Genomic DNA, 144,179 nt, shown 5'->3' on the forward strand with positions numbered 1-144,179 from the left:
AGAATGTCCCACACTCCTCCTGCCCTCAGCAATCTGTCCACTGTGTCAGCCTTGGGGGGGGGTAAGTGTCCAGCCTGCAACCTGTTGGTGCATTCTGTCCCTCTTAGCTAAGGCTCTCAGGCATTTATGACCCTGGTGATACATACAGATCCACAACAACCTTTTCCTAGACTATGAGATCATCATCGAGTGAAGTATGCAGCACGTGTCATATAGTAAACAACTTACGACTGTCCTTGTTGGATATTCTGTTTTATATACTCTAATGTTCATATAACTCCTATTTTAGAGACTCTACTCAACTGGCTCTACTCACAACTGGCTCTACTCAACTGGCTTCCTGTTAAGTTCAGAATAGATTTCAAGATCCTTCTGCTTGTTTAGAAAGCTCTCACTGGCACAGCACCAGAATATCTGAAAGAGCTTTCGCTAGCATATCAGCCCAATAGAGCTCTCAGGTCTTCTGACGCTGGCTTTCTCTGTGTACCACATGTACAAAAGAAGAGATTTGGTGAGGCTGCATTCTCATTTTATGCACCCAAATTGTGGAATGCACTGCCAGTTTACATTAAGGATGCAACCTCAGCAACTATGTTCAAGTCAAGACTAAAAACCCATCTTTTTAATATTGCCTTTAAATGAAAAAAATTAAATGATGATTATATAATGATTGGAGCACTTTGAGCTGCAACGATTGCAGGAAAAGCGCTATACAAATATAGTTATTATTATTATTATTATTATTATTCATGTTTTTAGTTGGTGTTATTCTGTCACCACAGGACTCAAATGCTATAATGCTATACACACGTAGGCTACTAAGTGTGTCCCTTAAGACCGACAACTTATCTTAATGACCACCCATAACACCAACATGCATGATGTCAAAAAGACATCATAGAAAGTCTTTCCTTCATACAGTATCCATTTGGGAGGGAGGAACTATACTCACTGAACACTTTATTAGGAACACTATACTTATACTGGGTAGGGCCTCCCTTTGCTCTCAAAACCCACCCTTACACCACCTGAATGAATGAGAAGGTGTACAGGTGTTCCTGAGAAAGTGTTTCGTATTTCGTGAGCGTATGTTCCAGGCCTATCTTTAGACTAGTGGAGAGAGAGAGTGCTCAACTTGGAGAGAGGGTTCAGCTTGTTGCCATGGATATGTGTGTACCTGCTGCAGGCTCCCTTGGCAGTGATGTGAAAGCTGTGAGAATGTGATGATGAGACGCCCTATCGAAAAGGATTCATATGGAAACTGCAGCTCAACACTGCTATCACTCGGGAACGCTACATGAGTAAGCAAGTTACATGTCGTGACGTTAGAATTATAAGGTTCTATCTCCATTTTTGGTCAAAATTGAGTTGTTGATCCATTAGGTGTTTATTAATGCCTGTGTGGTGCTATTTTTAAAATGTTTACTTTTTTTAGTTAGTAATTAATAAATTCAAAGGTTCCATCTCACAAAACATAATGGAATGTAAACACTTTGACGCTCAATATCTCTGAACTACCCTAAACGGAGATGGAACCTTATAATTCCAAGCTCATGATTTAGCATAACACAAATGATGGAGATAATATACTATAACATGGTTGGTTTGTACAAGATGTATGAGCTCGCAAGGCTGATTCGACATACTATATTGCAACATTATCAAGAAATGAGTCAGGCTGGCAGGCTGCTCTAATGGACTGTCCTCTCCACAGCACAGACCTCTGAAGCTAATTTTAGAACAGGGTAATTCTCTAATTCCATTTCCGTGCTGATGTCTGTGCATGTCCGTCAATGGCAGTGACAGCTGATCAGAAACACTGTAAAATATTTTAGTGTTTCCTGTGTCTGTGTGTGTGTGTGTGTGTGTGTGTGTGTGTGTGTGTGTGTGTGTGTGTGTATTTGTCTTTCTGTCTGTGCTCGTGGAAATTGAGCCATTCTTTGGCAGTGGTATGCCCGCACTCACATGGCAGCTAGAACAGCTCCACTCTGACAGGCTCATGAGCTGAGGGGCTGTTCTTCAAAAAGAGAGAGAGAGAGAGAGAGAGAGAGAGAGAGAGAGAGAGAGAGAGAGAGAGAGAGAGAGAGAGAGAGAGAGAGAGAGAGAGAGAGAGAGAGAGAGAGAGAGAGGGCAATCCACCAGTCAGTGCTAACCCTATCTCAACCCCCAGCCTACCGACTCCCTCAGACTTAGTAATGCAGGATTCCACCACACAGTGCACACTCTACTGAGCTCCTTCTGCTTCTCTACTGCTCTCTCTCACACACACACACACACACACACAGACACACACACACACACACACACACACACACACACACACACACACACACACACACCCTTACTATACAACCGCTCTCTACTACACACAACTGGTGAGTCTCTACCTTCATATCTCTGCTTCTGTTTTTGACTGTACTGTTTGCCAGTTAGCTTCTGTTATTTAGCTTTTGACTCGTTTGTTAAACATGTGTATAATAGCAAGTTTTCCGGTGAAATGTGTGTAACTGGCAGGGTTTTGAACTTGGCACCTCTCGCGTGGATGCTACAGACATATGCCAAGATGACATGGTGTGAGGGCTTTACAGTATCTGAGCAGAGGAGATGCAGGCAGGGTAACCTTATCACGAGAGCTTGATTCCAAATCACCTCCACTATGGTCAACTTTAGCATCTTAGCGTTGTACAGTATGCTTGTTAGTGAAGGCTGCTCTGGTTTGAGCATTGGCTCAATGACAGTAGGATAACACAGCTCCATTGTTTCTCTTGTGTGGGGGGCGAACTACATGATGTTGTTTTGCATGGTATTAAAAACAGCATGCATGGGGGTCTCTTGATTCTGTAATCTTTGAATGGCTCTAAGCCCAACGCTTTTGCCCTGCTGCCTGACTTTCTCTGTGGAGGGTCTTGAAATCTTTTGTCAGCAGGTTTAAAGGGTCTGGCAAAACATTCCTCTAGACACAATGACAGAGTCTAACGAGTCACAAGTAATAGAGATCCCTTAAGTATTTGTACTATGTCCTGTGTGTGTGTGTGTGTGTGTGTGTGTGTGTGTGTGCGTGTGTGTGTGTGTGTGTGTGTGTGTGTGTGTGCGTGCGTGTGTGTGTGTGTGTGTGTGTGTGTGTGTGTGTGTGTGTGTGCGTGTGTGTGTGTGCATGTGTGCATGCGTATGTGTGCGTGTGTGCATGCTCACATGCGAGTCATTCTGTCTTACTTCATTGTGGATAGTGTACTGAACACACATAGGACAGTGAGCACACACACATCCAAACAGGACTCACAAGAACAACTAACCCATACTTACGGTACAAACATCATCACTCACCTGTCCACTCTTCACACCCACACCCATCTCAATGTAATCATTTTAGGATTAGGTCGTTCATATTTTGGAGCATTGTTGGCAGGTTGTGGCAACTTGGAACCCAGACTAGTTTGCATTTCCCTGATATTGTCAGAGAGTCAGAGAGTTGAGAGCCAGGAGAAATGGACACTACAGTACATGTCTCTATGTCCAGTTTCCATAACAGAGGCAGACGCCAGGGTCAATTGGGCTCTTAATCCAGGAGCGATCAGATTCAGAATAAGAGATTTAGCAAGAGGTACAGTATGTACGTAGGAACTAACAATTGGGATATTGTTATTGTAAAATGTGATCTAGCTGTGTTCTTCTATTACAACTCTTTCTCCCATGCATTTCGTGAGTTTAGCATGATATGGTTCTATCTCCGTTTAGGGCAGTTCAGAGATATTGAGCGTCAAAGTTTTTACATTCCATCATGTTTTGTGAGATGGAACCTTTGTATTTTATGAATTACGAACTCAAAAATGTCAACATTTTAAAAATAACACCACACAGACATTAATAAACACCTAATGGATCAGATTATGTAAAAAACTCAATTTTGACAAAAATGGAGATAGAACCTTATAATTCTAACGTCACGATTTCCCTACAGCAGGCTAGCTTTTGAAACACACTGAATGATAGTTTTGATATGATTGATGAAACTATTGGCTTCTGACCAACTGGTTGTGCCATGTTTTCTGTATGTTAGCCAATAGTCCTGCTTCAAGCATTTCCCTCCCTCTGGTTGCTGTGGCTGATTGGCTCGTGCAGTGTTTGCTGTGCGGTGTTTGACATCATGGAGTTAAAGATCACTCTGGCCAAGAGTGACATGTCGCTGAGAGTTTATCTAGATCCTCTCGGCTCTCGGCGGCCACGTCACCTGCTGAAAACCTTCAGCTCAAAGGGACCTACACACACACACACACACACACGCGCACACACACACACACACACACGCGCACACACACACACACACACACACACACACACACACACACACACGCACACACACACACACACACACACACACAGATACACACACACACACACACACACACACACACACACACACAGTAAACAGGCTGGTGACAGTACATCTGTGAGACTGGAAATTATGTTCAAGCCTGCCTGGATCAAGGCTGTGAAGAGCATGGCTATTAGTGTCAACAGGTGGGGTGACGCTAGCCAGGGCAACCTTCCGTACCCTCCTTCCCTCCACGCTAGGTGTCTTAGCTCCTGTACGGAGCTGTGTTAGACGACTGGTGTAAAGAGACTAGCAGCATTGGGGTGGGAGAAGGAGGGGGGATGAACATCCTCTCAGCAGCCAAGTGAATGCTCAAAGCTCTCTCTTTCTGTGTGTGTGTGTGTGTGTGTATGTGTGTGTGTGTGTGTGTGTGTGTGTGTATCTGTGTGTGTGTGTGTGTGTGTGTGTGTGTGTGTGTGTGTGTGTGTGTGTGTGTGTGTGTGTGTGTGCAGTATCGTGGCTTTGGGCATGTGTATGTATGCAGTATGCAGCCAGCCAGTGTGGAGGGATCTATCTATGTATATGCTTTGCCAGATCTCAGTGTTCTGTATGTGAGGCTATATGCTGTGACTAACACACTCCTCCTCAGTGCCATCTCCCACCCACTCCTGTTCTCATTCCACATTGCAGTGTGATTAATTCACCAGTGTTATATAAGGAAAATCCAGCCAAACATTATTGTGCATGGCTTGCATTTAGTAAGATCGACATACATTTTTTTTGCATTTACAAACATAAACGTATTATTTCACCATGTTTATTCATATAGATAGATAGTTAAAGGTTTATGTAGCTGTATTGTATGAATCTAGAGCTACTGGAAGTATTTGTGACTAATGTGGTGTTTGACATAGAAGCTTAGCATCATTTCATGCTTAGCAATCTCTCAGCGAACTCACTACACTAACCTAGGAAATAGGAACAGTCCTAACATCACGTCTCCGTACTTGTCGGTATAGTGGTGCATCTGACTCGTTTCTCTCAGAGAGAGTGGTGGTGGTGAGAGCCTGAGTGTGAGCATGAGTTCCTTTGATTCAAACACATTTCATTGGTCCAAATATCTGTCATCTACAGGGAGCATACTGCCGCCTCAGAGTGGCTGTGCTGTGATTAGGGTTATCATACGATGAACATGCAGACATGCTTTCTTATCTTGCACACATACACACACACGCACACACTCACACACACACACACACACACACGCACACACACACACACACACACACACACACACACACACACACCCATACACACACACACACACACTCACACACAGACACACACAGACACCCATACACACACACACACACACACACACATACACACAGTATGAGCAGTGCTACATTGTTCCTGTCACTGTGTGTATGGAATGCATATGAGGTCTGGGGCCCTGTGTGGTACGGTGTGGTATGTGTGTATTATATTTCATGGAGGGAGTAACAAGGCACATGTCACAGTGGACAGGGTGACATTTGAGGAGTCCAGGTGCTAATGGCGACGTGAACATCAGTGCCACGCAAATAAACAGACCCAGTCATCTGACATGAGAGCTCACCTTACCCCCGTTATTTAGGGAGGCATGTTCTGCTGTTCAATTCATATGTAGAACTAATTCCCTGTAATGACGTTACTAATATAGACGACTTCAAAGGGGTGTACTGTACCAGATACAGTACGTCAGTGTTAAGTGAGCTACAGGGAATGGAGAGGCAGATTTGTTATCAGTTCAAAGCTTTTGCTAGCTGGATGGATGATACATGTACTGTATATGAGCTCCATGAGCTACTTTTAGTGGGGCCCACATTTAAAACATACATTACAAATAACATTTAACCTATAAAACATACTTTAAACATTAACATAGATCATACATCATACAATTTTACATTTGGCATAATATAAAACACTTACTGTATATATCTAGTTACATAAAAAATAGAACAAATTCCAACCATGTTAGAGAGGACTACACATTTCCATGTACGGTGCGTCACCATCTAGTGTCACAAGCTTGCTGTACCCAGGTGTTTCCTTATATGTTATATATTCCATAATATATAAGTGGATGGATGATATTGAATGAATGGCGCCTAGCTACATCCCCGTGGGAGAAGGAGACTGTTTCTCAGCTTGAGGACTGTTGGCCAGAGCCTGTACCATCTGTCTGCAAAACTGACAGAGATTAGGCCAACATACCTTTTTAAATCATATCTTGTATCATTCAGCTTTCACCACTGCTCACAACATGGGGTCTTCTCTTAAGTAGCATCAGAAACAGCTAGTTAGAATGTTTTGAATACTAAGCGCTATTTCAATGATACAATAGTGTCTCCAGTCCAATATACCCAATGGCTATATTTGCTGTCATCGTCTTACAGTAGCAGTAGTCAACATTGTTATGTCTGGGTAGTGAGAAAGGCACATATACAGTAAGTGAGTTCTATTTCAACTCCAAGGACACTGGATTGTGTTCAACATCCTCTGCCTTTTGGTGATGTCATTTAATTTATCAGGGTTTAATTTTAGTTTGTCATTGTTTGTCAGGAACTCAAGGCCCTCAGAGGTTACTGAGGGCCTGCCATTGGCCACGCTAGCAGACAGCCATCTGATCATAGCTCAGGGTTGTTAGTTGAATGGACACTATTGTCTGGAGTGCTGCCCTAACCTACTCGAGGAAAGATACAGTAATCCTGATGTTTGATGTGTTGATATGAGGGGCAGAAAAAATCAGCTTATCCTAGACTATTAATAACACATACACATTGAATCACATGTAAGTACCAACCCAAGAGCTGGCCCATGACGGCATGCTGCTAGAACTCACTATACAGTGAGTGGTATCGTGTGAGGTTTTAAGATAAGGAATGATCAAATCTAATATCTTGTTGTCAATCAAGGCGTGGCAAACAGACAGTTGCTATTACCCTCAGATCAGACATGATGTGATGCTATTTTTCACAGCAACTGAAAGTAAAGTCTTACACATAATATCTACTGTACTACATATCATTATTGTGAATTTAAAACGGCAATGTTATTCATGATTTTGACATTCCACCCCTCGTGACCTAGCTCATGCGTGTCAACATCCCTGGTCAGAGAGGTCAAAGTCCAATCTGACTTTGCCTCCAGTGCCATAGCTTGTTTAGCTAGTTATTTAGCGGAGGCCATTAAAGATGAGTAACGCCATGTCAGATTCCATACACCGGCCCAAGCGCGTCTGTCCCATTCTTCAAACCCCACGCCTGCTTGGGTCAATCACGTGTCACATAGACATCCCAGTCATCCCTGTAGGCCGCAGTTCGTGACGTTAGAATTAGAAGGTTCGATCTCCATTTCTTTTCAAAATTTAGTTTTTTTACATAATCTGATCCATTAGGTGTTTATTAATGCCTGTGTGGTGTTATTTAAAAAAAAAAAAAATGCAAAGGTTCCATCTCACAAAACATAACGGAATGTAAAAACGTTGACGCTCAATATCTCTGAACTACCCTAAACGGAGATAGAACCTTATCATTCTAAACTCACGAGTTTGGGTTCATCCCTACTGGCCTTCAACAGTGACGCTCTTCCACCCTCATCTCTACTCCCTCCTACATGGGCTGCCCACCAGAATGACAGAGCCCCAACAACACCCCCCCCCCCCCCCCCTCACTCCCTCACTCCCTCCCTCTGTCTCGCTGTCCCTCTCCCTCCCCCGCCAGGCCAACTCTGTCTTCTCGCCTGCTGTCACCACCACATCCCTGCTGTCCCTGCAGACAGACCCTGCCAGGCTTCCACTGCATCACCCCCCCTTCTCTCTTACACACACACACACACACACACACACACACACACACACACACTCCTACACTGTACCGGTACTCTTTGCTCATCTCTCAGAGACGTCCCTCTCTCTTGTTTCAGGGTCAGCATGGAGGAGGCCGACCTGTTGAAGGAGCGTCTCCAGGCCATCACGGTAAGAAAGAGTCAGTTATTTAAGCAATATCACACGAGAGGGAGTGTGTTATACTGAATACCAGCACGGCTGCGATTCGGTCGTAGGTACGAGGCCGCAGGCTGAGTACCGAACACAAACATGTAGTCTAATTAACGGTCATTTAGTAGAACATCTGTGCGGCGGAGTGATACATAATATTATATATATATATATAATTAACTATATTATAGTTAAAGGTCCCAGTGCTGTTATACTGTATATCAGCACTCATGGAATGCCTCTTGTCCAATCAAATTACTTGGTCGGAACTAACTGTTGTATAAATATGATATGTTATATATTATATATTATATATGTTATAACTATTTGTGCTAACAGACCAAAGTTTGGTAAAGTGACAGACTTGTTTGGGGGACGTTAACCACGCTTCTCTTGTGTTGCCCTTCCTGAAAAGAAAATGAAAAAAAAAAGAATGGCTGCGGTTATTCTAAGAAGTGAGAAGTGGTATCTGGTGGCAGTGAAAGAAGCTAAGGAAGCTTCTGGGGATCTTATTTTGGATGTGAAAAGCTTAGTATCAATGTGTATCAACTCATCACTACGTACAGCTCATCACTGACATTATACAGCATGAGAGATAAGTCAGACAAACGTCCTTCCCTGTCCACTGTCTGTGTTCAGGGTTCACTGACTTCAGCCAACCCATTTTTATTGGGATCAAACCTAGTCTAATAATGATTTTGAGCGTAGGGCAAGATGGCAATTCATTCTGATCCTTATACATGTATATGTATATCTTTTCCAATCAACTGCATCACACTTCAAATCTACGTCAACATCAACCAACAGATGCTAGCTGACTAGTGATGCTAACAGTCTATTGTAACGGTTGTTAGCTTGTTAGGTCAAACAGGACAGGGTCTGGGGAAAAAGTCCTCAAATAGGGCAAGGTCATTTGAATTGTTTCCCCCCTGATTATGAAAGTGCAGATTGTAAGCTTTCAAATGATGCGTCATACTGAATAGATAGATAGATGAGATCATATTGAAATCTGAAAATAGTAATAAGAAGATTATTTGAATATTGGTACAAATCTGGCTCTGAATCACAACACACGCAAAACAGCTGCTAGTAGCTATCAGCTAAGAAGGTACATCGCTATGAATATGTAAATGCATGTTTAGCACATCACAAGATGCTATCTTGCTATCTTGCTATCACAAGATGCAAGATCAACATGCTAAAAACACATAACTACACATAATTAGATCACACAGTCCTTGCTTTTGAACACGTCCTAAAACACAAGTTGGTTTACAAGTCATGTATCACTTACCCTGTAGCCTACGGCAGACGATACAGTGAATCCAATTCACAAATTATACGTTTTAGTGATCCTAAAATTATTGTTTGTTATATAGAGTGGGCTCTTCAACACTTCAACTTTTGTACCATGCGAAAAATAATAATTTTAAAGATGCTTTTTGATCAATCTTGAGAATTGCCGACATGCGGACCTTTTCACTAGACCATATCACATCTTTTTTGCATCCATGGTGACAGTTTGCTGTTGATGGTGTACAATGATTTTGTTAAAATAATGTTCTTAGTAATAACCAAAACAACATAGCAGGCTAATGATGAAACAATATTAGTGTCAGGTTTAAGAGAACGGTGAGGATAAGTTTGGGATATTTTTATGGGTTATCAATTGCATGACCCTGAAGCTTTCCCCAAAGTCAGGGGCGTGGCCTTATGGATCTCCATGTGATCCGTCTCGCCCCAATCACATTTCACATGCAAGGTTTGGCATGAAGTTATTGGTATAACAAGTGAAAACCATTATCTCTGATAATAAGCTTAGATACTCTTTTCAATTGAATCTCTTTGTGTGTGACGAGTCTGTGTGCTTTGATCAGAAAGGACTGTACAAGGTATCTATTTACAGAGAGAAACTGCTAAACTGTTATATTGAACAGATGTACACAGGTTGGATCTAACTACAGAAGGAGTCTTAAAAAAGGGGTGTGTGTCCTTCTCCTCCCTGGTGCTGTAGGGCACTATGGGGCTCCTGTGACTTTCCCTTTAGCTGGATTTATGAGAACTGGATTCTAAATCACCAGGTGTCCATTCGAACTTGAGCCTTGTGAAATGACAAGTGGTGGAATCTCTTTACTGATCCAGTGTGTGTCAATGCACAGGACAAGAGAAGAGTCCAGGAGGACATAGCCAAGAAGAGGAGACAGGTCGAGGAGGAGAAATTAAAACTTCAATATTTGAAGGTATGTCTCGTTAAAAAAACTAAAAAGGTAGGCCTATGTCTCATTAAAAACAGAAAAAAACCCTTCTGTGGGTCTAATTGCACCTGATGAAAAGAAGCAGAATGGAATGGAATTGTTTTCCCTTCTGCCAGGAAGTGATGAAGGAACAACACTATTGTGCATTCTGAAATGTTTTGATGGTTTCCTGAAATAGAAAAAATCCCTGCGGGAACAATGGCTGATGGATGGGCTGAGTCAGCAGACTGAGGAGGAGCAAGAGGCCGCCAAACTCCAGGCTGAGGACGACCAGCAGAAAGCTGTACTCCTGCAGAGCAACATCAACACGTAAGTCTTCAGATGTGTGTGTTTGTGTGTGTGTGTGTGTGTATATGTGTGTGTGTGTGTGTGCGTGTGTGTGTGTGTGCGTGTGTGTGTGTGTGTGTGTGTGCGTGTGTGAGTGTGTGTGTGAGTGTGTGAGTGTGTGTGTGTGTGTGAGTGTGTGTGTGTGTGAGTGTGTGTGTGTGTCTGTGGGTGTGTGTGTGTGTGTGTGTGTGCGTGTGTGAGTGTGTGTTTGTGTGTGTGTGAGTGTGTGTGTGTGTGTGTGAGTGTGTGTGTGTCTGTGTGTGTGTGTGTGCGAGTGTGTGTGCGAGTGTGTGTGTGTGAGTGTGAGAATGTGTGTCTGTCTGTCTGTATGTGTGTGCGTGGGTAAGTGTTTGCATCTCTGTCAAAAAGCAAGAAAACATATCATCCAAGCTTTCCCTTTCCACCTGGTGTTGTGGCGGAGGTCCTGTTTGGAGGATTACACCACGCTTGACGACTTTAACCTACTTAACCCCTGTGATGAGCTTTGAGTGTCACCAGTCTACCCTCCCGACATTACATAACATGTCTGACCGACATGATCTCCTCCGGAACAGCTATAACTAACCACGTACAAAGAGGATTACCTCGAAGTACCTCGATTACCTCGAAGTCAAGGTAGACACAGTACAATTGAGGCCAACATATAAAATCGCTCCAAATATAGCTGTCAGTATATAGGAGTGCTTGTCCAAGAGAGGCAGTGTTCTATTTTCTGATCACTGCTGTATTTTAGTGGTGGGAAGAGTGAACTGAAATAACCTGTCCATTGTCCTGGCTGCCAAAACATCAGTGATGGGCTCTGAGGTTTGTCCACAGGACAGCATCGAAGCATATAAGCGATAAGGCACACAACTAATCTGGAAAGAACATCCTCCTCTCATCACCTGGGCCCAGTTGTTCCAAACGTTTAATCTGGGTCAGAATGACCCCGATTCTGTTTTTGCTCTCCAGGATCAGATGGAGCTGGCTGATTTTGAGCCTTCTAGGGGAAATCATCATTCTGATCCAGATGAAAAGTTTTTAACAACTAGGCCCTGGAAAAGTCCATCAAGGATGGGGAGAAAGATTCCTGAAATTCCCCTGGATCCTGACCAAGACACTCACTGCTTTGGAAATAAATAGACAGCTCAATGATGACCTATCATTCTCATTATTCATCCTCCTTACTCACCGTTCCTCACCATGGTGAAAAATAAACATGTGAAATATGAGCCACTTTTATGAGCCACAGTTTAGCCAGCTTTGGTCATAGATAGAATCTGTCTGAAATCGTGTGTGTGTTGTCGTGACGAACAGTGGCAACAGTGATGGATCCAAACTGCTCACTTGTCAATAAAAGATCCTAGTTTGGCCCCGCGGTGGTGTAGCGGTCTAAGCACTGGCCACTAGTGCATGCTGCCCACCGGGGCCGGGGTTCGTATCCCGGCTCGCCAGACCCGGATATGGCCAGGGCACACACGGGGAACGGCATATTGGGCGGCCGCTCCCGAGGGGGGTATAGGAGTAGTTCCGGACAAGGATCCGTCGCGCAACAGCGCCCCCGTCTGGTGCTGGAATAACGGTGCTGGGCTCGAGGAGCCAGTCAGCTAGTCTGCCTGGCGGCCTCCTCTGGGACTGCCGGCCGCGGGGTCGTGCGGCGGATCCCTCGCAATAGGCAGGGGATAATTGGATGCTAGGTTGGGTTCAATTGGCTACCAAATTGGGTGAAAAAAGGGATAACATCTGAAAAAACAAATAAAAAATAAATAAAAAAAGATCCTAGTTTAGATGTGCGCATGCTAACCTATACTGACATACACTGTATTTGTATTAAACCGTAGTTCAATACTGCTGCTACAAATTGATTCTAAAGGACGTCGTCTCTCTTACTAATGGCCTCTTACCACTTTGCAGAATGGAGAAGGAAATTGACGTCCTGGAAACTCAGGAGCTAAATATTTCAGCCAATGAGGAAGTCACACTGAGACGGCTGAAGGAGGTGGAGAGAACAGCGCAGGACATTATCAAGGTATTGCTCAACTAATACTTTTTGTTTGTGGGGAATGGCTCTATTCCCCTGTGGTGTTTGCGTATGAACTCGATATGCTGCTGGTTGATACTAACTTGTTTCCAATGAGAGCCTGTGGAGTGTGTTGGTGTGTGGTTGTGTGGGTGTGTGGTTGTGTGGGTGTGTGGGTGTGTGGGTGTGTAGGTGTGCAGTGGCTAGTGAAGGTCTGCTTAGGGTCGACTAAGGTGAAGGAAAACAGATCACTTTGTTGGCGGAAATTCGGAAAAGAAGGTGGCAATAGGTCTAAATGCATGGTGTTGTTTCTGCTTCCTTGAATGTGACTTCTAACCTCCAAGAATATGAAGGAAATGATTGAAAATGACGCAACTACTACTACATCATTCTTTTCTCGTTTCTGATTTTGAACAAATATATCTCCACACAGGAGTTACATGCTGATTTCCAATCAGGTAAAGACCTCTGTTGACCTCTGAGTGTTGTGTTGCACTTTCTAACATTATAAATGATTGATACATTCTAACATCCATTGTTGGACCAAAGGTATATCTGGACTGACTGGACATTTTTCTTTACAGAGCCGATACAGTATGTTTACTCATCGATTCCAGATATGCCAAAGTCCTACCAACCTAAACCATTGAAGAAAATCACAAGTCCAAGGCATGAACCTGATGGTGACGAGCCTAAAAAGGGTATTTAAAACAGCCTACTTTGTATGCTATTTAGTATGATAGTGAGGATATAAACATTTGAAAATAATAAGCAAGACTTCAATGTGATTTTCAGCTCTTGTAATGTTTTGAAAGACACTCATTTGGATTCCGTGAGCATACCTATCCATCAACCTCACTGATTGTGATGGCTGCTGTTGCAATTATGCCTATTCAAAGGCAATATTTTCTTTCACTGTAGCAAACGGAATAGGTCATTTGATTTATAATTTCTATGTAGCTGTCACAGAGTAAGCCTGGCTGGTTTTACTGAGCACATTGAACATGGTCTAGTATACTAAACAGTATATTACACAGTACATTATGTGCTATACTTTATCTATAACTCAACAATATTTCCAATGCATTATGTGCAATATCCTCTGGTTGTTGTTTCTCATAGCCACCTTCGCCATGGAGATCAGTGTGGAGAGAGACCTGCGTACAGGAGAGAGCCAGGTCGTGTCTACAACCACCATCACCCCGCAGGAGTTTGAAGAGAAGGGCGTGAAGGTCTACGACGATGGGAAAAAGTCGGTCTACGCCGTCCATTCCGACAGCCAGGAGGCCCGCAACGGGGTGGGGGAGCTGAGCCTGTCGGAGGTGGAGGAGCTCATCCGTCAGGCCAGCGACACCAAGGTCCCTACTGACGTGCAGTACCACCAGCCTGTGTATGCTGCCCCCTACACAGCAGGGAGCACGCCCTCGACCCCAAGGAAAACGGAGCGGGACAAGCTCAGCCCTGGGCCCGACGGTCACCAACGGAGCCCTAGTAAGACCCAAACCAAGCCCTTCCAGCCGGAGGCCCTGTCGGCCGGAGACGGAGCTCGGAACAGGGGAGAGGAAACTCAGGAGTCCCTGGCGCACATTCCAAACGCTCAGGCTGACAAGCCTCTACTACTACGGCCTCAATCGGCATCTCATCAAGGTGTCCGAATTGGACAGAGTAGCCTTTCCAACGGTGGAGGTACGCACACAGATCCAAACAGACTGGGACCAGCTATGGTCTTGGTCCAGAGGCCTGGAGACCTCCCTAGTCCTATACCGCTGACCGAGACGACAGTTCAAGAGTACAGTAGACAGTTCGACAGACACTTCGACAGCGAGTCCACTCTCAACATCGTCAACACACTCCCCTCGGATCTAGACTCGGAGCCGGTCACCATGATCTTCATGGGCTACCAGAATGCGGAGGAAGAGGAAGAGGAGGAAGACATCCAAGCTGAGCTAGTCGTCATTGGCAACGACGAAGATGAAGACGAGGGCGATCACGGAGAACCGAACTATCTCTCGTTCCACGCTGAGGGCTATCGAAGCAAGATCTTCCAACCTGACACGAGTGCCAAAGCCAGATACAACAGAGACTCTACAGAGGTTTGCTCAAACTCTGACAATCTACAGCCACACCGGCCCACGTTTATCCACAAGCCTGGTGAGCGCAGGCCCTGGCAGGTATAAACACGGACAAAAAAGCAAGCCTGCTTGCCAGGGGGTCTCATCGATCTCTTTGTCATTGCACGCTAACATTGCCTTTCCTCTCCTCTAACCCCCCTAAAGCTCTCTTTGATCTCATTGGCTTTCAAGATCCCACTCTCATGTGGCTGCTCAACCAAATAGAACATGTAGGGGCATACTCCACCCCCGCGTACGTTCTCTTAAGTTCTCCTTTGACACGATAAAGACTATGCTTTATCGGTTTCTCACATGTGTTATTACACAGTGTTATTACATTATCTTAACGGCACTATTTTGCTAAACCTCAGGCTTTTGACAGTTTGAAACCATACAGTTACTGATGACTGGATGAATGAGAGTCTGCTGTGTTGCTGAGTTTCTGTTATGAGAAACTGTAGCTCCACCCAGTGGCTGTTCTCAAATCATCACATTTGTGTTGAGATATTGCTGCTATTGCTTATTAGATATTGATTATGCTTTTACATTAGGTTGCGCCCCTGTTCCTGTGTAGTAATTCTGTAATTACACTAATGACAACATTGTGGTTACATAATATATCATTTATTTGTGTACTCACATAATTAGTAGAATAATTACAGCATTACTACATAGGAATAGCTGGAGACTTTGCTGATATTTAATTTGGAATGATATTCTTATTCCTTTGATACAGCCTTCTCTTTTGAATTTTGAATGTATGTGTGTACTGTCTAACTCTACCTGCATGTGTTTTACTTGCTTAAATCAAAACTAATAAAAACAACCTTGTCATACTATTCATTGTCGCAAGTGCTGTCTTTGCAAATGTAGCGTTTGTCGAACTTTAACAGCATGCCATGGGAGTTTTAATAAATACCGCCAGTTCTACTCAACATTATTTTGGTTGAATCTAACATTAATTTCCATGAACAGCTGAACTATTTCACACATTTGATGGTGTTTACCACAGACTCTGTGTAATAGTCTTGACTGAGACATTTCCCCCTTTTTAGACCATTGATCAAATCTCATGAATTAATTACTTGACGTGATACCTTCCATTGTCATGCATTCACTACCTTCATTTTACCTTGAAACACCACAATGTTGTGAGCTTAGAATTATAAGGTTCTATCTCCGTTTCGGGTAGTTCAGAGATATTGAGCGTCAAAGATTTTACATTCCATTATGTTTTGTGAGATGGAACCTTTGTATTTTATTAATTACTAACTCAAAAACGTCAACATTTTTAAAATAACACCACACAGGCATTAATAAACACCTAATGGATCAGATTATGTAAAAAACTCAATTTTGACAAAAATGGAGATAGAACCTTATAATTCTAACATCACGATTCACTACCTTCGTTTTACCTTGAAACACCACACATGCCTAGATGCTGCGGAAATGCGTCCAGGTGTCCAAAGCCTTTGCTATTGATTCGTTCTATTGAAAGCCTTGTCCTTGAGTGTTCTTTTCCCCAAGGAATCTCAGATTTTAAAAGGCATTTTATAACATGTGCTTGAGAAATGGTTACATAAGACTTTTCTTGCCTTACATAACTTACAACATTTCATATGAAATACTCAGCTTCACCCATATTATTCTGTTTAATTCCACTTAATTTCATGGTCAACACACAACAAATCCATTCCTTCCAGTGTCAATATTCAGACAAGTATTTTTCTCGAACGAATAATTGTTGTTATGCTTATAGTGAAGAAAATGTAATAGAATATATTTCATATATGTGGGTAGATGGGATAATCTATTGGTATCACACGGTCATTGGCAAATTTCAGTGCAAGAAACTGAAACATTTTATTTTTCTTCTCCACAGCACTGATGCAACATGAGCATGGCAAGGCTAGGGGGGAAGTGTAACCTTCAGAGTGTGATTCCAGTCCCTGATGTAAATATTCCATGAAGAATAAGGAAAAGAGAGTCTATGGAACTGGCTTTCCTTACTTCACACAACAGATACAGGACTTCTCAGAGACAGCTGATGACTGACTCCAAATTTAAATAATGTTGAGATGTGCAAAGATTGTCTATCAATGTGTGATATCCAGTGCTGATTGTGCATTTCTGTCTTTGATACGCAATCTTTATGTGTCAAGTGCAGTGTTCTTTGTCTTGTGTTCTCATACAGAGACATTTACTGTACATCTCAGCCTAATTCTATGAAATCTGTTGATGCGTTTTTGCCAAATGATATCTGATCAATGCCATTGCAATGCTATTGCTTCAAATGTTGCCTCAGTCAAAGGACATTTCATAACAGAGATTGGACAAAATAACTTGAACATAATGTTTTATTAATGAAAATGGATTGGTTTAAATTGATTGATTGTGTGTGTGATTGTTTCATTGACTGCAGCAAAGTGACTGATTAGATTCAATGTCATTGTCTTTGACAGATTGCAAGTACAACGAAACACAGTTTGGCATCTATCCAGTGCAAATAGTGCATAGTGCATGACAGCATACGGTAGTATTAGTAAATTAATAAGTAAATGAATATGAAAGACAATATACCTGTACGTGCAATGAATACATAGTTAAGATATACCGTATATATACAGAACAAGGGTGAATGGCGGTGATATGTACAGTTAAGATACGTACAGTATAATATATACAGATCTAGGGCGATGGACATCATTATTATATGTACAGTTAAGATATATGCACAGTATGAAATGGACAAAATAAGGCCAATAGGTTTTGAAATGTGCAATTAAAGACAAATATAATAATATGGTATGTTAAATTGCCTAAATGACATATTGGCACAAAATAATCAATAAAATAATAAACACTTAACATGTCACACCCTACATACCTCATCACAATATTCTTAGTGCATTACTTTCTTATCAACACATGTGCAATACTACAAGTCGTAGTACAAATAGCATTTGATCATGATCATGATCAAGTTGATGGTTTTGACTAATATCTCTATGGTTTTACATCATTACATGATGTGTTTCTAGAGTGTTACATACAGTACAAAACACAGAGGACTTAGAAACAATCCTTGCATAGGCTACAGTGTGTGTCGGTGTGTGCGTGTGTGTGTGCAAGGGAGAGGGAGGGGGTTCTCGTTGCACCAGCCAGACTGCTCTGCTATTGGCTGCCTCCTCCTACATTCAATAAGAGGTCCAGTCTCTGGGGCTAGAGACAGACACAGCACCAGGCAGCCTAACACTGCTCCTCCTCAGCCAGCACCAGTCTCATATCACCCACTGAACTGGCACAAGGTAGGACCACCACAGCAACAACAGAGACAGAGAAAGTTTCGAAAGATTTTCCTATGTTTAGACTATCGACAGATAGACGGCTTGTTTTCTAGGCCAGAGCTGGCTTGCTTTATGCAATTTTATATCGGCATGCTGCGACTGTCTGTTGGGAGGGTCTAAAAGGTGGTGAGAGGACGTGGTGGAGATATTGAATTAAAAGTAAGGGGTAGAGTTTGAGTGTGGCATTGTGGGTGTACGCGTGTGGATTTGATCTTTAAACTGTTGTTGCGGACTGCATAATTGAGAAAGATCCAACACTTATGTGCCATTATGACAAATAAAGATATTAGTAATTAAGTAGTTATTGAAATACAGTTAGAAGAAGACTGTTCTGTCAGAATCTTTTGTTATTATTTGATTACATTTCATTGATCAGTTTAATTTCACATACTGCTATTTCGGATGGAAAGTCAAATCCTCTGTTGAGAGATCAAGTCATCATGATGTTGTCCATGTTGGACTCGGGTTCACACAATGTCAATTGTCTGCTGAATGTAATGACCAAGCTGTCAATTGAGAAGTTCTGTGTGTTTAATTGTGTTGAGAAGATTGAAAATAATGCAATATTTTGCTTCTTCAGGTCTCTGTAATGATCAGCATAATGGAAGGGAAATAAAAGTATTCCCTTCTACTATCCAACGTATTTACAACATCTACACACTTTATCACACTAAACATCGATTACTGTACATACATATTAATGTAGTTAATTTCAAAATGACAAAAAGGTATTTAAAAAAGTATAAAACAAACAACAACATAACAATTATTTTCAGTTCCTGTGTCTGTGGACTGACAGGAACTGACACATTCTGAACTTGATAAATAACGTAATTCTAAAGACTGTGTTTCATATGACTCACAGGCAGCAGATGTCCATGCACCAGCATGCATCACGCTGGGTAAGACAAGACCTTGAGCTACTTGACTATGTAGATTACAGATGAAGAGGCAGATGAAGAGGCCTCTATCCCCACTTCACACCCTCATTACTGTCCATGGAGCTACGGCCAGGCAAAGCAAAGACTCTCCAACCTAGGCGAATCCCATAGCTCTATCATGTGATGTTCCAGAGGGAAAATGATAATGACAGTTAGCCTCCCAAACTAGCGGTTTTGTTTCTGTTATCATCCACAGAAGACTGTAATTACATTGTGTTTTTGTTTATTGAATAACTTTAGATATTAAAGTAGGTTTAACCCCTGAGGGGTTAAATCTCCCAGAAGCCAAGGCTTCTGGGAGATGCTCTCTCTCCTACTACAGTTTTCTAGGCCTTGCTTAATAGAAAACCCACGCACTCCCTGTTTCTTTTCAAACGGCTGTTCCAAGGTGTCACAGCCATTATTGTTAATTTGTGAGGAGAACAGCCTTGAAATGAAGAGACAGGGTGTGCAACAGCAACAGTGATTTCAGTTTCCCAACGTGACATTCTGCTAAGTGCAATTTGTTGATGTTTAGTAAAATAGGAAAAAAACACTTCAGACATCTGGCTTCCTGTCACATTCCATGAATGATAAATAGCCACGTACCACTGAGGCAGTTATATATTACATATTTACATGTTCACATGTTTGCCATTCAGCAGACGCTTTTATCCAAAGCAACTTACAAGTAACGTGAACCATCTATACTATTAGTCATCAAAAGAAAAACGAAATATATGCTAGGATCAGGGGCAGTAACAATGTTAGAAGGAAGGATTAGTATTTTGATATATTTACCCCTCTCTCTCTCCCCCTCTATGTCGACATCAATGCATTGGAGTGCTTTTGAAGTGATATAAAATACCTAATGGATAGAACAGTGTCAGATTGGGATTTATCTCTCTGATCGCTGAGATGCCCTTGTGGGGTCAAGGCTCGGTTTGCCTGGAGAGAACTGAAGCGTTGAGGGCATACGTTCTACAATTTAACTTCCAGCTGGTCTTTAATAGTTCATTGGGGACAAACTAATATAGAAACAAAACCTATAAAAAAAGACATCAATTGAGAAGAACATGCATACACCCATTCTCACCTGTTTTAATCTCACATGTTTGCTATTTATCCTATGCTCTTGTATATTTATGTTGTTCTTATATATAACAGTTTTGTCTCTAACTGTTCTGTCATGCGTCAAAACACACTCTGTCATATGTTTTATGTTCTATGTGGACCCCATGAAGAGTAGTGGCCTTGTGTACAGCAGCTAATGGGGATCCAGATAAACAAATAAACTCCAACATGGGCTGTGAGTAGGAAAACCTACTGGGAGTGCCTTCAGGCTCATGATTCGATGCCGATGTTCTCTTGGCTGTAGTCTCTCTCTTAGGGAACGACTGCCATCTTGCTCATCTATTGACTGGCTTCCTAAAAGCCATGTATTACCCAGTTGAATCAACGACCAATGACCCAAGGGACAATCATCTCCTACCATGAAGCTCATCTTAGTGGCATTTCTGCCAATATCTCTCTCATCCTTTCAACATGGGTGCCCACCACTGATCAATACCTACACAGATCAATGTTTGGCTATTTCTCCAACCACACGGACACCTAGTCACTCAGATAACATCTAGGTGTTTGGTTGGGAAGAGTGTGTGTGTGATTTTGTTTGGAACCAGTAAACTCATTGGAGATGATCTCTTTCTGGCTGGTCTGTTTAAAGCTTCTGGTAGGTATAATAATAATTCATAATAATTCATGTATATAGCGCTTTTCCGAGGCTCAAAGACGCTGGTCAAATCATTAACCTGAAGGCACTCCTAGCAGGTTTTCCTACTCACAGCCCATGTTGGAATTGGGAAATGTGGGTGTATGTATGGCATGCTAGATATGGCTTACACCTATGTTGTCTGTGCTTGGTGCTAATGGGATTGACACTGCATTATACATTTCACATTATTTAAGACACAAGGGTTTCACACTGAGAGCCTGCAAGGTGGTGGAAGTTGAAGCAGCGGCAGAGCTGTGCGCTGAGTGTTATGTGTTATGCCTACTGCCGGTTGCCATGGCGCTCCGCAAATTACAGTCTGTTATTTTGATTGGGCTTTTGATTTGAAGTGCCATGTTTCGATACCAAACCGGGAATCAACTTTTTTTTATTTGAGATAATTAGAATAGTTGTGTAGTCACTGAGTGGTTTGTGAAGTAGAATGATTGGTGAAATGTACGTCAACAGGAAAGGAAGCGTAACAGTGTTGTGAATCATAAGAAATGCTAGAAACCCTACTGACCATCGTGTCAACAGCAGACAAAGTCTATAATCCTCATCTTTCCTATGACTTTCTTTAGAACATTCACTGTAGGCACATTTCTGTTATGAAGAGAGTTCAGTTTCAGTTCAGTTTCAGCGATGTTGCCCTGAGTTGGCAGTAAGGTGAGATAGCAGGGAGATGTGTCGATTCAGCTGACAGCATAGACAGGATATCACTTGTTTGTACACCACGTTTTAGATACCTAAGCTGTCATGTAAACACTCTAGTTGGGTCACGATCATAATTGTTTGAATTTCAATTGAACAAAAAGAATGAATCATGTTTTATATTGTATATCTTAACTTCTCCACCACTCTCAAAACGCTCAATGATTATACACAGTAACTGCTCATCACAGTCTGTTTTTATCTGTTTGTTTTAATGTTTCGCAAACTATAGTATCAGTAACACAAAGAAATGTGCCTACAGTGAATGTTCTAAAGAAAGTCAGAGGAAAGATCAGGATTATAGACTTTGTCTGCTGTTGGCAGGCCTGGCTGTTTGGAGTCAGCAGTGGGTGTTTGATAAATACTGTCTACCCTTTGGTGTGAAAGAGTCCATAGGCCAGGGTGGGCATGTCTCTGGCACTTGGCAGACAGGCTGGGGTGACATCACTGTCAGAGAGATCCACACTGTAGATCCACAATGACGGGGTGGAGTCAGTAAGGTACACAACACTTTTTCTCTCATTTAAAGAGAGAGAAAGACACCTGACTTCAGCATAAATCTTTGTGGCATTATTGTAAACATTAGAAGCATTCAGATGATTGATCTACTTCAATTATTGGAATAATCTATTGTATGTAGGCAAGGATTACCATACCATAGCATGTCTAACTCCACATATAGACCTACAACAAGCAATGTAAAACTGTGATCTGATCAATTACACAAAGGCATATCAAAAAGGGTACATATACAGTGAATGTGAATACATTGTACAATGTGTGTCTCAGCTAGAACAATGACACTGTGTCCAGGTTTTCCGGGGGGGGTATGGGGATTGAGCACTACCCCTCCTGGGATTTGGTAGGGGGACAAAGCTAATCAACTGCAGGGACAGACCAGCACAGCGCGTGGGCGACAGAGCTGATCCTGCAGTCTTACATAATAGAACCGTCTAATTCAGCTGGGCTTGTGCCGCTACCTCACTGTGCATAACCCACTTTGTGAAATGACTCACCGCAATAGTAAACAAACAACTTAGCATGTTCTCTGCAATTACACCTGAAGCCTTTGATTTGGCTACTGTGCATGGGCACAAAGTTGAGTGCTCTAGATGATGTACTATAATGCATGTACTATGATGCATAAACTGTACAACTGCATAAATACAAGGTCTTGCTGGGAATGTGTCATACTGTAAGTACACAGTACTTCTCTTCTTTCTCGGTTGAGAAATATCTCATGAATCTCTGTCTAAAAAGGACTTACCCTTCACTGGGGAAATAAGCCAACAGTATCAATAGAGACATATCGCTGTTCCAAGACATGGAATGTGTAGAGAAAAACAAGGGAAATAAGGTAGTGATTTTCATATACAAAGTGCAAAACTCAGCGATATTGCATTCAGCAGGGGTACCAGATAACAATTCCCAGTCTCCCTCACTGACGGATGAATACATTTTCTTTCTTTTTTTTCTTTTCCCAGAGAGCGACTGCTGTGGTGGAGACAGAGACGGGTGGAAAAGAACTGAACGAAGGTTGCAGCAGTAATCCTCCGAATCCCAAACCGAGCGAACTGAGAAACCTCTCGAAGGTAGTCACCATGGAGACCGGGGAACAATCAGAAATGGCCACCACCATATTTGACTGTGAATGCAATGAAATAGAATTCTCCGCCGTAACTGGCTCATCTGCAAACAAGGGCTTAAGTGCGGAAGACGAACAACTCTGTTTAGAGGCTGATTCCTTGGGATCTGTGAGCAAAAAAGCGATGCTCGACATCTTAGCAGACCTGCCAACAAGTACGCTTGAGATTGATGAGCTTGACAGCTTGGGAAATGGGCTCTGCACAAACATCCCATGTCCAAAGGAGGATTTGATATTAGAATCAGGACGTGAGGAACTCAACCGGAACGAATCCATTACTTCGTCCGTTTCTGACACACTGTCCAGTGCAGATAGTGTGTATGAGAATGAATATATCCGTAAGAGGCAGGACACCCAAGAACAAGAACAGACTGAAGATTCAGAGCCCAGCCCTGAGAATGGCGAAGAAAAAGAGGATATCGATAGGAAAGAACCTGTGGCCCAAGATGCCCTTTTTGAAACCAATAGCAGTGATGTCACAGAGGAGTCAAATCTAGAACAGTATATCAGAGAGGAGGCCTTGTCAGACATCTCTAATGAGTCTTGTCATGGTCTCGGCCAAGATGATGTGGATGAGTGCCTGCGTGTTGAGATTGCAGTCGCCTCTTCAGATAGTGAGGACGATGACAAATGGAGAGCAATATTTTCCTCCTCGATCAATAAAGAAGATGACGACTCGTATTTGGACAACCTCCAGCTAAGTGCACAGGAACTCTTTGTCCAAAAAGTGGAAGTGGAAGACATTGAAAACCACACCGCTAGCGATGAAGTTGAAGTGGAGATCCCAAAGGTAGAGGAAGTGTTAGAGCAACCTGACGACCTCACAGACTACCAGGTGAACGCAAGAGATGTAACCTACAATCCCTTCACTATTCAAGGCCTGTCCAAAGTGTCTGAAGATGAGGACGAAAATGGCAAATGTTCCACATACAACACACACCAACATTACCATCATGATACGGCAGAACTCAACAAGAAGCTACCTAAGGATTTCTGCGTGATCCAGGAGACCAAGAGCGAGAATGTCAGCATGGAGCATGTGGACTTCCAGATGACCCGTAAGCAATGGCTCGAGATGGAAGAACAAAACAAGAACCAGGTTCTCTCACCGACCAGCAAACAGGGCACCCTCCAGGGCAGCCACAGTTTCATGTACACCCCGGTCCGGAACATTGACAGGTCCAAGAGAGACACAGACCTGGAGAGTTTGGCTCTGGGCGGTGGTGAGTACCCCCACACGCAGTTTAGTCCTTGCTCAGAGGACTCGGGACTGGATGATTCCAGCTACAGGTCCCCTTATGACGACCCCGAGACGACTATCGAGAAGGAGATCCGCCTGGCTATGGAGAGAGAGGAGAACTTCAGGAGGCAGAGGGGATTCTCCAAAATGGCCAAATCCAACCAAGAGGACAGTTGCAAACCACCCAGATCCCCCAGCACCCCCCTAACTCCCTCCTTCATCATCACGTCTTCGCCGTTGAAGGGTCCTCTGAAACACGAGACGGCCGCAGCCAACATCACCATCCTGGAGCCTGACCCGATGAGTCCGAGACCCGGTGACAAAGACACCCTGACCTTTAGAACCAACGACTGGCAGTCTGACGAGAGCCCCAACGTCATCATCCTGGAGACGTCCAACCTGATCATCCGCAGCGCATCCGAATTCTGCCTGAACAAGTCCTGCGAGCAGAGCCAGGAAAGCACCTTCCTCAACAACCCCTTCTTCAAGCTGAGGTCAAGGAGCACCTTGTCATTGGTCGACGAAGAGATTAAACTGGTCAAGCAGCGGGAAGAGGAGCTGAAGAGACAAAGAGCAAACGTCTACACTAAGGACGGCTGCAACACAGCCCTGATGTCACCCAATATGATGGACTGCTTATCGTTTGATACTTCAGGTAAGTCAGGAATATGTTTACCATATTGCAACGTTAGAATTATAAGGTTCTATCTCCATTTTTGTAAATGTTTTTGTTTTTTACATAATCTGATCCATTAGGTGTTTATTAATGCCTGTGTGGTGTTATTTTTTTAAAATGTAGAAATTTTTGAGTTAGTAATGAATCAAATACAAAGGTTCCATCTCACAAAACATAATGGAATGTAAAAATGTTGACGCTCAATATCTCTGAACTACCCTAAACGGAGATAGAACCTTAGAATTCTAAGATCACGATATAGATAAAGTTTTCCCCCTATACCTCTGTAATAAATATGAATCTAGGAACATTGACCTAGCATGTGTTAGATTGTACATTAACATGAGCGGTTGTGTAATAACTCCATACACCATGTAATTACCTAATTACTATGTAATATCATGTCAATACAATGTTGTTAACACATCAGAGTTACTACACAGGTATAGTGGAAAAGGGTTACTTCACTTTTCTTTCTCTTTTTGTCAGCTGATGCACCAGTCAAGTGTAAGTCTTCTCCATCATCACCCATGAAAACTCCCTACAAGATGGACCGCAACACTTTATCCTGCGATCACAGAGTAAGTTCTCCCTAACCCTAACCCTTTTAGACAGAAAAAATAGTCCACCTTCAAAATCAAGTTGTATGGTGTTATCTTGTATTGTATTATACATAACAATATAACCATCTAATAGAACATGTGTATTAGTGTTAGTGATATGTGACTCTTCCTCAGTTTTCTGAGATATACACTGGAGGACGACGTAAGAGCGCCTTGGCACTACGCTGGGAGGCAGGGGAGTTTGCAAATCACGACTAAGGGAAAGACCATGAAAAACGGATTGTCAATTGTCTGCTGTTTTAATAGACTTAATGCTACAAACACATGTTTGTTTCATGTTGCAACATAACCATATTTGCTGCCTCTGTGATGTTATAAATCCACTGGTCCAAGAGCCAGACGATAACAGTATGTGTTTGCCAAGATGCCTGAATGTTAACTGAATGTAATGTTTATTCCACAGTTGCTAACATTATAACATTTACATGTAAAGCAAATTTTAAAACATATTTTGATGTAATGTCTTGGTAAACAAAAGTTAGATTTATTGTATTTTCGTATGTGTTTTCCTCTGAAACAAATGTTTCCGGAAATATTGATGTGGGCATATAAAAGAATATACTATAACTTGTATCTGTAAAATATTCTGAACCAATAGATGAAATTAGTCAAAGGGCAAATTATTTACAAAGTGTCAAAAAGTGTTATTTTATATTCAAATGTGAGATTATTTGAGAAACGTATTGGCCATACTGTACTTAACAAAAAATGTTTTAGCTGAAAGACATTCTTAACATTCCCTTAATAGCCATGGTCTTACTCATAAATTGTGCAAAAGGTTATTTTCAGATTTATGGTGCAAATAAAGCTAGAACTCGAGAGTAAAAGAGGGGAAAAAGGAAAAACACTGGTGTACTGTATGCTCTCCTAAAAAGTATAATCATATAATTCTATTACCCAACAAATAGTATATGGAGTTTAAAAACATTTCAAATGAGCCATTATTGAGATTATTGAGCAATTTTGAAATACCTGATCTCCATTTGATCATATTACAGTTTAACTCTGGGAGAACTGAGAGCAGCTAATGAAACAAGAGAAAAAGTAATTGCCTTGTTTCATTGTTTTACGTTTCATGCACTATGTCTGTATGCCTAATTGTTACGGTTTTGCTTACGAATCACCAGTATTGCTTGCTGACATTTGAAATTGTGAGAAAAACACTTGAAATGAGAGAAGCATTTGAGATGTTTTCTTTATGACATTATTTTGCAGGTGTTTTTCTTTGTATTCTTAATGCAAGCGTTCAAGAGATTAGTGCTACAATAAATATGTATGAAAAATATCTGTCTGAACTAGCTTTATTTCATGATGGGGAAATTAAGCTGTTTGTTCAGTCATATCCTGCTGTACCTTCACTGAGGCCCTTTCCTCTACAGACCTTCTAGAACGACTGCAAAAAACAGATATGGTTGGAACACAATCATCTTAAACTTCTACCGGTTTGTTTTTTCTTTTCCACTACAAACTCCAAGTAAGATGGCTATAATGCATTTCATAAGAACAGCAGCAACACAAGATACTCCACTACCAATTAAAAAGCGTTCACATAGGGGGGAATCCCATTGACATAAATGCGAGTTTGGAACTGGAGTTAGGAGAGTTTGGGTCTGGAGTTAGAAGAGTTTAGGTCTAGTTAGGAGAGTTTAGGTCTAGTTAGGAGAGTTTAGGTCTAGTTAGGAGAGTTTAGGTCTAGTTAGGAGAGTTTAGGTCTGGTTAGGAGAGTTTAGGTCTGGTTAGGAGAGTTTAGGTCTGGTTAGGAGAGTTTAGGTCTGGTTAGGAGAGTTTAGGTCTGGTTAGGAGAGTTTAGGTCTGGAGTTAGGAGAGTTTAGGTCTGGTTAGGAGAGTTTAGGTCTGGTTAGGAGAGTTTAGGTCTGGAGTTAGGAGAGTTTAGGTCTGGTTAGGAGAGTTTAGGTCTAGTTAGGAGAGTTTAGGACTAGTTAGGAGAGTTTAGGTCTGGTTAGGAGAGTTTAGGTCTGGTTAGGAGAGTTTAGGTCTGGTTAGGAGAGTTTAGGTCTAGTTAGGAGAGTTTAGGACTAGTTAGGAGAGTTTAGGTCTAGTTAGGAGAGTTTAGGTCTGGTTAGGAGAGTTTAGGTCTGGAGTTAGGAGAGTTTAGGACTAGTTAGGAGAGTTTAGGTCTAGTTAGGAGAGTTTAGGTCTGGTTAGGAGAGTTTAGGTCTGGTTAGGAGAGTTTAGGTCTGGAGTTAGGAGAGTTTAGGTCTAGTTAGGAGAGTTTAGGACTAGTTAGGAGAGTTTAGGTCTAGTTAGGAGAGTTTAGGTCTGGTTAGGAGAGTTTAGGTCTGGAGTTAGGAGAGTTTAGGACTAGTTAGGAGAGTTTAGGTCTAGTTAGGAGAGTTTAGGTCTAGTTAGGAGAGTTTAGGACTAGTTAGGAGAGTTTAGGTCTAGTTAGGAGAGTTTAGGTCTGGTTAGGAGAGTTTAGGTCTAGTTAGGAGAGTTTAGGTCTAGTTAGGATTCCACCCTAATAAAGTGTCAATCTGAGCCTGCAGCCCAGGTCAGCTATGTCAACGTACAACACACCACACATGACCACATACTTCGGCAGAAGTGGCCTTCCACTACCATTACCATAGCCTATCACACATTTGAATGTAATAGACTGAAATGCGCAGATCCTGGCCTACAGCAGATTCGTGGCAAATAATGATTGATATTTTGGCTTGTGGTTAATTCAATATATTTATTCAAGTCAGCATTAAAGCAACATGTCATTAATTCTCAAATAGAAACGTTGTTCATTATCTTTGTTGCGCGTTGTTGAGAATAATAATTTAATATTATATTCTACGATTTTCATAAACATTTATAAAAAGACATATAGACTATAGGAATTGTGCAAAAAAAATTGCAAAATGGCTTGAATAGTAAAACACAAGCAAAGGTCTAAGATTACATTAGAAGGAATGAGAAAGTCACAGACTTTGGGGCGGCTGTGGTGCAGGAGGTAGAGTCGCCGTCTAATGATCATGGCAGATCAGCGGTTCGAGCCCCGGCTGGCCACATGTCGAAGTGTCCTTGGGCAAGACACTGAACCCCAAAATTGCTCCCAGTGAGCGGGCCAGCGCCTTGCATGGCAGCTTACCGCCATTGGTGTGTGAATGTGTGTGAATAAGTTAATGAGAGGCCGTTGTAAAGCGCTTTGGAGCAGCAAAAAAGGCGCTATATAAGTGCAGTCCATTTACCATTTACAGACCAGTTATAGTATTCAAGAGTACAACCAGAAATCCTACATTTCCCATGAGGAACACGCCCAAGACAATGTGTTTGAATCGAGACGCCTGAAATAAAAAACAAGAAAAGATCCAGTTGTAAAGGCACTCAGAGAGAACAATAAACGTACTAAATCGTGACGTTAGAATTATAAGGTTCTATCTCCATTTTTGGTCAAAATTTAGTTTTCTACATAATCTGATCCATCAGGTGTTTATTAATGCCTGTGTGGTGTTATTTTTAAAATGTTTACATTTTTTAGTTAGTAATTAATAAAATACAAAGATTCCATCTCACAAAACATAATGGAATGTAAAAACTTTGACGCTCAATATCTCTGAACTACCCTAAACGGAGATAGATAGTTATCATTCTAAACTCACGAAATGTCAGGTTTACCTTTATGTGCCTTTCACTTTCTCTGTGATCAAGCAGAAGTCTTTCTTTGTCATTAGCACCACGGTTCACTATGGAGAAGTAGAGATTGACCAATTATGTCCAGTTTAAAGGGATACATTCAGTTAATGGTCACGGTAAGTACTGTGTCTCATTCACATTTCAATCAATCCATCACATTTCATTTGCATAGCACTTTTGACAAAACAGTCAAACTGATTCATTTAATTGGTTCATTAAATTGTGGTATTAAATATGCCATTATAAGACTAGAGGCTTGTGTTGACATTTAAAACCTGCTTGGCATTCACACATTTTTACTCCTTAATGGAATCAGACTACTCAATTGACCCCCGCCCAAAGCACCCACACATGACAACACAGAGAGGAACAAGAGGAAAGGAGAGAACAGAGCAGAGCAGAATCTAACCTCTTATAAGGAGTCCTTCACTATGGAACTGCAGGAGTAGATCCACCAGTACTCCCCACACCACAGCCCCAGCCAGGACAGCTGTGGACCACGGGCCAGGCAGGAGCAGCGCCCCCTGTTGGATGCCTAGGAAGATGGCCACCACTACGACAGGAGAGAAACCAGACCACGTTTAACATGACAGATGAGGAGATGTTGTTGCAGTACCATCATGTATCGTCATTGTGGTTGTTATTGGAATCAACATTGAAATTGTTTCAGTTGTTGTCATGGTACTGTCATTGAATACTGAGAAAAGCTCTATACAAAATGAATGCATTATTATTATTATTATTATTATTATTACGATCATTATTATTATGATCAGTATTATTATTGTGATCATTATTATTATTATGATCATTATTATTATGATCATTATTATTATGATCATTATTATTATTATTATTATTGTGATCAGTATTATTACAATTATTATTATGATCATTATTATTAGTAGTAGTATTATTATTATTGTTATGATTATGATTATGATTATTATTGTGATCATTATTATTAATAATAGTATTATTATGATCATCATTATTATTATGATTATTATTATCATTACTATTATTATCATTCTTATGATCATTATCATTATTATTATTCTCGTTGTGGTGTGTCGATACAATCCTATACAATTGATATTAGTCCTCATGCAAGGTTCTGTTACTGGACTGAGACTCTTACCTGCAAGAATCTGTGCAATGGTGCCTGTCCCCTGATGCAGCCAGTTGAACATGTACCTTCTGCAGCAGGAAGAGAGACGACACTGGGTCAAACCTCAGAACCATCCACACTTCACAGCAGATCAGCTAGTGTTTCACACTGGAAACGTCATGGTGAATCTAAATGGGAACACTTTTCGCACACTGTGGCATGTTTGATTGACAGACTGATCGGAACAGGGCTCTGGGTGTTACCGTGAGGAGTCTGCAGCCGGTCTGAGGAGGGCCATGATAGGCTGGATGACGGACAGAGCCATCACGGTACAGCCCAGGTAAGGGTGGGAGCCGGCCCGCTGGTGGGGAAGGAGCAGAACAATGGTCTCAGCTCACAACATTCATGCGTACACTACCCCCACATTTCCATTTGAGACATTTAGCAGATGCATTCATCCATAGCGACAATTCATCCAACAAGTACACTGAAGTAAGTGAATCATCTATACATCAGTTAATCATAGCGACAATTCATCCAACAAGTACATTGAAGTAAGTGAATCATCTATACATCAGTTACCATAGCGACAATTCATCCAACAAGTACACTGAAGTAAGTGAATCATCTATACATGAGTTATCATACTTTATACAACAGTTAGTTCCGACCAAGTCATTTGATTGGACAAGAGAGATTCCATGAGTGCTGATATACAGTATAACAGCACTGGGACTCTTAACTATATGTATCACTCCGAAATGACCGTTAATACAAAGTAGCTAGCCTGCAGATGTTTGGGTTCAGGTTACTAGGATTGACTGTAAGATTGTCTTGGCCAATCAAGACCTTTCCACGTTTTGGAACGTGAAAAACTCCTAGTTTTGGGCATTATGTAGTTTGTAGGGCACAGTATGTTTTTGTTTGGAGTGGACAAATACTTGACAAACTAAGACACATTCCTAAACATTTACTCATATAACTTCAAACCTAGATGAATGTCATCCTGACGAACACGTTTTGCTCCTGCCAACAATTAAACACAAGTAATACAGTAGAAGCGACTTGGCCTTGTAAGTCAGTGCTAGAAAATGGCTGGCTATGGAAAGCTACTCCACAGTGTGACGTGCCAGTTGTCCTTCTCCCTCCAGCAGGGTGAGATGACGACGTGAGAAGATGACTGAGTCACCCTGACAGCCTGGTGGAGGAGGAGGCAGCATGAGAGGAACAGGATAACATGACACACTGCTGTGTGCTGATGGTAACACTGACAGCATTAGCAACATTCAGACATGCCCACCTCCTGCAGTTTTACATCATTGTTTCCTCTCATTTAGCAGTGTTTGAAGGGAATACAATCCCTTTATAACTAAATACAAAAGGGGAAGGTGGTTTGGATGTTGTAGAAGTCTAGTCACAGATATGGTAGGCACAAGAGATGCGGTGACTTAGCTCTAAAGGTAGCTGATGGCAAAACAATGACCCACATCACGGATTTGAATCGCCTCGTACTAGCATCGTTTTGTTTTTAGGTAGGGGTACAGTTAATGTCACGTAGCCATACCCTCCAAATCATGTTGTTCACACCTGGTCAGGAGAATAGATTAGCCGAATTGGCTTGGATCGAACTGGACGAAGCGATGGGAGAATATGTTCGCAATTTCATTGGATGTTACATTCCAAGCAGGGCCAGCTGCTGCCGCTGGCATAAACACTCTATGTGGTTGTTTAAGGCCAGAACCGTCGATGTAGGGCAAGCTACCACCCGTCAATCAAAAACTCTGCTAGCACCTACCATCCTTTCGACGAAGCAAGATATTTGATTTGATCGCGAGGCATCACTCATATCAAAAATATTTCCACCCCACTGTAGGTACTTTCTACAAAAGATTTACATATAATAGGCTTTTCGAATAAGGAACAAGGTTAGGGTGTTACCTTCTCAGGCAGTTCCCAATTTCAGTCAGAATACAGGAAGAAACACCCACATTCATGTGACTCAGCACTCAGCATCGCTGTCATTAACTATTTTCTCAAACATCGATTTACTGTCCTTTCAGAAGTACAATTTAATAAAGAAATGTCATAAGCACAGCACAGATTGCCTAAGACAATTATTGTTATGGCTGGTTGTGGCCATTTAGAACTTGCTGTCTATTATGGCTTTTGACAAACCATAACTTCTCACTTAAAATGTCGTTTTTGCTCATTAATTATTAGTATTCTAGGCCCATATTATAGGCATAGCTCTGCGGTATCTCCATAAACAATTTTGTCTTCTGGCCACAAGGTGTCCTACTTGTTTTTGGGAATGGGAAAAGCAGAGGGCTGAGGAGGCAATTCTGTCTTGGGAAACACCTGAGGAGACAACTATTTACTTCAGAAACACATCTCTAAAATGCTCTGTGAAAGTAGATTCTCTCCTGTTTTAAAAGGCCCTTACAATCGATTCCTGTTTTAAAAGGCCCTTACAATCGATTCCTGTTTTAAAAGGCCCTTACAATAGATTCCTGTTTTAAAAGGCCCTACACTAGATTCCTGTTTTAAAAGGCCCTACACTAGATTCCTGTTTTAAAAGGCCCTACAATAGATTCCTGTTTTAAAAGGCCCTTACAATAGATTCCTGTTTTAAAAGGCCCTACACTAGATTCCTGTTTTAAAAGGCCCTACACTAGATTCCTGTTCTAAAAGGCCCTACAATAGATTCCTGTTTTAAAAGGCCCTACAATAGATTCCTGTTTTAAAAGGCCCTACAATAGATTCCTGTTTTAAATGGCCCTACAATAGATTCCTGTTTTAAAAGGCCCTACAATAGATTATCTCCTGTTTTAAAAGGCCCTACAATAGATCCTCTCCTGTTTTAAAAGGCCCTACAATAGATTCTCTCCTGTTTTAAAAGGCCCTACAATAGATTCTCTCCTGTTTTAAAAGGCCCTACAATAGATTCTCTCCTGTTTTAAAAGGCCCTACAATAGATTCTCTCCTGTTGTAAAGAGCCCTACAATAGATTCGGGCCATCAGTGATTCCTGATGTCGTCGTGCAATCGGCCAACCCTACTGTATAGACAAACAGGGAGGCAGAGACGGAGGGGGAGTTGGACACACACAGGGAACATGTATCCTACCTTGCTCCAGCCTCCTCGATAGATAAAAGGTAAAGTGAACCCCACACAGGTAAGTAGCACTGTCAGAATCATCAAGGTTCGATGCACCTGTTAAAACACAGGACAGTATCATCATCATCATCATCAACAGCATCATCGTGAAATTCATCATGACGACTGAAGGCAATAGGAAAGATATTCCCGATTATGGACAATGCTCAACAACACCAACTAATCTCTCTCTCTCTATCGAGAAGGATTGGAACTTATTGAAACATTTCAATTCATTCACATAATAAACACCTTACCTGAAACCAGACCTTGTGTCCAAACAGTGTTGTTTCTGGCCAGGCCTGTTTAAAGTAGCGCGCAATGATGACCCCCGTGCTCACTGTCGACATCCAGGCTATGAGCATAAACACACCTGGAGAGACAGAGGGACGTGAGCTCAGAAGGCTGTACTAGTGGAGCCCTGAAGGTGATCTTAGAATGATAAGGTTCTATCTCCGTTTAGGGTAGTTCAGAGATATTGAGCATCAAAGTTTTTACATTCCATTATGTTTTGTGAGATGGAACCTTTGTATTTTATGAATTACTAGCTCAAAAATGTCAACATTTTAAAAATAACACCACACAGGCATTAATAAACACCTAATGGATCAGATTATGTAAAAAAACTCAATTTTGACAAAAATGGAGATAGAACTTTATAATTCTAACGTCACGGATGGGCTTGAGAGATACAACAACATAGTGGTATAAGTGAAACAGATATTATGCCTTGTCTTTCTTTATGTAAACCAGCTCCTTCCCTTCTTGTGTTTTTTTTAAAGTTTTTTTTCTTTCCTAACACCAGGGGAGCCACCCCTCCTAAATTTCGTTGTTTGGTACCTGTACTATAGCAATGACAATAAAGACCATTCATTCATTCATTCATAATCATGTCATAGGCAGACATGCTCACCATGAAACTTGATTAACAAGGGAGAGCGTGAGCCAACGAGATCCTCGGGGGGTCCTGTGATGACTTTCTGGTAGGTGGAAATAAGTGGCTGGCGGTCGTGCCTATGGATTAAACCTATAGAGGAAGAAGATAAGGTACTTTATTTTAGTTTTATATAGTATGTTACCAATGCTCTTGTACTGCCACATAAGGCTATACACAGCACTCGAGTTGAGGGGGGGATGAGGGGGGATGGCATCCCCCCCTGAAATAAAAACGTTCAAAATCATCACCCTTCTAAAACTGCCATCCCCCCTTTCCATCCCTTATGTCATTTTATCAATGAACGTGGTATTACTGCTATTTCAACATTTAGTTTTGCGCATATTGAGTAAAATACTGTGGGCGAGGGGGGGGGGCACGCACACATGCAATGACATTTTTACCAAGTCACTGACACTGAAGTCACTGACGCTGTGGGGATGCTAAAATTGTCCCCATTATGATAAAATCCACCATCCCCCCTGATTTTCTTTTACAACTTGAGTACTGCTTGTATTGCCACATAGGGCTATACATGTTTTTATTCTTGGTGGATGATTCACACAAACCGTCACATGTGACGTGAATAGATAATCACAGCAGTGGACAAACCACAAAGCACCAGTGAACTTCAAAACACTGTGTCCTCTCTGCACCTGAGTCTACTAATGAAGGTCTGAGGTCGTAAATATTTGGTCACTCTTCAAACAACACCCCAACAACTCTCTGGTACAAACACAGACTTTAGAGGACATGAATCATACTCCAAATAACTGTGGTAACCAAACCACAGGTCGATCTTAAGACAGAGATGGCATAGACTTACCATCTTGGGCTCTTCCATGGGCTAGGAAGAGGTAGTACCTCTGATCCAGGCCGAATCTGCTCTCGTTCGATTGGGTGACGAGTATGTCTCTACGGAAACGACACTGGATTACCCCGTCAGAAAGCCTCCAAGCCATGTCTGACAGAGCATTCTGGGGAAAAATACAAAGGTCGTTGATTTTCAATCCTACTATGGAAAACAATATGTCGTTCAGAGATATTGAGTGTCAAAGTTTTTACATTCCATTATGTTTTGTGAGATGGAACCTTTGTATTTTATTAATTACTAACAAAAAATAAAAATAACACCACACAGGCATTAATAAACACCTAATGGATCGGATTATGTATAAAAGAGATAGAACCGTATAATTCTAACGTCACAATGTGTGTATTTGGTGTCTGGGTGTGTGTGCACATACCTCCGAGGCTAGTTGAGGGTGAGTTCGTCCAGAGACAGAAGCAGCATTGATGCCGACACTGTCACCATCTCTCACACATAGGTATGCATCATCATTCCCCTACAAATAAACACACAAACTCCAATCAGTTAGAACAGAGCCTCTATGTCAGCTCCTGAAATAAAGAGATGGTTCACACATTTTTCTGACGACCAAACCACCCTCAAGACCACCAGGACCAAGCTCCGGACCTGGGGTGATGGGGCCTTTTCAGCCGCAGCCCCGTCCCTCTGGAACGCCCTCCCCAACCACACCAGACAGGCCAACACCCTCCCAACATTTAAACAGGCCCTCAAAACCCTCCCCATGCTTCCCCAGCACTACCTTAATTAGGCCCCTATACTTTCTTCTATTTACCTTTTGTTTCTTTTTATTATTACTACTCGATCTTTTCAGTTTGTAAAGCGTCTTTGAGTGTCTAGAAAAGCGATATATACCGTATTTTCCGGACTATAAGTCGCGCTTTTTTTCATAGTTTTACATTGCCGTCTACAGCCGCCAGAGGGCGCTCTGGGCTTGTCACAACTATATGCTGCTCCTGTACCACTGAAGAATTAACTGAAACATTAACGGGAGCTTGGTGAACTTGTTTACTGGTAACTTGCTTGTTGGACTCGCTGGTTTGTTATGTTAATTTAGCCTATTCAGCCTCCCAGGTATGTTCTTTATGCTATTGTGTAGCTGAATAACTGTTAATGTGGCTTGTTATGTTAATTTAGCCTATTCAGCCTGTTGTTCTGTGTGCTATTGTGTAGTTTAATAACATGCTTTTCCAGATTAAATGTCTGTTCTTGGTCTTGGATTTTGTGAAATACATTTCTAAATAAATGCGATTTATAGTCCAGTGCGATTTATATGTGTTTTTTTCTTCATGACGCATTTCTTAGTGGTGCGATTTATACTCCGGTGCGACTTATTGTCCGGAAAATACGTAAGCCTAATGTATTATTAGTAGTAGTATTATTAGTAGCCTATTATTATTACGTTTAGAGCAGCTTTAATTCTGCGTTTGTGAAACTACCTGTCCATTAAACTAATAATATAATAATAACAATACATTTTATTTGTAATGAACTTATAAATAAAGAAATCGCAAAGTGCTACAGATTAAAAACAAGAAGAAAGATAAAAATAAAAAAAAAGAACAATAAACATTTCAATAAAAAAAGGCTAATAAAAAAAGGCTCTATTAAAGAGTTTTAAGGCCTCGTTTAAAAGCAGCCACAGACTGTGGTGCCCATAGGTGGGTCAGGGAGAGTGTTCCACAGCCTGGGAGAGAGCAGCCGAGCACAAAGCCCCAACTACCAGTGGTATTATACCAACCATCCATTTGTCCAGCGACAGGGCGAAGGACACGTATCCATCAGCAGGTCCGCTGAGCTCAAACAGGACAGTCGGTCCTTCAGTAGTGAAGGACAGGAAGAAGCAGGCAGGGTCCGTCTCTGGGTCGCAGCCTACAGGGTCCCGCAGACAGGACTTCCTGCTCCCACACCCCCCTGCGCTCAGCTGAGGAGGAGGAGGAGGAGGAGGCGAAGGAGTAAGAATGAATGGAGTAAAGAACTCGTCATCCCACTTTGTGACGTTAGAATTATAAGGTTCTATCTCCATTTTTGACAAAATTTAGTTTTTTTACATAATCTGATCCATTAGGTGTTTATTAATGCCTGTGTGGTGTTATTTGTAAAATGTTGACATTTTTTGAGTTAGTAATTCATAAAATACAAAGGTTCCATCTCACAGAACATAATGGAATGTACAACTTACAAGACTTTTAAAAAATGTAAAAGCTCAATATCTCTGAACTACCCTAAACGGAGATAGAACCTTATGATTCTAAGCTCACGACTTACTATGTTACATTACAAACAGATATTATGTCTAACGCCTGTACTTAGAGAACACCACGGTGGTGAGTGACTCACTGGGCTGGGCAGGACAGAGGGAGTTGTGGGTAATGCAGTGGCGGAGGTCTGCGTTGGAACAGGAGGAGTAGCCCCCTTCTGAGACACCACGGGACCTGGTATCATTACCCAGAACACCTTAAACTTCTGTACTACTGTGGCCCTGAAACAAAACACAATAAAACACATCACGTAAGTCGTTGAATAAAAACCGTTATACGTATGACAAGTGCTTCAGAAGAGAAGATTGTGGTTACTCACACAAATTGGACACTTGCTGGAGAGTTTCGAGGAGACTCCCACACAACCTGGACTTCAGTCTTTTTGGACTCGCTAGTGTGGCTTACTGCAGCTGCCTTGATTAATTTCACAGGTTTGAGTATCAAAACAAAATGTGCATCTCCCCAAATCTACTGTCTGTTTAGCCCTGCTGATGTGTTAGGCTGAAACAAGTAGCGTCTTGTCTGTTCTTAGCGCATTACGCCTCCGTAATAACTAACAATCAATGCCCACAGTAACACCATCTATGTACCTGTGTGTGGCCGCATTGTAGGAGCTGTGAGACTGAGGGGTCGACCAAGCGAAATGATCCAACAGTAGGACCACTGGGTTGTTGGGCATCCCGTGCTTCGATAAGGAAACCTTGAAAGTGTGAAGACCCGGACATGGCGACCGATAATGTCACTGGAAGAAAGAACGAAAGTTACAAAACAACAGAAATGTTTACACTCAGTAGGCCTACTTGGACCAATTCAAATCAAATGTTAGCCTATCAGATCCAACGCGCTGTACCTGTGATGTGGTCCCCAGGGCTGAATGTGAGTTTGTCCACCGTGATGTTGTAGGGAGCTGGTTTAGAACTGGGGGGATGGCCATGTTGAGGCACCATGTCGCCACAGGCTCGACTCACTTTACCATTGCTGTAACCAGCAGCTGTCTTTAGACACACGGCCACTAGAACTATCAAGAGTTGAATTCCTGGCATCTGGAAAGTTCAACAGAATCTTGTTGGTCATATAGAGAATGATTGTTACTCATCAGATCACACTTGGTACAATAATAATGTGCACTATTAAGAACATGGAAAGAGGAAATTGATGGTTCACTTTTCGCTGTGGTTGGGTATAATCTACTTCCCTAGTTCATGTGAACAAGGTGGTTTTGAGGTGTCGCTACGCCACATTGTGTATAATCAGTCTGCTGCAGATACAATAAATGAAGCTGGTGTCTAGAGATAACAAATAGTACAGGGGAGTACTCATGCCACTGACTGTTTGAAGAAGTCGTGAGCTTAGAATGATAAGGTTCTATCACCGTTTAGGGCAGTTCAGAGATATTGAGCGTCAAAGTTTTTGACAAGATGGAACCTTTGTATTTTATTAATTACTAACTCAAAAATGTCAAAAATAAAATAAAATAAAAAATAACACCACATGGGCATTAATAAACACCTAATGGATCAGATTATGTTAAAAAAAATCAATGTTGACAAAAATGGAGATAGAACTTTATAATTCAGCACGAAGTGGTGTTTTTCTAGCCTTCAGAACTCACTATGGCCCTATCAACCCTACATTTGCAACGCAGTTATATGTAATTATGAATCATCATTGGGAAACAATCACATTGAATTGTTCAAGTAAGAAGACCTCCATGTCATTGATAAGTGACCTTTAGTACTGGAATCGCCCCTTCATCAATTTACAGATTGTGGGCTGGAAAAACAACACACTGTTATCAAGGCTGTATGTGTGGAAATTGAATATAACAATGTCAATAAATCTGTCCCAGGCGCAGGTGTTCCCCAAGGCAGCATTGTCGCAAGTGCTTTCACATTTGTCGCGCACACCTGTCAACTACTGAGATCCAACGAAACCATGATCATTTATGACTGCCCTTCGCATGTTAGTATTAGAAGCGGTCATATCTGTTTCAGTAGGAAAGGAAGAAGGGTTAGAAGGTTAGAAGGTTAAAAGGTAAACTGTGATGCCGTCTTACCTTCCTTCAGCTTCCTTGAAACTGGAAGAGCCAAAGTGTCTCCGAACTGTCACTTTGAATAAGGAGGCGGGGCTTCTTCTAAAAGGAAATGATTGGCTGAAAGCATAACGTGTCACATTTTCTATTAAAGGTAGCTACATTTAGCAGCTTCATATATTTTACTGTAATAACTTAAATTATTATTAATTTTTAAATAATTATTAATAATAATAACTTTTTTTGTATAGCGCTTTTCCTGCAAATGTTGCAGCTCATAGTGCTCCAATCATGATATAATCATAATTACATTATTTAGTCATTTAAATGTGGTATATGAAAGCAAATGACAAAAACGGCCAAAATAGCCCCAGACCACTAATAAGGGTTAAAGGCAATATTAAAAAGATGGGTTTTCAGTCTTGACTTGAACATAATGTGCTGAGGTTGCATCCCTAATGTAAACTGGCAGCGCATTCCACAATCTGGGTGCATAAAATGAGAATGCAGCCTCACCAAATCTCCTCTTCTTTTGTAGCCACTTATTAATCTTAGCAAATGTATTTCATTTATTTATTTAGTGAACAGTTGGTGTCACACAGCAGATAAAGGGCAGATCAGATTGAGGGGCTGGTTCGGACTGTCACTGCCATGCCACGCCCCCCCCTGCCGCTCCGCGCAACTGTCCAGGGCTGTGTTCGAAATGGCATACTGCATACTAGCATACTCAATGAGTATATACTGCATACTGCTTACTAATTTCATAATAAGTATGCCAATACCAGCCGACCGAAAATCTAGTATTCATTTCTCGCATACTCACATTTCACATACTCTACAGTGTGAACGCACTACATACTCAAAATCTACGTCATATCTAGTATGAGTAGTATGCTAGTATGCCATTCCGAACACAGCCCAGCTGATCCTGCGCAATCAACACACACGGAAACACAAGGTGATATCTGTCTGACATGTTCCAATGTAACAACTGTATTGCGGCAACAGAACTCACTTTCCGTAGGGTCGTTGTGGAGGCTACATTATTTGTCATTCAGTGCAAAATTGTAATCGGTGGCAGAAAACGCATGAGTCGGGCCTCGATCAGGACATTGATTTAGTAACCGGTGCAGACGTTTTATGTTGTTTGTTATGTTATCATCAATCAATGTGAGCAATATTAGTTTTTTTTCGGGCTTTTGAAAGATGACTTCTCTGTGTGCAAGACATATAAATAAGGGTCATCGTAGTTTTTATTCGTGCCAAATAATTCACAATGACACAATGGCTCGTTATGTAAACACAGAACGCATGTAACATCATGCGCGCACGTAGGCTTAATCTATAAATGCTTGCAGAGTTCACGACTGTCGTTCACATGGTGTTCTCATGGTGTTCTCATGACGCCGTGCTTTCTCCTCCTCCTGCAGTGAGTCGGATTCCAGAGGCTTCGTTTCCTTACATATAAGGCATCCCTAAAAAAGGAAAGACAAAATGGTCCACAGCAGACAGACCAGAGTGCTGCTTTTGAATGACATGGAGAGTCTGGAGAGAACCCTATTCCGGCTAGAGCAAGGTATGGCATTCAGATATTACCCGTTTGAAGTTTTGAACCCGTCTATATGCTGCCACATAATAGAGGCAAGAAAGGAATACAATGTTCAGTCCTGCTGTAGGGCTGATAGTCATATTCATGAGGCTATGGGGCTTTTGTATTTGCATTTGCAGTCTGTCAGTCAGGGCAGTCATTTTCAACAACTCTGATTGATTTGTCACTCCTGTTTGTATGTCCGATTTGTATGTCACTCCTGCGGTGCATTCCATTCCATTCCAGATCATCCATTGATTGTATGTGATATCATCTGAATATTGCTTTCCATTTGACACTTATGTGAAGTAACCTAGAATATTCCGGGGAAGGGATTCCAGCTATTAATAGCAAGCCAGTGTTTGCTCTTTGGCTCAACTTTAAACTTTAAACAAGATTAATCCCTGAGCCAAGCGATGTATCACTTTAGATATTGGATTTTGATTTATACTGACTGAGCTTTCCGTGACGTATCACGCATAGCAAGAGTGGATCACCATGTATATACAAAGTGGACATGTTTACATCTGGATGTATTGTTTGGTGTCACTTACAACAAATGCAGTAATTGTCATTGACCTACTAACCTTTCTAATTTGACCGTAGACCACACAAGCAGTACTTACACATTCTGAATGTTAACACTCAATATGATGTAATATCTTCCCATCAGGCTTTGAGCTCCAGTTCCACCTGGGCCCGACCCTGCAGGGGAAGAACGTCCGCGTCCACACTAACTACCCTTCCGATGGAGAGAGATTTGACCGCCTGAAGTTCCGGCCTCTTGACTGGACCAAACCCACAGAGAGAGAGGATGACTCAGACAAATTCTGCAAACTGGACTTGCAGGTGGCAGGGTCGTACCAGTATTACTTTGCCACTGGGTGAGCGCTGTTTCTGAGTTTAGGGCCAAATGCCCATGTGTATCACACACCATCTATGAAGCTAGGATATTGATAAGTGTTACATGCAAATCGTGAGTTTAGAATTATAAGGTTCGATCTCCGTTTAGGGTAGTTCAGAGATATTGAGCGTCAAAGTATTTACATTCCATTATGTTTTGTGAGATGGAACCTTTGTATATTATGAATTACTAACTAAAAAATGTCAACATTTAAAAAATAACACCACACAGGCATTAATGAACACCTAATGGATCAGATTATGTAAAAAACTAAATTTTGACAAAAATTGAGATATAACCTTATAATTCTAACGTCACCAAGTGTTGCATGCAAATAAACAAACACACAATATATCCACTGACATCTTCTTGGCTTACATAGGAATGAGGAGAGAACGGGTGGTGGCTACATCGTGGTCGACCCTGTGCTGCGTGTGGGCGCTGACAACCATGTCCTCCCCCTGGATTGCATCACCATCCAGACATACCTGGCCAAGTGCCTGGGACCTCTGGACCAATGGCAAGACGTCCTCAGAGTTGCCAAGGAGACCGGTGAGGGATGGCACGGGAAGGCTCTGTGGCCAGCATAATCTGGGAGATGTTTTTTTTTTTTTTTTTTTTGCTTCATCAGTTTCAGCAACTTGTACAATCATGTCCTGTTTTGTCTACTGTTTTTTTTCCATTCTTCCATAGCTGTACACATATTATGGTCTATGAGTGTTGTTCATAGACCACACTCATAGACCATAATATGTGTACATACTGTTACCTAATTTGGTCTGAAGTGCTATCCTATCCTAAAGACAAACAAAGGCAAACTCTTTACTCATTAACAGTCATGCGAGTCAAGATGAAGACCACAGTATTTCTTGGTGTTTGTTTTTGCCTGTATTGATCCATGTAGGATTGTGCTGTACAAAGAAATTGGGTTTAGACGTATCTGTTTGGTTATACTTGTGGTCATTGAACCATTTAAATGACCCCTCAACTACAATGTATGTTGTTTCTCCGTATCATGTTATGTCCAGAAACTTTTTTGGGTATTACTGTACATTTCAAAGGCAGAATAGTCTTCTACAATGAGTTTAGCGAAGTGTTATGTGAGACACAGATAGCTGTTGGTTCAAAGACAGGAGGCTGAATAATTAATATTGTAAAACAATGTAAGACAAAAGTGCGCTGACCGAAGGGTGAAGGGGACCATCAAATGTTCAAGAAATCGAAGTGTATCTTATTCATTAGCAGTGAACCAACAGTTCGGTCCACGGTGCCTTGATCATGGTTTTACAGATATAAAGTTGTCGTCAGTAATGGAACATCATCATCGTCAACCCTCTCTCAATTTCTCCAAAGGGTACAACATGATCCACTTCACTCCCCTGCAGAAGCTGGGCCTCTCTCGCTCCTGCTACTCTCTGGCCGACCAACTGGAGCTGAACCCAGAGTTCTCTCCCCCGGGGAGGAACTACACCTGGATGGACGTAGGGAACCTGGTGGAGAAGCTGAAGAAAGACTGGAACATGGTGTGCATCACTGATGTGGTCTACAACCACACAGGTTAGTGGGCATGGCCTAATGCTAGCTGCAAAACGGTGACTGAGGCTACGTTCACACTGCAGGTCTTGATTTTTTACACAGATCCGATTTTTTTGTTTGGCAGTTCACATTACTTTTAAAATGTGACCTATATTTGATCTACATTGACTCCCGTGTGAACATTCCACGGCCCTGAACAGACCCGCATGTGCAGAAGGACAGCGCACTGTTTACAATAATAATAATACATTAGACTTATATAGCGCTTTTCTAGACACTCAAAGACGCTTTACAAACTGAAAAGATCGAGAAGAAAAAAAGAAAAAAAAAAGTATAGGGGTCTAATTAATTTGTTGATTTCTAAAGCTAAGTGTCTTTGTAGGATACAGGTCTACTCTGTACACTGTCGGCAAGTATATCTAGATTTATGATATAATATATATGATAACATGATAACGTTACAACCAGATTCCTTTTCAAGTTTTTGTGCAGCGGAAGCCGAGCAAGATATGAGCAAGTGGGTCTAGAGTGCAGGGTTGCCAGATGGGGCGGGTTACCGCCGAATGGGCTACTGGATTTATCGGTTATAGACTGGTTAGGCTGTAAATTGTCAATCCCATCTGGCAACCCTGCTAGAGTGACATAAAAGTCGCATTAAAAGCGACTTGACAATTCAGACGGCGGGCGCGTTGCTAAATATCAGATATGTATCCGATATAATACCACCTCTGAACGCGACCCAGGTCGGATTCAAAAAAGTCAGATTCCATGCGACTTGCGCTGTTCCCACGGTCATGCATAAATCAGACCTGAGTCGCGTGTCGGCCCAAAAATCGGATTTGGGTCATATTTCACTGCAGTGTGAACATAGCCTTAATTCCCACTCAACTGTTGCCCTTTACATGAGACGAACATGGCAGTGTCAGCTGTGTTCTTGCATCATGGTCTCGGTTTCCAAGGCAGCATTTAGCCTCTGTTCATGTCAGAAGGTCAGTTTAGCTGGTTTAGCAAAGGGGGATAATTCATCACTCCATGATGGGTCTTCAAAGGCCAGAGATGAGGGTGTTTACATTTGTGTCACCTGTCTACACCTTCGCTAGTTATTTGTGCCTGTGATACGGGTTGGGGGGGACGGTTCCACCATGTCTGCAGCAGATGTATTTACGCCTGACATTTTGCTTTTTTGTCGTTGAATTAATGAAATGAAATAATACAGTTGTCTGACCATGATCAGACTGAGATTCGACCGTTAACCTTTCAGACTGGCCATTGCAATATATAACATGGTTGGTGTCTTTTTCCGTTTATACATTTTTGATATTACGATGAGGGTATTCATTATTATTCATTAGTCTCACTATTGGGTTTAACATTTTCATACCTTTCAATTACTGATAGATGTCATATTTAATGAGATTCCTTTTATTTGACTCCTACTTCAGTTACAACAGTTTACTTTCCAACTAGGCTACTATATCCTGCAGTGGAATATAAGATACCCTTTGAGGGTTTTAAACCTTGAATATGTTGATGAGGTTGATCATTCATTTCCATTGTGGTTGACAAACATGTGTTTTTTCTGTCTACGATGAAATATACATTCTGGTAAGATATAATCGCCTATGAACCAAGGCCGGAGATAGCTATGGAGTGAGGTCAGCCCACCCAAATGTGCGTCTTGCCCACCCGATCGAAAGTTGTTGTTTGTTTTATATATATTCCAGGGGCGTGTTTGAATGTGTAATCTCATATTTGTATGTAATGTAGTGCCATGTACTACTATGTCTATGTATGTCCTATAGTGTACATCAGTGTCGACACCCCCCCCCCCCCCGTTGGTTCCTGCCCACCTCCGGTGTTGGTCTTGTGCCAAGCCTCCTATGAACACATCCAAAGATCTTTACAGTCTGCACCATATAGCTGTGCTAAAGATAGAGTCGTTCAATTCCATACTGCCGTGGGGTGGCTGTGGCGCAGGAGGTAGTGTCTAATGATTGCAAGGTTGGCAGACCGGCGGTTCGAGCCCCGACTGGCCACATGTCGAAGTGTGCTCGGGCAAGACACTGAACCCCAAATTGCTCCCAATGAGCGAGCTGGCGCCTTGCATGGTAGCTTGCCACCATTGGTGTGTGAATGTGTGTGTGAATGGGTGAATGAGAGGCCGTTGTAAAGTGCTTTGGAGCAGCTTTGGAGCTGCAAAAAAGGCGCTATATAAGTTACATTTACCATTTACTGGCATGAAATACAATACAAACAACGAATGGCACTTTTCATGGGGGAAATGCTACTTGAATGACACTTCAGTAAGAAGTCTCTGTTTCTATTAATCGATTCTATTCATTTTAGGAGTAATATGACATTTTACACTTGAGAGAATGGTTGTATTTTTGTCCCCTTTTACCAAGCTGTATCTTCTATGAACTCAGGTTATCTGAGGGGAGTGAAGACTATACACAACAGCCTATAGACTACAGACTACAGACTAGACACAACAGCCTATAGACTACAGACTACAGACTAGACACAACAGCCTATAGACTATAGACTACAGACTATTACACAACAGCCTTTGCCAACCCCATTCACGTTCAGTCATAATGAAGGCCTTCTCTGTGGCCGACAACAAGTGTTCAGAAGGTCACACTGTCACGGCTGTGAAATCCTATCCTCTGTAAAGCTCAGAGGAGATCCCCTGCCCTGTCTCAATCTATAAATGGGCACATGGATATGCATGTCATGTGTCCTCGGTGTACAGTCTTTCGGCCTACTGTTCTAGACAGCAGTGGAGAACACTGCGGAGGTGGAGCACATTAGCTTCAAGATGTTTGCTCTTGGTAATGCAAAGTACCAAATAGTTGCAGTTAAGTTATTACAATTGAGTACATGTTACGGTACATGTGGGAAAACTAGGGTTAGGGTTAGGTGCTAGGGTGACTTGGTACATGCTGGCATCTCTAACCCTAACCCTACCCCTAACCCTTACCGTAGCACCCTAGCACCTAACCCTAGTTTTCCCACATGTACCGTATTCCCACATGTACCGTAACACATACACAACAATGATCATTCGATTGTTTGGATGAAACAGTCTAAACTAAGTGTCCATGACTTTGATTTGATTTCCATACAAGGGTTACTGAGCCGCTGTTTTATTAAATGTTTTAATGAATCTTGCTTTCATTTATTTCTTCTCCCACCCCAGCTGCTAACAGTAAGTGGCTCAGGGTCCATCCTGAGTGTGGGTACAACATGGTGAACTCTCCCTACCTGAGGCCGGCCTGGGTGCTGGACCGAGCCCTGTGGCACCTCACCTGCGACATCGCCGAGGGGAAGTACAGCGACCGCGGCGTCCCAGCACTCATTGAGAACGAACAGCAACTCAACGTGAGTTAGGTTCACCCTGGGGGGAGGAGGGAGAGAAATGATGGTAGAAAAGAATAATCGTGATCTTAGAATGATAAGGTTCTATCTCCGTTTAGGGTAGTTCAGAGATATTGAGCGTCAACGTTTTTACATTCCATTATGTTTTGTGAGATGGAACCTTTGTATTTTATGAATTACTAACTCAAAAATGTCTACATTTAAAAAAATAACACCACACAGGCATTAATAAACACCTCATGGATCAGATTATGTAAAAAACTAAATTTTGACAAAAATTGAGATAGAACCTTATAATTCTAAGCTCACGAAAATATGGTAGAAAAGAATAATGTTGATGTATCTGGATCTACTTCTTGTATCCGTCTTCTTCCAGGCACTCCGAGGGATCCTGTGGGAGGAGGTGTATCCCAGGGTTAAGCTGTGGGAGTTTTTCCAGGTCAAAGTGGAGAAGGCCGTGGAGCAGTTCATGAAACTGCTAGAGACAGGTGAAGGCACCGACTTACTCTTGTCTTATTTCAGTTCCTAAATCTTGAAGTTTCAAACCCATCCTGTCAGTTAGGCCTTATGGGATGAACGCTGTTTAATATGTGTGATTGTGTGACACGCAGGTAGTTTAAATAATCATCTTACACTGACGGTAATTAAGTGTGCTTGCAGTAGCAAGCAGCACTTATTAGTATTGTAGACCTACATATTTTCTTCTTCTTTATTATTTATTATTATTATAGCTAAATTTGCCCCGGCTACTCGTCCCACAGTTTTGGCACTAGGTAGACATGAGGTGTCAAAACATACAGTTTACCCACAATGCCCTGTTTTGCGCAGAAACCCAAAACTTGGCCCCTGAGTGAGCCAGATAGACATGAGGGGTGTCAAAACGTGCAGATCGTTCCCACTCACGTTGCCGTTGTCCGGTGGAAGGTTACGGAATACGGTTTACCCACAATTCCACGTTTTGCGGAGAAACCCAAAACCCAAAACTTGGCCTCTGGGTGAGCTCGAGGAACGCGGTCTTCGCCTGGGGGTGCAGGGGAGTTAGCTAACTAGCGCTAACTAGTTAGCTAGTGCTAGTTAGCTCGGCCCCTGGGTGAGCTAGAGAAACGCGGTCTTCGCCGGGGGATGCAGTGGAGTGGCCCGGGAGGGGGGGGGGGGGGGGTGCAAGCACACTTCACAATGTCTACAGGAATTGTCCCTGTCTAGTTGCAATATGATCTCTTCATATATTATTTTAACCATTTCATTTTTTTGGTCACCTCTGTCCATCCAGGCGGTGGGGCAGTAACTGCAGACCCAGAGGGTAAAGCCCAGCTGAGGATCATCCAGGACCCTCAGTGCCGGCGCTTTGGGAACACTGTGGACATGGCCTCTGCCCTGGAGGTCTTTGTGCCCCACAGGTGGGTCCTGCAGAGGTCTGCTTCACAGCCACTGACCTGCTTCTGATGACGCGCAACACTGTGTTGCATTCTACTGTGTTGTACCCTGGATAAGAACATGGTGTTAACACATCGTGAGCTTAGAATGATAAGGTTCTATCTCCGTTTAGGGTAGTTCAGAGATATTGAGCGTCAAAGTTTTTACATTCCATTATGTTTTGTGAGATGGAACCTTTGTATTTTATTAATTACTAACTCAAAAATGTCAACATTTAAAAAAATAACACCACACAGGCATTAATAAACACCTAATGGATCAGATTATGTAAAAAAACTCAATTTTCACCAAAAATGGAGATGGAACCTTATAATTCTAACGTCAAGACATCTAAGGGTTTGGTAGAAACTTTGCAACATTGCTTTGCATTGAAATTGACTGGTGTGAAACCGACAGTATGTACTGTATGTAACATGGTACATTGACACATTTGGGCCCAGTTAAGTAAATAACGTGTTCCGGTCTGGTGGAAAGGTCTGCATGTCGGTGTTTCTCAAGTCACGCAAATGACCAAAAAGCTTCTTAAAAAAAGGATCACTAAATAATTTGTGAATTGGATTGTTTGTCGTCGTGTTTCGATTCAGAGGGATTTTCTCAGGTATTTGGTTTGAGGTGGACTAACATTCAAATAAGCATCATCTTCTTAACTGTTTTCACATTTCAATGTATGACGCATCACGTCTGTACTTTAATAATCTGTAAACTGAAAAATGACCTTTTTCACCAGACCCTGTCACATATAACTTAAACAAACATGAAGAGGATTAAAGGGGGGAATTGAGTCCTTGGAGGTAGTAGTTGAAGTGTCAACCATGTTGTTTCGTGTGTTTGTCTCAGTAACAGCCCAGCTGCCATTCAGGAGTGTTGTAACTGGTTCAAGAAGAGACTGGAGGACATGAATGAGGAGCGCTATAAGGAGATGCACTACAATGCAGAACAGGTGTGTGTGTGTGTGTGGGGTGTGTGGTGTGGTGTGTGTGGTGTGTGTGTGTGTGTGTGTGGTGTGTGGTGTGTGTGTGTGTGTGTGTGTGGTGTGTGTGTGGGGTGTGGTGTGTGTGTGTGACGTCACTTTTGGTGCGTTCGTAAATTCGCTCCGAGAGCGCCGGAACATACCCGGGGTGCTCTCTGACCTCTCTTGAAACCAGAGCATATTTACGAATGCACCCCTTTGTATTTCTGTCAGGCAACCAACTGCATCGTGGGAAATGTAGTTTACGAACGCCTTGCAGACCACGGGCCTAAGTTGGGACCTATCACACAGGAGGATCCAGTGGTGACAAGGTACTGCACAAAATGTGTTGTACATTTTGACATGTTTACATATAAGATACATTTATGAAGTGCTAACGAAGCTAATATGACCTCTCTTCTACTATGCAGATATTTCACTTTCCCATTCGACAACATGAACTTCGACCAGGAAATGCAGCTGATGAACCAGCCAGACAAAGCGTGTCACCTCCTGGCTCACAACGGCTGGGTGATGGGAGACGACCCCCTGAAGAACTTTGCAGAGCCGGGTCAGTTCTCCTTCTTAGACAGGCCACCCTAGCTCAACTCACCCACCCTCTGTGAGGTATCGCTCAGAAGATGTTTCTATCCAGCCTATGCCAGAAGGTGGTGTCAAAGACTTATTTTTATTTATTCATTATCTTTTTGCAATATCACTCCTTTTCTATATATTATATATACGTATATATTATATTTGTTATTATATATTATCACGCAATATCACTCCTTTTCTATATATATTATATATATATATATATATATATATATATATATATATATATATATATATATATATATATGTTACGGTACATGTGGGAATATGGTACATGTGGGAAAACTAGGGTTAGGGTTAGGTACTAGGGTGCTATGGTTAGGGTTAGGGTTAGGTTTGGGGGTAGGGTTAGGGTTAGGATTAGGGTTGGGGTTAGACATGCCAGCATGTACCAAGTCGACGTAGCACCTAACCCTAACCCTAATTTTCCCACATGTACCGTATTCCCACATGTACCGTAACATATATATATAATTTATATTTTCTATCAAGTTTAGCTGTATGGTCACCCTCCTCACCTTTGCCTGTAGGCTCCAAGGTGTACCTGAGGAGAGACCTGATCTGCTGGGGCGACAGTGTGAAGCTGCGTTACGGCGACAAACCCGAGGACTGCCCGTACCTGTGGGCCCACATGAAGAAATACACCGAGATCACAGCCAAACACTTTGCTGGCGTTCGTCTGGACAACTGCCACTCCACCCCGCTCCACGTAGCAGAGGTACAGTACGCTGTTCCATGTAGACAGCCACGTGCACAGTGATGTTGCAATTTTGTGTCGAATACCAAATTCCTGTCGGGACTCGCTAGTGTGACAAATAAGCCAGCCAAGCGCCTAGCGTTTACCTCAGAGTCCAAGCCCCATATGACAGTTTGTGTGTTGTGCCCTGTAGGCGATGCTGGCGGCCGCCAGGGTGGTCAGACCTAATCTCTATGTGATAGCAGAGCTGTTCACGGGCAGCGAGCTGATTGACAATGTGTTTGTAAACCGCCTGGGGATAACCAGCCTGGTCAGAGGTACTGCCCTATCCCAGGTTCTATCCCAGGTTCTGGGAGGACTGGGGTTTGTTATGGGTTGTGGAGAGAAAGCATTGTTGCTGGAGCATGTCACTAATTCTGTGCCTTTTTTGTGTTTCTTTTTTCTTTATCTTGTTTTTGTTCTTTCGAATCCTCTTTCTCTTCTTTCTCAACCCTTTTTTTTAATACGTTAATATCAAATAAACACATTCACTTTGACACTCACTTATTTCTTTATGCTGAATTTTTTTTTTTTAAACCCCTCACCTTGATTTGCAATCAACCTATTGTACTACCTGTACTATCTTTCTATATTCTCTACTACCTTTCCACTTAATTGAACCCTATTATATTTCCCTACATTGTTTTCTCCCTGTCCCTCCACTCACCTGTGTGTTGCATGGTGGTCTTCAACACTGTGCATGTTCTCATCTTGACCCTTCCTTCGGCCCAGCCTGTACTCCTGCATACCCAATCTCTCTTTCTCTCTCTCTCGCTCTCTCTTTCTCTCTCTCTGTCTCTGTCTCCCTATCTCCCTGTCTCCCTATCTCCCTGTCTCCCTATCTCCCTGTCTCCCTATCTCCCTATCTCTCTCTCTCTCCCCCTCATCCCCCTGTATGACCTCTCTGTGCTGTGCGGTGTTGTGCTGTGTGTCCTGGGCTGTGTGCTGCTGTAGTACATGCTGAAGCAGGCTCGTGACCTGAGGCCTGATCTGTATGTGGTGGCTGAGCTCTTCACCGGCAGCGAGGAGCTGGACAATGTCTTTGTCACTAGGCTGGGCATTACCTCCCTCATCAGAGGTAAGAGAGGAGATGGAAATATGTACATCATCCAATGGTATAAGTCAATAGAAAAGTGGGTGGGTGGGTGCGGGGGGGGTAGTTTTAATTTGGCATGGATGTTTTTTTGTTCATGTTTTTTGCTGCCTTCTTTTGAACGATAACACTTAATGAATCTGCAACAGCGATCATTCCTTGGACAAAAATATCGATATGAGTGATATTTCAAACCGGTAATGATTTTGCTACGGCTGATTCACTCCGTCTTTGGAGGTAGAGCACGGCGCTAACAACGCTTAGGTTTGGGGGTTCGATTCCTGCTGGGACCGTATATATACTGAAAGATGTATGCACTCACTGCCATGTAAGTCGCTTTGGTTAAAAGCGTCAGCTGAATGCTACATTGTAGTTTGAGATTGTGGCATTGCTATAGAAGACTACAATGACCATGTTGGTTGTCTAGTTGTCTAGTTGCAACGGCAGCCTGTTGAGGTGCGGTGTGACTCTGTGTTCTTTCCTCAGAGGCGATGAGTGCAGGGGACAGTCACGAGGAGGGCAGGCTGGTCTACAGGTTCGGAGGAGAGCCCGTGGGCTCGTTCGTCCAGCCCAGCCTCAGGCCACTCGTTCCCTCCATCGCCCACGCCATGTTCCTGGATGTCACCCATGATAACGAATGCCCTATTCAGGTACGTGTAGCGTGTGGAACTAGGGGTTGTCAGCGAAACGTTGATTACACCACTTAAACCTGCTTTCAAACGAATTAGGTTTGATTTAATATTTAATTCCGTTTTCTTTCTTTCGTCAACTATTGTATCAACCGAGAAACACAGCAGTGTCTGTATGTGTTATGCAACCATGTGACTGTGTGTTTTGATGATGGTGTGTTTAACACTTAATCAGCCGTGAGCCTGTGAGTAAAGATCTTTGCACTCGATCAAATTTCAGGACCCTCCTTTCATGACTCTTCCTAGATATGTGCGTTCTACCACGCAGTATCCTTACATTTTCAAAACCACATCAGGATAAGCTAGTAGAAAGCTATTTTGCAGTTTTTCTGTGTAGGAAGCAGGCTAATTTACAAGCGGCCAACTAGTGGTCGTTGTGTGTAAATAGCAGCTTGAGCATTGTGAAGAGGGGGTTTGCCCCCAAGGCGGCTCTTTTAGTAGGTAAAAAAGGCACGGCTGTTCTAGTGTTAATAACCTCTCTCGGGTGTTGTTGTAGATTCGCTCTGCGTACGACGCCCTCCCCAGCTCTGCCATCGTCTCCATGGCCTGCTGCGCCACAGGCAGCACGAGAGGCTACGACGAACTCGTTCCACATCAGGTGAGAAACAAAACACATCACTGGCACAGCACCAGAATATTTGAAAGACCTTTTGCCAGCATATCAGCCCAATAGAGCTCTCGTCTTCTGATGCTGGTTTTCTCTGTGTACCACATGTACAAAAGAAGAGGTTTGGTGAGGCTGCATTCTCATTTTATGCACCCAAATTGTGGAATGCACTGCCAGTTTACATTAGGGATGCAACCTCGGCACATACAGTATGTTCAAGTCAAGACTAAAAACCCATCTTTTTAATATTGCCTTTAAATTACTAAATAATTAAATTAAGATTATGTAATAATTGGAGCACTTTGAGCTGCAACATTTGCAGGAAAAGCGCTATACAAATAAAGTTATTATTATTATTATTATTATTATTATTATTATTATTATTATCACGGCTGCATGAACAAACAGAGTGTGTGGTGTGGGTATGTAAATAAGTACGTCAAGTTTATCTCTACAGCACCTATCCCAGACCAGGGGTCACAAAGTGCTTTACATACTGTATATAAAAACATAATAAAACAGCAAAAAAATTATAGCAGGTTAAAAGAAATGGGTCAACAAGTGAAAATAAGAACAAGAAACAAATAACAAGTGTACAACAATATCAACAGGACGCAGAAAGACAGGCTTTTAGGGTTAGCCAAAAGCCTGTCTATACAGGACAGTCTTCAGCTGTTTTTTGAAAAGCTTCGACCGAGACCGCTGATCTAAGATCCGAGGGAAGAGCATTCCAAAGTTTGGGAGCCATGGTTTGGAATGCTTGATCACGCTCGGTGTGTGTGTGTGTGTGTGTGTAACCTCGACATTCCTGTTCAGATATCTGTGGTGAAGGAGGAGCGCTTCTATCCCAAGTGGAACCCGGAGGCCAAGCCTTCCTGCCCAGGAGAGGTGAACTTCCAGACGGGCATCATCGCAGGGAAGCTGGCCCTCAACAAGCTGCACCAAGAGCTGGCTGGCAAGGGCTTCTCTCAGGTCAGCTGGATCCTCTGATATCCATTCAGAGAAACATATAGAAACATAGAAAGTCATGGCTATAGATATGATTGAGTGTTTTTAGAAGCTGGTCTGGGAGGGGCGGCGGATTCAGTTACTCTTCAGAAAAGCACTTGATTTCTTGAGTGCTATAAGCTCTGTGTGTGTGTGTGTGTGTGTGTGTGTGTGTGTGTGTGTGTTTGTGTGTTCTTGTGTTCCCCAGGTGTATGTGGACCAGGTGGACGAGGACATAGTGGCCGTGACCAGACACTGCCCCAGTACACACCAGTCTGTGGTGGCTGTGTCACGCACCGCCTTCCGGAACCCCAAAACCTGCAACTACAGAGATGAAGTGCCACCTATGTTTATTCCAGGTACTACACCCCCCCCCCCCCCACACACACACACACACACACACACACACATAGAGGATATTAACACTTAATGAGCCATGAGCTGGTTGACCTTGACCTCTGTGACCGACCCCTGTGAGTAAAAAAATAAAAATAACATGTTATATCTTTGCACTCAATAAAATGTCAGGACCCTCCTTTCACGGCTTTTCCTAGATATGTCCGTTCTACCACCCAGTATCCTTACATTTCCAAAATCACATCAGGATAAGCTAATATAAAGCTATTTTGCAGTTTTTTTCTGTGTAGGAAGCAGGCTAATTTACAAGCGGCCAACTAGTGGTCGTTGTGTGTAAACAGCAGCTTCGAATTGTAAAAAGGTGGGTCATTTGACTCTTTTAGTAGGTAAAAAGGCACGGCTGTTCGAGTGTTAAGTGAATGTATCCTTTGTGCTCTGCAGGTAAGATAGAAGAGGTGGTCCTGGAGGCCAGGACTGTAGAGAGGAGCGCCGGGCCGTACAGGAAAGACGAAGACAGCATCAACGGCCTGTCTGAATACACCGTGGAGATCAGAGAACACATCCAGGTAACGCCAGCACAGCACTGACCCTATGGGATTCCTACATAATGACCCCATTTAACAACACTATAGGCTTCTCAATCCTGAGCTCTTTCTTTCTCTTTCTCTCTGCCCCCCACCCCCCCCTCTTCTCTGACACTCCTTCCCTTTTGAGCGAGCATGCCAGGCCTGGCTCAAGTTCCAGTATTAGTTCCAGTTACTACGGTCCTCCATTGTTGTTAGTTCCCCGTCTGCTGAAGGGTTGTGACATTCTTACACAGTGGGCTATAACATAGGAACAAAACAGGTTCTGTTTTTGCAAAAAAAAAGAAATACAATGCTATTACGGAGGTGTCTATAATTTGTGTGTTATGTAATTTGGAAATACAAATCCTGCATGTAACACCTATGATATGCGGGTTTCTGTACCATTGATTCTGTACCACCAATTGTTCTATAACATATATATATATATATATATATATATATATATATATATATATATATATAGTGTTGTTCCGATACCATTTTTTGATCCCGATACCGATACCGATACCTGACCGTGCAGTACTTGCCGATACCGAGTACCGATCCGATACCACGGCGTTTGAAAAAACAAAACAAAAAAACATGTTTTTTGAGACGCATACTCAGCTTGATGTAAAATTATTGCTAACACTTAGTCTGGCACTGCTCAAAACCTTTGTAAAACAGGAAAAAATACCAACAGAGAGTGAATGCTATAGAACTTTTTTTTATTGTCTACCTGGTATGGTGACAAGAAAATCAAACTCTTATAAAACCTGAAATGTGGCTCTCACAGATGCCAATCAGTGCAATATCCATTTAAGATATAAAACAGTCGTAGTAGTAGTGCAACAGCAAGTTAACATTTACAAACAAAATAACTTTAAGATATAAAACAGTCGTAGTAGTAGTGCAACAGCAAGTAAACAATTACAAACAAAATAACTTTAAGATATAAAACAGTCGTAGTAGTAGTGCAACAGCAAGTGAACATTTACAAACAAAATAACTTTAAGATATTAAACAGTCGTAGTAGTAGTGCAACAGCAAGTAAACACTCAAACCTTACTTCTGATTAAGCAGCATCACTGGCAGATTAGCCTTGAGAAATACAAGCATCTCAGCGTTTTTGGCACTCAGCCTGTTCCTCTTATCATCTAAAATATGTCCTGCTATGCTGAAAAGTCGCACGCTATCTACACTTGTGCAAGGTGCACAGAGGAAGACCTAAAACTCTCGCGCTAATAGTTGTTGTTGCTATGGGCCTTAGCCTAGCTTTAGTGACTTCCTGCTTGCGGAGTCACATGACGTCGCTGAACACTACCTACACTACGTTCGTGAAGTCGTGCTGGAACTCTGACCAGCACTCGTGGAACGCCTCTCGTCCAATCAAAGCACTCGGTCCCTTTATGACGTCGAGCCCAGTGTGCGCTTCGGCGCTCTCGGAGCGAATCGACGAACGCAGCAAATGCCGTATGATATTCGTGGTATTGAAAGTCCTTGCGTGCGTTCCTCCGCGAGGAATTTCTTTTGAGCAGACATTACAAACTGCATATTTGTTGTCTCTTTCCGACACTGTGTAAATTTGGTATCGGGTGTTATTATTTGTTAGTACTCGCCGATACCGATACCAGCATTTTTGTGCGTATCGGTGGCCATGCCGATACTAGTATCGGTATCGGAACAACACTATATATATATATATATGTTACGGTACATGTGGGAAAACTAGGGTTAGGGTTAGGTGCTAGGGTGCTACCTACGGTTAGGGTTAGGGTTAGACATGCCAGCATGTACCAAGTCACCCTAGCACCTAACCCTAACCCTAACCCTAGTTTTCCCACATGTACCGTATTCCCACATGTACCGTAACATATACTGTATATATATATATATATATATATATATATACTGTATATATATATATATATATATATATATATATATAATATCTATAACATCTCTTACAGTTAAAGGACAGCAAGGTCGTGAGGCAGGCTGATGTCACATCAAACGGTCGCAGTGAATTTGTCCAGGAGATCATGTTTGAACACCTCACCCCTGGCAGTGTGATAGTGTTCAGGTAAGAGGGTTAAGACACTCCAAATCCCACCACTGGACAGTCACTGAAACCTTTAGAGCAACCTAACTCAACCACTCATATTTGATGAGCTAACAGTTATGCACGTATATTCAGTATGCCTACATTTGCCTACACAGGAATTTATTCAACAGCTTTGTGGCTATCGTTGTACCTCATCTAACTAGCCATTCTGATCACACTGTGGGATGATCTGCATTGTCCTTTCCCAGGGTGAGTCTGGACCCCAAGTCCCAGGAGCTGGTGGGGGTTCTGAGGAGACATCTGATCCAGTTCAGTCCTCATTACAATGCAGGTCGGTCGAGGCTTTAAAAAAAAAAGACTGTCCTGTATAGACAGGCTTTTGGTTAACCCCAAAAGCCTGTCTTTCTGTGTCCTGTTGATATTGTTGTACACTTGTTATTTGTTATTACTTATTTGTTATACTTCTTATTTTCACTTGTTTACCTATTATAACCTGCTATAACTTTTGCTCTTTTATTATGTTCTTATATATGTAAAGCACTTTGTGACCCCTGGTCTGGGATAGGTGCTGTAGAAATACATTTTACTTACTTACTTACTTACTTACTTACAGGCAGCCTGCCGGACAACAGCGCTCCAGCCATACTTACTACTCCACTGGAATCGTATGTACTTTACACTGTAAAGCCCAATGCACACAGCGTGCGATTTCTGTTGCACGACAACATTCCATTTTGAAGTTTGAATGGAAGTCTATGAGAAAATCGCATCGCAATGCACACGGCCCCGATTTTAATCGCACGGCGAAAATTCGATTCCATTCATGACAACAATGGAATGTTGTCGTGCAACAGAAATCGCACGCTGTGTGCATTGGGCTTAACATACAGTAATAGTCGTCTCATGAGCCAGACTGTCTCTGAATGTCTCACATAGGCTAGGCAGATGAGTCACTTTTACATGACTGAACTTGACATGCAATTGCATAATCCTATTACTATATACTGTTGTATATCAAGAAGTACATTATATTCATTCATAACATAGCTACTGTTTTGGGTCTGTCTACTTTCAAGTGCTTTTCCGATTGAAAAGATCAGACATGGCTCTATACAACAGTGTGCACCTCCCTGACCGTACCTCTCTCCCCAGTATCATGTCTACGCTGACGCTGGCGGACATGAACATGCTTCTGTTCCGCTGTGATGAAGAGGAGAAGGAGGAGGGAGGAGGCTGCTACAACATCCCCTCCTGGATGTCCCTCAAGTACGGAGGCCTACAAGGTACAATTTTAGGACGAATAGAAAAGCACAACAGAAATATTTGTGAAGCTTTTCTGCATGCATCGTGTGTCCTAATCCCTTATACTATGCACATTTGAATGTGGGAAGTCATTGACGTCATCTACTGCCCCCCAGCACTGCGTCTCCTGAAGACACCCGCTTTTCCCCTCTACTGTGTCCATAAAAACATCTATTGCCCCCCTTGTACTGTTTCTCTGTTTCTCCAGTGTCTAAATATATTATTTAAAAACAACAACCTAGGTTTAGAAGAAGGTGATAGAAGAAGGTTTTTCCTTCTATCAGTGGCCCCGGGCCTGAGCTGTATTACTCTTCCTGCTACGACTGGTGGATTGATGATTCACTTGCTTAGTATTCAAATGTATTGATTGTAAGTCGCTTTGGAATAAGGCGTCTGCTAAATGCCAAAAATGTAAATGGCTCCTCTTACTGTTTTATCTCTCAGGTCTGATATCAGTGATGGCAGACATTCGTCCCAAAAATGACCTGGGCCACCCGTTATGTGACAACCTGAGACAAGGGGACTGGATGATCGACTATGTCAGCAACCGCCTGGTGGCCAAGGAAGGAGCCCTGGGCGAGGTGAGAGTAAACAATAGAAATGTGATGTCTGCTCTTTGCAGGGTTCCCGCGCTGGTCTTAAAAAGCCGTTAAGTCTAAAATCCAGCAATGCAATTTCTAAGGCCTAAAAAGGTCTTACATTTCAGTTATTAGGTCTAAAAAATTAGGTGCTAGGTTTTAAAAATGTGATTAGCTTGTCCTGCAAGGAAATCAGTCCGACCACATCTATTTACGCGGAAATGAACATTTACTTTTGAGTAATTATGGGACTTGTTTAATTATCGTTCAGACTTTTTTGTCTGTATGGCAGTGCAATCTCGAGGATGACAAAAAGCTATCATATTGTGTCGCGAATAGGTCTAAAATTCTATTCAAAGAGGTCTAAAAAAGGTCTAAAAAGGTCTTAAATTTGACTTGTTGAAACTTGTAGGAACCCTGTCTTTGCTTTTCTTTATATTATATTCTATGTACTTCTTTTGTACTCAGACAAAAGCATCACTGGACAATTATTTGTATGGAAATGTTGGACTAAAATGGACGAGGGGGGAGGAAGGCGAGGGGAGGGTTGGGGTAATGATGTTAACTCATGTGAAAAACCAATAAAAAACTGAAGAATTATTTTTGTTATGTCTGCTGATGGATTGTTCCAATATTGTAGATCACCCTCCTCATAGCTGCTGTTGTTCCACAGGTAGGGAAGTGGCTCCAGGCCATGTTCACCTATCTGAAGCACATCCCTCGCTACCTGGTGCCATGCTACTTTGATGCCATCATCGTCGGGGCTTACACCACCGCTCTGGATGTTGTCTTCAAACAGATGTCAAGGTTGCTATTTCGATGATTTATACTGTTCGAACATGTTCAAATATGAATGTGTCTGAGATTTGTAGTAACAACCATTACCACTACACATATAATACCTTTGTGTTGCATTGTATATTATTTGGTCACTTTTTCTATCCTGTAAAATGTACAAACATTGACCGCTGTGTTCCTCTGTCTCTGTGTCCCTCTGTGTGATTGTCCTACGGCTCTCTCAGGTTTGTGCAGAGTGGTTCCACCCTGGTGAAGCAGCTGGCTCTGGGCTCAGTGCAGATGTGTGGGGTGGGGCGCCACCCTGCCCTGCCCCCCCTCTCCCCAAACCTGGAGAACGTGCCCTACCGCCTGAGTGATGTCACCAAACAGGAAGAGCAGAGCTGCGTCTCCCTGGCTGCAGGTGAGGCTGGCCAGCTGTTTCTACTCTACATGCCAACTGTTAGAGACAGGCAAAGCGTGAGCTTAGAATTATAAGGTTCTATCTCCGTTTAGGGTAGTTCAGAGATATTGAGCGTCAAAGTTCAACAATCCTCTGTCTGCTTTCTCTCTCTCTCTCTCTCTCTCTCTCTCTCTCTCTCATTAATGCATACATACATACAAACAAGTATATATGTGGATGTGTGATGCTGTCCTTTTAACTTGGTCCTGTGACTGTAAGTGGAGGAGGTGTGGAGATGTACGTACGTTTCACTCTTTTATCTGTGCTGGAATGTTGGATGTGTGCCGCTGTCTGTCGTGCGTGTTCTTTGTTTTTAACATATAACCTGATTTCTTTTCAGCCCCTCCCCCACCCCCCAAGAGGCTTTTGTTTTTTGCCAGGCCGCCAATGTAAATAATAATTAGTTCTTATTGGCCCTGCCTGGTTAAATAAAGGTTAAATAAAAATAAATCTATATATATTTTTGTTGCCTCGTATGTCTGTTTCTCTCAAGGTCTCCCTCATTTCTCGACTGGTGTTTTCCGTTGCTGGGGGCGGGACACCTTCATTGCTCTGCGAGGCCTGATGCTGGTGACAGGAAGACACCTGGAGGCGAGGTCAGTATCACTGCTGCCTGGGGGACTCACATGGCTGGATATTCAGGTTACTCACCGGTTACTCTGCTAAATGTCCTTTAGTATGTAAATGAGCTGCACTTATATAGCGCCTTTATCCAAAACGCTGTACAACGGCCTCTCATTCATCCATTCACACACACATTCACACACCAATGGTTGCAAGCTACCATGCAAGGCGCCGGCCCGCTCACTGGAAGCAATTTGGGGGGTTCAGTGTCTTGAACAGTGTTATGTCTTTTCTACCAATGTGGCATATCTGTTGAACGGCTATGAGTCTTTAAAGGAAGCTTTCACCGATTGTCACCGATTGTTCTTTAAGTAGTCAGAAAATATAAAACATTTTGAGCAAATAAATAAGGGAAAAAAAGCTTTTTATTGGACCAGAAAGTAATAGGTCAGAATGATGATGTCCAAGAAACTCCATAGTGCTTTGCGCCTCCCAGCTAGCCACAGAGGCGCATCTATTCTAAGACGCATGACGGTAAACATAAGTGACAGATGGATGCGCTAGCACCATGCTTATGGATGTAAACAAACCAGGAAGTAGCTAATTCAGAAAAACGATAACCTCCCCCCTCATTAAATCTCCTTTTTGAAAAAAAAACATGTTTTCCCCCAAATATATCACTCGGGTCAAATCCTCCAACTAGCGATTCCTAGATTTTAAACGACCGAACGCATTCGGAAGTTGTTTTCACATGCCCACGCATTCGTACAGGGATCCGGGCAACGATTATGAGGTCCAACAATGTTGTCAATGGTTATTCCAATCCCTTACCATATCTCATGACATTTTTGGTGTCCTAGAGTCTTGCTGAATGGCCATAGCTGTGTTTTTTTAATTGTATATGTTACGGTACATGTGGGGATACGGTACATGTGGGAAAACTAGGGTTAGGGTTAGGTGCTAGGGTGCTACGGTTAGGGTTAGGATTAGGGGTAGGGTTAGACATGCCAGCATGTACCAAGTCACCCTAGCACCTAATCCTAACCCTAGTTTTCCCACATGTACCGTATTCCCACGTGTACCGTAACATCTACACATATCATGTGACTGGTTTCCACAGGAACATCATCCTGGCCTTTGCAGGCACTCTGAGGTACGGTCTGATCCCCAATCTGCTGGGCCAAGGCACGGGCGCTCGCTACAACTGCCGTGACGCCGTGTGGTGGTGGCTCCAGTGCGTCCAGGACTACTGCACCATGGTCCCCGACGGTGCCAACATCCTCACGTGCCCTGTGTCCCGGATGTACCCCACTAACGTGTCTGATCCACAGCCAGCAGGAGCCTGGGTACATTTCCGTTTACGTTTTTGGCATTTCGTGACATTAGAATTATAAGGTTCTATCTCCATTTTTGTAAAAATTTAGTTTTTTACATAATCTGATCCATTAGGTGTTTATTAATGCCTGTGTGGTGTTATTTTTAAAATGTTGATTTTTTTTGTTAGTGATTAATAAAATACAAAGGTTCCATCTCACAAAACATAATGGAATGTAAAAATACTTTGACGCTCAATATCTCTGAACTACCCTAAACGGAGACAGAACCTTATAATTCTAAGCTCACGATTTAGCAGACGCCTCATTCAAGCGACTTACAATCAATACGTTTGACTAAGCAAGTGAATCGTCAATCCACCAGTCGTAGCAGGAAGAGTAATCCAGCTCAGGCCCGGGGCCATTGGCAGTCTCTGTGATAGAAGAAGGTTTTTCCCTTCTATCACCTTCTTCTAAACCTAGACTTTTTTTAAATATATAGACACTGGTGAAACAGAGAAACAGTACAAGGGGGGGGCAATAGAAGTTTTAGGGGACACAGTAAAGGGGAAAAGCGGGTGTCTTCAGGAGACGCAGTGCTGGGGGTCAGTAGATGTCTCAGGATGAGCAGTTAAAGTGTAACCTGAAGAGATTGGGTAAGGGCATGGGTGGCAAACAGATAGTTCGTAGTTGACTCTAGAAAGACTCACTGAAAAATAGATCTGGTGTCAAGAGTTGGAAGTACTTTTTCCATCAACCGGGTTTGGATTATATTGTTCAATTTATGCGTGGAGCCCATTCAACAATGGCAGTCTATTACTGATAAAGTTGGGGCTTGTCATGACCCTTTTTCTATCCTCCATCCCTATTTGATTCCCTGCTCTGTATCTGTGGTGTCACCTCTTCAGGACCAGCCCCTGTACGACGTCATCCAGGAGGCCATGCAGCGCCACATGCAGGGGATCGAGTTCAGAGAGAGGAACGCCGGACCGCAGATCGACCGCAACATGACCGATGAAGGTCAGTTCCACAAACGGAGCCGCCATCCTAAAGAATCTTACAAAACCTTACACTTGTTTAGAGTATCGCCGAGACGTCAGTTATGGCTGATGACGAAGCTGATTTCTTTCACTCGCAGGGTTCAACGTCGAGGCCAAAGTGAATCACGACACCGGGTTTGTTTACGGAGGAAACCGGTACAACTGTGGGACATGGATGGACAAGATGGGAGAGAGTGAGAAAGCTCAGAATAAAGGAATTCCAGCTACACCCAGGTAAGCTGTTTCCCCCCCAATGGTGGATGTGAAGTGCTTCACTAATATTGCTAGTTTTTCCCCATATCAACCTACTCTGTGTATATTTGTGAGCTTAGAATGATAAGGTTCTATCTCCGTTTAGGGCAGTTCAGAGATATTGAGCGTCAAAGTTTTGTGAGATGGAACCTTTGTATTTTATACATTTCTAACTAAAAAATGTCAACATTTTAAAAATAACACCACACAGGCATTAATAAACACCTAATGGATCAGATTATGTAAAAAAGTCAATTTTGTACAAAAATGGAGATAGAACCTTATAATTCTAACGTCACGAAGTGCTTCACTAATATTGCTAGGTTTTTCCCCCCCATATCAACCTACTCTGTGTATATTGTGTTCTTAGCGTTGCCGTACTTGTTCCTGAGGGAAAGTGTGTGTGTGTGTTTCAGGGACGGCTCTGCAGTGGAGATAGTGGGACTGTGTAAATCCACCGTGCGCTGGTTGGTGCATCTGCATGAGAAGGGACTGTTCCCTTACGCCACCGTCACCATTCGTAGAGAGGGTACGTTCTACTGAAGAGTTAAATCTCCCTAACGTGGGTTATCTGTCTCTCCCAGTTCACACAGATCAGACCAATGTAATAATTTAAAGGCTCATTCCCAACAACAATGCACTGCACATTTATTTTTATTTTTATTATGTTATTTTTTCTGAGTGGGGCAGTCCCACTCATATGTTTTCAATTTGATTGGACAGATACAGGAAAGTAAGGAGAAGAAGGGAGAGAGGGCATGTCAGCAGGGCTTGGGCCGGATTCGAACCCATGCCGACATGGGCATAATGTGTGCAGTGTGCACTGTTAGACGGCGGTGCTAGACCACTGGACCACCCCCAGGCCACCACTGCACAATTTTGACTAGAACCTAAGATCGTTTTAGAGGTTGTATTCTGTCTTATACGCCTTAACAGGTGGGGATCTCGCTGTGCCCTACTCGAAGTGGGACCGAAAAATCCAGGAGAACTTTGAGAATATGTTCTACGTGTCTCTTGACCCCCATGACCCCAACGAGAAGCACCCTGACCTGGTCCACAAGAGAGGCATCTACAAGGACAGCTACGGGGCCTCCAGCCCCTGGTGTGACTACCAGCTCAGGCCCAACTTCACCATTGCCATGGTGGTGGTAAGCGCTGCACTGAACACCATCCTTTGTATTGACTATTGAGGTACAGGAACCAATTTCCAGTGAAAAGACTTGGTAGAATGGACTGCACTTATATAGCGCCTTTTTTGCTGCTCCAAAGCCCTTTACAACGGCCTCTCATTCACCCATTCACACACACATTCACACACCAATGGCGGCAAGCTGCCATGCAAGGCGCCGGCCGGCCCGCTCACTGGGAGCAATTTTGGGGTTCAGTGTCTTGCCCAACGACACTTTGACATGTGGCCAGCCGGGTCTCGAACCGCCGATCTGCCGACCTTGTGATCATTAGACGGCGACTCTACCTCCTGCGCCACAGCCACCACCATGAGAATGAGTTGTATCTGTCCCTTATCTGTCTGTGTGTTAGGCTCCAGAGCTGTTCACTGTAGAGAGAGCCTGGGAGGCCCTGGAGGTGGCAGAGAAGAGGCTGCTCGGGCCTCTGGGAATGAACACTCTGGATCCAGAGTGAGTGACTCATCACCATATGAGCTGAAATCCTTTAACCTTTTTTATTTTTTATCCTCCTTATCTCACAGTTAATATTTTTTATCTTTTTGTTCTTCCTACCCAGTGACATGGTGTATTGCGGTGTCTACGACAACGCTCTGGATAACGAGAACTTCAACGTGGCTAAGGGCTTTAACTACCACCAAGGACCCGTAAGTGCCTTTACCGCCTCCATTTAAGGAGCCATCTGGGATTCAAACAACAACAAAATGGCCATACAGTGGAGTGTAAACATTTGGGCACCCCTAGTCAAAATGCCTAATGACTAATTGTAAAAAGAAGCAAACCAAAGCCATGTTTAACTTTGTAGCATTTAGGGTTCAGGTTTGCTTTCAATCACTTGGAGATTAATTGTAACAGACATTTAAACCCGGGGTGCCCACATTTTTTGCACCCCACTGTATAAAAGTGGTTGTATATGAATATTAGTAGTAGTAGTAGTAGTAGTAGTAATGCTGTTTGTTTAGGTTAGCTAAAGGTTTTTAGCCAAGCCAGCCGAATAGCAACTTCTGCTACGGTACAGTTGCACAATATGGCTAACAGTACCCTCTCTTTCCTCTGTATTGTCTTTGTCATAACCCTTACCTAACCCTACCTTCATAACCCTTACCTAACCCTGTCATAACCCTTACCCAACCCTACCTTCATAACCCTTACCTAACCTTGTCATAACCCTTACCTAACCCTACCTTTTAACCCCTTTATGGGAATCAATTGCACACTGTGTGGATCAGGTTGTCACTACCAACTGATCAAATGGTGAGAAAAATATTAAACTTTATATAGAAAATAATATTATCCCAGTCACTCTACACATTTGTTCCTACTCAGCCATTACACTTTATAGATTTTTATTTTATTTTTTTAAAGTGTCCTCAAGCCTCAGGGTTGCATTCCTGAGTAGTTTTTTTTCCCTCTCCATTTGCTCAGTTTGTAGTGACGACCTGATCCACAGAGTGTGTAATTGATTCTTAATCAAATCAGGGACCTACAAAAAACAAACCTTTTCATTCTGAAATCAACTATTAGCACCCAGGTGGACTCAATTCAACTTATTGAACGTTTTACCTTTGAGCGCAGGAAAAACAATAGTGAAGGGGGCGAAGACTTTTCATTTCATTAAAAAAATGATATCACTTTGACATTATGTACAGTATCTTGTGTAGATCAATGTCAAAACATTAAACAACAAATACAAAATGTGGAAAACATCCAGGGGGGTGAATAGTTACCGAAGGCACTGTACCAATCTCAGATTGCTCCTTGAACATTTTCTCAACGGACAGCAACTTTTTGGTGGCCATTCTGAAACCATGTTCATGTTTCCCCCTCTCAGGAGTGGCTTTGGCCAGTGGGCTATTTCCTCCGTGCCAAACTTTACTTTGCCAAGAAAATGGGACCAGAGATATACGACAAGACTGTATACCTGGTGAAGAACGTCCTGTCTCGGCATTATGTTCACTTGGAAAGGTAAGATAATAAGTCCAAGGATAGGTCAAACGACTGCACATATTGCCTGTATCATTTTGAAAAGGCCAGAGTAGACTAGAGTCGTAAGTAGGTTATTGTGATTGATGTCACATATTGATATATTAGATTAGACATTGACTTTATTGTCATTGCAGAGTACAAGTACCAGACACAGAAATGCAGTTTAGCATCTAACCAGAAGTGCAAATAGTGATATAGGGCAAAACATGATAGTGATAAGTGATAGGTACAGTATGGCAAGTACGGTAGTTAGATATATACAAGAGATGGATAGCAGTAAGCTATGTACAGTTAAGGTAGCTATGTACAGTATGGTGTATACAGATGTATACATTAGAGACTAATATAAAAAAAGAGGTAAGTACAAATGTGCAAACAGCAGTAGTGCATAGGGTCATTGAGTGTTCACAGTGACCACGGGTGTGTGCAAACAGCTGTAGTGCAACGGCTAAATTGGGTGTCCACTGTCCACAGTGACCGGGGCGGTCCACAGATACTGGGAGTCAGTGTACCACCCCATGTTGGGGGAGGGGGGGGGGGGGGATTGTTCATCAGAGTGACAGCTGTGTGAAAGATATCTTCTCTTCACTGCCCCTCAGGTCCTCATGGAAGGGTCTACCTGAGCTGACCAATGAGAACGGCCAGTACTGCCCCTTCAGCTGTGAAACCCAGGCGTGGTCCATCGCTACGATATTGGAGGTCCTGCATGATCTGTGAAGGGGAAACCCAGTCCTCTGAACACACACTGTGCCAGTCTGCTAGTCTATCTGCTAATGATGCTAATGTTTGTCTTCCTCCCTTCAAGATGTCTGTTTTCACAATGAACTTGTGATCTGTTACCGAGTGATGTTTCAGGCAGTGTTTTGTCGCGCACGTGTACAATGGCAATAAAATTGTGTTATGTTAAGGATCACAATCTCACACACGTGATTATACAATACCTCCTGTTAGCTAGTGCTTGGCGGGGTTAACAGAACTAAGCCAGAATAGACTTGTGTTATTATTGGTGAGGAGAAAAACACAATATGGGCGTTGGGCAGGTTCAACTATCGTGTTTACATAGTCTAATATTCATATTCAATTAACCCATTTCAACTGTTACTTTCATGTCCCATACCTTCAACTCTTTGCCCAACATTGGGAAACAGTGCATATGCATGGTCACTCTCAATTGAGCACTCTCATTCCCTATTAGAAAAGCAAAGTTGAACTGTCCTCTTGTCTTCCAGGACTAAATACATTCTACTGTATTTCTTTTCCATGTAACATTTACTCAGTGACGTGTGGTGAGAAGTCATAAAGTGTGTCAGGGGAATGTCATGCTGCAGCAGTTGTGAAACTATTCTGTTGTGTAACTTGTGTGTACCCCTATGCTTCACATGCTTCTCACCATAAAGAAAATAGGCAACATTTTATTTTTGTTCCAGTCCAAACCTGTATTGGTCACATTAGTAGAAATAAATCCTTTGAAGTAATCACTTCTAGGCGTTGTTGTCGTTGTTGTTGCAAAGTCATGATGTGTAATGTTTTTTTTGCTATGTCATGATGTGTAATGGCTTTGTTGCAAAGTCATGGTCATCAATTTACTACTACTGCATTTTTTTAACAAAGAGGTCAATCGAAATCAAAAGTGTTAATCACCAGAGCAGCACCAGAACAGTCAAATGTAACGTACTCTGTAGATTCCAGCAGTGAGGTGCACCAAAACGGATGTACTGTATTCGGTGGAGAGTTAACCAACTCCAATGAGTTTGTATGGTCTTACACTTCAATAACTATGTGAGGTAAGATGGGAGATTAAGCACTAACTAATAAATAGCAATTGTAAGGGAATTATATAAGTATTGTCTAAATAGAAGATGGCAGCCTGGTTTCTTCAAATGCATAGAAAAGGTATTTAATTATCTATATCAAAAGGAGAACAGTTTCAAGGTTTGTCAGTGAACGGTTCTCAGAAAAGTGTTTACAGATAGGAAACATGGACTTTTATACACAAGTGATGGTCACACCCTCAGGCAAGGCCCAAGCCAAACACAAAGAGGGGAGGTCACATGTACTGTTAAGATGAGGATGATGGTGATGTGGGTGGTTTCGGCCCTCCCTTCTCAACAGTATCACGAAGGTGGAGACCAAGGGGACAGGAGCCTAAGCTAACCCCTGGGCGTGGGTCAACATTGTCATGGGTTTCTAGTTGTCATAGACAAAAACAACAATCAACAATAGCAGCGATAGCGTCAATAGTAGCAATCGCAGCAGAATGCAGCTCAACAATAATAGAATAAAGTAATGGCAGCAGAATGCAAATCAGTATCAACATTGTTAATGTAATCAACATTACGGGAAGTTCAAGTAATAGTCAGGTTGTGCAAAAATGCTGTGCAGGTAGCAGTGAGATGTAACACACTGTCGTACGGTGTGCAATATGGTACAGACTTACACACTAACTGTTTATCATTATATAAAACTCTCATTCCAGAGTTCTGAGTTTGTGTTGTACTGCTCTCTCTCCTGATAGGCCATAGATACTATTAGAATGTGGCCTGATCTAGGAGGGTAAGGCAGATGGCCACCATAACTGCATCAATCTATTTCTCATGGGAGATAATAGGCATCTATGTAAAAAAAAAAAAGCTAATGCCACCCTAGATACCCACGTTAGAATCCAGAACTGGGTACTGACCCCGCCTTGGACCCGGCTGTCCAGCTCTCTCGAAAATGTGTGCCAGCCCAATGCTGAGGGCTTTCTGCCTGGTTGATCTGTTTGTGTTGATTGTATAAACCGTACTTTGCCAACTACTTGATTAAAACCTACTAAAGGAACAAGTATTGTGTTTGTGCTTTTTGGATAAAGTCTCATCAGGGGGGACCAGAGAGAGAAATCTGACATTTCCCACAGCTGAAATGTATCTGTTGTTGAGCAAAAATGGGTTGTGGTCGTCAATGTGTTAATCTGCTGAGTACAGTGGTATTCAAGTGATGATTGTAGGGTCCAAAGTGTGCCAAGAAAGCATTCCCCACCCCATGACACTACCTGAATGAAGGATGTGTCCAGTCACAGTGTTCAGTGAGTGTATACAATGTTGGGCGTGTGGCCTATGTAATGGCCTAAAGGTTTCCACCCACACCACAACCTTTGAGTTCGCACCATTGGCCAAGATCTACATAAAATCACCCTCCTCCTCGAGGGGCTTCTGGATGAGAAACTTGCGTTAGGTTTTTGGAGAGGGAGATTGGAGTGGGGATTTTTTTTATTTTAACATCTTAATCGAGATGGGTTGGTGTATATTTCTACTCGCTTACATTATTCCGATCGTGCGATGCTACAGCTCAGGGCAGGTTACCGCGGCTTGTGACAATATGACCCCCGGTCATTATGTCAGCGCTCAGACCAGCTCTGCGCCTTATACGATCACTATTGATCAGACCACCTACTCTGGAGGCGATGAGATCACAGGTGAGTCCTTATAGTTCTCCTAATATTGGACTACGGTTGTTCTGTGTTGCATGCATGCATAGATATATCTCCGATCAGATGTGACACTCCGTATCATTTCATGAGTGTCGTCGTAATGCACACACCTGTTGCACACACACACACACGCACACACCTGTTGTTTTATGTTATGACCTCATCATGCATGGATAGTTGCATGTGAGTCGTTGTTTGTTTGCTTGGTTGGTTAGTTATCAAATCAAATCAAATCAATTTTTATTTGTTTAGCGCATTTCTTACAAGATGCAACTCAATGCGCTTACTGACAGAGCCGCAAGCAGGCAAAAGTAAAGATCTGTACACTGTGTAGCCAGGAAAGTTCCCTTGCAGCCCTCTACTCATAGAGCGACTACAGTTGTTGAAAGTTTTGGGGTGTAAACACACACAGACACTCAAAGAACATATATGGGATGGGCCTATTTGTATATAAACATTTGTTTGAGATGGTTTCATTTGTTAAAGTCACAGTGTGATATTTGTATGACTGGGCAGCAACATCATTTCCTAGATTTAAACTATTTAATCTATAGCATATTTAACTTCATACCTGGTCACAGCTTTTCACTGTCCTGGCTCCCAGCTGGTGGAACGAACTTAAGCCTGGTACACACATAAAGATTTTCTAACTCTTAACAGATTTTTTTTATCTGAGAGAGACCCCACACATGAAGATAAAAAATCATGGATTGAACAGTTTTGATCGTATTGTGTGTGGTGTGCTCAGATATTCCCAATACAGCCCACCACCTACATAAAGATCTGTCCTACGACAGTCTAGACTAGAGTCTCGTCCCCCAAACCAGAAATGTCGCTTGATCAAGGGTTAGGGTACCCTGACTGACCTGTACAACCTGAACACACCTCACACCACAGGATAATCTTGTAGGATAATCTTGTAGGATAATTTTAAGAGCCATCCGATAATCGGGCGTTTGCTGTCCTTGGTCGGAAGGGGGGGGAAATCGGGCCAAAACTGACCAGATTATCTTTATGTGTGTACCAGGCTTAATTCTCCCTTCTTCTAGCACTATGACTGCCAATGACCCCTGACCCCGAGCAGAGATTACTTCTCTTGCGATGACTGATGGACAGATGATTCACTTACTTAGACAAATATTTGTTGTAAGTCGCTTTGGATAAAGGCGTCTGCTAAATGCCGTAAATGTAAACCTCATAATAGACTAGACAAACATCTCACACCGCTATGTAAACTAATGATTCTGAAGGCTATACGCACCACAACCTATAATTAACAAGGCCACTTGATGGTCCACGTCCCATGGGGTAGGTTTCAGCACCATCTGCACTTTGGTGCCAGATTGGTCGTCTCAGCAGACCAATTTCCATCTTGCCTTGCCTGGCCAAAGTCCTGGAGAGACGTATTCTATCTAATAGCTTTTTTTTTAGCCAATTTAATTAAATAACATTTTCTAAATCCTTATTTGTCTGACCCGTTTACAGTGCAGCTCATGGCAGATTCGGGCCCATTCGCTGGTTTCATGCTCCAAGCTCAAGAGGTCGGAGGAAGCACTCCTGTGGGATCATTCACTGGAACGGACGACAGGGCCCAGCTCCTCACCTGCAGTAGTGTCCAGGTAAGTCTGTCCTCACCTGCGGTAGTGTCCATGTAAGTCTGTCCTCACCTGCGGTAGTGTCCATGTAAGTGTGTCCTCACCTGCAGTAGTGTTCATGTAAGTCTGTCCTCAGCTGCAGTAGTGTCCATGTAAGTCTGTCCTCACCTGCAGTAGTGTTCATGTAAGTCTGTCCTCACCTGCAGTAGTGTTCATGTAAGTCTGTCCTCACCTGCAGTAGTGTTCATGTAAGTCTGTCCTCACCTGCAGTAGTGTTCATGTAAGTCTGTCCTCACCTGCAGTAGTGTCCATGTAAGTCTGTCCTCACCTGCAGTAGTGTCCATGTAAGTCTGTCCTCACCTGCAGTAGTGTTCATGTAAGTCTGTCCTCACCTGCAGTAGTGTCCATGTAAGTCTGTCCTCACCTGCAGTAGTGTTCATGTAAGTCTGTCCTCAGCTGCAGTAGTGTTCATGTAAGTCTGTCCTCACCTGCAGTAGTGTTCATGTAAGTCTGTCCTCACCTGCAGTAGTGTTCATGTAAGTCTGTCCTCACCTGCGGTAGTGTTCATGTAAGTCTGTCCTCACCTGCAGTAGTGAACATGTAAGTCTGTCCTCACCTGCAGTAGTGTTCATGTAAGTCTGTCCTCAGCTGCAGTAGTGTTCATGTAAGTCTGTCCTCACCTGCAGTAGTGTTCATGTAAGTCTGTCCTCACCTGCAGTAGTGTTCATGTAAGTCTGTCCTCACCTGCAGTAGTGTCCATGTAAGTCTGTGTTCACCTGCAGTAGTGTCCATGTAAGTCTGTCCTCACCTGCAGTAGTGTTCATGTAAGTCTGTCCTCACCTGCGGTAGTGTTCATGTAAGTCTGTCCTCACCTGCAGTAGTGTTCATGTAAGTCTGTCCTCACCTGCAGTAGTGTTCATGTAAGTCTGTCCTCCCCTGCGGTAGTGTTCATGTAAGTCTGTCCTCACCTGCAGTAGTGTTCATGTAAGTCTGTCCTCCCCTGCGGTAGTGTTCATGTAAGTCTGTCCTCACCTGCAGTAGTGTTCATGTAAGTCTGTCCTCACCTGCAGTAGTGTTCATGTAAGTCTGTCCTCACCTGCAGTAGTGTTCATGTAAGTCTGTCCTCACCTGCAGTAGTGTTCATGTAAGTCTGTCCTCACCTGCAGTAGTGAACATGTAAGTCTGTCCTCACCTGCAGTAGTGTCCATGTAAGTCTGTCCTCACCTGCAGTAGTGTTCATGTAAGTCTGTCCTCACCTGCAGTAGTGTCCATGTAAGTCTGTCCTCACCTGCAGTACTGTAGTGTCCATGTAAGTCTGTCCTCAGCTGCAGTAGTGTCCATGTAAGTCTGTCCTCACCTGCAGTAGTGTCCATGTAAGTCTGTCCTCACCTGCAGTAGTGTTCATGTAAGTCTGTGTTCAGCTGCAGTAGTGTTCATGTAAGTCTGTCCTCACCTGCAGTAGTGTTCATGTAAGTCTGTGTTCACCTGCAGTAGTGTTCATGTAAGTCTGTCCTCACCTGCAGTAGTGTTCATGTAAGTCTGTCCTCACCTGCAGTAGTGTTCATGTAAGTCTGTCCTCACCTGCAGTAGTGTTCATGTAAGTCTGTCCTCACCTGCAGTAGTGTCCATGTAAGTCTGTGTTCACCTGCAGTAGTGTTCATGTAAGTCTGTCCTCACCTGCAGTAGTGTTCATGTAAGTCTGTCCTCACCTGCAGTAGTGTTCATGTAAGTCTGTCCTCACCTGCAGTAGTGTACATGTAAGTCTGTTCTCAGCTCGTGACGTTAGAATTATAAGGTTCTATCTCCATTTTTGTCAAAATTTAGTTTTTGACATAATCTGATCCATTAGGTGTTTATTAATGCCTGTGTGGTGTTATTTTTAAAATGTTGAAATGTTTGAGTTAGTAATTCATAAAATACAAAGGTTCCATCTCACAAAACATAATGGAATGTAAAAACGTTGACGCTCAATATCTCTGAACTGCCCTAAACGGAGATAGAACCTTCTCATTCTAAACGGAGATAGAACCTTCTCATTCTACAACAGGGTTAGGGTTAGCAACAACAATTAGCAAGAGTTATCACCAAATTAGCAATATGATTTGACCAGCGACATTCGGGTTGCAAGTCTGTTCAAACCAGCAATGTTCGGGCCTCCATAACCCCGCCAACCACCTTATGCGGCTTTCTGCTTTTCGTATTTACCTGCCAGTTTAGCTAGATAACACGTTCACACATAATGTATTATTAATTAATTAAAGTATTAACAAATGTTGGTCTTCAGTAACAATCCCCTCGAATGTATTAATTTAGAGACTAAGCTACATTTTCCATCTTCCCAGAATTCTGCGGTCTCCCACACGTCAAGTTCACCTAAAACCTCTATCCAGGTGGCATGGAGGGCCCCAACATCAGGAGACCTCAAAAACATTGAATTCAGGTGACTTACAGATTTGCTATCAACCTCCTTGAAATTCACTGTTCTTCAGTGGCCTTCCCAGTCACTGGATCTGAATCCAATAGAACACCTTTGGGATGTAGCAGAACGCGAGATTCACCACTTGAAAGTGCACCTGAAAAATCTGCAGGAATGGCGTCATGCAATCATGTCATCATGGAGCAGCATCTCCAAGGAATGTTTCCAACATCTCGTGGAATCAATATGGAATCAATGCCACAAAGAATTGAGGCTGTTTTGAGAGCAAAAGGGGGCCCTACCCAGTGTTATTATAGTGTTCCTAATAAAGTGTTTGCCGAGTGTAGATCACATGATTTCAGTGTTTTCTCTATCTGTTGCTTTTACAGGGCATCCTTTGTACAAGATTTTTCCACCTTCTGGGTTCAAGTGAAAAGCCCTTTACTCTCATACGTTGAACACCCACACGTTCACAGCACACCCAGACCCTCCATCACCACTTCTGCCTCTACACCAGCAACACCACCGACATCGACAGCAGCGACACCACCTCCATCTACAGCAGCAACACCACCTCCCTCTTCAGTAAGTGTGGTGATCTTTTTTAGTCAACTCTGATTCATCTGTTCGTTTCATATTGGGGGTGACTTTCTCCGAGTCAGTCAGAGAAAGAAACGATTGGTGCCCCGCGGTGGTGTAGCGGTCTAAGCACTGGCCACTAGTGCAAGTTGCCCACCGGGGACTGGGATCGTATCCCAGCTCGCCAGATCCGGATATGGCTGGGGCACACACGGGGAGCGACATATTGGGCGGCCGCTCCCGAGGGCGGTATAGGAGTAGTTCCGGACAAGGATCCGTCGCGCAACACCGCCCCCGTCTGGTGCTGGAGTAACGGTACTGGGCTCGAGGAGCCAGTCAGCTAGTCTGCCTGGCGCCCTCCTCTGGGACTGCCGGCCACGGGGTCGTGCGGCGGATCCTACGCAATAGGCAGGGGATAATTGGATGCTAGGTTGGGTTCAATTGGCTACCAAATTGGGTGAAAAAGGGGATAAAATCTGAAAAAACTAATTAAAAAAAAAAAAAAAAAAGAGAAAGAAACGATTGATTCGAATGAAATCGTAACTGTTCCATGAATTGTGAAATGTTTGGAGATATTCTTGTGCTCTGTGTTCTTGTTTTTTCTGAACAGTTAAACATCTCTAGTGCTGGATGTGGCATACGTAAGGTGTGTTTTAGCCAACCTCTCAACTGTGATCCTGCAGTGAGCTCAAACTGCTACTTTATGTCTGCCATGACCTCTTCCAGTGATACAGCTGTCCAGTTTGAGTTGACAGGCCGTTCACAAGGCTACATCTCTATTGGTTTCTCTGATGACCAGAGGATGGTAAATATTGCTTTTCATCCTCCATTTTTCAAACCTCTTAAGAGTTATACAAAAGGATTTCATGTTTTTAGGCGGTGCAGCCGCTTCTATAAGTGTCACGTGTGTGTGTGTCTCGTGTGTGTGTGTCTCGTGTGTGTGTGTGGTGTGTGTGGTGTGTGTGGTGTGTGTGTAAACCAATCAGGAGTCGCCTATGTGTCTCAAAAAGCTTTATCTCAAAAAGTATACATTTCACAGCTTAGATATTCACACCGTAGAGATCCTGGGGACCAGATGCACTATAGTAGCTACCGCTAGAGTGGAGTTTTGATCATGGTTTCAAACAACACTGAATATTTGAAAAACTATAAATGCCACAGCTTAGATATTTACACTGTAGGAATCCTGGGATCCAGGTGAAACATATTATGTATGCGTACCTTAAAAACTGTAGTCGTTGTCACAAGTTAGAAAATGGGTTTGAAATGGAAATTACCAACTGCCACTGAATTTAGATTTTGTTGTTGTTTATTTTTTGTATAGTGATTGCACCATGTCTTCATTTGGATGTTCAGCTGAATGTGTGGTGGTGTTGTTCATTGTCTTTCTCTTCCTCTTTTAAGGGACATGATGACATTTACATCTGTGGTCGGGGCAGTAATGGGTTCATCCAATTGCAACACGCTTATTCAAAAGGAAGATTTGCTCCAGAAATACTTCCTCTGGTACATACTACACCTTCTCCTAATCTTGCTTGTTGACGTCTGAATGACGTCTTTGGTGAATGATACCGTTTGTCTATATAATTATATCATTAGAAAATCGTTACTGTAAACTAATAAAGTTAATCATTTTTTAAAACAACCAATATTGACATTATGTTTGTGTTCCCTCTTAGCAAAATGTTTCTGCTGTTAAAGCTTCAATGCGTGACGGGGTCATCAGCTGTTCCTTCACGTCCCAGAACCCCATCTCGACCCAGCGGAGTGCCGTGTTTTCTTGGACCTACTATCTCTTGTTTGCTTATGGACCCACGAGTAACGGTAGGCAGATACACATGGAAGAGGACCGGTTTGTTTCACCGAGTGATTTTTATTTGGTTCTTTAAAACAATGTGTACTTGAAAAGAATGTTCTCTTGTTGTCTAATGACAGGACAAATCCGGTTTCATCCAAGCACACCCTTCATCAGCGACAACAAGGTGGACATTTCAAAACCTCAGCTTGTGACAAAAGCAGAGCTGCCCCGTATTATTAAAGCACATGGTATAGTAAGATTGCTGTTTTTGCAGGGAGAAGAATTGACACAACCTTTCAAATGTGTACTATAACAAACTGATTATAACAGATAGTAATGTAAATTGTGCTGCAGGTGCCTTGATGTTGATCGCCTGGATGACTACAGGTAGTGTGGGTATGATCATCGCCAGGTATCTGAAAGGTTTCGCCAAGGGGAAAAATTGCTTTGGCAAAGCCATTTGGTTCATGGTGAGTTTTTCAATGTCCCCAGTGTTGCATTGCAGATGAACAACAAGACATATAATCATTTTGTGCCCCCTGACAAATTCTGTTGTTTCTTTCTGTTCGTCAGGCTCATGTGTCTCTTATGGCGCTCACTGTTGCTGCCACCAGCATCGCCTTCATTTTGGTTTTTTCACATGTTAAAGGCTGGAGTGGGGTATGTCTGACACTTACGTACGGCTATTTTAATGCATTTTAAACAAGCAAACACTGTGGTAAATAGTTAGTTTGTTAAAAACAAACTACAACTGCATGAGAAAAGGGACACTGTGATTATGCAAAGTCAGTCAAATCCTTTAAATGCACGTTGATAGTACAGTTAATGACCCCAGTATGTTTGTAGGGAGCTCACCCTGTGTTGGGCTGCATCATCATGGTTCTGACCTTAATCCAACCCACCGCGGCCCTGTTCCGGTGTGGACCCCATCAACACTGGTATGTGATTATCCATATACTATACATATCCATCTGAGTTCATGTGTGTACAGGTGCAACTCAAAAAATGGGAATATCGTGCAAAAGTTCATTTATTTCAGTAATTCAACTTAAAGGGTTAAACTTAGATATTATATACTAGACTCATTACATGCAAAGCGAGATATTTAAAGCCTTTATTTGTTATAAATTTGATGATTATGGCTTACAGCTTATGAAAACCCCAAATTAAATATCTCAGAAATGTTTAATATTACATTAAATCAATAGGAAAAGGATTTTAAATACAGAAATGTCAGCCCTCTGAAAAGTATAATCATGCATATGTACAATGCAATGAGTCTATATAATATTTAAGTTTAACCCTTTAAGTTGAATTACTGAAATCAATGAACTTTTGCACGATATTCTAATTTTTTGAGTTGCACCTGTATGTTTATTCGTCTAACATGTGTTGTGTGAGTGAATTAATGTGTTGTGTCATTGTTCATTGTTCATCACAGGAGATTTCTTTTCAATTGGTCACATGCTTTGAATGCAGTCGCGATAAAAGGCCTAGCTGGTAAGGAACTGTGATTCTGAATGGAACTATGTATTGGATTGACTCTGATAGTGTAAATTAGAACACCCTTTTCCCCCTCAAAGGTATAATGTCTCAAGCAATACTGTTAGGGGCATCAAATGTTTCATTGAATATAATTAGTTCCCTGATGTGTTTGTGTCCACCATCTCGTGCTTATTGATTTGCTGTGTTATTTTACTGACTGTTACTGTCGTTTGACTGTTTTGTTCTTTGACTATCTCAGTAATTATATTAAAAATACTTCTTTTTTTTTCAGTGGCAGCCATATTTACTGGGCTTTCACTGATTGAAAGCACTCCGGATAAAACAATGTTGAAAACCATGGGTGGGTTTGTTGCATGGGAGGCAGCATTATACATACTGCTGGATTTTAATAAAAGATGGAAGCAAAAAGGTAAGGTCATCTCTCATTATTCAGGTAGTTGTTACTTACATTCTCTATATAGAATGACCTAGATGTGGATCTATTAAAGGACATTATTTTCTGTCAGGAATGTAAAGATGTGCTTTATAGAATGCTGTTTTCTTTTTATGTAGATGTAGAAGAGGATGATTCTAACTCGGTAAGCACGCTTTTAATTTTCATGACCTCTTCTGTTCTTCTATTGTTTGCATAATATCTGTGAATTTCCATGAGGGATACTGGCCCTGGACTAGACAAGCACCCACAGCATTGTTTAATTAAAGTGATATTGCTTTTATACAACAGTTCTACAGCACAATTTATTAGTTAACAGTAATAAGTAACAACAGATTATGATTGGTTTGTTTATTTAATCATTTATTTTGGCTCCGTCAACAAAAAATTGTTCCGCAACTGGACTGTTGCCTAGTAACCTGAACACAAACATCTGCAGGCCAGCTACTTTGTATTAACGGTCATTTTGGAGTGATACATATAGTTAAAAGTCCCAGCGCTGTTATACTGTATATCAGCACTCATGGAATGCCTCTTGTCCAATCAAATTACTTGGTCGGAACTAACTGTTGTATAATGCTCTTTTCTTTACAGACAAGTACAGAATTTGTATTACTGGTCGTGTTTTGCCTTGGAAACGTGGCATTTTTGGTGGCACTTCTCGTTGGAATTGGCTTGTCATGAAGATCTCCTGAAAAATCTAAATTGCCAATTGAGACACTACTGTGTTACATGATCAGGTGTGACATGTTTATAGAAGGTCTGTTTTAAATCTCTTGTATTTTATCACACCTATAATTCATGTTTTAAAGATGTTTTAAAGATATGAAATGCCTTATGCCAATTGATTCCTTTGATGTTGCAAATTTATATTAACTCATCTTTCCACTGGGTGGCATTGATTCATCAACATCTTAAGCATCCACTTCACAAATCAATTGGGCCTACTCATTTTTCAGATAAAACATGTAAGAGCCTAATACGTTTTGTTTTGTATTCTCGTGAGTTAAATTATTTGTGTTGATAACTGATTTGTGATTTTCTTAAAATTGTATCTATTATTAAAAGCTGGAAAATTAACTGTTTTGTACAAACTGTATGCTCGCTGCCTTGGCCATGACTCACGAAGAGTTGTACATCTCAATGTGACGGATGATAAAGGAAAAATAAATACATTGTAAAAAATAATAATAATGTGTCTGTCATTACATTACGTTAACTTTAAATGGAGCATTGAACCTTTAATTTAATTTAACCACCTGTTTACGCAGGCGTATCCCTGTTGATTTACTGTTCCCGTGCTGCTCTGCTACTAGCTATGTTTTATACTGTATATTTCTATGTATTTTGTATTTTGAATTTTGTAACTGTTTTGAAATGTGTTGTTGTACGGCGACCTTGAGTGCCATGAAAGGCGCCTTATAAAATAAATGTATTATTATTATTATTATTATTTAACGTTCAGTGTTTACTTAGCGCACTTCCACTCCGGGGCGATAGATGGCAGCATCGCTCTACTATGTGACGACTGAAACCAACGAGGAAGTTGACCAACACCCAGCCTCTGAGCAGAGAGACGTTCTACCCGCAGCCATTTTACAGCCAGACGTTTCTGCCTTTGTCTCTCTCCTTCCTCTGCCCAGCCACCCAGACTCACGTCAGACCCAGAGACACTAAACGGCATTGAAGCGCCGAGATATTTCATCACCCCTAAGTTAGCGTCCTAATATCGCATGTCCTCTATCCAGAATCTCCAATCTTTTGGTAAGTAGCTGAATTGCTGTGTCGCTACCTAGCGAACGAACGGTTGCTAATGCTAAGCTACCTAGCACTTAGCCGTTCTAGACGTTCTAATGGTAACCATAGCTAAGTACATAACATTGTAATTCTCTTGGTAACCGTTGCTAGGTAGTTAAGTGGTTATCAAAGTCGTAAACACGGATGGCTTTCGACTCGATCATATTTGGTGGCCTGGTCACGTGTCAGTTCGCCTTTGTAATGTGTCTAAGCGACGAACAAACGGCACGGAATTGTAATCTGGGCTCTGTTTTGTTCCTCCCTTCCGCCTCCCCCTCCCCCCTCTCCCTCCCCCTCTCCCTCCCCCCCCCTCTCCCCCTTCTCTCTCTCCCCCCCCCCTCTCTCTCTCCCCCCCCCTCTCTCTCCCCCTCCCCCCTCTCTCTCCCCCCCTTCTCTCTCCCCCTCCCCCCTCTCTCTCTCTCCCTCCCCCCCTTCTCTCTCTCCCCTCCCCCTCTCTCTCCCTCTCCCCCTCTCTCTCTCCCTCCACCTCCCCCCACTCTCTCTCTCCCTCCTCCCCCCCCTCTCCCTCCACCTCCCCTCTCCCTCCTCTCCCCCCCACTCTCTCTCCCCCTCCACCCCCCCCTCCACTCTCCCTCCCCCCCTCTCTCTCCCTCTCTCCACCCCCCCCTCCACTCTCCCTCTCCCTCCTTCTTACTTAGATCCCTTTGCTGATGCAACCAAGGGTGACGACTTACTCCCGGCCGGGACTGAAGATAAAATCCACATAAGGATACAGCAACGGAACGGACGCAAGACCCTTACCACTGTGCAGGGGATTGCAACCGATTACGACAAGAAGAAGCTTGTGAAAGCCTTCAAAAAGGTGAGTGGTTTGTGTTTTTGGTTCACGTCCCATCAGGTCAGTGATGATTTTAAAACCAGTCTAATTGACCCAAAGAGCATGATGCTGAACCCCTTCTAGTCACTTGTGGTTTTTGGCTAAGCATGTGGAAGTGGAAAAGCGATTTGCCAGGTCAAGATCTCAGCTGCATTCCCTAACACTCCATTTGACAGTAGCGTATTACTGTGGAATCCACAAGGGTCCACCCCCTGCCCCTCCCAGATGATGAGATTGACACGAGGCCTGTGTTATTCTGCGTTCAGCAGCTGTCGGATCCAGAAATACGAGTACAAGTCGGAAATTACCATGAGAATCAATGACCAACCAGTATGATACCCAAGTTTAGATTACCCATCCACTGTAACCTTACCTATCTCGTCAGAAAACAAATACTGATTTCCACAGTAAATGTTTAAAATGTTAACAATATGAATCTTTCTGTCCAATTTCAACATTGTTCAACAATGGTTAACAATCACCCATAATGTATATTTTTTGTTTGTTAATGTTCGTTATGAATTGCAAACAAAATCTCATTAGTTGAGTTCCCACTTCAAGAACACATTAATGCATTAATGTCAGAGTTCACCAACTGGGAGTTACATTTTCCCTAGAACCAAATGAGCATACCATGATGGGGGATGGGGAAGTCATGTATAGGGGATGCTGCATAACTGACAGTTCCTTTCTCACTTTAATCTCATCATTTGTGTCGTTCTAAGATGTTGAATTGACTTTTACTGAAGTAGTATAGTAAGTGTTTATAGAAATGTACCTGAAAAAGAAAAGTAATACGATGTTGCCTACCAGTTTATCAACTGTCTGTCTATGGTCATGTGAATGCAGTTTTATTTGTGGCCAATCGATGCATGTTTTTATGTTTAATAGAAATTTGCCTGCAATGGTACTGTGATTGAGCACCCTGAATACGGCGAGGTCATCCAGCTGCAGGGAGACCAGAGGAAACACATCTGCCAGTTCCTCCTTGAGGTAAGGTCTTCTATGTTAACACTCCACAGAACATAATAAACCTGACCACTATCAGCTGCATTACCATCATTATTGTTGTGGTCGCAGACAAGTAATTTTTACTTGGGATTTCACTCAGTGAAATACATCTTTGAGAAAGTATTACGGTCATTATGTAGCACCTTGAATATGTCTGGTGTATCTTCTGTGTGAGTGAGTGATGTCTTTGTATTTCCCACCAGATCGGCATTGTCAGGGAGGAGCAGTTGAAGGTTCACGGATTTTAAAGTAATGCTGTGGCCCCAAGACCAGGAGTTCCTCTGCCTTTAGTCTTTTCCTCCTCGTTATGCATTGATCAATAAAGTTTAGCAACATGTCTGATGTAACACTCTGAGGCAATAAAAATGTCCCCCTTTTCAAGACGAAAAATCTCCCATCTCGGCTCTTATTCACCCTTTCCTATTCTCCCTCTCAGATCTGACTTGAAACGAGCAGACAACATGTAGGCCCCTTTTTTTGTCAAATTGTTGTAAACGATAACATCTTAAGCACACAAACACTCTTAGTGCATGCACTTTGGTAGAATCCTTAGTGCGGTAGTTGTTGTTAATTGGGTTTGTCCGTAGGTCAGTGATGGATGGTAGCCTGAGCAGTGGTTTCCATCATTAAATCATTACATCATTACTCCCCATCTATGGAGAATGTGGGAGCTTGTAACTTTGGAAGGGCGACAGAGGCCCCAACTCAAAGGGCAGACTAACGTGAAGAGATGCTCGAGTGGTTTTACAGAGAAGCGAAATACCACTGATCCATTTCTTATTATGCATTTATCTATGCAATATGCCTGAACCACTGGTTGCATTTTTTTTATACAAGACTCCCTGCACAGGCAGAGATCTTTGCATACACTTGACCATTGTTTTTGGGGTTGTTTTTTTTAGTCACTCAGTGCTAAATGATGTGTTGTCAGTGTTCTGGATCATGCAAATTGCAGAACCGAGCCACTGCACTTAGGTTCTGTAAATCCTCCACATATATTCCCGCAGGGTAAGCGAAGTGAAAGTGAGTGACATGGATGGACTGGTTAGATTCATTAGTCCTTTTAGAGCCAAAGATGCTTGGTCCATCCCTGTTCCCAATTCATTGCATGTATGTTGAGTGAACGGCCCTTTCTCAATTGTTAGGAACCTCTCCTCCAGCTTTCTTGCTATACTTCCTCAAAACACATTGAAGGACAAGATCTAGGTTCCTCAAGTTAGATATTTTCTTCCCATGCTTTTGAGTAGAAGTGAGTGGAGGACAGGAGAGAATTTTAGGAATGAATGTTCTAACAATTGAGAAAAGGCTGCAATATGCCTTGGACTACAATGTGTCATGTTAAAGAGGTCATCTAAAATATCTGTTCCCAATAAGGACCGAACTTTGTAATTGCATGATGTGGGGATTGGAACTGTTTTGTAGACTATTGCATATTATTACTGTAAGAACTGTATATTAGGCTAGATATATCTGGTGTCCCCATGACCCCACTGTTGACTGACATTCCAGAGAGTTTTGACACCACGCTAATGTTAATCCAGTCTAGTGCCTAATCTGAGTTGAATCCATTGTCATCACATGATCATGTCAGTTACATTTCTGCCAATGAGTCTTGAATTAAATAAATTTTTTGGGATTGCATGTCACTGGGATTAATCAAATTGCACCACAAATAGGATGCTACTGTTTTGGGGACAAATTACTGGCAGAATGTTGACTTTTGTAACTACATACCACAAAGCAATATGAAGGGAAATTGTATGAACATTTAATGTGGAAAACCATGTAAGTCTTTCCTTCCTTGTATGAAAATATATTGATATAATGGTCCTGAATGATTTTAATGCCCCATGTCAAGTTATTCAACATTTCTCAGCAATAAAATCAGGACACGATCCTCTGTGTGAGTTGTGTGATTTGCAGTGCCCTCCATAAGTAATGGGACAGCGTTTTCTTCTTCTTTCGGCTCTACACTCCAAAGGTTTGCGTTTGAAATCAATCAAAACTGAGGTGGCCTAGTAGTCTAGCACCATGGCCTACAGTGCACACATGCCCGTGTCAGCATGGGTTTGAATCCGACCCATGCCCTGCTGAAAAACCCAAATGCACAGCATAGAATCAACACTAGACATCGACAGCTCTCTACTCTCTTATGCCTATACAAATGATATGACAGAACACACCTGACTTACCAGAAACAACTCGTGACGTTAGAATTATATGGTAAATTTTTGGTCAAATTGAGTTTTTTACATAATCTGATCCATTAGGTGTTTATTAATGCCTGTGTGGTGTTATTTTTAAAATGTTGAAGTTTTTGAGTTAGTAATTCATAAAATACAAAGGTTCCATCTCACAAAACATAATGGAATGTAAAAACTTTGACGCTCAATATCTCTGAACTACCCTAAACGGAGATAGAACCTTACCATTCTAAGCTTACGAACTGTCAATCCAATTGTCCCATTACTTTTGGTACCCTAAAATTGTGAAACCAATTATGTACACAAATACCTCTGCATCGATGCTATCACAAGACAAATCTCACTTTGCCTACTCAATTGCTGTATCGATAGAACATTGTGTTAAATTGTTTAACCAAAACACCTGTACAAATGATTTTTTGTTTAGCAAACAAAACCCCACATACATCAATCAAGTTCAGTGTATTCCATTTCTAGTCTGCAATCTATTAAAGGACAAATTAGCAATCAGCCATTTTTGATTTCCATTGTCATGATGGATGACAGCTGTAGTCAGACTGGATATCAGTCCAGAAGAGGCCTTGGTGTTAGTCTGGCTGTCTGGCTGTGTGGACTTGACCTGTATTGTCAGTCAAGTCAGAGTGAGACTCCATGTCTCAGGGGTTGGATCTTGTCAGCAAGTGTTTTGTCTGTGAGTCTCCAGGAACAGACGGTGGAGGGAGTGGTGCCCCAGGCTACCCGGCGTCCTCTCCGTGCCACTCAATTAATCTCTGCTAGAAGACAGAGAGAGAGACAGAGAGAGAGAGAGATGGGCAAAGTTAATGATGGATGTCCCACACTCCTCACCAGGCACTTTCTCTTTCCCACTTTTTAATGACAGCGATGTTTATGTGACAATGCAAGATCTCTAAATGATTTAATACCGGTTACCATTCCATTTCAACAATTGAATTAATAATAATAAAAACAAGTATTATAATTGTGTTTAGATTTCAATGTAGCCTAAGACAAAACATCAAGCAATGGTCATGTTTCATATGTGGTCAACCAAAATGTATACGGTAAATTTATTGGGCACTGCAGTTGGCAGTGAATTTAATGTGTTATTTTGTTAGATATTTGCCAGACGGCAAGACAGCCGTTTTAGTTTTTTACTTAATTGGTTTCAACCCTCTCTTTTAATACCCCATTTCTTCTTTCTGAATTTCCCCATATACATTTTCAGTCCATTCTGTTCCATGACACCCCAGCAGCACCCCAGCAGCAACTGCCTCCCCTTACCAACACCAGGAGCCAGGGAGCATGCTTCACACCTGGAGACACCGGTACTCACAGCTTTATAACATCTGAGCAGGTGAGAAGGCAGCTTTCCAGGGTGAATGTGAACAAGTCCAGAGGTCCAGACAACATCAACCCCAGGGTTCTGAAGGTGTGTGCTGGAGAGCTGGCGGACACATTCCAACATCTCTTCAGTCTATCTCTAAGACTGAGGAGGGTGCCACAGCTCTGGAAGACCTCTTGCATCGTCCCAGTGCCAAAGAAGGGACGGCCCAGCACCCCAAACGACTACAGACCTGTCGCCCTGACACCACAGGTCATGAAGATCCTGGAGAGGCTAGTGCTGCAACACCTTAAGCCCCAGGTGAAGGACTTCCTGGACCCCCGGCAGTTTGCATACCAGGAGAGCATGGGGGTGGAGGACGCCATCATTTACATGCTGCACAGGGCCTACACACACCTGGAGAGGCCACAGAGCATGGTGAGGACCATGTTCTTCGACTTCTCCAGTGCATTTAACACTATCAAGCCATCACTGCTGGCTGACAAACTAGCAGTGATGTGTGTGGAGGACTCCCTGACGGCTTGGATCCACAACTACCTCACAGACAGGCGTCAGTATGTGAGACTGCAGGGCTGTCAGTCTGAGGTGGTGGTGTGCAACACCGGTGCCCCCCAGGGAACTGTTCTGTCACCCTTTCTCTTCACCCTCTATACCTCCGACTTCCAGTTTAGCTCCGACCAGTGCCACCTGCAGAAGTTTTCGGATGACTCCTCTATCGTCGGTTACATCACAGACGACAGGGATGAGGAGTACAGGGCCCTGGTGGAGAGCTTCGTGCAGTGGTGCGACACCAACTACCTTTTGCTTAACACCAGCAAAACAAAGGAGTTGGTGGTGGATTTTAGGAGGAAGAGAAGGACCCCAGCCCCCATCACCATCAAGGGGGTGGAAGTCGAGAGGGTGGACTCCTACAGGTACCTGGGAGTACAAATTAATAACAAACTGGACTGGACTGACAACACCGAGGCTCTTCTCAGGAAAGGGCAGAGCAGACTGTTTTTCCTGAGAAGGCTGAGGTCTTTCGGTGTCTGCAACAAGCTGCTGCAAATGTTTTACCAGTCGGTGGTTGCCAGCGTTCTGTTCTTCGCCGTGGCCTGCTGGGGTGGAAACATCTGTGCCAGGGATGCTGCGAAGCTAAACAAACTGGTGAAGAAGGCCAGCTCTGTGGTGGGGACCGGGCTGGACAGCCTAGAGGTGGTGGCAGAACAGAGGATGGGGAAAAAACTGGCGGCCATGCTGGCCAATCCCTCCCACCCGATGTACTGCGAGCTGGCAGGGATGAGGAGCAAGTTCAGCCACAGATTTGTTCTCCCCCGTCAAAGTACAAAAAGATTTGGACAGTCCTTTATTCCAGCTGCACTCCGACTCTACAACCAGGCCCTGCAGGGTGGGGGAGACCTGGAGATGGAACTTTTGGAACTTTTTACTTATTGAGCCTGCACTGTTTTATGTTTTTTTATTGAATGTTTTTCTGTTTTCTGTACTGAATGTTTTCTGCCCTAACTGAGCTGTTTGACAACAAAATTTCCCCATTGGGGACAATAAAGGTTTTCAATCAATCAATCAATCAATGAAAGGCACATTATAGTGCCTTTTTATATGAAGCTATCAATAACTGCAATCAAAAGCCTGCTCATTGAGACATTGGTTAGGATTTGAAAACCTTTTCTTTCTTAAAGTCGGTTGGAAGTCTGCCACCTCTGGCCTCCACTGCGAAATCAATTTCCCAGCCAGTCTTGCAGATGTCAATGGTGTCTGCAGGGGTAGACTGCTAAAGAGAGTAATAAAGGTTATTTCACTTGAAGATAAAGGTGTTTATAGTGCTTCCTAACCTTGGCCAAAAGCCTGGACCGGTCCTTCCGTTTGCATCCTCAGAACATTCTTCTTTAATTGAAATTGAGGAAACATGTGAAAACCGCTTGAAAGTGTCTTGCTATTTCCTCTTCTCCCTTCAACCAGTATATCTTCATGGGTTATTGCACACATCTGTAAATATATTTCAAATAGCCCTTTGGGGTTATTTTCAAAATCTTAAGCCTCAACCATCTGTCTGATCAAGCAATTATTCTTTGAAGTATATTTCACTGACAGTAAAAACAAATATGCCTGATGGTCGTCTGTTGTGAAATATGATATTACCCAAATATGGTTCCCTTGAGAAGACTACCGTCGCTAGACATTACTATTTGACTTCATAACCTGTGCCATTACCAGCTTCAGGTGTGGGGATAATTGACGCTCCGCACATCTGGCGTGTGCATGTGTAACCCTGTGACCAGGACAGCTTGAGATACAGATAACCAACAAACTGCTATCAGCATGACAAATTATGAAATACATAGACATTACCATGGTCTGTTCCACTGTTTGCTGTTAGTTATTAATCATAACCCTTTGGCCATTGGTCGTGTGGTATGGCGTGGTGCATTTAAGCAAGCACGCACGCAGACACACACCCACTCCCACACACGCACACACACACACACACACACACACACACACACACACGCACACACACACACACACACACACACACACACACACACACACACACACACACACACACACACACACACACACACACACACAAATAGCCCACTAAAACCATGGCTGCAGATGACTGTAGATTACGTCTCTAGGCCAGTATGTGACTTGGATGACTCATTCGGCAGAAGAGGAGGAGGAGGAAGTCAAAAGGCTGTGTGTTGCTTCAGTTAGGTTTCGGTTTGCCTTCGGTTGTGTTTTCCTGATCTGTTGCGCACACAACGTTGTTGTCGAAACCTAGGAAGAGCATGTCATGGCATTAGCTAATGGGGATCCTAATAAACAAACAAACAAACAAACACAGTGAGCAACATTTTTGAAAAACCTCATCATTTCAAGTTTAAACATAGATTAGAATAGAAACCTAAATGAAATGTTTCGAATTAAACAAAAAACAAATGTTTATTTATTGTCTATTGTTTTAGAAACTCCATACATAGGTTGGACACCCGTTGTGGGGACAACAGTCCCCTGACACAGAGGAGACCCCCTGCAATGAAGTGACCCCCATGACTACCAGACCCCCATACTGCCTACAAGGGATGAAGCTATGTAAAGGTGGTCATCAAACAGAGAAAGAAAAGTATGTGTACGTCACTATCTAAGTATTTGGATTAGTGACACATTATAGAACATTCTAGAAATGACTAGAGGAGTGGGTGGGTGAATGGGTGGTGAAGTGTAGTTCTAGCAACCACACCAACACAGACATCTCGCTTAGAGAAGAGCCACCATTAACTGGTGTGGCCTTGGGCTCCGTATCCTGCTACCAGGGCTCAGTGGGGTGCAGTCAAGGCAGCAGGGAGGAAGGTGGTCTGAAGCTAAACAAAATCTTCTCGCCATCAGCCATGGTACAGAAACCACAAACACAGTACCGTACTTTTTCATTTCTTTTCAGAATGTACCGGTAATAAAGTCGTTTTGGTACCGGCTTCCCCATTAGCATAGCATAGGGTCAGGGGGATCAGGAACAGAAGGCCTGATCATTGTTCAGACAGACCGTTTCTACAGGAGAGAGAGCTGTAAAACAGGCTCAAGGAGGGGGTCAAGACACAGTGTTCTGTTACTAGCCTTGACTAGGTGAGGTGACGTTGTTAGAGTACAATGGCTAGTTGTCCTGTTATCTATTCGGCAACAGATTGATGCCGTTCTGGCAGCCAGGGAGAGAGGGATCTGCTGGCACGGAATGTGTCAGTCCTTAATTTGACTTCACTTAAACGGCTCGTTCTAGTGAGAGTATTACACAATGATGTCAGTTAGTATTACACATACACATTTTTCCATTACAGAATCGAAATCATTAAGGTTTTGGAAGTGAATCAAAAGACTATGAAAGTACAATGTGTGGGAAAGAGTTATCTTAGAATAAGTAGTAGATATTTAACATCAATTCCGATTAAGTATAGACAGGTTATTCAGCTTCAATAACCACGGGATACACCGAGCTTCAGTCAAGAGGGCAGTTTATTGCAAACGTCCCAGAATGCAACAAACAGTGAGCGTGTCCTGGCCACAACTGAATCAGAGTACAAAATGACAAACTTTATATAGGGAAATATTGTCGATATTTTTAGAAACATACAGTCATCATTTTATTCGGTAGATCAGATAAGAGTCATCATTTTCCCCCAGATGGCCACTCCGGGCCGGTTCAGGGTGACATTTGGAACTAGTGAATTATACCCAAGGGGGTATAACTCCTGGTCTGCCAGACAATGTTGGTGGTCCCTGCGGATTCCACACCCTCCCAATGGATCACATGAAAATGAGATCAGCCGACAAGCGGCTATGGGAGAACTTGAGCCTATCCCCAGTAGACTAGAATGATTAGGTGAAAGTGACATTTTAGTCATTAGAATCACAGTAACATCAGCCAAAGAAGAGAGTGCGGGGTTTGGGGGTCTTAATGTCTTCCAGATTTTTAGGCATGTCAGTCAAACCATATTGATGTATGGTTTCCGCTCCTGCACTCTTTCTCTGTTCTCCAAACCCCTCGATGTTTGCTTTGGATACTGTGTGAACTATTAGTGAGTGAATACATTGATTATCTGTTAACATGAGTGAATATACATATGATGTGTCTCCTTAACTCATACCTTCAGTTCTTCCTATCACCTGTCCCAGCAATACCCTAGGTACTTTCCACACCCCAATGAGTCACACAGATAGTAATATGAGTTAGATAGGCAAACTGATACATGAAAAAGGGGATAGATATGCATAATTGGAGATGTACACTGATATATGAAAAAGGGGGTAAATATGAATATGAAATATGCATGTTTCAGACTATAAGAGTAAATGATTTATGGGATATGTATGAATATGTGGAATATACTCATGTGTATACATACTTGGGTACTTAAGTGTTCTGATGATGATCAAAAGGCTTTCCAAATTCCCACAAAACCAAACTGTTTTCTAACCATCTGAGGATGAACACCCGGCCATATACCCGCCTATAGATTTGTATTGGGAGTGGGGATGGGGAAGACTGCTATTGTCATATTTGAGTTGTTTAACTGGTAATAAATGGCGCCAAACTGGTACCAACAATTATGTCTCACCGTTCTGACAACATATTCACCACTGGTCCGTAGAGGCCAGTTGTTGAATTGTGCTCTGTTTTGACCTTCTTTGTACCAATGATTTACCCCCTCCCTATTTATTCACAACGTTTATGGTATTACCGTCTACATACAGTGTCATAAATTCGATATCATGGTCATAAATGTAGAATTGTAGGGGATGAATGAATTAATGGTCTTTATTGTCATTGATATAGTACAGGTACCAAACAACGAAATTTGGGAGGGGGGGGCTCCACTGGTGCTAGGAAAAAAACTAAAAAACAAGAAGGGAAAGGAGCTGGTTTACATAAATAAAGGCTATGTACACTATCCACTATACTATACTATACAAATAAAACACTGTGCTGTACTCTATGCTATGCTATACCTATTCTAACATTTCCTATTCTCTGAACCTTATGTACCCTAGGGTTGTCATATTGCACATAGTGTTATTGCACATTCATTTAAAGTGACATGTCATCAGTTGACATGTCATCAGCATGTGATTGCAATTTGTTCCTGTTCGCGGATGACTCGGCTCTGCTGGTCTCTGACAGGGACATATTGCAGGTGGAAAAAGCGCTAAGCACTGAACTGAGTAGAATCTGCATCTGGCTAGCTGACAATAAACTATCAATACACCTAGGTAAAACTGAAACCATCCTATACGGATCCCCATCTAAACTCAGAAAGGCTGAAAATTTTAAAATAAAAGTGGGTAACATTAATATCACAAGAAAAGAGGATATTACATACCTGGGCTCCATCTTAGAGGCAAATCTTTCCGGAGATAAAATGGCAGCAAAAGTAATCAAAAAAGTAAACCATAGAACTAGATTCTTGTACAGGATATCCTCACTTGTCAGTAAAAACACACTGAGGACCCTATCAGGAGCTCTCATTCAATGTCACTTCGACTATGCCGTAACATCATGGTACTATAGAACCACAAAGGCCCATAAAACAAGACTCCAGACAGCCCAAAATAAACTGGTTAGGCTTCTGCTAGGCCTCAACCCTAGGACACATCTAACCGCTGCTCATTTTTTGAGCCTTGATTGGCTACGAGTAGTTGACAGAGTGCAGCAGCTTGCACTGGGCCTGGTCTTCAAGATACGCTACACCACAAAGACACCCAAGTACCTGTCAACATACTTCCAAAAAGTGAACAACGTCCACACATACAACACCAGAGGAAGCTCCACGAACCACGTTCAACCGCGTTGCACCACAAACAAGGGGTTAAACTCGTTTGCAAACTATGCAGTAAAAATGTGGAACGCCCTTCCTATAATCTTAAAGGAGTGCAAAACACTGCCCACCTTCAAAACCACTCTCAAAAAACATTTACAGGAGGCTGCAATCCGTAACTGGACCCTCTAAATCAAAAATCAGATTAAAAGACCCGAACTACCCACTGTACATACTTTGTGTTTTGTCCCCCGCCCCCACCTGTGGTGTATGTCCCCACCTGTCCTACCCGCTGTACATACCTTATGTTTTGTTGTATTGTTCTTCCCATGATGGATGTGTGTTTATCTTGTAGATAGTAATAGTTATTTGTCTGTATTATCTAGTAGATAGTACTAGCTTTTTTGTCTGTCTTACATGTAACGATGAATTGAGAATCAAGGACCCCAATTGAAATAAGCCAGTGGCTTTCTTGGGTTTTTATCCTGTTAGTTGACCTTGTATGTAATATGTACTTTCATGTACCTACTTCTGCAAATCTTCTAATAAAGTTTTCAATCAATCAATCAAAGTGTCGCAGTTTGCAGGTTTGAAATGTACACATTTGTGTTTCAGTATTACACTTGATTTCAATCTAGTAGCTGCCATCAATTTGTCTAGATTGTCCAGGGCCTAGAACCTAGGTCTTTGCTGTGTTCAGGGCCTGAATGGCCCTGGGGTAGAAGCTGAGCTTCAGTCTGTTTGTCCTTGCGAACATGGACAAACATGGACTGTGCTCGAAGTGAAACTTGGGTAACATGAAACCTAAGCACTCCTACTGCACATAATCCAGCGTTATCGAGTTTGTCTGGCCAGAGGTTGAATCTCAGGTCTCCAGGTACAACAGTAGGTAAGAATGAGCATTATAATGCTACAACATGATGTTATTCAGTATATTTTGAATGATGATTTGAACAGCAACATAGCGTCATTAACTGTTGATTAATTTTATTCACTTTGTTGTGCAGCTCATATTGGCTGAGGTCTACTCAAACTCTACTTTTAAGAGGCGTCAGAATGGCGGAATATGTGATGTACCATGGTACAGACAAAAAGAGTGCAGAACTGATCAAGAGAGATGGATTCAAGCCATCAAAAGAAAAAGGCAGTATGCTTGGCGCTGGGGTTTACGTTAGTCGAGACATCGAGAAAGCGATGAATTACCCTCTTGATTCAAAGAACAGACCTTCTGTTCCTGAATCTGAGAAAAGAGTACTGGAACTCAATGTGAAGGTTGGGAAAGTGAAGATCATAGACAAGCAGGGCCACCCCATGCAGAAAAACTGGCATGAGAAAGGGTACGACACTGCCTGGGTTCCACCTGGTGTTGGCATGGTACGAAGTAACAAGGAGGAAAACTGTGTGCATGATCCTGAGAGAATCAAAGTCACTAAGGTTTTGAAACATAAGAACATGTAAGTACAGTGTCGATTTCATACTCACTTCAAATCACACTTGATTTGACCTTTTATTAGTATGGGACAACAACGTCACTTTTTCTTCGTTTCTATAGTCAGAGACGTATAGTTGAGTAAACATTCTGACTTTATACCAAGTGGTGGTGGGCAATATCACCTCGCTTATTATTTAGTGTGCTTGCAGGAATACTTCACAAATAACAGATGGGTGAAAGCTAGTTTTTACATTTTGTAAGCCTCTCTCTGTGTGTCTCTCTCTCCCTCTCTGTCTCTCTGTCTCTCTCTCTCTCTGTCTCTCTCTCTCTCTCTCTCTCTCTCTCTCTCTCTCTCTCTCTCTCTCTCTCTCTCTCTCTGCAGACCAAACCCTTCAGACTGACAGTGATCTACTCACAAGCAGAAGACTGGAATGAGGATAGGCCGACTCCAGCTTCGAGGGGCCTGCATGCTATAGGTCACCATTTACAAAAGTGATGAACACATTACATTATATTCCATGACTATATAAATACTAATAATTCTATTTCAGAAATATAATTGATCATTCCCTTGATGTCTTATGCATGTTTTGATTGTTAATGAAGTAAGAACGTTGTGTTTAGACTTTTGTATTGAAGGTTGTAATGTAATGTGATAATGAAATCGAATTCTAATTCGAAAGTTAATTCATGTTATAGATTGACCTCCAGTATTTCAGATTCCTTTAAAACATTCTCTTCATACACCCCCATATAACAATAGGAACATCACAGTGGCATGACTCCAGCCATCTGTATACCCCATGATATTTAAATCCTTCATTATTTCAGTCTCCTCCTCACTCCAGAAATGCTGGCCCCTTGCTAGTCACCATCGTGGTTGCTATGCTGTCCCTAGCAACAACAACACAATTCAGAATAAAAGTCTGAAAAAAATAATTTCAGAATATAAGTCAGGAAAAAAAGGTTTCAGAATAAAAGTCTGTGTGATTTATACTTTTATAATTGGGTTCAAATCTTCATTTAATTTATACTTTTGTCCTTGTGTTGAGATTTGTTTCCTGTATTAACTGTAATTTTCAATTAAATGTACAAAAGATGGCCATCATTGGATTTCTTGCAGTGCATCAATAGTTCATCAACTTCAACTGGGTTTTCTAGGTTGATGGGTGGTCTGGGGTGGGGGGGGGGCAATGATATTCTGTCATGGGCCCCAGAATCTCTAGCGGCGCCCCTGCACACACGCACACACACACACACACACACACACACACACACACACACACACACACACACACACACGAATAATGAAACCAAATGATAAAGATATGATGTAATTACACACACGTCAGAATCTGTGGTATAGCTTTATCCTATCATACATTCAATATATTCCATATTCAACTCAATAGCCAGAATGATTTGAAGGTTACCTAAAAGCATGAACTATGTGTATGAGCACATCTGGCAGTAATACACCTCCCCACACCCTCCCAATGGATCACATGAAAATGAGATCAGCCGACAAGCGGCTATGGGAGAACTTGAGCCTATCCCCAGTAGACTAGAATGATTAGGTGAAAGTGACATTTTAGTCATTAGAATCACAGTAGCATCAGCCAAAGAAGAGAGTGCGGGGTTTGGGGGTCTTAATGTCTTCCAGATTTTTAGGCATGTCAGTCAAACCATATTGATGTATGGTTTCCACTCCTGCACTCTTTCTCTGTTCTCCAAACCCCTCTATGTTTGCTTTGGGTACTGTGTGAGCTATTAGTGAGTGAATACATTGATTATCTGTTAACATGAGTGAATATACATATGATGTGTCTCCTTAACTCATACCTTCAGTTCTTCCTATCACCTGTCCCAGCAATACTCTAGGTACTTTCCACACCCCAATGAGTCACACAGATAGTAATATGAGTTAGATAGGCAAACTGATACATGAAAAAGGGGATAGATATGCATAATTGGAGATGTACACTGATATATGAAAAAGGGGGTAAATATGAATATGAAATATGCATGTTTGAATGAATGAATGGACTTTATTGTCATTGCTACAGTACAGGTACCAAACAACGAAATTTAGGAGGGGTGGCTCCCCTGGTGTTAGGAAAGAAAAAAAAAAACTTTTAAAAAATCACAAGAAGGGAAGGAGCTGGTTTACATAAATAAAGGCTATGTACACAATCCACTGTACTATACTGTACAGATAGACGACTAGGGTTGTCATATTGCACAATAGTATTATTTCACATTTATTTAAAGTGTCACAGTTTGCAGGCTTGAAATGTACATGTTTGTGCCTCAGCACTACACCTGATTTTTTCAGTCCAGCAGCTGCCATCAATCCGTCCAGACTGTCCAGGGCCTAGAACTTAGGTCTTTGCTGTGTTCAGGGCCTGGACGGCCCTGTGGTAGAAGCTGTTCTTCAGTCTGTTTGTCTTAGCGGCCAGGGTCCTGAACCGCCTTTTCGAGGGCAGCCTGGTAAAGTGTTCGTACCCAGGGTGGGTCGGGTCCCTGGAGATCTTGGAGGCCTTCCTGAGACAGCGTGTGTTGTACAGCTCTTCCAGAGAGGGGAGGGGGGCGCCGGTGATCTTCTGTGCTGTTCTCACGACTCTCTGTAGCGCATTTCTCTACTATAATTCAGCGCATTCAGACTATAAGAGTAAATGATTTATGGGATATGTATGAATATGTGGAATATACTCATGTGTATACATACTTGGGTACTTAAGTGTTCTGATGGTGATCAAAAGGCTTTCCAAATTCCCACAAAACCAAACTGTTTTCTAACCATCTGAGGATGAACACCCGGCCATATACCCGCCTATAGATTTGTATTGGGAGTGGGGATGGGAAGACTGCTATTGTCATATTTGAGTTGTTTAACTGGTAATAAATGGCTCCAAACTGGTACCAACAATTATGTCTCACCGTTCTGACAACATATTCACCACTGGTCCGTAGAGGCCAGTTGTTGAATTGTGCTCTGTTTTGACCTTCTTTGACGTTATCAGCTTGGTTCTGAGGTCTTGCAATATTATGTTATGTTATGTTCCTGATTATGTACCAAGGATTTACCCTCCCTATTTATTCACAACGTTTAAGGTTTTACCGTCTACATACAGTGTCATAAATTAGATATCATGGTCATAAATGTAGAATTGTAGGGGATGGACTGTGCTCGAAGTGAAACTTGGGTAACATGAAACCTAAGCACTCCTACTGCACATAATCCAGCGTTATCGAGTTCGTCTGGCCAGAGGTTGAATCTCAGGTCTCCAGGTACAACAGTAGGTAAGAATGAGCATTATAATGCTACAACATGATGTTATTCAGCATATTTTGAATGATGATTTGAACAGCAACATAGCATCATTAACTGTTGATTAATTTTATTCACTTTGTTGTGCAGCTCATATTGGCTGAGGTCTACTCAAACTCTACTTTTAAGAGGCGTCAGAATGGCGGAATATGTGATGTACCACGGTACAGACAAAAAGAGTGCAGAACTGATCAAGAGAGATGGATTCAAGCCATCAAAAGAAGAAGGCAATATGCTTGGCGCTGGGGTTTACGTTAGTCGAGACATCCAGAAAGCGATGGACTACCCTCGTGAGTCAAGGAACAGACCTTCTGTTCCTGAATCTGAGAAAAGAGTACTGGAAGTCAATGTGAAGGTTGGGAAAGTGAAGATCATAGACAAGCAGGGCCACGACATGCAGACAAACTGGCATGAGAAAGGGTACGACACTGCCTGGGTTCCACCTGGTGTTGGCATGGTACGAAGTAACCGGGAGGAAGACTGTGTGCATGATCCTGAGAGAATCAAAGTCACTAAGGTTTTGAAACATAAGAACATGTAAGTACAGTGTCGATTTCATACCCACTTCAAATCACACTTGATTTGACCTTTTATTAGTATGGGACAACAACGTCACTTTTTCTTCGTTTCTATAGTCAGAGACGTATAGTTGAGTAAACATTCTGACTTTATACCAAGTGGTGGTGGGCAATATCACCTCGCTTATTATTTAGTGTGCTTGCAGGAATACTTCACAAATAACAGATGGGTGAAAGCTAGTTTTTACATTTTGTAAGCCTCTCTCTGTGTGTCTCTCTCTCCCTCTCTGTCTCTCTGTCTCTCTCTCCCTCTCTCTCTCCCTCTCTCTCTCTCTCTCTCTCTCTCTCTCTCTCTCTCTCTCTCTCTCTCTCTCTCTCTCTCTCTCTCTTCTCTCTGCAGACCAAAGTGATCTACTCACAAGCAGAAGACTGGAATGAGGATAGGCCGACTCCAGCTTCGAGGGGCCTGCACGCTATAGGTCACCATTTACAAAAGTGATGAACACATTACATTATATTCCATGACTATATCAATACTAATAATTCTATTTCAAAAATATAATTGATCATTCCCTTGATGTCTTATGCATGTTTTGATTGTTAATGAAGTAAGAACGTTGTGTTTAGACTTTTGTATTGAAGGTTGTAATGTAATGTGATAATGAAATCTAATTCTAATTCGAAAGTTAATTCATATAATACATATAATACATTCAAGTTAATGTTATAGATTGACCTCCAGTATTTCAGATTCCTTTAAAACATTCTCTTCATACACCCCCATATGACAATAGGAACATCACAGTGGCATGACTCCAGCCATCTATATACCCCATGATATTTAAATCCTTCATTATTTCAGTCTCCTCCTCACTCAAAAAATGCTGGCCCCTTGCTAGTCGCCATTGTGGTTGCTATGCTGTCCCTAGCAACAACAACACAATTCAGAATAAAAGTCAGAAAAAATGAATTTCAGAATAAAAGTCAGGAAAAAAAGGTTTCAGAATAAAAGTCTGTGTGATTTATACTTTTATAATTGGGTTCAAATCTTCATTTAATTTATACTTTTGTCCTTGTGTTGAGATTTGTTTCCTGTATTAACTGTAATTTTCAATTAAATTTACAAAAGATGGCTATCATTGGATTTCTTGCAGTGCATCAATAGTTCATCAACTTCAACTGGGTTTTCTAGGTCGATGGGTGGTTTAGGTGGGGGGACCCCAAAATGATATTCTGTCATGGCATGGGGCCCAGAATCTCTAGCGGCGCCCCTGCACACACACACACACACACACACACACACACACACACACACACACACACACACACACACACACACACACACACACACACACACACACAAATAATGAAACCAAATGATAAAGATATGATGTAATTACACACACGTCAGATTCTGTGGTAGGCTATAGCTTTATCCTATCATACATTCAATATATTCCATATTCAACTCAATAGCCAGAATGATTTGAAGGTTACCTAAAAGCATGAACTATGTGTATGAGCACATCTGGCAGTAATACACCTCATGATATTACAGAACATTTGCAGGTTATGTACATGTACGGGTCGTTTGCATTTGGCAATGTGTCCGTTTGAATTGACCTACTTGTTGTTTCCCTCAATCCCACCAGATGGCGCTGGTTCATTGATAAGCATCAGCGATGAAGAGAACCAGTGTGAGGTCTGACCCTGAGACCTTTTCTCCAAAGGCTTTCAATGGAAATTCCATTAAACAACACGTTCTTCCCCATAGACCATAATGTATCTGAGGATAGTAAACGGCTTGATAAATTAATATTTATCAATATAGTAGCCAGTATTCCAACCCTCTGATATACCAGGTGATAAGCCACATCACACGACTGTGTGTACGTATATGTTTGATCACAGGTGATAGTTTTAATACTCATCATTTCATACTTTATCAAAAGGTCGGCTGAGCCTCGTTAAAGTTTCATAAATCTCTTTTTCTGTACAAAGCCCTACTGCGTAAACTCCCGGCTTACCTAACCCCATTATTGAAATATAAGAACATAAACTCGTGAGCTTAGACTGATAAGGTTCTATCTCCGTTTAGGGTAGTTCAGAGATATTGAGCGTCAAAGTTTTTACATTCCATTATGTTTTGTGAGATGGAACCTTTGTCTTTTATTAATTTCTAACTCAAAAATGTCAACATTTAAAAAAAAAAAAAACACCACACAGACATTAATAAACACCTAATGGATCAGATTATGTAAAAGACTAACTTTTGACAGAAATGGAGATAGAACCATATAATTCTAACGTCACGAACTATCTAACTCATTCTCAGAGTTTCTCGGGTCTCCACCAAAATGGGTAAATCTGCTTTTAGTGTTAGTGCACCTCACTCTACAAAACACATGACAGTTGGTTGTTCAGGGATCGCTCGGGCAATTACAAATATAGATTGAGGACCTCTTTGGTGAAGGATGTGATCGTTTTTCTTGATATAGCATAATGTTGTGGTTTTAAATGATTATTGCTTATATGTACAGTCAAGACCACCAGGACCTAGCTCCGGACCTGGGATGATAGGGCTTTTTTCAGCCGCAGCCCCGTCCCTCTGGAACGCCCTCCCCAACCACATCAGACAGGCCAACACCCTGCCAACATTTAAACAGGCCCTCAAAACCCACCTCTTCAAGCTCGCCTTCACCAGTTAACCCTCTCCCCCTCTTTGAGTGTCTAGAAAAGCGCTATATAAGTCTAATGTATTATTATTATTATTATTATTATTATTATTACAATATTTTACTATGCATATTGAATGTGTTGTTTTGACAGGGTACACCCGCAAAAGAGGCCTTGGTCCCAGTATAAATAATGGTTAAATAAATGTGTGACCACTTGAGGCCCTTGCCAAGCGCTGGGAAGCCCTGGTAGTGTATAAGCTACTAGTCAACAGAGACAAACAGCCTCAATTAAAAGTGGAAACAGGGGACTACATGTTTTCATTGGCTGTAAACCGACACGGTTACTGCCAGAGTTCTGGTTATGTTGCAATATGTTCCTCTGAGCCTTCGCTTTATAGTAATGAGAGATATTAAAGTATTATTGTGTGTATGTACACAGAACCATGTGGTAACCTCTCTCTCGCACGCGTGTCCGTGCACACTTTTTTCGCTCTTGCTCTCCCTCTGATGATAGTAGAGGCTACATGTATTGCTTATGTCGCAACCGCCACAAGTATGCAGGCCTCCCTGGCCTCCCCACAAGGCCATTGTCAAATAATGGAGGGAGTTGGTACCTAGAGATGAGGCAAAGAAAACAATATAGCAGCTATTTATCAATGTTGGCTGAGTCCACTTGTTGTGGCAGCTGTGAGGTGTAGTCCTCAGATGTCCCTCCCCACTGGTGGATGACAAGGGAGGAACACAGCACTCCATCACTCACTATTCCTCCCAACACCTGTCACTGTGATGGAACGGCTCCACAGGAGGTCCTTCACACTCGCTCGCTCACATCTTCTCCTACCATCCAGTTAACAGGAATTCAAATAAAGCTTTACATTAAAACAATCTCAACACTGAAGGCCTTTTCTAAAGTCAAATAAAGTGTTTCTCAAAGCTCCTCTTCAAAACCATCCATTGATTGGACACTGGGTGTTACACTGGGTGTTACCAATCATCCATTAAGTTGACTCATATGCAAAGCATGTTCAAACAAACTAAAAGTTCATATGAAAAGTAATTTCTTTACTTGAGTTTCCTAAATTTCAGACTAAATAGATGCTGCTTTTTTTGTTGTTGTTGTTAGAATTGACTTTGGAAATGTTTCAAATCATGAAACATAGCATGCAACATACACACACACATACATCTGTTTGGGACACAACTCAACAATATCGTAGTCACGTTTCATCTATACGGGGTAAAGAACACACGATTCTTCACCACTGATCTACTGTTTTATCATCATTGCCACTCAATCAGTCCATTGGAACAGGCCCAAAAATATTTCAGTAGCTAAAAACAGACTCTCTCCTATGTCTCTCTCTTTGGTATCAATCCCCTCTCTCTCTCTCCCTTTTTGGCCCTGTCAAACTTTTTAAAAAGTGGACCAAAGTGATTTTAAATAGCATGGCGCATGACTAATGATAGAAACATGTTAAAATCATTGCAGGAGTGTCCTTGGAAGACAAATGAATTTTCAGCAGAATAATTAACTTAATTAACAAATGTGCATGCATATTCATCAGGCTATTGAAGTCTTTCCAGCCCGGCGTGATGAACGCTGGTATAATAACTACCTCATTAACATTCTGCCATCTACCGCCATTTGCAGATGAAGATGGGGACATAAAAAAGTGGTGCGCCCGCACGTACAAACACACTTTTCTTAGGTCATGTTCTCACATGAAAGTCCGAATCGAGACCCGGAGCAAGTGGATGAGTTCGCAACATTGTTGCATAAATTATTTCTCTGATTTGCGTTCTCACACAGCCCTTCATGTAAACGAAGTAACATACGCAATCTAAGCAACAGACGTGGTAGTTGATTGGTCAGAAAAATTGAGAATGATCCGTTGTCCCGCTCTTATCCAGATCAACACGCGTGCACTGTTGTTTTCCTATGGACAGCCTCGAGCAGCGTTCTCACCAAAAGCGAAGCGAAGCAAAGTGATGGATGCGTCGTTTCTAACCGAAGCAAAACCACCCTTTTCAAGCGGAGCATCCGACGGGTATTTGCTCCGGGAGTTACTTCGATTGCGCGTTCTCACAGCTCCGAACGACTCAGAGCAAAGCGAACTTTATCCTAAACTCTGTTTCAAGTGAAGCAAATGTTCTAGTGAGAACACCCCCTAGGATAAAATTTGCTTTGCTCTGCGTCGTTTGGAGCTGTGAGAACGCGCATTCGAAGTCGCTCCCAGAGCAAACAGCCGCCGGACGCTCCGCTTGAAAAGGGTGGTTTCGCTCCGGTTAAACATCTCCACAGTGGAGATGTTCAAGATATTTCATGCATAGTAGTATGAATTAACTGTGTAATCTTGACATATCCACAGGCCCCCTGTCTATGCTTCTCCTCTATCCACTGTGGAGCCCTGTCCTGGGGTGTGGCTGAGCTCTGCTCCCCTAGCCCCTCTGCCTTTACTCTCTCCTGAGTCTAACGCTGGCACCCCTCCCTGACCCACAGCCTCCAGACTGTGGTGGGTGGAGGCTGGCATCCCCGCACCCTGGTCTCTGCAGGGCAAAGTTCAATGACAGCAAAGTGTGACCTCACAAACTGGCAGCGTGACACTGGCGTGGCACTCGAGGACATCAGCATTGGTGTAATCAAGCAGCTCCATGGCTGCTCGGGCCCTTAACTCATATGCATGTGTGTCACAATCATGTGACACACACACACACACACACACACACACACACACACACACAGATAAACACAGATGTGTGAAGAGTGGGGCAGCCAGATAGCTGTTTGATTGTAATAATGCTGGTATCCGTGGGCGCCAACCGTGCACACACTCCTTCAGAACGTTTCTGTCTTCTGTTATTAGAAGTTTAGCTGTTCATCCCCCCTCCGTGAGGCGCCTGGTTGATTGTGGCACCGACGGGAAAGCTCTGAAGAAAGTCTCCAAAGCCACCGAGGAATTTGATCACCTCGATCTGTTCTCCACAGAGTGAGTGACGGAGCCGCTAACCATCTGTCTCCTGTTTCATTTGCATCGTCGACACCTGCCTGTCTGTTTATGGCTCACAGTTCTTTTTTTCCGTAATTCATTTATTTGAAAAGACACAACTTTATAGAATCAAATGTTTTCTTTCGTTTCGGTGAAGAAAGGAATCGAGTCGCCTCCTTGGTTTTATTTTTGGACGGTATCACACTGTGTCTTTGAAGGTGTGTTGGGTAATTGGGAAAATGGACATAAAAAGTATCACGTTTCAGATTTTCAGCATTGTTGCCCATGATAAGCAATTTACCAAACATTTAAACCCTCTGTATTCCCCCCTCCCCAATACCCGTCCCCGTCCCAGCCTCTTGCATGGTGGAGTAGACATGGCAGTGATGCATGCAAACCAGTGGAATCCTGGGATAGCTGGTCCCATAGGAGGCTGTCTAGTGATGGAGGAGGTGGCACAGAGCCAGGATGGGTGTACCGTGGTCCTATGGATTAGGTTCCCGTGGAAACCTCAGGAACAGAGATGGAGTCATTCTATTGGCAAGGGTTGTGGTGTTGGTGAATTTTGTGTTGCTTTGGAGGATGAGTGAGCATGTGTTGACAATTGATTCCTTCATTTTGGTCGTTTAAAAATGTTCTATAAAACACTAATGTCATCACACATCTTCTCATATCTTTCTAAATACAGTATATGCAGTCAGAAGGAACGTGCTATTTAAAAAAATATGATTAGATTAGATTAGATTAGATGTATTGTCCCCAGGTGGAAATACATTTTTACAGTATACATAAACTCCTCAAAAAAAGTTCGGAAACGTTAATTCGGTCGATTATTCCTCCCCTTTAATAATACCAATTGGTATTGTATTTTATATCGTTGGAAAGCCTGATTAGTCACTTTTACAACGAGGTACAACTTGTAAGGATCATGCATTCATGGAAGGAGCAACACAGCTAAACGTGTGGGTAGCGGCCCAAAAAACATTGCCAAAATCCCCTGCAATATTCTTCTGTTGGTATTCACTCTCGTTTTGAGTTGCTTGGTGGATTGGATGATTGCACTCTCCCACAGTAATAAGGAAAAAACAACACATATTGACATTGTTATACTTTAACATTACATTCATTTTACACTGTCAGGGATCTCAGTAGCGTGTGAAAGATCCATACACAGTCACAACAGCTTGGCACCTCCTCCTCATGCTGGTCACCAGCCTGGTGTGACACTGGTGTGACACTGGATGACACTGCTGTGGCATCCCATTCCTCAACCAGGATTTGCCGCAAGTCAGCCCACATGGTTGCGTTGGTCACTCTGGTCCTGGCTCTGTGGGGGCGAGCGTTGTCATCCTTGAGGATGGAGTTGGGTCCCAGAATCTGGAGATATAGGATCGCCACTGGCTCCAGAATATCATTCCGATATCTCACTGCATTGAGATTGCCTTCAATGATGACAAGTTCTGTTTTGCAGGGGATTTTGGCAAATTTTGGGTAATACATTTAGCTGTATTGCTCCTTCCACGAATGCATGATCCTTACAAGTTGTACCTCGTTGTAAAGGTGACTCTGTATCAGGCTGTATCAGGCTTTCCAACAATATAAAAAACAATCCCAATTGGTATTATTAAAGGGGAGGAATAATCGACCGAAATAACATTCGAGTTCGTCTTATCCTCACATAGGGCTTTCACACCTCCATGGAACCATGCCGGTTCGGGAACGCGAACTGAGTCTGGAACCGGCCAGCACGTTCAGACCGAAAATAAATTGGTTCGGAGCCTGAAAAGTTGGTTCGCAGCTGGAACCAGAAAATAAGAACCAAAAACTAGAACTGTGACGTCGTCAGTGGGTGTGTCATATTTTAGGCTGTGAAGACTAGCAAGAATGACTAGCAAAATGTAATGTAATCTAAATCAAATCATTAATGATTTAAAAATAATAACAAAAGTTTCATCAATCTCTCTATCTTCCTCACATGCTCAGCAAACACACGCACGCACACGTGCGAACTTCGTAAGCCATTTCTCTATAACGGGCCAGCCGGCTAGTAAGAGAACGTGTTTAAAAGGGGTATTTTTAAAATTGAAAATAGTGTTTATTTCAGATACTGTAGTGGAAGATGTTATCCTCATTTCCAGTGAAGTAGCTGCCATCTAGTTGTGACATTTTTGTTTATCCCGCCCCTTCATCACCCATCGTTGATAACTCAGATGGTTCTGGTTACACTGGTTTGAACACGGGCTGGTTCACCAGACAGCACCAAGGTTGGGATGTTCCAGAATGGGAAGGGGCACGGTTCCTTGGCGGTGTGAAACCCCTAACAGAGGATGTCAATCAGAAAAGCTTCAAGACTGCTTAAAGCAAACACAATTATAGTTTTAGTAAGACATGTTGAACACTCTCAATGAAACATGACATATTGTGGTGACTGTTTTGTCATTTCAGTGACTCATTGCATGATTTATTTTTATTTTTATATTCAACAGAAACTGCTTCCTTCAAATGTGATGCGCCTCAGTGGTTTTGCATTTGGGCAGAACTTTCTAGATTTTAGATTATTACCAAATAAGCAGTTGGTCTTGTATCTACGCCACACACACAAACACACACACACACACACACACACACACACACACACACGCACGCACGCACACACACACACACACACACACACACACACACACACACACACACACACACACACACACACACACTCACACACACACACACACACACACACACACACACACACACACACACACACACACACACACACACTCACACACAAACACACATCTGTGGATCAATGTCATCAAAGGACAAGGATAAATGGAACATACTCAAGCACACTAAGCACATTTTTTTTCTTTTTCAAGTCTATTTGTTTCACTCTGAAAAGCTGGAGCAAGCTACGGTGTGCACACTCTTCTCAAACAACTAATATTCTAGCTTAATTAAATAAATCTAGCTTAATCATCAAGGGCATTGGCAACCAATCTAACACATGTCTGTCTTGTTAATATAATAGTATACCACTACCAGCTTTGGGAACAAGAATAGGATGAAAATACTTTGGACCATGTTTTGGATTTTGAAAACTTTTTGAAAACTATTGATTATGCAACTGTTCTTCCATTTCACAAACTAGAGTAGTACTGGATTTTTACATTTGGCCTCATATCAGAAACAGAAACATTTTATCTGACTTGGCAATGGTGTTTGATATCATTGGCTCATCCAGGTCTCTTCTCACTGGCACCAACTGCATGCCGAACTACAGACTTGTGCCAACAACCTTTTGAACCGTTACATAGTAATAACTGGACTGCCATGCTGAAGTGAAAGAGAGGAATCTGGCCACAGTACCACACTAAATGTGTCTTTGTGTGCTAAATTAGTCGAGAATGAAACTAATGACATTTTTCAGGGACTTTGGGTCATTAGCATTTTGGGACTTAGCATGAGCTGGGAATATAAATCGCTTCATCGTCTCACAACCTTTCCAAACGACTGTTAATGTGTCCCTGATTAGCCCATGTCTAGTGCAGACAAACGTCATGTAATTTGTCCAAATAAGAGTAGTTCTTACATATTTAATCTCTGGCTCTCTCGTCATGCTAATAGTCTTTCAGATGAATGGGGTCAAGGGTTCTAGTCTCTTCTTCCTGCAGTCTTGGTGAACTGCACTTGGACTGCATTTATATAGCGCCTTTATCCAAAGCGCTTTACAACGGCCTCTCATTCACCCATTCACACTCACATTCACACACCAATGGTGGCAAGCTACCATGCAAGGTGCTGGGGGTTCAGTGGGGTTCAGTGTCTTGCCCAAGAGGGTTCGAACCGCCGATCTGCCAACCTTGCGATCATTAGACGGCGGCTCTAACTCCTGCGCCACAGCCGCCACTTGTTCGATTCACAACAGAATACCCTTTGGACATGAAGAGAGACACTGTAGATGAATACAGTTCGCATGTCACCCCTCTCCTTCGCACCCTGCACTGGCTCCCGATAGCAGCTCGCATCAGATTCAAGACCCTGGTGCTTGCATACCAGGCAGTTACCAGGGACAGCCCCTGCCTACCTGAAGGAAATGGTAACCCCCCCAAACCCCTGCCCGCTCACGCCGCTCCTCCACCTCGGCTGGCCGACTGGCCCCACCTCCTCTACACAGCAGTCGGGCTGCCCGATCACGTCTCTTCACAACACTGGCTCCCCGCTGGTGGAATGAGCTCCCCACGGCTGTCAGAACGGCAGAGTCACTACCCATCTTCCGTCGTAGACTGAAGACCCATCTCTTCAGGTTACATCTTAACTGCTCCTCCTGAGACATCTTCTGACCCTCACCACTACATCTCCTAAAGACACCCGCTTTCCCCTCTACTGTGTCCCTAAGAACTTCTATTGCCCCCCTTGTACTGTTTCTCAGTTTCTCCAGTAACAAAACAACAACAACAACAACAAAAAGTTTTAGTAGAAGGCGATAATAGGGAGAAGGTTTTTCCTTCTATCAATGGCCCCGGGCCCGAGCTAGATTACTCTTCCTGCAACGAATGGTGGATTGCTGATTCACATGCTTAGTATTCAAATGTATTGATTGTAAGTCGCTTTGGAATAAGGCGTCTGCTAAATGCCAAAAATGTAAATGTAAATGTAAATACCATATATTTTTTATCTCTTAAATCCAACTCTAAATTAATGTTGGCAACATAAAATAATATTAGGCATGCTCTATCTCCATCTCCATCATAAACACACAAACAGACACATGCACACCAAACCATGCCATACGATCAGACCATTCCATAACATTTGATATAATACAATACTGTACTACACATGTACTGAATAGCCTACCTGTATATCACCCCGACATGGACTGGCAGGTTCTGACAGCATTTCGTGAGCTTAGAATGATAAGGGTCTGTCTCCGTTTAGGGTAGTTCAGAGATATTGAGCGTCAAAGTTTTTACATTCCATTATGTTTTGTGAGATGGAGCCTTTGTATTTTATGAATTACTAACTCAAAAATGTAAACATTTTAAAAATAACACCACACAGGCATTAATAAACACCTAATGGATCAGATTATGTAAAAATCTCAATTTTGACAAAAATTGAGATAGAACCTTATAATTCTAACGTCACGATTTGTTACCTCTTAGTATCACAGCCTAAAAAAATAAAACTCTCCCATGATGAATTTCCCCTATGCCAAAACAAAATGTGAGAATGTGCCAAGTTGTTAATCGGGCCAGAACGGGTGCCAAACCGACACCAATCTAATATGTAAACACGTTTTTGGCTGTTGAAGCGGTGCGACTTCTCTTTGGAGCATCACCTGCACCCACCTCTCTGAGGGCCTGCTTTACAAAGGGGCTTAGCTCCTTAAACCGTCTAATTAAAATGAGAAATCCCTCCGCCAAGCCCCCCCATTGCCAGCCCCCCAAAAAGATTATTAGGAATTTGAATGAGGGAATTTTTTTTCATCCTACACCATCTGCGACCCGGGACTTGTGGCAAATTTGGGAAACGGTGACAGAGAGACAGCGAGAGACACCGAGAGAGAGAGAGAGAGAGAGAGAGAGAGAGAGAGAGAGAGAGAGAGAGAGAGAGTGAGAGAGAGAGAGATAGAGAGAGAGAGACACACAGACAGAGACAGAGAGAGAGAGAGATAGAGAGAGAGAGATAGAGAGAGAGACACAGACAGAGACAGAGAGAGACAGACAGAGAGAGAGAGAGAGAGACAGACAGAGACAGAGACAGAGAGAGACAGACAGAGAGACAGAGAGAGACAGACAGAGACAGAGAGCAACAGACAGACAGAGAGAGACAGACAGACAGAGACAGACAGACAGAGAGTGACAGACAGAGAGAGAGATCTGTAGAGGGGGGTTGCCTTTTCACAGCCAAGTAGAGACAGAGGTGTGAGGAGTGGGCCACAGCTACAGCTATATCCAGCCCCACACAGATACATTAACATCACAGGAGCACAGTATCTTTCACTTTTAATTACAGAGACGATATTTTTTACAGGCTATTAATTTGTGATCACGTCTCCCCAGGTACTCATGTGTCTGTTAACCTCCCTTGGACTACTGACGCTCGCTAGCATTGTACCGACCATAAGCAATCATAGACATTATACTGTATACCACTTACGTATGGCAGATGCCATTACTCACAGGTAATCCGATTACACTGCTAAAGACTTTGACATCTTCACACACCAGGTTCAACAACCCTCTTGAGAATTGAACTAACACTTGACATCTGTAAGTCATGCATACAGCTGTTGGTGTAAAGTGCATGAACAAAAGTCATGAACTGGGTCTGGCTTTAAGGCCATGAAACTCTGTTCCCCACAATCCTTTGTCTCATTTAGACTGTTATGATTTTTAAACATTGATCTTCTGCAGCACGTTTACTTTTTTTTTTTTTTTAGTAAAGCTCATCCTCATCATCAGTGTCCTATCTTAAATTCCAATGAAGTTAATACTATTTATTGAAATACTATTCTAACGGGTACAGTGATAGACAGTATCGCAATTCAACACTAACACCTCCCATTTAGCATCACATCAATCTTGAAGTTGTTAAGTGACAATACAAGTGTGAAAACCTAGTGCTGAAATCACATTGATGAGATTTTGAAGTGCTAATTTGTGGACCACTTTCTCTCCATGGTTGTGTCTCCTGAAAAAGGAACATATGCTCAGCTCAGCTCATTGACGTGAGATATCACCACGATGGGGTATATCTGACACTTTCCATTCCCATCACTGAGTCAACAATTACAAGTTCATCAAAAAGCACATGTTAATTCACATGTGTTTTTTTTTAGGTGTCAAAAAGTTGGAGGTGTTTTCACTTCATTAGGCCAGAACGGGTGTGTCTGTATAATCATAATTAAGCAGCTAGCATTCTATTTATCCTCTTCAAGCTCTGGAAAGTCGAACACTGACTGAGCGGCTTTAGATTGGCATGATTCTTACTTCAAATGTTGTTTTTGTTCATCTCGTTCCCAGACACCTAGGGAAGACGTTTGTATTTGTCAAGGTGTGAAATCATAAGGTGTGATATTGGTGTGAAATCAATACAATATGGTCATCCAGTCTAATGCAGTATAGCAATGTAGCCTACTGTCAAAGTACAATTTCCTCGCAAGTGTTCACTTAACCCTAACCTGTCAAATGTCTTTGCATTGTGTTTTTCATTTCTAATAGGATGACTGTGCACATTCGTCGAAGCCGTTGAAGCCAACATCTATCACTCTCTCTGTCTCTCTCTTTTGATGATCAGTAGCGAGCGAGCGCATCAGTGGATGTGAGCGTCCCTACATCCAGGACACAAACGGTGGATCAGCAAAGCCCGGTGGATCATCAGAAACCCAACCACAGTCTGGAAATTGTACCTCTCTAGTTTGTATTACTACAACTATTGTATTGCTCAATTTGTCTCGTCTTATGTGTCTCTTACAACTACTTTATTTGTCCCACTTGTCTCATATAACTATACTGCCACTTTATTTCTCTTGTGGCTGCAATGTCGAGAACTGAAACCTAAGAATGTTACTCTCATATACTTCTATAATGGGATGTAACAATAAACTTGAAACTTTTTTATCTTTTTTATCAGCAAACAGGGAAATCAAAACAGTTCAATTTAGTCCATTTTATTATCCATTTTGTTGTACAAAACAATATTGTGACTGTATACAAATTTGAAAGCAGGAAGAAAAACAAGAGTGCACTCCTTTATACCCCACGAACACGTTTCATCATTGAAGATTACAATAATAACCATTAGAAACATAATTGACATTGCATAATTTATGTGTGTTAAATATAGGCCTACATATCAAATGAAGGCAAGCCATGTTCATGGTGCTTAACAATTGCTGTATTCAGAATTTTTTTTTTTTTTTTTTTTTTGATAAACTATACACATTTATCATCAACAAAAATACGTGGCCACTGGCCAGCCTACGATGGGACTGCAGGAACAGTCTGAGTTGCTAGTTTCATATGCGTAAGCATATTATTTACATGTAAACAATGATCCTGTAATGTATTGTGCACAATAAATAAGCTAACACACCGTTATCACAATCAAGAAACCCAGTTTCCCACACCTGCACAACGCCACGATCTTCATGAACAAATGTTACATTGGTATTGGGGAATGTGTTCGCATTCCAAGAAAATACCAAGCATAACCTGAATAATGTTGTAGGTCTATGTTCAGATTTATTAAATCATGTTCATATAAATACAATGGGGCATCTCTGATTTCCCTACGAAGCGTTTATCTAGTTACATGTTAATATGTTCTGAATAAAATGTATAGGCCTACTGTAATTGTACATTCTTCGATTAATATTTCACTCAATTATTTACACAAAGTTGACACTGTAGAAAACACAGATGTGAATACCTCTTGACATTGTCACAAATAGAACATAATCAGATAGCTAGATAAATAAATAGGCTGATAAATAGCCTATAGTTGAAAACAATCTAAAACGTTTATCTTGGCTTGGGATACATTGTGTTTCTGCATCTATATTACTGGTGGCAATAAAAACGTCGGGATTGTCTGCAGCTTCTTTTAAGTAGCCTACTAATTTTTAAAAGTTGACAGATCCCCCACTGGCCTGCACCGTTTAGTATAGAATAATGGTCTCTGGCTGGAGTTCATTATTGCACAGTTTCCTTTGCCTTTATTGCTGTCTGATTTACGACTTTGCATCACTAGGCCGAACACCATATCTCATTGTCCTTTAAATTAGCCTAATTCAATTCAAAGTTAGAATGATAAATAGCATATAGGCTACTGGAAATTAATAACATTTCGAAAAAGATATTTCTTACTGGATATCGTGAACGGGCAGGGCTGTGTGTGTGTGTGTGTGTGTGTGTGTGTGTGTGTGTGTGTGTGTGTGTGTGTGTGTGTGTGTGTGTGTGTGCGTGCGTGTGTGTGTATGTGTGTGTGTGTTTGTTTGTTTGTTTGTTTGCTATCGACTGGGCATCCTTAACAATTCAAAAATAGTTCACAAACCATTGCTTGTTTCCTGGCATGTGTGTTTTCTCAACAACAACAAAAGGATTCCACGACAAAACAGGACAATTAAACAACCAAATGGCCATCTAAAATGCGCAACTTTGTCAATAATAAATGTGTGGTTAAAGTATTGTATTTAGTCATATTTAGTCCGCAAAGACGTTTGAAGAATGACTTCCTCTCATCAATTATGGAAAGGCGTGTTTAATTCATCCTGCACTGGGTAAAACTGGCTGCGGAGATGGATGTCATAAGGTAAGTGGATGTCAGAGGACCCCCTTGACATCGAATTCTGGCCCAGAGAACTGCAATAGCGCATGCCGTAATGACAGCCTTTCCCATAGTCAGCTGGGTCTTCGTGCTTCAGGGAGAATATCCCGTTAAAGTTGATTGGAGGACTTGGAAGCGCACCATCGTGTGGTGGGCTGGGACATTTTGGCGACGCGCTCTCATAAAAAGACTCGTAGGCACCGCAGTAACTGTATGGTCTGAAAGGTTTGGCGCTGTCCAGGGTGCTGATTCCGTGCCCACCCGGAGCAGTGACGACCTCGGAGCTGCGGTAGGGTGGATACATGGCGTCAAATGAAGACCTGCTAGTGAAAGACCCCTCTCCGCTGTGGTCTGGGATTAGGTTTCTTGCATTCAGCTGCAGACACCCCGCCACTAAGTTAGTCGTTGGCTGAGAAATTCCCTTGCACAGCGTTTGGACGAAGGTCAATAGGTCCGGTCTCTTGCCAGTGCTGAGAACCTCCGCGAGGGCCCAGATGTAGTTTTTCGCCAGGCGAAGAGTCTCTATCTTGGAGAGCTTTTGCGTTTTGGAGTAACAGGGCACCACCTTGCGCAGGCTGTCCAGCGCGTTGTTCAGGCCGTGCATTCTGCTCCGCTCGCGCGCGTTGGCCTCCATGCGCCGCAGTTTGACTCTGTCCATTCGTGACTTGGTCATTTTCTTCTTCCGAGGTCCCCTACTACTCCTCGGCATGTCGTTCTCGTCTCCTTGGCCTTCCTCTTTCTCGTCACCATCCCTCTCCGAATCTTCCTCCTCCATGGTGTTGGTCTCAGTTTGGGAGATGATACATGTTTTTAGGAAAGGCTCGTGTTTACTGACCTTGATGTCACTCACGCAGTCTGGAGGAAACTTTGCCCGAAATTGGGTCTCTGGCATCCTCGAGGGTTCCTCAAATGGTAAGGTCAACATCTTCCAACTTTATCCTGGGGTTAAAATATATCATTTTTTTGTTATGACTTATAAACTCCCCGTTTAACAATAGGCTAGTGGAAACATAATTGACATTAAACAATTTAAACTTATAAAAAATAAAATGTATGTATTCTTATTGATGATAACAGAGAATACACAAATAATAGCCTAACAAGATCAGTGCACATACCCTCCTCAATTTAGTATCACTCTAATTTAATTGACGTTCACTTTGAATTCCCCGGTGATCAACTGATCTCTGATTAAAGGATCATCTCAGAACGAAAAAGTAATGCATGCATTAGTTATAAAACTCTCCATGCAATTTACTCCTCACCTGTATGTTGTATCAAAATGCACAGCACATCTCCCCTGCTTTTCATATGCACCAGCACCCTTTTTAGTTCTCGGGCCAGTCGAGTCTCTTACTTCCCCGTCTTTTCTGCCGCTCTCCTCTCTCTTTGAGGAATGACACCGATGCCAACTGCCAGAGCTGGTACCCATGCCATCTGGTACTGACGTCACCTTGGCAGTATTGGTCACGTGTCTGGTCTCGGGGGACATTGCATTTCTCCCCCGATCATCTGGCAAAGCTTGCTACTGGGAAACCATCTCAAAGCGTCCCTGCAGCTTCTGAGACCAAGAGAAACCTCACAATCAACACATACGGTACAACAAATGCATGTTTACGTATGGATTTATTCAATAGTCTATGAAAAATCCGTCCAATCTTATCTCTTGTTTAACAATATTCTTCATGATATGTTCTATGCCTAAACATGCAGGAACAGTTACATCCAGCAACTACACGTCATATGTTAATGTTTAGAATAAGTTGAAATATCCATGTGGAAAATGTTTGTGTTCCAATACATTTCCAACCCATCACACGATCAGACTGGATGAAATCAGTTCTGTGTAATAATGCATTGTAAACATTATCACCATAACTGTACAAAGGACAAATGAGTGACAGCTGGTGTGGCATGATTGATGGCTCTCCTCTATTAGGTCATGTTGTCAAGGACATTACTGAGCCTTCACTAGTTTAGAGATTACCAAGGCCACTTCCATTTTCCACTTTTTGGAGCTTGTCAATCAAAAATAAAAGATTAGGCTAGAGGAGTTACCGCCTATGACATGCATCTCAGTAACAGGAATGTTTGCATCTATTGAATATTTTGATTTGCATACTTCTATCACAGGTACTGTATTTTCTTGTGATTTGGGGAATAATCACATTGATGATTGGTGCATTTGGTCCTGGTAAACTAACTGGAATGAGTGGACTGTGGCGCAGATCAGCGGTTCGAGCCCCGGCTGGCCACATGTCGAAGTGTCCTTGGGCAAGACACTGAAGCAGCAAAAAAGGCGCTATATAAATGCAGTCCATTTACCATTTAACTTCTTAAGCCAAAGAGCGTGGCAATGTATGTAGAGTGCCTGTGGCACCTGTTTACATATTTTCTCTTGCACTCCATTTTTGCATCCTGATATTACGGCCACACCGTCATACAACTGCCCAATATGGAGATCTATGTTGCACTGACTGAGAGTAGCTTTGATACTGTTCAGTAGAGAGTCTGCGTCCAACAGTGTGTGTAGTGTAGGTAGATGTGGTCTACTGGATAGTGAGATGGACTTGTGATCGGAAGGTTGTGAGTTCAAATCCCGCCTGAAACCACACCACTACTAGTGTGTCCTTGAGTAAGGCACTTAGCCCTCAGTTACTCCAGGGGGAATGTCCCTGTAATTGTAAATCGCTTTGGATTAAAAGCGTGTGCTAAATGGCAAAATTATTAATTAAATAAATCCGTCAGCAGGTGTAAAATGTAATAATTCCTCATGCACAGCCTCTTTGTTAATAACGCACCACGACAGAAATGTTCTCTTTTTTACTCACATCTTTACTCTCGTCTACCATGATTGCAAATCTCTGCGTCTCTCACTTCATCACTGATTTCTTTTCTCAACATATCCGCCATTACAGAAAAAAATCGCGTTTTGAATTTCGTGGTGTGTATATTTGCCGTTGGAAGGGTTGGTGGCTATCTTTTTGGCTACAGTACTGTCAAACTTACTGATTACATGCAGCCGTTCAATGCAATTCCCCCTATTGGATGACAGCTCACCCTCAGAATGGCCTCGCTGAACGATGCCTTGGCATGCTTTGTAGCTCAAACTTTCCACCACAGCCTTCATGTACTGTCTATTCTCCATGACAAGCCCCAAATGTCCCTTATCAAGCATGTTCGCTATTTTACAGCCGCTTTGCTTGAATTCCATCCATGCCTCCATTGAAAATGTGTGCCCTGCACTTTCATTGTGTCCCTTACATTTCACTGTAGCTTTCCGCCAGTTTTGGAAGCCGGTGATGGTGAATGATGCCCGTGCTGACCTGGGGCCGGATTCACCAAAGTGTTCTTAAGATAATTCTTAAGACAATTCTTAAGAGAAAATATAAGATGTTCCTAAGAATGTTCTTAAACGCTATTCACCATTTTTTTCTTAAGAATTGTCCTATGTCTTAAGAACTTCTTAGTTTTCTCACTTAAGAAGTTCTTAGATTTTGAACTGTGATTTTTACACCTCTGTGTCTCTCTCTCTCTCTCTCTCTCTCTACATGTGACACAGGCTGAAAGGCCCATTTAAGTTATATCTCAAACATGCTTTATGTGATAGGCTACATTCACACAAAAGTACTCTGACCAACTTGAATTAACAACATGTGTTAACACATTGTCTAGGGCTAAACTAAATATTAATAAAATCAAATAAATCCAAATAAATTAAAAAAATCAAATAAATGCAATACAAAATTGTTCAAGTAAGACTTACCTTTCACTTTAGCTGCTTTAAGACAGGTGAGAGCTTCTCTTAAAGTTAAGACGACATTTGAGAAGAAATCTAAGAACTTTGTTTTGGAGAATCTCATTTGTTCTTAAGTTCTATCTTAGGAAAAATCTTAAGAAGAAAGTTAAGAAAAAACTAAAGTTAAGATAAGATTTTCTTCGGGAATACCAAATCTTCTTAAGTTTTGTCTTAAGAACAAATGTTGTTCTTAAGAACAAATTTGTTCTTAAAAACGCTTGGTGAATCCGGCCCCAGGTCTTGAAAAATGCCTGCATGCAAACAAAAAACTGCATCTTTGGTGATGTTATATTCCATCCAACCATGTTGCTCGAACCAGCTTCTATTGAAACTCCTTTGCTGTGTCCCAAACACCTGTGATCGGTATGCTTTAAGAATTGGACGTCTTGGCCCTTCCTGAGGATTTTGGCTAATATCCACAACCACGTTAGCATCCGTCACGTTAGCTTTACTGGAACTAGCATCCACCAGGTTAGCCATACTGGCACCACTAGCATCCACCGCTTTAGCCGTAGCCTACTGGCACCACTAACATCCCCGACATCATCGTCAAACTGATTCTCCTCCATATCTCCCATCTCTGTTTCCAGAGACTCGCCAACAACCTTTGCGGGTTGATCAAGATTGTGAGAGTTATGTGAATTAAGACTTGCATGGTGGTTAGGTAGTACTCAGCATTCACTCTGAGTAGTTAAGGTTAGGGATTAAGTACAACTAGTTATGGTAGGTATACTATTCATTTTGAGTGGTTAATGTTAGGGTAAACTGTCATATTACTATCATAAGCAACAACAATTATCAACATTTAGCACCCCAAAAATAGTGTGCAGAGTGATTCGAACTAGCAACGTTCAGGTTACAAGTTACCTCCTTGTGCAACATTCTGCCGTCTGTATTTACCTGCCAGTATAGCTAGATATTACGACCACACACAGATTCTTGGTATTCCGTGACGTTTAGGGTTGGGTACCGTTTGGGTTTTATCCGGTACCGGTACCTAACCGATACTTTCAAAACGGTACCGGTACCAAAACGGTACTTAATTCGGTACTTTTGATTTTTAAAAATGACATATATATATACGGTATATATATATATATATATATATATATATATATATATATATATATATATATATATATACGGTCGACAACATTAAACAGCTTTTCACTTTTGTATTGCTGAGGCACAATATATATTAGTTAAATATACACTCAAATTAAAATAAATAAAAATAAAACTCCTGAGCCTTGGGGACTCCATTAAGCTGGGGGTGCCTATCGTTGGTACTGATGTCGAATACGAGTACACACTTGTTCGGCAGCCCCTCAAGGACATCAGAATATTCTTAGAAAAGGGATCTAGTGAAGAGGCCTGCATAGCCCCCGGAACCAAGAAGACCAAGAGGAAATATAACTCTGATGAACTGGAGCCCTCCACCTCGTCAAAATCCAAACTCTGTTGCCGCTCAGCTACTACTACTCCCCTCCCCCTCTCTGGTCCATGATGACATGACGATTTTTCAGACACAGTAGTAGGATAAGGATATATCTACATGATATATACATGATCTGACACAGTACCCGAATATCAGGAGATCCCCGATCATGTTGTCCACCTGGCAGAGACGCAGCCACACATCCGCACTACGTCATCAACAGACGCGTCGAATCCTGGAGTGCACTGTCCAATCAAAGGCTTGCGTTCGTAAACTCGCTCTGAGAGCGTCGCAGCGCACACTGGGCCCGACGTCATAAGGGGAGCAAGTCATTTGATTGGACAGAAGGCATTCCACGAGTGGTGATCAGAATTCCAGAACGAGTTTACGGAACGCACCCATAAGTCGAGCGTCGCGTTATGCCAACCCGCTAGCGGAAGTTGCTATTAGCAACCTTCTCGTTATCCTTCCGTACTCGCTGCTTTCACTGAGCGGAAATTTAACAGGCGATGTGACGTCACGAGTCACCAGTAAAGTACCGAAATGAGGTACCGAAATCTCCTTTGCGATTCGGTACGGGTACATACCGAATGTAAAGTAACCGGTACCTACCGGTACCGATTTTCGGTACCCAACCCTAGTGACGTTAGAATTATAAGGTTCGCTCTCACCTCATCCTTCGACACCCTCTGTCCACTAACCTTGAAGCCAGCTCGATCCTTTCCTCGAGCTCCCTGGCTCTCTGAAACGCTACATGCTTGTAGACTAGAGCTCAGAGCAGCTGAGAGGAAATGGAGAAAAACTGGCCTTTCTGATGACCTTAACCTCTATCACTCTCTCCTTGCCAACTACGCCTCCTCGGCATCAGCTGCTAAAACATCCTACTATCATTCAAAAATGCATTCTTCTGCCTCTAATCCTAGAAAACTGTTCTCCACTTTCTCTTCACTCCTTAATCCACCTCCTCCCCCTCCTCCTTCCTCCCTGTCCGCCGATGACTTTGTCACCTACTTTGAAAAAAAGGTGGACGACATCAGCAGCACCTTTCTCCCCCCACCGCTCCCTCCTCCCTTTCTCCCTCCGCTAACACTGTTCCCACTAACAATGCTAACACCCCTTCCAAACTCTCCCCTCGACACTCGATCTCTGGATTGTCATCTTTTTCCCCCCTCTCCCCCGATGAGATTCTCACACTTATCACATCAAAGCGGGCAACCACATGCCCTCTTGACCCCATCCCCTCCCCTCTTCTCCAATCCATTTCCGCCGACATCCTTCCTTACCTTACCACCCTAATCAACTCCTCCCTATCCACTGGATCTGTCCCAGCGGCCTTCAAAATAGCCAGAGTCAAGCCTCTCCTCAAGAAACCTACCCTTGACCCATCATCTGTCCACAATTACAGACCGGTATCCCTTCTCTCCTTCCCTTCCAAAACCCTTGAACGCGCGGCATCTAAACAACTGACTGACTATCTCCGGAAGATGGATCACTTAGACCCCCATCAATCCGGCTTCAAGGCTGGGCATTCCACTGAGACTGCGCTCCTTGCTGTCACGGAAGCCCTCCACTCTGCCCAAGCTTCCTCCCTCTCCTCTGTTCTCATTCTCCTTGACCTGTCTGCTGCCTTCGACACAGTCAATCACCAGATCCTTCTCTCCATCCTCTCAGACCTGGGCATCTCTGGCACCGCACACTCCTGGTTTTCTTCCTACCTGGCGGGCCGCTCCTACCAGGTGACCTGGAGAGAATCGCTATCTTCTCCACGAACCCTCTCCACTGGAGTTCCCCAGGGTTCCGTCCTAGGGCCCCTACTCTTCTCCCTCTACACCAAGTCTCTTGGCTCGGTAATCTATTCACATGGGCTCTCCTACCACAGCTACGCAGATGACACTCAACTCTTCCTGTCCTTCCCCCCGTCTGATGTACACGTGGCAACCCGTATCTCAGCATGTCTCGCTGACATTTCAACTTGGATGGCTGACCACCATCTCAAGCTCAATCTTAACAAGACCGAGCTCCTCTTCATCCCCGGGAAAGCCTGCCCTCTCCAAGACTTCTCCATCACAGTGGAGAACTCTACTGTAACCCCCTCCCTGACAGCCAAGAACCTTGGAGTGATCCTGGATAACCGACTATCCTGTGCGGAGAACATTGCAGCAACGGCTCGCTCCTGCAGATTCCTCCTCTACAACATCAGATACGACCATTCCTTACCAGAGAGGCAGCGCAACTCTTGACCCAGGCACTGGTCATCTCCCGCCTGGATTACTGCAATGTACTCCTGGCTGGGCACCCCGCTTCAGCCATTAGACCTCTGCAGCTCATCCAGAATGCTGCTGCCCGGCTGGTATTCAACCTCCCCAAATACTCGCATGTCACCCCTCTCCTTCGCACCCTGCACTGGCTCCCGATAGCAGCTCGCATCAGATTCAAGACCCTGGTGCTTGCATACCAGGCAGCTAAAGGGACAGCCCCTGCCTACCTGAAGGAAATGGTAACCCCCCAAACCCCTGCCCGCTCACTCCGTTCCTCCACCTCGGCTGGCCGACTGGCCCCACCTCCTCTACACAGCAGTCGGGCTGCCCGATCACGTCTCTTCACAACACTGGCTCCCCGCTGGTGGAATGAGCTCCCCACGGCCGTCAGAACGGCAGAGTCACTACCCATCTTCCGTCGTAGACTGAAGACCCATCTCTTCAGGTTACATCTTAACTGCTCCTCCTGAAACATCTTCTGACCCTCACCACTACGTCTCCTAAAGACACCCGCTTTCCCCTCTACTGTGTCCCTAAGAACTTCTACTGCCCCCCTTGGACTGTTTCTCAGTTTCTCCAGTAAAAAAAATAAAAATAAAAATAAATAAATAAATAAAGTTTTAGTAGAAGGCGATAATAGGGAGAAGGTTTTTCCTTCTATCAGTGGCCCCGGGCCCGAGCTAGAGTACTCTTCCTGCAACGAATAGTGGACTGCTGATTCACATGCTTAGTATTCAAATGTATTGATTGTAAGTCGCTTTGGAATAAGGCGTCTGCTAAATGCCAAAAATGTAAATGTAAATCTCAATTTTTGGTCAAAATTTAGTTTTTTACATAATCTGATCCAATAGGTGTTTATTAATGTGTGGTGTTATTTTTGAAATGCTGACATTTTTTAGTTTGTAATTCATAAAATACAAAGGTTCCATCTCACAAAACATAATGGAATGTAAAAACGTTGACGCTCAATATCTCTGAACTACCCTAAGAACCTTATAATTCTAAGATCACGATTCTTTGATCTGCAGAAACGTAGCCTAAAGAATGTAGCCTAATAACATGGAGACTGAGTTGAGCTATAATTGAGCAGTAATAACATGGCACAAAATAAACGTTCTATATTCCTTCTAATTTGGTAATATCTCATAGTTAGGCAGTTTATTTCCCCTAAATGTTTTAACTCAATATATACAACAAAAGAAAACATAACCGTAGGTGGAATTCTTCATGACAAACTATTTGATTCATGCTTGATCGGTCCTTGCTCATGTTTATGAGACTGTGTGACACACGCACGCACACACACACACACACACACTCACACACACACACACACACACACACACACACACATATACACACACACACACACACACACACACACACAGACACACACACACACACACACACACACACACACACACACACACACACACACACACACACACACACACACCTTCAATGGTGTCTACCCCCTCCTGGATGCCTCAGCTGGTGTCTGTCTTTCTGGTCCAGTACACACACCAACATCTGATGAGTCAAACTTCCCATTGCAGACTAATCACTTGACTGCACTAATTGCAAATGCAAATATGCAAATTTATATTAATTAATTACTCTGTTAATTAGTTCTCTGGTCTTTTTGGGCAATAAATCATTGTGCAGGAGAAAGGAGAGAGTAAGCCCGTCCCATTTCACATAAAACATTTAGTACAGACACTCCAGAATAGCCCGTGTTCGTTCTTTAAAAAAGCCACTGAACCTATCTATAGCTGTCAACTTTTGTGAAATGAAAACAATGAGGTGACTGTGATAAAAAATCCAAAAAAATCTATATAACCTTCATACTACATTTGTACAGCGGTTCTTACAGTATAATCTACCAATGATTAAATGATCAACTTTGAATGATTTGGAGATGCATATTGTAAGCCTGCTAATGAAAACAGCTGATGTTCAGACACTGGGCTGGATTCACACTATAGCAACATCAAATGTGTCTTTTGGTGGGAGTTCTGTGTTCTAACAGGCATGGGGGGGGGGGGGGGGGGGGTACGGTAGGGTAGTCGGTAGGTTAAGTTGTCGCTTGTTAGCTTGTAGCTTGTGGGTCACTATGGATGGGGCCGTGGTGGAGTTTTATGCAGGGTTATTTCTATTTCTATATGAGGCAGAGTAGCCTGAGCAATTGGTATAGACTGACTTGTCCCAGTCGTGTAGTAGCAGAGTATTTGGGCGTTAAGTTGGAGATGAAAATCGTTGGAGATGAAAACATTTAGTACGGTTGTGGCGATAACAGCAAATGTATTTCATTTAAAGAAGTATAGGTAAGGGAATTGGAATTGGAAACGATGAGGTTAAAATTGGAGCATACTCGGTTGAAACAACAGCAGTGTGCACATCATGTGCATTTTGTCAGTTGTCAGCTTCAATTCGGTTGTTAAGTCTGACGTCACGCGTGACGTTTAGCAATTTCCGGGTCCAAATAAAAAAATCCCCGCACCAGAGTACCAGTGTACTTAAGCGGTAGAATGACAGTTCAATCTTTTTTTTTACTTGGATCTATTCATACAACAAGGGACACAGCACTGCGGCATTTCGAAGAGAGCGCCTCAGCCAACGTTGGATCCGGAAACAGGTCACGACTTAACAACCGAATTGCTGAAGTTCAAGGGAGAAGATGGTGGTCAGTTGAGCAGTCTATGGCCTGCGGATAGAAACTCTTCCAGAACCTGTTGGTGCGGGTCTGGATGCACCGTTACCAGTTCCCGGAGAGAAGAAGAAGAGAGAACAGGACGTGGCTGGGGTGGCTGCAGGCCCTGATGATCTTCCCGCCCTTCCTCTTGCACCTCTTGGAGTCAACGTGCTGAATGTCTGGGAGCTCACAGCCCGGGACGGACTGGGCCGTTTGCACCACCCTTTGTACTGTAGAGCCTTATGGTCTAGAGTGGTGCAGCTGCCCTACCAGGCGGTGATACAGTCGGTCAGGATCCTCTCTGACAGGATACTCTCTGTGGTGCATCTGTCAAACTTCTGGAGGATCCGGTGGTCCATGCCAAATTTCATTAGCCGCCTGACGAAAAACAAGCGCTGATACGCCGTCTTGATCACAGAATGAGTGTGGTGTAACTACGTTAGGTCCTTAGTGATGGACGCCAATTAACTAGACTGTTGACTCTCTTCACTTCAGGCTCTCCGGTGTAGATGGGGGCGTGCGAGATGGGGGCGTGTTGAGACCCAGGTCCCTGAGCTTAGTGATGAGCTAGGAGGGGACTATGGTGTTGAATGCTGAGCTGTAGTTTATGAACAGCATTCTCACATAGGTGTCCTTCTTGTACAGGTGGGATAGGGCAGTATGCAGGACGAAAGCGATGGCGTTGTCGGTAGATCTATTGGGGCGGTATGCAAACTGACATGGGTCCAGTGTGACAGGTAATGAGGAGTTGATGTGGGACTTCAGCTTCTCGAAGCACTTCACGATGACTGACATGAGTGCAATGGGGGGGTAGTCACTGAGACAGGTTACCTTGGACTTCTTCCATCTCTTCAGGTTACATCTTAAACTGCTCCTCCTGAGACTAAATGCGATTTATCCAGCCGAACCGCTTCAAATGCTTTTTTTCCGGGCCCAGTGTGATCAAAAGTAGCCATTCGGCGGTAACCCGCCCCATCTGGCAACCCTGTCTAGGGGGCACCTCAGTGTGTCAGGGTTTCATATCCTGTGGGGTGGGGGCAGCCTCAGGTGGGGAGGAGGAGTCCTTGGTCAATGTTCAGTGCTTTTATTGTATTTGTGCCAAAAATGCCAAATGAGATCATGTATAATTCAACATTTTAATTAATTACGTTGCTGGTACTGTTTTTTTTTTTGTTAGAACTTATATCTATCGATTCATATCAAATGTTTTCATTATTACACCCAATTTTACATTATGATCTTCAGACTGGGATGCAATTCTTCACCCAGGACATGTTGGCCCAAAAATATGTCCTTTCTGTGTTGTAACAGCAACAACAACTTATATCGATGTGTCAAATTATTTTGCGATTTTTTAAATTTCGGCTCAGAATTCAGTCAAGGATGTCAATTTGGGATTGAGGCAGGGGGGTAACAGAAGGGGAGTAAAGTGCCGGGAATGTGGAATTGAGTGTTGTTAATATCTTTACTGTGCCAGAATAGTAGAACAGGGTCATAGTTCTCTCTAGCCCTTTGGCTGTTTATTCACCTGAGCTGCTGAAGGACTCTTCGTGACGTTAGAATTATCCGCTTGTTAAGTCGTGACGTTAGAATTATAAGGTTCTATCTACATTTTTGGTCAAAATTGAGTTTTTTACATAATCTGATCCATTAGGTGTTTATTAATGCCTGTGTGGTGTTATTTTTTTTAAATGTTGAAATGTTTTAGTTAGTAATTCATAAAATACAAAGGTTCCATGTCACAAAACATAATGGAATGTAAAAACGTTGACGCTCAATATCTCTGAACTGCCCTAAACGGAGATAGAACCTTATCATTCTAAGCTCACGTCTTGTCTGTGCACATCACTGGGACACGCTCCATCTTACCTCTGCCGGTTGTTGACAGTGACTGGACTATGCCTGTGAAGGTGAATGTGGCAGGCAAGATGACTAACACCTCCCCCCTGCCTGCCTACCTGTTCCAGGCAACTGTTTAGTCAGAAGAGCCCCCTGTCGTCCATGTCCAGTCAAGATTAGGGAATGTTGCCTCATCACAATCTGGCAGTGGGCATCAATGGTGGCTGTGAAACCTGGAATGTAGTAAGCTGTCTGCCTATTCATGAGGCCAGGAGACATTGTAGTCTCTCCCTATGGTGTGTCCGTTGGCACAGGTTAAGTAAGTGACGAATGAATGAATGAATATTCCAAGGAGAAGACAGACAAGGCCTGTGTGGCCAATCAAAGTGTCCTCAATGATGAACCATGTGACATCTGCATAATGTGAGGCTGGTTTACTGGGAAGGACATCCTGTTGATGGTCATTCTTCTGTGGATTGAAAGTTGGACTTCTGATGATAAATGGACTGCACTTACACTACCGTTCAAAAGTTTGGGGTCACCCAGACAATTTCGTGTTTTCCATGAAAACTCACACTTTTATTTATCAAATGAGTTGCAAAATGAATAGAAAATATAGTCTAGACATTGACATGGATAGAAATAATAATTTTTATTTAAAATAATAATTTTGTCCTTCAAACTTTGCTTTCGTCAAAGAATGCTCCCTTTGCAGCAATTACAGCATTGCAGACCTTTGGCATTCTAGCGGTAAATTTCACCCCACGCTTCCTGAAGCACCTCCCACAAGTTGGATTGGCTTGATGGGCACTTCTTGCGTACCATACGGTCAAGCTGCTCCCACAACAGCTCAATGGGGTTGAGATCTGGTGACTCCGCTGGCCACTCCATTACAGACAGAATACCATCTGCCTGCTTCTTCCCTAAATAGTTCTTGCATAATTTGGAGGTGTGCTTTGGGTCATTGTCCTGTTGTAGGAGGAAATTGGCTCCAATCAAGCGCTGTCCACAGGGTTTGGCATGGCGTTGCAAAATTTAGTGATAGCCTTCCTTATTCAAAATCCCTTTTACCATGTACAAATCTCCCACATTACCAGCACCAAAGCAGCCCCAGACCATCACATTACCTCCACCATGCTTGACAGATGGCGTCAGGCACTCTTCCAGCATCTTTTCACTTGTTCTGCGTCTCACAAATGTTCTTTTGTGTGATCAAAACTCCTCAAACTTCGATTTGTCTGTCCATAATACTTTTTTCCAATCTTCCTCTGTCCAATGTCTGTGTTCTTTTGCCCATATTAATCTTTTCCTTTTAATGGCCTGTCTCAGATATGGCTTTTTCTTTGCCACTCTGCCTAGAAGGCCAGCATCCCGGAGTCGCCTCTTCACTGTAGACGTTGACACTGGCGTTTTGCGGGTACCATTTAATGAAGCTGCCAGTTCAGGACCTGTGAGGCGTCTATTTCTCAAACTAGAGACTCTAATGTACTTGTCTTCTTGCTCAGTTGTGCACCGGGGCCTCCCACTTCTCTTTCTACTCTGGTTAGATCCTGTTTGTGCTGTTCTCTGAAGGGACTAGTACACACCATTGTAGGAAATGTTCAGTTTCTTGGCAATTTCTCACATGGAATAGCCTTAATTTCTAAGAACAACAATAGACTGTCGAGTTTCATAAGAAATTTCTCTTTTTCTGGCCATTTTGGGAGTATAATCGAACCCACAAATGTGATGCTCCAGATACTCAACTAGCTCAAAGGAAGGCCATTTGTATAGCTTCTCTAACCAGCAAAACCGTTTTCAGCTGTGCTAACGTAATTGCACAAGGGTTTTCAAGGTTTTTCTAATCATCCATTAGCTTTTTAATGCGATTAGCAAACACAATGTACCATTAGAACACTGGAGTGACGGTTGCTGGAAATGGGCCTCTACACACCTATGTAGATATTCCATTAAAAAACAGATGTTTGCAGCTAGAATAGTCATTTTCCACATTAACAATGTATAGAGTGTATTTCTGATTAATTTAATGTTATCTTCATTGAAAAAAACAGTGCTTTTCTTTAAAAAATAAGGAAATTTCTAAGTGACCCCAAACTTTTGAACGGTAGTGTATATAGCGCCTTTATCCAAAGCGCTTTACAACGGTCTCTCATTCACCCATTCACACACCAATGGCGGCAAGCTACCATGCAAGGCGCCGGCCCACGCGCTGGGAGCAATTTGGGGTTCAGTGTCTTGCCCAAGGACACTTCGACATGTGGCCAGCCGGGGCTCGAACCGCCGATCTGTTAACCTAGCGATCATTAGACAGCAGCTCTACCTCCTGCACCACAGCCGCCCCCACCGGATATACTGTAAATCACTTTCATGAGTTCCTGCTGGGAGGTGTAAACAAATGAATAAATTGTAACATTTGTGGGGCAAAATGAATTGACGTTTTCTAATGGGCCTGGAGATCACCTTTCAAACCAACGTGTTTGCTTCCTCATTGTTAGACACAAACATATAGCAGGAATGATACTTACTTAACACATCTATACCAAGTGAGAGAATTTCAATTCTGCCCCTACCTTCTTCAGTTGACCATCCCCCGGAAGGCTGTGAGCTCTGTGGAATGTGTTGAGGTGTCAGAGCTGTGATGTCATCAGTTTAGATGTCATAATTTGAACCATGGTTAGGTCTCCTCAACAGCTCCTAATTTGAATACTGTGGTTTTTAGGGTGATATAAAAAGCAGAGGTCTGGGAAAAGCTCTCTCTCTGTCCTTTGTCCTATTGTGAGGTTCTCATCATGTTGTTAGTAACATTGTTTTACTCTCTTTCTATTAGAATAGAAAATGTTTCTATGAAGCATTTGCATTGTAATAATTGTATAAGTATAGAGTATTATTAAAGCCTCATTTGATTCATTCTATGTTACCTTTCTTGCACTAAATGAGTACAAACTCTTACAAATTATTTGCACATAGTGCTAATTACATTGGAGTCAGATTATCAATAGATATTTTTGCTATTAACAAAATATAGCCAAAAGTTTCTGCCATTGTGGACCCCCCCGCGTCACACGCACACACACTCACACACACGCCCACACACACACACACACACACACACACACACACACACACACACACACACACACACACACACACACACACACACACACACACACATACACACACAGTGAAAAAGTGAAAAGAACTCTTCTACTCCCCCCCCTGTAACAATGCTCTGTTCAGTGTGTATGTGTATTTAGAACGCTAGGTGTTCACACATTCCATCGCGTGATCTATGTTAACTTTGTGAGTAAGCCAGTTATGTAACATGACATTGGTTTGTTATTGTTGCCTTCATTGGAATGCTGGCCCTCTCTCCTCTGTTCACAGCTAATCTGATAGGTCCATCTGGTCAGCCTGGTTGGGGTCTGTGTTAGTCATGGTCTGGCCCCCCCCCTCCCTAATCTGCCCACCCTCCAGCCTCTTGGGGGTCTGTGCATCCCACCCACAGACAGGCTGTGCCTGGCCTCTCCTATGTACGGCAGGCCCAGAGGGACACTATGTGCCACACCAGTGTTGGAACACCATGAGTAACAGCAACCAGGCTAACAATCAGCCACATATGGCCCTTCATCACCATCAACGTCTTTGAAAACATTTGGCATAATGATGCTAATGAATATGGACGGCGAAACGGTGTCTAAGGAGACGACATACTGAGTCATCTCTGCTTAGCATTGAAGTTCGAGAATTGATTTTCAGTGCTTTACTTTACTAATACAAGTCAACAAGACCCTCTTGCATACACAACTTGTGCACAGTTTATGTAGCCTACAACTTTAATTTCTATAGGTCGACACCCTCCCATATTATGCTGCTGCTTTAGGTTGAGTAACTACTGTATCTAAGCTAGTGAGCAGATGTTGTGTGATTATATTATGTTAGAGATTAGATTCACTTTATTGTCATTACATAGTACAAGACAATGCAACAAAATGATTGTGCGTCTAACCAGAAGTGCAACAAATAGCAATTATATTGCAGTGCAATTATATAAATCTGTTGTCTTAATAAATCTTATAGCACCATTCCGACCCGTGTTTGGAATATTCTCTTTCTTGTCAATCGTGTATGCTGCACACCTAATCTATCTGAGATGACACAATGCATGTAAGATCACGAATCCTCGATAGATTGATCCATTACATCTAATTACAGACAAGAAGATTCTACAATACATACATGATAAATATGTTGTATATAGTGAAGTATACAAAAATACCAAAATACAGGCTGTGGGCTATGATACACAGGGATGTGCTATGTACAGCCTGATCTACACAGAACACAACTGTAACTGTGTGGTCAGTGAGACGGTGTACTGTAGAGTTTAGAGTCAAAAGTCTGACAGCTGAGGGGAAGAAGCTGTTGGTGGTCCTGTTGGTTCTGCCTGGGAGGCTGCGGTAGCGTGCCCCAGAGCGAGTACCACGTAGGAGGGTGAACACAGTCCATGGTCGGGGTGAGAAGCGTCTCTGATGATGTCCCGTGCTCGCCGTAGGCACCGCTTCTCGTAGACTGTTGTGATGGAAGGGAGAGGGGTCTTGGTGATGCGTTGAGCTGTTTTCACCACCCTCTGCAGTGATGATATTAGCAATAGATGGCTACTCAGATATTAATGTTGTATGGAGGATGTAGTAGGCCTAGAAGCTATATACCATTACATGACAATTCCATTTCATCAAAACTGATTAGGCTATACTTTTCTTATCTTTATGTACAGTAGGCTATATACTGTACATCAGTGTGACAAAATACCATAGAATCATTACTACTTTAGAAAACATATTGGACACGAACCTTTACTAATATGCTGTATATCCTCCATACAGAGTATTATATGAACTGACAGTAACATTTTAGTGATAGTTTAGTCTTCAGAATAGGCATAATTTGAGGGTGTGCCCATCCATGGTATGCCTGATTGAATGTTGAACGTTTCAATGACACAAGTCTTGCACTGACACCTATTGGTGGAAAGATAATAGTGCACCCCCCCTCAGTTTTTCTTATTGGAAACACGAAATCATCGTTGCTTTAGCAAAGATTGCAATATTTTCTATTTATAATGCATGTGTCTTTTCGCAGTGGTTTTGCACTTTGCAATCGGCCATTCACATTCTCCGTTTAGGGCAGTTCAGAGATATTGAGCGTCAAAGTTTTTACATTCCATTATGTTTTGTGAGATGGAACCTTTGTATTTTATGAATTACTAACTAAAAAATTTCAACATTTTAAAAATAACACCACACAGGCATTAATAAACACCTAATGGATCAGACTATGGAAAAAAAACTCAATTTTGACAAAAATTGAGATAGAACCGTATAATTCTAAGCTCACGAAATCCCACAACGAAATATGTTCAACTGACACGGATAAGATTGCGAAATTCGTCTGACCCACACGCATACACGCACCGCTCACAGCAAACACAAACTGCATCCTTTGTTGTTCGTCTGGCGCATTCAACTCCTCTGTTCACAGGTCATCAGGTCTTTGCACTATAATTATGTAGTTGGGAAAACCTTTCCTGGAACACGAGTGAGCCGATCCAGAGCCTTTTTCGCTTGTGTCTAGTATCGGACATTCTAAATAGTTTTTGCACCGCACTTTATAGCATTAGAATAAGTGAAGGAGAGGACACGAAAGTAGCCAGGAGGTCTATTACCATTCCACCATTCAGAGGTGGGTTATTTTATTGTTCCATTCAACGTTATTTTCTTTTATTTATTTTTTATGTATTCTCGTTTAAAAAATACCAACTTTTTTGTCTCCTAGCTGTCCTAGGTTAGGAAGACTACATTATGAATGGCAGTGATGTTTTTCAACTTTCGGTTCCAACTATCCCAAGTAACTAAACATTTAGGGGAGTTGCATTGCAACATAATCAGGCACATTGAGTTAGACGTTCCTTTAATGGAAGTGACTGACACTTGAGCCCAGTAGGCTACAGTGTGTCCTCCTGGTTTGTGTCCTGGCTCTGGAGTCTCTGTTTAATGTTCCGGATTTAGTCCATGTAGTCTTGAAGGTTAGCCCAGAATACTGAGGCAGATCAGATGCAATATCTCTCCTAAATGTTAGGATACCATTGAACTGTACAACCGTTGGAAATTATTTGAATTGACATCCAATCCAGCCCATGTGCATGTGATGTGTGTGGTTCTCTAGGTGCAGGCTATTCTGGTTATTCAGGCTCACTCAGGTTTAGTGGTTATGCAGGTCATTTAGACCAAGCCCTCTGAATGACTGACTTTCTTTTTTACTCTCTTTTGGGGAGGGTGGTTGATAGACATAGACAGCGTTCCTGATGAAGCACATCCCTTTGGCAAGAGCTGCTCACAACTGATAAACACTGGGACAGGAAACTATAAAAAGCCTTTAACAAGGCAGGAAGCAATATTATTTCCATGTCAGGGGTGAGATGATGAGCTGTCGAAGATAGACAGAACATTTGCATGCCATCCCTGACATGTTTACGTGCAGCCTGGATAGCTGCAATGGCTTGATCTGGCGGGGATGGACTCAGTCTGCTGTTGCGGTGGAATTTCAGGTTGAAGCCTGGGGTATATGACAGTGTGGCCCAGATATCCAGTGCCCAGGATGGCTTCTGAGGGTGCCACGCAGAAGAGGGCCACCTTGTTGGCATCCAAAGCCCTGTGGAGTAATATGGATGTACCTACGTCAGCACCACCGTGTCAGGGCAGTGCCAGAGCTGGTAAGGCCTCTCCTCCTGCAGTCCATTCCACTCCTGTGTAGAGTGCACTTATTCACCTGTTATCTAAGGAAGTATGAAGCTGTCTACTGGGTTGTGTTAGCATCCTCACCGGCTTAACTGCTGTTGTTCTTGTCAGACATGGACCTGAGTGCTCATTTCCAGGGATATATGTGACACGAAACGAGCATTCTATCAAGCTTCTCTCCCTACATGCGTCTATGTATGTCAGTGAAATCCGTATTGTCGATTCCATTTCTGTAAAGAATCTTAGCAGCCACAGTATATCCTTGTCTTTGTCTTGTATAATGTGTTACAGTAGGGTCTTGAGATGTACTGTCGGTCCTTGTCTTTTGAACAGGAATGCAGGACAGTGTCACAGAGTGGCTTACAACTATTAATGAGTGAGTATCAGGAATCCTCCTTATCGTACCAGATGAGTCATGCTGATGACAATATCAAATGATCACACATTCAACAATCTATATTAGGGGACTTGAATCATTGGATGTTTTTAATATGATAACTTCATATATCATGCTATTTCAGAGCTCACTCTGTAGACTGTATGCTGAGTTTTCCCTACACCCATGGGAATATTTGTGTACAGTACATTCTGAAAGTATTCTGACCCCGTTTCTTTTTCCATATTTTGTTATAGACTCCATTTAAAATTGATTAAATAAAAATAATTTGTCATCAATCCACACACAATACCCGAAAACATATAATATAAAAATTTCAGTAAATGTATTAAAATTTAAATACAAGAAATACCCCATGTACATTAGTATTCAGACCCTTTGTTATGACACTCTTAAAATGAACTCAAATAATGAAAATACCACCGCTCATCTGTTATCAGACTTTGCTGAGGTGCTGGAACTGAAGAGTATCAATAGAGTGCAAAATAAAAAATAAAAAAACTGCATCTGCACACTCAAACACTATGCAAAAAAAATCACTGATTATTGCAAGGTCATAGACCTTCTTCAGGTGCCTTCTTTGCTCTCTTAAAATGAACTAAAATGCAAAAATGTCAACAAATGACTTGAAGTAGAAGTTGAATTGAACCCATCTAAATGCAAGAACAATAGTTCATGTAATTTTGGAATGAATAGGCCTATCTTTGTTTTTATTGGGTCTCTGATTTGCATAGGAATCAATTACACCCTCACAGAGCATGAAGTGAGACGCGTGCTGAAGGCGGTGGACCAGTGGCGGCTGGTGCAAAAAAAATTGCGCGATTTTTTTCCGCGTGCACGATTTTTTTTTCGCGTGCACGCGCATAAAACACGCACTGGCATTACAACCACTGTATAATTTCAACTTTCACCCTTAAAATGACCGTGTGAGCCATGGAGAAGTTACCCTGTCAACTACAGACACTGAGGTGGAAGAGTGACCGGTCTATGGACGTCGGTACGGTCCAATACCCAGTGTCAGACAAGGAGGAAGTCTAGTCAACAAGGCTAGTACAGGCCTCACAGCTACACTCAGGTTAATAAAGGTAGCAGATGAATATGTGTACTATGTGTCTGTGTGACATGGCTACATCAATGAGCAGAGATGAATGCTGCAGTCAGTAGTACAGTAACTATCTATTTCATAGACACATGATGGATGATGATGGAGAGTGATGGTGGTCAACACATCACAGCAGGTCAACACATTCAATGATGTATCACAACCAGACCATGTCAGAAACACAACCAGACCATGTCAGAAACACAACCAGACCATGTCAGAAACACAACCAGACCATGTCTGTATCACAACCAGACCATGTCAGAAACACAACCAGACCATGTCAGAAACACAACCAGACCATGTCAGAAACACAACCAGACCATGTCTGTATCACAACCAGACCATGTCAGAAACACAACCAGACCATGTCAGAAACACAACCAGACCATGTCAGAAACACAACCAGACCATGTCTGTATCACAACCAGACCATGTCAGAAACACAACCAGACCATGTCAGAAACACAACCAGACCATGTCAGAAACACAACCAGACCATGTCTGTAACACAACCAGACCATGTCAGAAACACAACCAGACCATGTCTGTAACACAACCAGACCATGTCTGTAACACAACCAGACCATGTCTGTAACACAACCAGACCATGTCTGTAACACAACCAGACCATGTCTGTAACACAACCAGACCATGTCAGAAACACAACCAGACCATGTCTGTAACACAACCAGACCATGTCAGAAACACAACCAGACCATGTCTGTAACACAACCAGACCATGTCAGAAACACAACCAGACCATGTCAGAAACACAACAATGCATCAGCTGAGTTAAAGAAAACCAACTCTTACCTTTGATGACAGAACATGAGCCGTGTTTACCCGTACCTCCGCCTTGCCCCGCGCATATTGCTATGAATAGTTCGAAGATAGGTGCTTGCACGTTAGGTGCGAGGCTGCTTGGTTAACCCATTAGCGGGAACATTATTAGTTGCACAAAATAGGCTGATTTAATTGACCATGAACATCAGAGACAGACATTACGAATGTTCATTTAAAATACTCCGGAAGCCCGAAGTCCGGAAAACCGGAAGTCGGGAGTCCTCAGCATAATGCATTGTCTGCAATACAACCGGAGATTTCTTGGCCAGGGCGCACAAATGTGCGTCCTGGCCAAGAAATAGAGACAGCCAATTGGAGCGCTGCTACAGCTCACGTGTAAGCGAAAAGTATTCGTCCTGGCATAGACTTGCATTGACACGGCGCCCCGCGTTCTCTCCCTATGTATTTTAACAGTGAGTTTTACACACACACACACACACAGATAAAAATGTTTATTGTATTGGAGGATTTTTAATGAATGCTGATAGGCGCCGACAGAATATCAGCCGCATTTTGTGAATAAACAATGTTTATTTAAAAAAAAAACTTTTACAAATCGCAACTAGGAAGTGAAGGTGGGGGCGGCGCCCCAGCGCCCTCTATCGGCCAGCCGCCACTGCGGTGGACCCCAGGAAAGCCTCAGGGCCGGATGGCGTCCTGGGACGGGTGCTGAGGGACTGCGCCGACCAGCTGGCCGGGGTTTTCACCAACATCTTCAACCAGTCCCTGTCCCAGGCCACCATCCCACCCTGCCTGAAAACCTCAACTATCATCCCAGTCCCGAAGAAAAGCACGGTGAGCTGCCTAAACGACTACCGCCCGGTGGCACTCACACCAATCATCATGAAGTGCTTCGAGAAACTAGTCCGGGCCCACATAGTCACACGCCTCCCGCCCAACCTGGATCCATACCAGTTCGCCTACAGAGCCCACAGGTCCACAGAGGATGCCATCGCGACGACTCTCCACTCCACTCTATCCCACCTGGAGAGGGGAAACAGCTACGCGAGACTGCTCTTAGTGGACTTCAGCTCTGCCTTCAACACCATCCTTCCAGACAGGCTAGTGACCAAACTACTAGACCTGGGACTATCACACTCTATATGTGCATGGATCAAGGACTTCCTGTCTGACCGCCCCCAGAGGGTGCGGGTGGGCTCCCACACCTCCACAGCCCTCAGACTCAGCACTGGGTCCCCCCAGGGTTGCGTGCTAAGCCCCATCCTCTACAACCTCTACACCTACGACTTCACCCCCGTCCACCCCAGCAACTCCATCGTAAAGTTTGCAGACGACACCACCGTGGTGGGCTGCATCTCGGGGGGGGGGGACGAGACGGCGTACAGGGATGAGGTAGAGCAGCTGAGCAAGCTGTGCAAGGTTAACAACCTGCTGCTGAATCAGTCAAAGACCCAGGAAATCATCGTGGACTTCAGGAGGAAAAAATCTGAGGTCCAGCCCCTGCTCGTCGACGGAGGGAGCGTGGAGAGAGTCTCAACCCTCCGATTCCTGGGGGTGCACATACAGGATGACCTGTCCTGGAAGAACAACACAGCAGCCATCATCAAGAAGGCACAACAGCGGCTCTTCTTCCTGAGAGTCCTCAGGAAAGACCACATCGGACAGGAGATGCTGGTGGCCTTCTACCGCTGCGCAGTGGAGAGCATCCTCACCTACTGCATCTGCATCTGGTTCTCCAGCTGCACAGCCGCAGAGAGGAATGCGCTACAGAGAGTCGTGAGATCGGCCCAGAAGATCACCGGCGCCCCCCTCCCCTCTCTGGAAGAGCTGTACAACACACGCTGCCTCAGGAAGGCCTCCAAGATCTCCAGAGACCCATCCCACCCTGGGTACGAACACTTTGCTCGGCTGCCCTCGAACAGGCGGTTCAGGACCATGTTCGCAAGGACAAACAGACTGAAGCTCAGCTTCTACCCCAGGGCCATTCAGGCCCTGAACACAGCAAAGACCTAGGTTCTAGGCCCTGGACAATCTAGACAAATTGATGGCAGCTACTAGATTGAAATCAAGTGTAATACTGAAACACAAATGTGTACATTTCAAACCCGCAAACTGCGACACTTTAAATGAATGTGCAATAACACTATGTGCAATATGACAACCCTAAGGTACATAAGGTTCAGAGAATAGGAAATGTTAGAATAGGTATAGCATAGCATAGAGTACAGCACAGTGTTTTATTTGTATAGTATAGTATAGTGGATAGTGTACATAGCCTTTATTTATGTAAACCAGCTCCTTTCCCTTCTTGTTTTTTAGTTTTTTTTCCTAGCACCAGGGGAGCCCCCCCTCCCAAATTTCGTTGTTTGGTACCTGTACTATATCAATGACAATAAAGACCATTCATTCATTCATTCATTACACACTGGTGTAGATTAGGATGTCATTGCCAACTCAGCAAATTGTATAATTTTCTCTTGATCCTGATTCCTGACAAACTCCTCAGTCCCTGCCAGTGACAAACATACCCATAACTTGATGCAGCTCCACTATTCTTCACACAAGAGATGGTGCAGAAACTGCATTGCATGTGCTGGATTTGCACTAAACGTAATGCTTTGTAGTAGAACCAAATAAACACATTTCCAGCCACTTTCTTTGCTGTATCACTTTAATTCATTGTTGCAAACAATTATTGGTATATGAGAGATTATTTTTACATTAAGGGATTCTTATTGGCCACTTGGTTATAGACCAGGGGTGCCCAATACGTCGATCGCGATCGACCGGTCGATCGCAAAGGTAGTATGGGTAGATCGCATGGCATTGAACAAACAAACCAAAAAAAAGTAAAATAAATAAATTAAAAAAAGTTAAAATAAATAAATAAAAGTTCGCCTATCATCCATCCTCACTATGGCTTTTGCCACTTGATTGACGTACAGGTAAGCCAGTCTGAGATCTGATCTTTTCACCTAACACACGGTTCACCATGCATGCGCAGTCAACAGCGCCAACTACAAAATACAAAATACCGGCGAGACTAATTAACTAGTTAGCCTTCCAATTTCTACTATTTACTACTAAAGAAAGGGTATACAAATGAGTGGGGAAGCTGGACCAAGTAAGAAACCAATAACGTATAACTTCCATCCAGAATGGGAGGAGGACTTTTACACGATGTGATATTGGAAGTGCGTCTGTCTGATCTGCAGATCTACGATGGCTGTTAGAAGGGAAATGTGGCAAAAGAGCGAAAACGTACAGCTGTAACGATAGCTTCTTATCGCGTCAGTCACGTTCTTGTTAAACACAAGAAGTCATTCAAAGACGGCGAAATTGTGAAAAAAGCGTTTCTCGAGGCTGCAGATTGCCTTTTCGATGACAGATCCACAGTGGCTGATGACACCTTGCAGCCTGCCTACACCTTGCAACCAGCTCCTACAGCCCTGACTACTAGAAACTAGCTGCCTTCTCCCAGTGCCAGGTCTCCCATTAAGGTAGAGAAATGCATTTATTTCCTCCTTTCAAACTAGGGAATTACCTGTTTTGTATCTGGTTTACTTTTCTGTTTGTTGGATCAGTAGTTGGCTATGGTACTGCAGACTGGCTGTCAGTGTGTGAGTGAGAGAAAGTGAGCGTGTGTGTGTGTGTGTGTGTGTGTGTGCGTGTGTGTGTGTGTGTGTGTGTGTGTGTGTGTGTGTGTGTGTGTGTGTGTGTGTGTGTGTGTAAGAGAGTGAGAGAGAGAGAGAGGGAGAGAGAGGGAGGGTTTGTGCTATGGCTCCCTATGCAGACTGGCAAATGTGTGTGTGTGTGTGTGTGTGTGTGTGTGTGTGTGTGTGTGTGTGTGTGTGTGTGAGCGAGAATAGCAAAGAGGGAGGGTTTGTGATGGTCTTCTCCTGTGGTTGTGTGACAGAGAGAGGGAAAGTGTATTGTGAGTTTACTATGCAGGCTGGGAACTGTGTGTGTGTGTGTGTGTGTGTGTGTGTGTGTGTGTGTGTGTGTGTGTTTGTAGTACATGCATGTACGTTTGCGATGTTGAAACTAGACTGGTAGATCTTGGCAGACTGGCTACTTGAAAAGTAGATCTTGGTTCCAAAAAGTGTGAGCACCCCTGTTATAGACCAATTTTGTAGAGTGACTAAGATGATGTCCCATCATGATGTCCACTTTAAATAAATGTGGAATAATACTATTGTGCAATATGACAACCCTAGTCGTCTGTCTGTACAGTATAGTACAGTGGATAGTGTACATAGCCTTTATTTATGTAAACCAGCTCCTTCCCTTCTTGTGATTTTTTTTCTAAAAGTTTTTTTTTTTTTCCTTTCCTAACACCAGGGGAGCCACCCCTCCTAAATTTCGTTGTTTGGTACCTGTACTGTAGCAATGACAATAAAGTCCATTCATTCATTCATTCATTCATTGTGCTCTTTCCTCTCCACCATTCAACTTTGTAGATGTTTGTAAGTCTCCCCAGGCCTCAGGGTCACATTCCTGAGCAGTTTTGTTCCTCTCCATTTGCTCAATTTGTAATGACAACCTGATCCACACAGTGTGTAATTGATTCCTATGCAAATCAGAGACCTTATAAAAACAAAGATATTGATTCCAAAATTACATGAACTATTATCCTTGCATTAAGATGGGTGCAATTCAACTTAGTGAGTGATTTGTTGATGACATTTGTGATACGTTCTAATACTTTGGTCCTCATCGGGATCCGACTTTGGCTTTTCTTTCGAAAAATGTGAATACATTTCCGCATTGTTGAAAATCAATGACACATCGCTAGTCAACTAACACAGCTTGTTTTGTCTGTAAAGCAGAGTTATAGTTAACTAGGTAGCAGTGGGGATTACTCACCGAATCCATTGTGTTGCAGTATTTTGGCTTTACTAGCGAGTTTGTGTTGTGATTCCCAACAACGTTGAAATGTAGTTCTGTGTTTCAAAAGAAAAGTCTGAACATTTGGATTGGTTGCCGATATGAGGACCAAAGCATTAGAACGTGTCACATGTTTGCATTTTAGCTCATTTTAAGAGTGTCATTGCAAAGGGTCTAAATACTAATAGAAGTATTTCTGTATTTACATTTTTATAAATTTACTGAAAAAAAAAAAAAGTGGTTTCGCTTTGTCATTTTGGGCTATTGTGTGTGGATTGATGGCAAATTATTTAAATGTAATCAATTTGAAATTGAGTCTATAACACAACAATATGTGGAAAAAGTGAAGGGGTCTGAATACTTCCTGAATGCACTGTATGTTGTGGTGTGAGTTCTGATCTTCCCCCCCGCTTACCTTGTTCTCTCAGCTTGGATGCAAAACCAGAGACAATCAGAGAACCTGCAGGTACGACAAATTGTTATTTACTTTTTTTTGTACTTTATTTAACAAAGCAAGCTCCTCTCATAATGTTTTGTATTTGCATTATGTTACCTATTTTCTTTGTATTTATTGTATTTATTCAATACAATCTATGTAGAGTATATTCAACAGTAGCGAAACAGCAGGAGCTTGAACTTGACTTTTTCTAATAGCATGGCTGGGTTAAAATACAATGTAACACGAGAAGCACTTTGGTATGAATCCATACTTAAAGCTTGATACACAGTCTGTGAGTCTGTAGCCTTTTCTCAATTTGGGGCACATTTTGGTAACATTTGTGTTACTGGGGCACACTAAATGTTGTTCTAAATGTGTAGCCCAACTGACAAGATCTGAGCTGTGTGTAGCCCAGGCTTGAATGTGCACAAAATATGACTTTTTTATGAAGCTGAATTTGGGGGGGGGGGGGGGGGTCGGGATTTCTTAGCAAATGCTGAAGGAAAAAGATAGGGATAATAGAACTGTACATTTATTCCCTAATAAACTTCAGACGGTTATAGACATGATAATGCACAAATACACCGAATAGTTGTCCTACTGACTGTGGGACATGGATGGACAAGATGGGGGAGAGTGAAAAAGCTCAGAATAAAGGAATTCCGGCTAAGTTAACATTATGTTGTATCAAAAGTTTGTTGTATCAAAAGATGCTGGGTCACAAGTATGTCATGTAACCTGGTCACGGGTATGTCATGCTGCTTGAGGAGAACAGTTAACTCACAATATTACATTGAGACAAACAGGAAGAATGACAATAGAGTATGAATACAAAAATGACCAATTTAGTAGTTCAAAGAAACATACAAAATAAGATGTTGTAAACTAATGGAATTTTCACCATGAGTCTTAAGTTATGTACAGTATGTCAAGGACACAAAGCCTAAACCAAAACCTCAAAGAATGCATCTTTATTTTCTCCTTAAATATGTTTCCCTGTTGTGAATGATCACAGTTCACCATAAAAGATTAAACAACACCGTCATTGTATCAGCCACATGTAAAAAGTAAGATTGTGGCAAAAGGTTCTCTTCCCTCACACAAGCACATAGCTGAAAGAATGTCTCCACCAAATCTGTCTAGAATCGCCAAAGTGACCAAGCAACTACAGTCATTTATTTGGGCCACATACTGTACCTCAAGCTAGAGTTCTCCAACTAGCAAACTGTCAATGCTCAATAACAATAACAGCCATACACCACAATACCCGAGCTGGCCCATAAGCAACTGTCACCCAGTACTGGTCCCCCACAGACCAACCGTGGCCCAGTAACGACAAGGAGGTATCAGGCAGTGGTGTAGTCTACGTGATACGCAGGACTACGCTGTATACCCACTAGGAAAGGCCAAGGATTTCCATATACCCACTTAAAAATGTGTGAGGATACGTAACAGCGTTTTGTGACAGAACTTTCACTTTCATTCATAAAATGAATGTGTTACGAAGCACTTGACTTTTGGACCATTGGGACTGACTATAGCGTCATATACCATCAACGGGGGGAGATGCGACATTAAATCTGTCAAAATGCAGCACTATCATGCACAGATCAGCCTTGTAACATTTAATTTATATATATATAACATTAGACAGGGAGCGCATATTTATTTTTATGCCGTTACGAAATGAACGATATGAGGCTGGGAGGGAAAAATCACAGTATACCCACTAGAAAAAACTAGACCACACCACTGGTATCAGGACCAGAAATCACATCTCAGAGCTGGCCTGTGAGCTAAATGCTAACTATGCTAACTATTTCCCAGTCCTGGTCAACCACACTGAGAGCAGAGACGGCCCAGTAAATACAGGAATGTATCAGGGCCACATTCCTCATACCAGAGCTGGCCCGTGAGCAAAGTTCCAACTGTCACTTATTACTGGTCCCTTACATTTCAAACATAAGTGGCCTCGTAACAGAAAGGTATCAGGGCCAGGTATCACATCCCAGAGCTGGCCCTTGAGCTAAATGCATATTTAGTGTGACATTTATGGGACAGTTCTAAATGAGGCCCTTGGCCCATAGCAAATTGCCAACTCTCATCCTGGGCTGGTCTCTCTGCACACTGCATATTGTTGTCTGGTACTTTGAGGTCTAGCTCATATAATAATAATAATAATAATAATAATAATAATAATAATAATAATAATAATACATTAGACTTATATAGCGCTTTTCTAGACACTCAAAGACGCTTTACAAACTGAAAAGATTGAGTAGTAATAATAAAAAGAAACAAAAGATAAATAAAGAAAAGTATAGGTGTCTAATACATTTTTAGATGACTAAATCTAAATCTAAGTGTCTTTGTAGGACAATCTACTCTGTATACTGCAATTACACCTAGATTTCCGGCGAAGAAGCGGCGAACAAGCAACGCCAGCGTCCTCTCTCGACCGGCATTTTTTTTGAAAAATATACTACTTGGCAATTCCAGCGCTGAGCCATATGTGCCACGACAAGACCAGATCTGTCCCACAATTGTCTGCTGGCTGAGATGTTGTTTCTCTGTGAGGAGATTGTGTAACAACCCCTCCAACCACCTCCCCAGTGGCCGATCAATTCAAACAACATGCAAATGAGACCCATGAAAACTACTACCGACAATTTGTGCTTTATCCCTCTGCGACTGGCACTTAAAACCTCCCCATTAAATGTCCCTTATTGATCTTGGTTGTCGACTACTATGACACAGTAAACAAGCCTGCTATTGTTCGTTGTCCTCTATCACTCACTCCTGAGGTAAGGCATACAGTAGTAGCTGTATCTTTCAGATGCTTAGAGTATGAAGTGGAGCATCTCTTATTAGACTTGGTATTTCATAACTCTTTGCTTAATATCTGTTTCTATCTTTTTCTAGACTCTAGTTTTCTCTAAATAGTGTTTGTAATTGGGCCCACAGAGTCTCTAAGGAGAAACCCCAGCAGTGACGATGACTTAGCGTTGGGTGTGGAAGGTAAACAACTTTATTTATCTTGTACTTTTTAGGTGCTATCAATACCGGTGTGACCTAACCAAGGTTGTCATCTCAAATAAGGTTCTGTGGAATGAAACATCACCATGACATGACATATTTCCCAGTGTGCCTATGCAGTAGGAACATCTGAGCTGTCTGGAGTGGGCACATGATGAGACGTGTTGCAGAAGGCTTCGTGTATTTAGACAAGGGGGTAAAATATTGGCAAGAGGCAGTGTCTGTATTTCTTGCTAATCTCACAGCTAAGCTCCTAGCCATAGAGAGAGGGAGGGACACTTAGACCAGCGTGTATCAGGCAGACAGGGAGAAACCCATGATACACACAGCCAAGCCAGGACCCTAAACATTGCTAAGGAACATCGCGGACAGCCTTGGCAAACACTGCTGCGACGCAACCTTATACAAACACTGCTAGGGTGCGATGCTTAGAGAGCACGCTCTCTTTGTGAATGTGTGTGTGTGTGTGTGTGTGTGTGTGTGTGTGTGTGTGTGTGTGTGTGAATGTGTGTGTGTGTGTCCTATCAGCTTTGTTGTAGCTTTGTTTCAGGAATCCCCTCCTAGTTTGGGCTTGCCTTAAAAAGTATTACAATGAGGAGAGAAAAGGAGAGGCAGAATAGACGGAGGACGGACACAGGATGTGGTACCAGGGGCTCCTGAAGCCATTTTGCCTAAATCCCTGGGTCCTTCTCAAAGTGGACTCGGGGAACCAGTCTCTTTAGTGGATAGGGGTCAACTCAAGGAATGGATGGCTATCTCAAAAACTCTTCCATCTCCTGAACTGAAAGGCTAGTCGGGTCACGGGACAACCTTACCTTACCAAACCCAGAGTTTGGATGAAGATGTCTCCTATCCTTTGAGCTCCACCTTATCTGTGCATCAGAAGCCCTTGTTATGCGAGGACATTGGGAGCTTTTAGTGAGTGGAACAGATCGGATCAGAACGGAACGGAATGACACGGCTCGTCTCCACTCCGTCCAAACCCCACTTGTGTTAATCGTTGTGTGAGCTTCTTCAAAAGACGAGACAAGATGGAAGATAGGATCTGGATTTGGCGGCAGCCTTTGGACCAAAACATCCCTGTGTAATAAAATACAAGCACAGCGGAGTTTACTTTGTCCCTGACACCATGCCAGGGTAAAATGGAGTCACAACCTTGAGGAGAGGTAGAGAGGACAGCCAAACGAAAACAGCCAGTGAAAGAACACTGACCTAATATAGCTACCAGACTGAGCTAGCCCCTTGACAGAATGTGCTGAGTTAGCAGTGGTGCTAGCCGAGAGGCAGTTGATATTGTTGTCTTTCAGAGCAAGCTCTCCAAATATTCAGCCTTGTTTGCTTCCAAGATAAAACATCTTTTTTTCCCTCCTTTTTCTTTCCTTCAGCCTCTTTATATGGTAAACACAGAGTGAGGACTGTTCAGGAATTTCTCGGGTAAGGACATCATTATCTCTTCTCCTTCTCCTGCTGTCAAACTTTCAAATGCACTGTCTGTAACAGAGGTTCTACACATGGGCAGATGTGCACTTTGTTCATTTCTTAATTGACATTCGATGCTGCCGTGTAATACATTGTTATCTAGTTATTGAATAGATAGTATTACATTATTTTTGGATGAGTACTACTGACCTTACCAGTATACTGTACAAGTATGCTGTGATGGAATTTGCAGAAATGTGGAAGTGGGAATGAAAGTGATGTATTGGGAGGCGGGGCGTATAATAGACAGGTCGTGACGTTAGGATTATAAGGTTCTATCTCCATTTTTGTCAAAATTTAGTTTTTTACATAATCTGATCCATTAGGTGTTTATTAATGCCTGTGTGGTGTTATTTTAAAAATGTTGACATTTTTGAGTTAGTAATTCATAAAATACAAAGGTTCCATCTCACAAAACATAATGGAATGTAAAAACGCTCAATATCTCTGAACTGCCCTAAATGGAGATAGAACCTTATCATTCTAAGCTCACGAGGTGTTCTGAAGTTCGGATGAATTATCACCTGGGCACCTGCCAGGCTGCAGGGACTGGTATTTACCTTGCAAATGGCAGATCAACTCTCCCCTGCGCCTCCGTGCTCACCTGACCTCCTTCACAGACACAGAAAGATGGAGGGCTTATTTGCATAAAGCTAAAGAGGATTGCATAGGGAAGATATGACATG

General features: G+C 42.6%; 7 protein-coding genes and 1 long non-coding RNA gene across 8 annotated transcripts; 6 read left to right on the plus strand and 2 right to left on the minus strand.

Annotated features, from left to right (window-relative positions):
* Positions 1-2,244: 2,244 nt before the first annotated feature.
* LOC308169744 (palmdelphin-like) lies at positions 2,245-17,437 on the plus strand. Its single transcript, XM_080544471.1, has 9 exons — positions 2,245-2,375; positions 8,282-8,333; positions 10,514-10,594; positions 10,788-10,918; positions 12,830-12,944; positions 13,369-13,393; positions 13,520-13,636; positions 14,058-15,106; positions 16,932-17,437. The coding sequence occupies exons 2-9, from the start codon at positions 8,289-8,291 to the stop codon at positions 16,935-16,937; spliced, it is 1,569 nt and encodes a 522-aa protein (XP_080400597.1). The 5' UTR covers positions 2,245-2,375; positions 8,282-8,288; the 3' UTR covers positions 16,938-17,437.
* A 5,916-nt stretch (positions 17,438-23,353) lies between these two features.
* LOC308169721 (uncharacterized protein) lies at positions 23,354-27,222 on the plus strand. Its single transcript, XM_080544448.1, has 3 exons — positions 23,354-25,338; positions 25,849-25,940; positions 26,097-27,222. Exons 1-3 carry the CDS (start codon positions 23,400-23,402, stop codon positions 26,178-26,180), a joined length of 2,115 nt encoding a protein of 704 aa, XP_080400574.1. The 5' UTR covers positions 23,354-23,399; the 3' UTR covers positions 26,181-27,222.
* Positions 27,223-28,791: 1,569 nt separating this feature from the next.
* frrs1b (ferric-chelate reductase 1b) lies at positions 28,792-38,999 on the minus strand (the record flags this gene model as incomplete). The annotated part of the gene is made up of 15 exons (XM_080543922.1): positions 28,792-29,278; positions 29,610-29,677; positions 30,037-30,180; positions 30,769-30,827; positions 31,002-31,099; positions 33,864-33,950; positions 34,151-34,266; positions 34,807-34,920; positions 35,654-35,804; positions 36,075-36,173; positions 37,437-37,619; positions 38,036-38,177; positions 38,276-38,370; positions 38,547-38,698; positions 38,807-38,999. The coding sequence occupies 15 exons, from the start codon at positions 38,997-38,999 to the stop codon at positions 29,186-29,188; spliced, it is 1,794 nt and encodes a 597-aa protein (XP_080400048.1). The 3' UTR covers positions 28,792-29,185.
* A 2,483-nt stretch (positions 39,000-41,482) lies between these two features.
* LOC308169307 (glycogen debranching enzyme-like) lies at positions 41,483-68,420 on the plus strand (the record flags this gene model as incomplete). Its single annotated transcript, XM_080543993.1, has 34 exons — positions 41,483-41,564; positions 42,250-42,460; positions 42,863-43,032; positions 43,834-44,037; positions 47,219-47,400; positions 47,774-47,885; positions 48,668-48,794; positions 49,669-49,771; positions 50,015-50,112; positions 50,212-50,351; positions 50,926-51,113; positions 52,086-52,209; positions 52,711-52,874; positions 53,410-53,511; positions 54,337-54,492; positions 54,716-54,866; positions 55,306-55,430; positions 57,401-57,513; positions 57,744-57,826; positions 58,109-58,160; positions 58,648-58,778; positions 59,242-59,378; positions 60,049-60,182; positions 60,398-60,573; positions 61,106-61,208; positions 62,297-62,522; positions 63,398-63,509; positions 63,628-63,763; positions 64,198-64,310; positions 64,718-64,929; positions 65,321-65,418; positions 65,525-65,612; positions 66,797-66,930; positions 67,551-68,420. The coding sequence occupies 34 exons, from the start codon at positions 41,483-41,485 to the stop codon at positions 67,666-67,668; spliced, it is 4,605 nt and encodes a 1,534-aa protein (XP_080400119.1). The 3' UTR covers positions 67,669-68,420.
* A 1,888-nt stretch (positions 68,421-70,308) lies between these two features.
* On the plus strand, positions 70,309-80,474 carry LOC308169308 (putative ferric-chelate reductase 1; the record flags this gene model as incomplete). Its single annotated transcript, XM_080543994.1, has 15 exons — positions 70,309-70,405; positions 71,906-72,039; positions 74,358-74,455; positions 74,908-75,016; positions 75,621-75,815; positions 76,415-76,516; positions 76,690-76,834; positions 76,946-77,056; positions 77,163-77,278; positions 77,382-77,468; positions 77,655-77,746; positions 78,250-78,308; positions 78,586-78,723; positions 78,867-78,892; positions 80,391-80,474. The coding sequence occupies 15 exons, from the start codon at positions 70,309-70,311 to the stop codon at positions 80,472-80,474; spliced, it is 1,593 nt and encodes a 530-aa protein (XP_080400120.1).
* eif1b (eukaryotic translation initiation factor 1B) lies at positions 80,299-84,237 on the plus strand. Its single transcript, XM_080544284.1, has 4 exons — positions 80,299-80,511; positions 81,204-81,367; positions 82,274-82,375; positions 82,597-84,237. Exons 1-4 carry the CDS (start codon positions 80,481-80,483, stop codon positions 82,639-82,641), a joined length of 342 nt encoding a protein of 113 aa, XP_080400410.1. The 5' UTR covers positions 80,299-80,480; the 3' UTR covers positions 82,642-84,237.
* An 8,848-nt stretch (positions 84,238-93,085) lies between these two features.
* Positions 93,086-94,782, plus strand: LOC308169752. Its single transcript, XR_013937770.1, has 3 exons — positions 93,086-93,136; positions 93,255-93,701; positions 94,062-94,782. It is a non-coding gene; the product is annotated as an uncharacterized lncRNA (long non-coding RNA).
* A 17,658-nt stretch (positions 94,783-112,440) lies between these two features.
* neurod6a (neuronal differentiation 6a) lies at positions 112,441-113,451 on the minus strand (the record flags this gene model as incomplete). Its single annotated transcript, XM_080543845.1, has 1 exon — positions 112,441-113,451. One exon carries the CDS (start codon positions 113,449-113,451, stop codon positions 112,441-112,443), a length of 1,011 nt encoding a protein of 336 aa, XP_080399971.1.
* Positions 113,452-144,179: the final 30,728 nt, after the last annotated feature.

Source organism: Nansenia antarctica, assembly GCF_963989245.1.
Source record: "Nansenia antarctica genome assembly, chromosome: 13".
In the NCBI taxonomy this organism is placed as follows: domain Eukaryota; kingdom Metazoa; phylum Chordata; class Actinopteri; order Argentiniformes; family Microstomatidae; genus Nansenia; species Nansenia antarctica.

Bases quoted from the DNA above. Each gene is read 5' to 3' on its own strand.
- LOC308169744 (XM_080544471.1), top strand. From the start codon at position 8,289: ATGGAGGAGGCCGACCTGTTGAAGGAGCGTCTCCAGGCCATCACG. The intron at 10,595-10,787 runs GTATGTCTCGTT...TTCCTGAAATAG, and splicing joins TAAAACTTCAATATTTGAAG to AAAAAATCCCTGCGGGAACA. The intron at 10,919-12,829 runs GTAAGTCTTCAG...ACCACTTTGCAG, and splicing joins CTGCAGAGCAACATCAACAC to AATGGAGAAGGAAATTGACG.
- LOC308169721 (XM_080544448.1), top strand. From the start codon at position 23,400: ATGGAGACCGGGGAACAATCAGAAATGGCCACCACCATATTTGACTGT. The intron at 25,339-25,848 runs GTAAGTCAGGAA...TCTTTTTGTCAG, and splicing joins CTTATCGTTTGATACTTCAG to CTGATGCACCAGTCAAGTGT. The intron at 25,941-26,096 runs GTAAGTTCTCCC...ACTCTTCCTCAG, and splicing joins CTTTATCCTGCGATCACAGA to TTTTCTGAGATATACACTGG.
- eif1b (XM_080544284.1), top strand. From the start codon at position 80,481: ATGTCCTCTATCCAGAATCTCCAATCTTTTG. The intron at 80,512-81,203 runs GTAAGTAGCTGA...CTTCTTACTTAG, and splicing joins CCAGAATCTCCAATCTTTTG to ATCCCTTTGCTGATGCAACC. The intron at 81,368-82,273 runs GTGAGTGGTTTG...TATGTTTAATAG, and splicing joins TTGTGAAAGCCTTCAAAAAG to AAATTTGCCTGCAATGGTAC.